Genomic DNA, 142292 nt, shown 5'->3' on the forward strand with positions numbered 1-142292 from the left:
CCAACTGTACTGGGCTACCTCTGACCAGAGAGTGACCCTGGGCCTCAGGCTTCTCATTTATCAAATGAGCACAGTTGTCTAGAGCAGTTTTTCCTGAAGTGGGATTCACGAGTCTCATGGGCAGTAAGCATATTTCAGAGCAAAAGCTGCCCTGGGCTCATTTTCCCCAGAAGCAGATCCTGAGACAGAAATTTGAGGGCAGGTGTTTCACTTGGGAGGTAATCGCAGGAAGCACTAGTGGAGAAAAGAGAAGGTAGATGGCGAAAAGAAGGGAACCAACTCAGGGTGTGTAGATGAGTATTTGCTGCGGTGGGAAACTACAGTTCAGTACCACTGGGATCTCTGGGACACAGTGTGGAACAGCCTCAGGGCACTCCATCCTAGCCCACTACGGGTTAAAGGCTACAGCCGGGGTATCAGCTCCCTGACACTTCCAGCCTGCCCTGTGTGCCAGCTGAGCATGGTCCTGTGGCCAGAGAAACCTCCCGGGGCTGAGAGTCACATGTGTTTTCAGGGAGAGGCCATCGGCACAGGTGAAAATTGTGAGCGTGAGGGGAGGTGAGTAGGGCATGGCAGGGTCTGCTACACAGACAAGCAATTTTGTTCGTGCACTTTTCATAAATGTGAGATCAGCGACAGTTTCCATAGAAATCCATTACCTTTGCAATAATTATTATGGTCTTGTGGGTATCCCTGTGCCCCCAGAACTCAGTCGGCCAGTTCACCTCAACTCATATTTAGCAAAGAGAATGCCATTAACTGTTATTCAACTTGCTAAAATATTTTCACACCATTTTCATGTTATTGCTTATATTTGTTATACTGTCATTTTATTGTTACCATCATATGGAAGTATGGCTCCAAATCATAAAGATGGATCAGTAGGTCAAAAGAGGCTCGTTAAAGCACAAAAGCAGTATTGAAAATAGTTAACAAAAAATGCAATATGAAATGGGATTGTGTATACCAGTGCAGATGAGGTTGTAGAATGAGACACTTTTATACAAGCAGGAAAAAAGTGTGAATCAGAAAAGACAGATATGGGAATGAACGTCTGAAAATGGGATTTTGTTAACTGGTAATACATTTCCTCAGGTCCCTAAGGCACCATGTATTATGCAACTTTGTCAAATAGTGGCCCAAAGCCCATTGAGACTTTTGCATCATCTTCACAGCAGGCCCTGTAAGTCAGTTAGAAAACCGACCAAGTCTCTCCAGAATATGGGTCAAATAATAATGTCCGGTGTGATAGCGAAGCATTTTGTCATTAACGACAGAGAAAAGATCAAAACCAGAGAAGTATCATTAAAGTGGTCTGACTTCCAGTGAAAACCAACACAGTTCACACTGTGGCTGATAAACTGAGTCATGGGCTACTGAGGAATAAGTATGATCAGAGAAAAAGCAGAGCAAGCCCTTGGCAAAATTCCTTGATCAAACAACACTTTTGGATGTCACATAAAATCAATAGCACATAGTGTGAAAGAGCAATTGCTGTCCTGAGTGAGTGCTAGCAGACAATTGGCTTTATTGTTGACTAAAACCACTTGTGGCAAGCTTTGTTCATTGTTGATCCAGAATTTATTCCATCCCTTCTTTCTTGATAACAGACCCTTGATTTTGATCCATGCACCAAGGTCTCCAGTCTCAGGCCACTGATGACAAGTGACCTAAATCGATCATGACCAGCCCATGTCCCACTTTCCCAGTCTGCCTTGCTGCTGGAGGACACCATAAGACCCAGTTCTGTCCAATGAAATATGATGGGAAGTCTGCCGAGGGTACTTTTATGAGAATTTTGGGGTTTTAAAAATAAAATAGGCATACATGCTAGGACCCCTCATCCCCCTTCTTTGTAACTTAACCATAGTCATGATGTCTGGTGCTGGGCAACCATCTCGCAAATATGAAGCAACCAGCACAAGGTAAAGCCTGAGAGAATTCTAAAGACACCAGGACTGACATCATTGGATGTGAGTGACCGCCTACTTTCATCCTTCCTGTGACGGCACAGAAGTAAGCCTTTCTGTTTGAAGCCACTCTATTACCGGCAGTTAAAAGCATTCCTAATGGGTGTCCCACTGATGTGTCTGCTCTCCACATATTTTCAGAAAACACATGAAGGAAATGTACCCGATGACTTTTTGTTCTATTTATCACTAAATTCCTTTGTAAGATAAGACGAATGAGCTTCTGAATTTCAGTTGGGTTCAGCAATGGGGGGAGCCCCAGCAGGAAAAGGAAAGGGAAGAGACTGAGATCAAGCCATTTAGTCCTCTGGTTCCCTGTCTGTGAGTGTCCACATGTTGGAGGAATCCTTCAGTGAGGGCCACTGACTGTCCCAAGGCAGCCGGCCCACTCTGCTCAGTTCTCTCCTTCTAGGGGGCCCCTTCTCCCCTTTACCCTTCAGACCTGTTGGTAGTAACAGCTCTGCTGCTGCTCATCCAGGTTACTCCTACACCCACATATCTGTAAATTGTCTTTTTATAAATAAGCTTTCCTAAAAATCATCCTATTTTGAATGTGCCATTATCCGCTGGTACACTGACTGATCAACCAGCATCAATTCATGGATTTAAAAGCACACACACACGCGCGCGCGCGTGCATCTGAACACCCACCACACACCACTGTATTTACAAAGACCAGCTGTCAGGTAACAATCTGGCTCCTGATCTTGATATGTGTAGAAACAAATAGCAAGAAGGGTCAATGCCCTCGATTCATGTCCTCTCTAACTATGTCTTTTCAGACACTGTGTGGAGAGATGGACAGCAAGTAAGAACAAAGTATGCTGCCTATCGAGGGAAAGATATTCACATGAGGTTTAGATATACGAGATGAGATGAGATGCAGCATCCCTTTGTGCCATAGGTGGCCAGCGCAAGCAGCATTTCAGTGGCATGTTTAGAATCTTGATTACCCTGAGCCTTTGGCTTCAGGGCAAGACTACTGCCATTTTTCATGTTGAAGATAAGATATCAAGAATTTGAAGATAGAGCTGTGGTGCCAAGGTTTGGCCTTTGAGAATATGACTCTTTCCCTACATTTGAAGGTTTTCTTCTCTTGGCAGAGAAATAACTCAATATAAAGGCAACTAGAAAAATTAAAAACAGACTATAAACCTTCAAATCATCAGACAAAAATACAAACACATGTGTGAGCACACATGCATATCAAAGAAGACAAAAAATACACATAGTAAAACATAGAGAACAGAGGGAGCATTAAAATAGAAAACATAGAAGATAAAATGATAGAATTAAGGCTAATATATCAGTTATATCAACAAATGTAAATAGGATAAACCCGTCCTAATAATAGAAACAAAGATTCTGCCATTGGATGAAAAAAACAATGTCCTATTGTGTGTAGTATAAAGGAGATGCATCTTTACCAAAATAACTCAGAAAAGTTAAAATAAAATATAAACGAAGGTACATAAGAAAATACTGAGCTGAGGCTGCAGTGCTACAATCAGTCAAGGTTAAATTCAAAATAAAAATCTTAAAGGAGACAAAAGAAAGTTAAAGAGAAGAGAGAACAATATCTTCATTAAGAATCTCGTTTTTAGAAATCTCTACACACCAAATAGCATAACTTCAAAATTAATGGTAAGATATGACAGTTAAGAATAACAATACGTAGAAAATGCAAGTCGAAATTGGATGAAACATAAGAGCACATTTTAATGGACCCCATCAGCTCATGACCTATCAAGAAAACAAAAGATAGGGAGCAATGTGGAGAATCTGAATAATATTAAATATGATTGAACTTGACATGCAAAATCTCAAATAAAATATTAGCAAATATAAATGAACAATATCTCAAAAGAATCATTCATCATATCCAAGTAAGTTCAACTTAGTAACATCAGGTGGTTGAATGATATTAGAGAATCTCTAATAAAATTGACCATATTAATAGATAAAAAAACTATTTAATTTCTTCCAAGTAGATGCCAAAAAGACATTTGAGAAATATCTCATACCCAGTCCTCCTTAAAACAAACCAAGCCATAACAAAATAGCAAAACGATGTACACATGATGTGACTGAAAAATGCTCAACTATCAGCGACAATAAGAGAATTCAGATTAGAGAGACCACTTCATGGACGGTGTACGTGCCTGGCCACTGCAGTGTACACCTGAAGCTGAAGCTGAAGAATAACGAATGTCAACTATAATGTAATATATACGTAGTCGCAGGATGTGGAGTACAGCATAAGGAATAGAGTCAGTGGAACTGTAACAGCTATATATGATGTCAGAGGGGTAGCAGATTGGGGGGTTGGTTATGATCTTGTGAGGGGTATAACTGTCTAATAATTACATTGTGTTGTACATCTGAAACTAATAATAATAATAACAAAGGAGAATTCAGGATGATGGTAGTTTCCAAGATTATTATACAAAACTCAGTAGCCCTACTCTACATTAAAAAAAAAATACAACTTAGAAAATATAATAGCAAGAAATTGAAGTGACAGTAGCACTCAAAAAGATAAAATATTCAGAAAAATATTTAATTGACATATAAGGATGGATGAGAAACAGAGGATACAGAAGGCAGACTGTATATTTATTGAAAAAAGTCCACGTATAAGGGCACCTGTGTAGTTCAAACCCATGTTGTTCAAAGGTCAACTGTGCACTCATAGGGTTTTTTGGTTTGTCAGGCAGGGAACTTGTCAAAAAATCATATGAAACTCAAATGCGGAAATAAATAAGAGCCAGGAAAGCCCTGAAAAAGAAAACTAACACGATGGGACTAGACCTATGTAAGATGATAGAACGCATTATGAAATTATAATTTATAAAGCAATTTGGTACCCAAAGATGAAATAGATAATCTAGTGGACCAGAATAGAAAACCAAAAACAGATCCCAGTACACATGAGGATTCAATTTCTGTTTAAGGCAACATTCAAATTAGAGGAGAAAGGTGGTAGGAAATGTAACTATTCTTTTTTTGGGGAAAATTAAATGGAAACCCGATCCTTAAGTCAAAATGAATTCCAAATGGATAAAGGATTTATATATTAAAAATAAGATTATAAAACGCTAGAGAAAACAATAGGTGATTAATTTATAATATTATCATAGGAAATGCAGCACACCAAACCCAGGATCCCTAAAGTAAATATTTAAGAAATTTAAAAATGTAAAACTTCTGTATGGTAAAACATACTATAAACCAAGATAAAAATACCAGGAATAAGTGTGACCTGTGTGACAGGCAGAAGGGCTCATTTCCTCAATCCTCAAAGATCTAAAACAACTCAATACAAAATAAGTAAAGAATATACACCAGCAGTTTAGAGAGAAATACAAACGACTTATAAAAGCCTCAACTTCACTCATAATTAGAGAAATGCCAACGACAACAGTAATATATCTGCTTTGTTTCTCCTATCAGATTGGCAGACATCACTACATTTGGGACGGTGTTGGGAAACAGTCATGATCAGATACTACTGGTTGAGAATGAGACTGGTTCAACTTTTGGCAATATCTGTCAAAATCCTTTGACCCAGAATTCAACAGCTCAGAATTTTAATTCACAGATGTACACTCAAAACTCTTCCAGTTTAGATAAACAAGAATGTTCAAGAAATGTGCTTGAAGATAGTCCCCCTTCCTGGGGTTTGCCCTCCGAGGCCTTAGCTCAAATAAACTTTGACTTGCACTAGAATCCCAGCGTTTCTGATTCAGTGGGTCTGGGGAGGAGCCAAGAATCTGCATTTCTAACAAGTTCTCAGGCGTGGTCTGGGAGTCACGCCTTTAGAGACTAGGGTGGGTGTAGGGATGGGGGCCTGGAGAGGTGAGTTCCTTTGAGGGAAAGGAAGAAGAGGCAAAGTGGAGAGGAACAGGACTCCCCCCAGGACTGGGGAGAAGAGGTGGTGGGGTGGAATTTTCCAGAGAGGGCTGTTTGAGCATCCTAAGGAGACAGGTTCTTGGTCCCTATTCCCAGCCTCACGGAAGACTCCTCCCTTACCTCCCCATAACCAAGGGTAGGGAAATGGCAGAGCCACCGCCTACTCGTGGTGAATCCATAGGCTTGGATAAGGGGCCCACTAGCTGTGAGCAGACAACCTAGATAGAAAATCAGAGAGCCAGCCCTCCTGGACAGTAAAAGGCACCTCCATTCCTCAGACAAGACTTGGGGGGCGGGGGACAGTTGAGGCAGCACAAGGCAGAGTGTCCCTGATGACTGAACTTGAAGTTCTCCTGGGACTCAGATGTTTTGATTTGATTTTGAAAAAGAACATTCCCCCCCCCCCCCAACAAACGGTGCTGGGAATACTGGATATTCATATGCCAAAAAATGAAGTTGGACTCTGACCTTGCACCACATATAAAAATGAACACTTACGTCAAAGACCTAAATGTAAGAGCTGGAACTATAAAACTCTTAGATGTAACGTAACATGAAGATCCTTGCACCTAAGAATCACGGTGGAATAAAAGTTTTACCTGTTACACTCATTTAGACGGTGAGAAACCTAAACAGTTGAACCTGACGGGTGAGCCCCAGGTATCCCGCACTGGTCACGAGGTAGCCTTACTGATGGAAGGCTAAAAACAAGGGCATTCCTTTCACAATCGTCATTGTAGTGCCCTAATTGTAAAAGGGATCCCCTCTTCCTCTTACCAAGGCAAAACTTTCATACAGAGAACAAATCTGAAGTGCAGAACGTGAAGTTTTACAGATGTACATACTTGTCCAACCACTGCTCAGATGAAGATATAGAAAAGCTCCAGCGCCCCAGAAGGCTCTCCTGTGTCCCCTTTCCAGGCGGTACTCCCAAAGGTAATGTTATCTATCTCTGTGCTTTAGTTCTGCCTGTTTTTAAACTTTTTATAAATAAGTGGAATCATAGTTATTCCTCTCTCGTGCATGGCTTCTTTTACTCACTATAATGACAGGAATTCATGCCTGTAATTCTATGAGGCAATGGTTTGTTCTTTTTCAGTGCTGTGCAATATTCCGTTGTGTGACAAGTCACAATTTGTTTCCACTCACCTCTTGGACATTGGGTTGCTTCCAGTTTTAGGCTGTTATGAATAAAGCTGCTGCTATAACATTCTCGTGTCTTTTGGTGGACATCAGCCCCTTGTTTCTCTATCTACTGAGGAGTAGAATTACAAGACCATAGAGTTTACCTATGTTTGGCCTTAGTAGGTACTGCCAAGTTATCCAAACCGACGTATTAATTCTCCTTCCCACCAACAATGTATAATAAATCTGGTTAATTCTCAGTCTTGCTACATTTAGTACCATTTTTTTTTTAATTTGTCCTTTTCAGTTTTTCTGGTGGGACTGCATCATTAATTTTTACAAATATTTATTGATAACTAGCAATAATCTTTTATTCACCTAAAATGGGTGGCCGGTGGATGCTGAACGTTTGAGAAACTCGTTGGACTCTCCTAAGTATTCAGCAATTCCCTGAGGATGTGTGGGTGTGTTTCTGCCTATGTATGTGCCATAGTCACAGATGGTTGCTGCTCCGGACCCCACCCTCCTTGCCTTGGAACAGACCCTTCATTTCCACACCCCAACAGGAAGAGCTTATTTGGGATCCCAGAGGGAGATGTTTCCCTTCACCAGCAACATCTGGGCAACATCTGGTGAGCCCATCCCGGACAGGGAGATGCTTTTCTGGAGAAAACACATCACTTATTAGATTCTTTTTTATTCTCCTATATTCTCTCCTTTTCTTCTTGCCGCCCAAAACCCATCGCCCATTGGGCTCCCTGCTCTAAGCCCCCAATCCAGCCCTTGCCAACTCTCTGCCCTGGTTTCTGTCCAGTCTGGTTTCCCCAATACACAGCCCAACAGGATGCAAAGCTACGTAGCCTGAGAGACCCTCAGTGACTCCAGTGCTCAGCCAGTCCCAGTTCCCTGATCTGGGAAGCAGCAGCTTCGTACTCAAGGAATGTTGAAGCTAGTGGGGCTCTCTGGTCCAGTGTCCCCCGTCCCTACTACCATTTTACAAGTTGGAAGACTGAAGAAGGGAGAACTAGAGGGAGGGAGAGGAAAAGGGAGCGAGGTGGGGGAAGAGAGAGAGAAACTAGAACTCCACTCTAGGTCACAGAGACTCCCTTTCTCCTGGGGACCTGGCCAGAGGATTTGAGGCAGGAAGGAGGAGGCAGTGGAAGAAAAGATTCCTTGGGACCAGCATGAGTGTCTGACGGGGGTGGTGGTGAGCATCATACTCCTAAGGGCTGAGTCACCACTAGCAACGGACACCCAGTTCTGTAGCCTTTCAACTGCCTTCTGAGCCGTCTCAGCCACCAGCCATGGCTTTGGTGTACCAGCCGTGTGCTGACGACCCTTCCATATCCACTTCCAGCCCGTCCTCTCCTTGAGCCCTATGTCCCTGTACACATTTACTAGGTACGTTTAATTGACTCAACAAGTTCTGATGGAGCATTAAGGACAGTCAGACACAGCCCCTGCTCTCCCACTATTCACAGACAACACCCAAGGAAACGCACAAGAAAACCACACAACCAAGTGGGCCCAAGGCAGGTGCAGGCTGGAGATCAGCATCTTTGGAAGTTTGAACCAAGGTGAGCAGAACACACCCCAACAACATTATCAAGGGAGTGGGATGGGACTATAGGCTGAAAGCATAGGTAAGGCTGAAAGAAACTTGATGACATACAAAATACCTCACGTGTGTATTCAAACTACGTGCGGTTGTATCAATGTTGCAAGCATAATGTACAAATAAAAAGAACTGTACACAAAGACCTTAAAATGGAGGAGCAGGAAAGGTAGTGGGGGATGGGAGTATGAAGAGAGAAGTGAGGCTGTAAAGATGGGCAAGGGCCAGATGATTCCAGCTCTGTAGGCCCCAGGGAACTGAGATGGCATCCTCAGGGCACTAGGAAATCACTGGCAGTTTGGATCTAGCTGTCCAGACACCTCCTGCTGCAGGCCCTCCAGGTCCACACATTCAAGGCACCCAGGAAGGACAGAGGCTGTAGCTTCTCCTAACTGGCTTCCCTCCTATTGTTCTTCCCAGGAAAGGTAAAGTGCGGGCAGACCCCTCCTGTCCCCCTCTACATACACACCTGTGGCTGAAGAGGGGCCTTCACCATCATCTTCACCCCAGAGCCATCCAGGCAGCACAGGTCACCCCAGCCCCCACCTGAAGGAAGGTGGAAAGGAATCCTGAGGGCTGGGCTAGTCACTGACAACTTTCATCTAGGACATTCAGAGAAGAACCCAGAATGCAGCGGGAGCAGGACTGGGAGGGGGAGGGTCAGGCTCCCAAGAAGACTCCCTGGAGGAGGCAGCGCTGGCAGCGGCCTTAAAGGCGATGGAGTTCTTTTAAGTAGCGAGAGGAACGGCTGCAGCAAAGGTGTGAGGGAAGAAACGCGCGGTGGGTAGGGTCGCATCTGCGGTTGGGAAGAGGGGCAGAGGGTGGGGTCCTGGGCCAGGACTCGCTGCTGGGCCTGCACACACTTTCCCCTGGGCAGTAATACAGGGAGAGTTGGCCTCTAGTCAGGAAAGGCCTTGGCGGGAGCCAAGTGGGCCATTTTAGGTGGCCAGGGTCTGGCTTGGAAGAAACCAGTCCTATTTTATATATTTTTTTTAAGGAGGGATGGGGTGGGTGGTCGGGGAATGGTTCCAGGAACCCCTGCACAGGGCTTCTGCAGGTCTCTGGCCCGTGGGCAAAGGTGAAATTCAGGCCCATGGATTACCCACACCTGCCACCCTAGGGTCTTCTCCAAGTCCGTTTACTTTTGTGGCGGATCTGGGGGTGAGTGGTAGGGAGAGCGCGGAGAAAACGTTTAGATTGGATTATAGTAAACTGCCTCGGGAGGAGTAGGGGTGAGGGCGTGTAGGAGGCCCCCGCTGTGCCGCCGTCCCAACCTGACCCACGCTCTGCGCCTCAGCCTACCCATCTGTCAACCGGGTACGTGGGGTGAGATGGGGATCTCAACAACCCTGCCGCGCCGGCTTGGTGCGTCGGCGACTTCGTAAAACTGCGGGAGCAAGGCGGGGGGAAGACGACGGACGGGCGGAGATGGGAGGGGACTGAGGGCGGAGAGCGCTGGCGGCGCCGTAACTGGGCAGAGTCCGCGGGGAGGCCGGCGGCCGCGGCGCCCGGCTCCGGGCGGGGGAGGGGGCGGTGCCTCCGGGGCGGGGCGGCGGGCGGCCTGGCGGGCGGCCGGGCGTGCGTCAGCGCGGCCAGCCCCGGAGTTTTCCACTGACGACGAGGGCGGAGCGGCGGGCGGGGCTGCGCAGACAGTCTCCCGCCGCCGCCGCCGCTGCCGGACGCGCAGAGCGGAGGGGCCGCCGGGCCGACTGCTGCCGGCCGGGTGAACACGGGTCGCGGTGCGGAGGGCGTCCCCGGCGGCGACGCGGCTCGCGTCGGGGTTTTTGAAGAGCGCCTGGTTCGCAGGTAAGCGCTGTGAGGCTCCGGGCTGGGCTGGACGGGACTTTGGGGCGGGGGTGTCCCGCGCAGGTGGCACTGCTCCTCCGGCCCCTGCCATTTGCCCCCTGCCACCCTGAGCGGACGCGGGGGCAAGGACACCCCAGCTGGGCCCCAAACTGAGCGCCACAGACGGGGTCGGGGGCTGAGAGGCGCAGGTTTTCCGCTCCCCTCCCCCGCCCAGCCTCCGGCACCCCAAGAAGTCGCGGCGCCCCGAGCCCGGTGAGGGTGGCGAGCGAGCGGAGGCTGTGCGCTGGTGGCGGGGTGACGGGGTGCGCGTGTCCGTGGGTAAGTTTTCATTTGACCCAGTTGCCTGAGAACTTTTCAGAAGTTCCTCGCGTGGCCGGAGCAGGTGACATTTGTCGCCTTCATCCTCGGGCTCCCCCCCGGGGGCGGGTACCAGGGCTGCCGCGCGTGCCCGGCCCCCCTGGGAGGCGGGGATCAGGGAGGGATGAGCGAGGAGTGAGGCTCCGTGAGTCACGGACCCTGGGAAGGAGGGAGGGAGGAGGGATTGTGTTGTACGCTCACCTGTTTGTCAGTCGCCGTCACACGCAGAGGCCACCGCTGTGAGTCACGGGCGCAGCTCCCCCGGCCACCCTCGGACACACGTAGGCTCTCTCCCACGCACTTTTTCTCCCCTTTCCAGCACGTACTTCCTCCCGGTCCCCAGTTTCCCCTCCCCGGGGACCTCCATAGAGATGCCCACTCCACAGCAACCATCACCAGTTAGTCACAACTGCTCCCTGGCACAGTCACACACTAGCCCACACTTCTGACACAGAGCGCCCCTCCCTGGCTCCACTGCCCACTCCACACCTCCACTCAGATGTGTCAGCCCTCTGAAGTGGAGCTCATCACGTCACCCCCAAATCCTTGACATCACTGCCCTCTGTGGTCTCCACATCCTGAGGTCACCAAGTCTATTCCCTGCTCTCCTGTGCCCTTGTCCTGTCATCTGTCACTCTGGCAGCAGGGTTTAACCAGTCACACCCCCTTCAGTCCTAATGCTGAGCTATCTTTTAAAAATGCAAATCTGGTATTGTCACTCCCTACTTAAACCCTGCTGTGGCTTCCTGTGCCCTCAGGCTAAAGCCAGCCGGGGCGCCCAGGCCACCTAGACCCCGCCTCACGGCCCCTCCCCCCTCCCCATTCTGACTCTCCCTCTCTCGAGTCCCTCATACTTGCTGTGCCCTTTTCTGGAACTCTTCCCACATCCATTCCTGGGACAGACCTGTCTTCACCCTCAGCTGTACCTCTCCTGCCTTGCCCCTTCGACCTTTCATCGCAGCACACAGCAGGGGTCCTAAACTTTAATTACACTCCTGCCCACTAGACTCAAAGCTTCAAGGGGCGGCACGAGTGTCTGTCTTGCTCCCTGTATGCCTGAGTGCCTGAATAGTGCTTGGCACATCAGAGGAGCTCGAGAAATACTTGTTGAATGAATGAATGAGAGTGAAAGAGGCCTCCCTTGGATGGAGGAAGCAGTTGCTGTCAGGTGCCGTTTCCTTGCTGCAGAAGCAATTGCCTCATGTAGCCAGCAAACGTTTGGCACCTAACCAGTGCCAGGCGCTGGAGGCCAAGGCTGAAGAAGTGTCTCCTCCCCCCGGGATCACTTTCAGAGGAAGGGGTGGGGGAGGGGTGTGCCAAGGCTTCCTGTCTGCCCTCTGGGCTGCCCAGGCTGTTTTTCTAGCCAATCCCAGTGGGGGCCCAAGGTGCTCTGAGGTGCCCTCCCCTTCTCCCAGGAAGTAGTTCTTGAGGGCCAGGGGTCATGTGACCCCAGGTATTGGGGGAAACTGACCCAAGGCCTGGGGCTCGGAGGTTAACGGACACATTCTTCAGATTCTTGGGAGTTGGATGGAGGCACTGAAGGGGCCCCCTCCCCAATACCAGCTCTTGGCTGGGGGCTGGGGCTTTGGGACTACTGAGATGCACAGAGGAGTGGGCCGGACTTCTCAGAGGCCCTGAGATGCCCCTCTCCTCCCCCCACCCCCCAAATAGCCTTTGTTTGCTTGGTGCCCAGGGTGAGGTGGCCTTCCCTGGGTTCACGGAGTGTGGCCTGAGTGTGGAGACAGTTGTGGCGAGTACAGTAAGGAGGTGTGCTCTCTGAGTCCCGGCTGTCAGCTCCTGTGTGTGGTGGCAGGAAGGCGCCCTGATTCTCAGGGCCCAGGCAGATCCCGGAAGAAGTCTGGTTCTCTTTGATTCAGGGCCTGTCTCCAGGGCTCCTGGGGGTGTGGTATTTCTGTCTGAGCCAGCTCCTGGGAATTGCTTTTCCTTCCTCCAGGACCCCAGGAGGGGGCTGTGCTCACCCTGGGAACTGTGCCACAGTCGGGATCTTGATTCCTGGGTAGCTGCTGAGGGCCCCTCCCCCACCCTCTGACTCACTGTCTGACACTTTTGGACTCTTCCACTATCTGTGTTTCATTCCTTTTTCTGACTTGGCCTCTCCTTGTCTCTGGCTGAGTCTTTTTGTCTCATCCCCTGCTCCTGCCTCTCTCAGCCTCTGGATTCCCAGGTGGGACAGTGGCTCTTCCCCTTCCCCCTACCGCAAAGGACTATCAGGGAGGACATTTCATTCCAGGTCCGCAGATGGTGCCAGGGTTCATCACATTACCTGCGGCACTTCTGTAGCTTCCCTGTGTCCACCTCTCACCTTAAGTTCCTGTTCTGTAGGTATCCCTGAGGCAGGACCAAGGTGTCTGGCTTGAACCTGCTTCCTTGACATCTCTGTTTACTCATCTGGAACAGAGAGCCTCCTGAGATACCTGTGTTGGCACCTGCCTGCAGCCTGAGCTTTCTTCTCCTGCCCCCAGAGCCACCCCCCTTCTGGGTACCATTCTTGCTCAAACCCTCTGATGTAGACTGGGGGATGGGCAGGCATGTGCCGACCCTCCCCCACCCCTCCCTTCATTGTGACAGGAGCAGGTTACACTGACTAGTAGCCACCACCACAAGAGACTTCATGTGCTTAAATCTTGTTTCTGTGTTTATATATGATATGAAGCGCCCACCTGCCAACCTCACATGGCCCTCAGGTGCCTTCTGTATGACAGACTGCTCTTAGGCAGGGGCACAGTGACAACCAGGCAGAGAGGCCCTCAGCCGGACGGGACAGACCTGAAGGAGCTGAGCAGTGAGGCGTTTGCAGGGTGGGGGGTAAGGGCTGTGACGGGGCGTCCCGGGCCCGTGGGAACCCAGAGAGGCATGTAGTCAGGGAGGTTAGTGGGGCTTTCAGGGAGGGCCTCTTGGAGAGGATTTCTAAATGGCGGGGGGTGAGGCTAGGTTCCAGCTGTGCAGAGGCTAGGAGGTGAGCGGGGGCACTGCAAGTTCAGCTGGAGTGTAAAGTGAGTGGGGTGAGGTGGGGAGAGTCTAGCAGGATGAGTGTGGCGGAGAGGCAGCATCTAGGCCTGCTTCAGCCTCTCGGAATTCTGGACTTGACCCTAAGGGGAGCCCCGGAGTGATTCTGAGCATGGGGGTGGCAGGTGGATATGTGATTTAATAAGATCACTCTGGCTTCAGGGTGAAGAATGGCTGCGGGGAGAGGACAGGAGCAGAGGCAGGGACATGAGTAGTAGCAGTAGGGACAGAGATATAAGGGTAATAAACTTTTAAAATTATACGTGACATACATAAAATACACGATGTATATGAATCTTCTGTGTACAGCTGAAGATTTTGGTGGTTTTAGACACCCATGGAATGAGTTACATCCCAGATCAAGATAAACCATTTGTGGACACTATTCTGCCCCCCAACACTATTCTGACTTGTATCATCGCAGATTGAGTCTGCCTTTTTCTTGAGCTTCATTCACTGGTATGCTTGTGTCTGGCTTCTTTTACCCAACACGCTATCAGTGAGATTCATCTGTGTTGTGTGTATCCAGGAGCTCATTCTTTTTTTCACAGTGTAGAATGACACATTCACTAAACACTTATCACTGTTCTTAAGAACTTGGCGTGTATTGATTCACGTAAACCGCCTAACCCAGTGAGGTTTTAAGACAAAGAATTGGAGTGGTGAGGTTAAGGAACTTGCCCGGGGTCACCCAGCCAATTAAGAGGCGAGCCAGTGTTCCAATGCAGGCTGTCTGGTTCTGGAGCTACAGTTCTCTGCTGGGCGGCCTCCGTAATTCCTGCCGAGTCTGTGCCTGGCCTCGTGTAGATTAAATGAGCTAATGTGTACTTCCAGCACTGGACAACGAGAGGTGGATGGAGGGGGAGGGAGAAAAGAGTTGAAGATGACTCCAGGTTTCTGGCTTGAGTAACTGGGTGGGTGGCAGTGCTGTTACTAAGATAGGGAACACAGGAAGAGGAACAGATGGCACGGGTGGGGGGTTGGGGAATAGAGACAAGGGGTTCGATTTGGGGCCTGCAGACTTTTATGTTTCTAAGGCACAGCCAGGCAGAAATACCAAGTGTTCATTTGGTTTGGGAGGAGGTGTCTGAGGCCTGGGGGTGGGGGTGGTGATTCGGGAGGCACCCAGTACCCTGTAGACAGCATCTGGAGCTTGGGAAGGGATGGGTTCTCCTAGTGGGACTGTGGGGACAGCATGCCTGGGTGCGGTTTGTTGGTGTGTGTGTGTGTGTGTGTGTCTGAGTCTCGGGTCTGCATGTGTGTATGCGTATGTATGCCTGGCTCTGGAGCTTGAGTTCCCCCATCTCCTGGGAGAGCCGGCAGGTCAGCTGGGAGCGGGGTTGTTTTTGTTTGTGGTTTAACCCTGGGAGGCAGGGTACCAATCCTGAGAACCTACCCGTTGAGCAGCCCCCACAGGCCCCGGAAACACCTGTGTGTCCTTCCCCGGCGCTCCCCTCCCCCCCAGCATGGAGAGTTTGCAAGGAGGGGAGACTGTTGCTTCTCTTGTGCCTGGAGGGAGAGGCTGTCCCTGGAAGGAATTTTGCCCAGTAAGTCTATCCAGTAAGTCAGTTGACAGCACTCACTCCAGGTCTAGGATTCAGTAACTTCGTGGGAGGCTTGGCGAAGGAGCAAGGGGTGTTTAGAAAGGACACCTGAGGAGGGGAGATCGCCAGCCTTCTGCTTAGTTTTTCCTGTTCTCGTTTCCTGTGATGGCAGTGGGGGAGGGGCTCCCCAGCACTGGGGCCTCTGCGCCCGTTTCCCCTTCCTCCTGCTGACCTCCTGGGGGCCCAGCCCTGAGTGCCACGGACGTGCAGAGACAAGGTATCTGTGCTCAGCTCTTAGGACTGAGTCCTTGGGAGATTCCGAAGCACTGGAAGGGACTGTTATTTGCCGTGGCATTTAGGGGAAGGAACCCTGAGTCCCCTCCACTCGGATGGGGCCAGCTAGGCTGAGACCCTCAAAGGGCAGGCATGAGTGGTGTGTCCTGGGTGGCTCCACGTCACCAAGCTACAGACGGGAGAGAGTGGGACATTGGTTTAGCAGCTCAGTTTCACTAGAGTTCTTTTTTTTAAGGGGGAAAAATAATTTCCATAGGAAGTTAATTAGAACAAACGGCTAGATATTGGGAGTAGAAGGCAAGATGTAGGTGACTTTGTAAGATCAAACAGGAGATGTGGAAGAGACAAGAAGCCTCGGTGGCTCTGGGTCCCACAGTTAGGCCTGGAGGCAGGGGACTTCTGCGGGGCGGGGGTTTCTGAGGGAAAGTCTGGGCAGCTCCTTCTCAGGAGAGGAGGGGTTCCGGAAAGTCCAGGGTGTGGGAACCGGGGCCAGTGTCAAAGCCAGCCTGTTGCCTGGTGTCCTGGTTCGCCGGGCCCTGGAGCGAAGGCTGCAGCTGGGCCTGTGCCTGTGGGTATGCTTGGAGGGGAGGAGGAGGTGGTGGAGGAAGCAGAGCCACTGTACAGGGCTGTGCAGCCTGTCACAGAGGGCCTCACACACACAAAGGCACACAGATGCGAGCTGTGTGAATCACCCAGCCGGTGAGTCAGCCCCGAGGATTCCTGTCGGGGAATCAGCGAGGCTGTCAGTCCATCTGGTGGGCTGCTGTATGTGTGTGTGTAGGTGGGTTGTAGGAAGTAGTGGGGAAGGTGCCTGGCAGTGTCCTGGGAGGGCTTTCAGGCCGAGGGGGTGGGAGACTGCGAGAACCAGGAGGAGGGTTTGGGCCTGGATGTTCCCTCATCATCATATGCAAAGAAGCCTCCTGCAGATGTGCCTCCTGCAGGGCCTGGGGCGAGAGGGCCTGGGAGGCCTGGGGTGTGAGTGGCGGAGATGATGACCCTGGGCTGCCAATGAGACCAATGAGAGCGTTCTCCTTCCTACCCAGGCTGTGTGTGCCCAGACCCCACAGCACCCCTGCACCACCATGACTGGGCTGCTGAAGAGGAAGTTTGACCAGCTGGATGAGGACGACTCCTCGCTCTGCTCGTTCTCTTCTTTGTCCTCGTCGGGCCACCGCTCTCTCTCCTGCTCCCCAAGCTCTTCCGTGTCCCCAGCCTGGGACTTGGAAGAGGAAGGCCCCTGGGATCAGATGCCCCTGCCTGACCGTGACTTCTGTGGCCCCCAAAGTTTCACCCGTGAGTCCCTTCTCCCCTGGGAACCCCACACACCCCTTCTTCCTTCCTGAAGATGAAATTAGGAAGCCTGTAAGAAAGCCATTCTGGTCTCTCGAGATCATGCGCCCCATAGCTTTAGCTCCCCTCCCATGCTCTCCACCTTGTCCACTTCCTGGAATGCAGTGGTCACTCAGGAATGCCCACTGTCCAGAGGCACTTGGCTAGATTCACCCTTGACCTTAGGACTCCCCTGTTTCGGAGTCCTGACGTGCAGGATGGAGCTCTTCAGATGGCCCTCTGCCTTCCCACCCGGGCTCCTCCCTTCTGTTCCAGTTTCGTTTCTCCAGCTTTTGCCCTGTCCTTCCAACTGCACCCCTGTAGTCCCACGCCCCACACTTCTCCGCCAAGAGGCCTGTCAAGCCGGTCCCTCTCCTGTCAAAATGCTGTTTGGCTTTGCCTGAATGTAGTGAAGTGTTTTTTCCCAGTTATTTTTCAAGCTGGCATGATTCTGATTCCAAACTAAGAGAGATGGCCCTGAAGCCGTGTTTCTCAACCTTACTTTTTATTATCACTCCCCTCCACACCAAGGAGGCTTTTTAGATATTTTTCCCCCTAATCAACCCCAAATGATATTTTAATACCACAGAGATGATGTCTGTTTATATGTGCATTGTATGTATATCTGCATTTTACATAAAAAAGTGTGATTTTGAGCACAGAGAATCTAAGTATATTAACTGACTAAACTACTGTGAGTTTACGCTGGAAATACAAGGATGGTTTAATATTATAAAACCCAACCATAGAGTTTACCAAATGACTATGTCAGAGGAAGAAAAACATAGGAGCTCTTGATGCTGGAAGAATATTTGACAAAATGTAATGTTCCTTCTAGATAAGACTCTTGGTAAGATGGGAATAAGTGAATTCTACTTAAATGGTTTAAAAAAAAAATTGGTTTCCACCCAAAAGCTGATTCTGATTAGTGAGGAAATACTGGACTCCGTCCCACTAAGCCAGGAACAAGAGGAGGACGCTGTCTGTCATCATTGTTGGTTAACATTGTTCAGGAAGTGCTAGCCAATTCAGTTCACTGAGAGAGTAAGAGTTTTCTGTATTGTGTTGGCACAGGCAAAACTGCCATTATTTGCAGATGGTTGGCTACCTGGTAAACTCAAGAATATGAACAGAAAACATTCCCTTTTAGAAGGGAATTCCCTCAGGTAGTTGGGTACGAAATTAATATATTAAGTTGAGTTATATGGAATTGCCAATATTCAACTATTTTATGGTAATTTCTTATGGTTCAACCTAATAAAAAGCAATAATATACCAGTATATGTATTGAATATATACCACCAATAACTTACGAAAGGAAGGCTTTTCTAAGCCTGTGGCAAAACACAGAAGCTATAAAGGAAAAGATCGATATATTTTTGACTACATAAACCTTAGAAATCATTTTGTAAAATGCCATGAACAAAAATAAAAGACTAAAAGATTCTCACAGATAGGCCAGACAGATGATTAATGTCTCTACCCTGTTTCCCCAAAAATAAGACCTAGCTAGACAGTCAGCTCTAATGCGTCTTTTGGAGCAAAAATTAATATAAGACCAGGTCTTATATTATTATTATATTACATAAGTCCTGGTCTTATATTAATTTTTGCTCCAAAAGACGCATTAGAGCTGATTGTCCGGCTAGGTCTTATTTTTGGGGAGACACGGTAATATCATATATAAAGAGGTCTTATAAATCAATCAAAAAAAAAAAACTATAGAAAACTGTAAATGGCTAATAAAGATGGGAAAGATGTTGAATCTCACAAATGCTCTCATTTGGACTGGTGAGTAACAATAAGGCAGTGTTGGCATAGGGGCGGTGTGTTCAGTTTTACCATCTCCAATCCTAGCCAGGCTGGCTCCTAAATTCAGATCCATTTCTTTGTTGGGGTGGGAGGACAGAGGAGGAGGTATGAGGAGAGTGCAGCCTCATCTTCCAGGGGGTTGTGCTATGCCTCCCAGAGAACTCATGCCCTACCCCCTCCCTGTCTGCCTTCCAGCCCTTTCTATCCTGAAGCGGGCTCCCCGGAAGCGCCCAGGCCGCGTAGCCTTCGATGGCATCACTGTCTTCTACTTTCCTCGGTGCCAGGGCTTCACCAGCGTGCCCAGCCGTGGTGGCTGCACTCTAGGTATGGCCCCTCGCCACAGTGCCTGCCGCCGCTTCTCCTTGGCCGAGTTTACCCAGGAGCGAGCCCGGGCACGGCGCGAGAAGTTCCGCCTACGCTTGAAGGAGGAGAAGCTGGAGGTGCTTCGATGTAAGGTAGGCAGACTCCTCTCCAAGGCCCACACAGTAGGGCAGCTCCTGAAGTCCTAGCCTTGAGGGGAGGGGTGTCACGGGCGGGTGCCGGTTTGCTCATTATGGATTTGGGGAAAGAGGCCAGTAATTGCTTGGTCAGGTCCTGTCGCTTGGATTATCTGCAGATGGAGTGGGGTGTGCCAGGTATCAGGTTTGCTGTAGGGCCTGAATCTGTCTGACCTCACTGGGGAGGGAAATGCAGAATTGATGGACATTGGGGGTTGGTGTATCTGTCTGGCTGGGGAGGGGGTTTGTCCGTGCACTGGGGAAGGGCATGAACAGGAAATCTCTTTGCACATGCCGTGAGGGCAGTGTTCTGAGCTGTGCCAGTCACTAGGGTATCCACAGTGCTCAGCCCAGAGTAAGCACATCCGGAGGGTTTGTCTGGTGACTGATGCCTGTGGGCACTAAGACCGTGTATGTGTACCGCTTACATCCCTCCTCCTTCCCGCGAATGCAGCTTGCAGAGTCTGGGGTACCTGAGACGGAGGCTGGCCTGCCACTGACAGTAGACACTATTGATGACGCCTCTGTAGAAGAGGAGTTGGCAGCGGCTGTGGCCGGTGGCCAGTTGGAAGAAATGACCTTCCTACAGCCCTACCCAGCCCGGAAGCGGCGGGCCCTGCTACGGGCTGCTGGTGTACGGAGGATCGATCGGGAGGAGAAGCGGGAGCTGCAGGCTCTGCGTCAATCCCGAGAGGATTGTGGCTGTCGCTGCGATAGGGTCTGTGACCCTGAGACCTGCAGCTGCAGCCTGGCGGGCATCAAGTGCCAGGTACGGTGGCTGGACTTGGCTGAGAAGGGGAGCCGAAGCTTGGGGGCTTCTCTGGGCTCCAAAGGATCCTCACTTGTTCCTCTTCTTTCTCTGCAGATGGATCACACGGCATTCCCCTGTGGCTGCTGCAAGGAGGGCTGTGAGAACCCCAAGGGCCGTGTGGAATTTAATCAGGCGCGGGTTCAGACCCATTTCATCCACACGCTCACCCGTCTGCAGCTGGAGCAGGGGGCTGAGAGCCTTGGGGAGCTGGAGGCCCCTGCCCAGGGCGGTCCACCCAGCCCTGGCGAGCAGGTCCTGGCCCCTCCTTTCCCACTGGCCAACTCCCCTATGAGCAGTGAGCTGGGAGACCACAGCTGCAGCAGCGACATGACTGATGGCTCCACAGCGTCGGGCGCTAGCGAGGCCCCCGACAGCCCTGCCCACCCGGCCCTGCCTGGCCCTGGCTTCCAGCCGGCTGTGGATGACGACAGCCTGGAGCGGATCCTGAGTTTCAGTGACTCTGACCTGGGTGGAGAGGAGGAGGAAGAGGAGGAAGGGGGTGTGGGGAGCCTCGACAACCTCAGCTGCTTCCACCTAGCTGATATCTTCGGTACTGGTGACCCCGGCGGCCTGGCTAGCTGGACCCACAACTATTCCAGCTCTAGCTTCACATCAGGCATTCTGGATGAAAATGCCAACCTGGATGCCAGCTGCTTCCTAAACGGTAGCCTTGAAGGGTTGGGAGAAGGCGGCCTCCCTGGCCCCTCAGTACCGCCCAGCATGGACGCCGGCCAGAGCAGCTCAGTGGACCTCAGCTTGTCTTCCTGCGACTCCTTTGAGCTGCTCCAGGCCCTGCCAGACTATAGTCTGGGGCCTCACTACACCTCTCGGAAGGTATCCGACAGCCTGGACAACTTCGAGGCACCCCACTTTCCCTTTCCTGCTTTTTCTCCACCTGCGGACGCCAGTGTTTGCTTCCTGGAGTCCATCATGGGCTTGTCCGAACCAGCTGCCGAGGGCCTGGCTCCCTTCATGGACAGCCAGCTGTTTGAGGACACCGCCCCAGCCTCTCTGGTGGAGCCTGTGCCTGTGTGAGGACTAGGGTGCCTTTTCCCGGCCCCAAGAGCCCTGTTGCTGCTGTATTATAATTTGGGGGCTCCCCAGGGTCTGTATGTAACAGTCTCCCATTGGCTGACTCACCCACGTGGACACTCCTAATTCTCATGCAACACTCTGGATTTATTTATTTTTTTAACTTTCTGTGCTGAAGAGAGGGTGGGAGGGGGCTTCCCTCTTCAACCCCCCTGCCCCCCCCATGCCCACACAGTCTCTTCCACTTCCACAGCACATGCCAAGAAGAGGAGGACATATGGCTCCCCTGGAGCTTTGCAGACCCCTTTTTGGTCTTGTATGATATTTCTTAGCCCGAAGACAGGGCTGGAATCAGCCACTTCCTGCTTCTGCCACCCTGAGCCGTGGTCCCCTGGGTGGCTGAATCCTCTGGACTGTGAAGACTATAATTTATTTCCATAATTTATTTGGAGACTAGGTGGCTTAGGCTTCTGTCTGGCTGGTGGGCAATGCTGGGGTGGGTGGGGCACAGACCCCATGAGCCCCTTTTGCCTTGTAGTCCTGCAGCCCTGCCCTTCGTGGTCTCAGGTGTAGACCAGGTGTGGATTTGAGCCCTGTGTCTACTGTGGCAGCTGCCTGGCCCAGAGGCTGAGCAGGCAGGGGCTGACCCGGGACAGTGTCTGGGCAGGGGAGGGGCTGGGCTGACCAATCGTGACCAAAACCCTCTTCTACTCTGCTCAGCCCCCTCTGCTTGTCCTCTGCCCCATCTCTCCCCTCCCGCAAAGGCCACAGCCTTTCTTCCTGGCCCATCGATGTAGGAGGGGGAAGCAGGAGGCCCAGAGATGGCAAGGGGGTTGCCTCAGGGCCCACAGCATGCCCCTGACAACTCAGGGCTTTCTGGGCACTGCACTCCAGCCCGGCCCACCTACCTGTGCCCCCAAGGCCAGTTGGCCAGGGCAAGGGGTGGCTCCTTAGGGCTTCTGTGCCCATCATTTGCTGATGTTGAATTTTGTACCATAATTTCTACATTGTCCCTGAGTATTAGAACTATAATTTATTCATTTTTCTCTGTGTCTGTGCCAAGAAGACCAGGCTCTGGGCCTGCCCTCTTGCCCAGGAGGCCTTGCCAGCCTGTGTGCTTGTGGGAACACCTTGTACCTGAACTTACAGGTACCAATAAAGAGGCTCTATTTTTAACGGTATGGTCTGTATTTGTGGGACGAGTAGGATCACACGTACACCCTGAGGAGGGAGGAGGAGACAGGCCCTGCTGATCTCAGTGTGGACACAGGCTGTCGGGGGGGCTGTAGGAGTGGGGGTGCAATACTTTGGGCTTCCTTCCAGTCAACCTGGAGACAGGAAACCTGCTAAGAAAGGCTGGCCAGGCACATGGAGCAGTTTTTCCCTTTGGATGAACCCATCTCTCCAGTAGCCTCCTGGGGTGGTGGTGGGACAGCAGCAGGGCAGTCTTCTGAGACAGGCTGTCTGCTTGGATGGCTGAGGGCACACTCCCCACTCACCCACACTGAGCTGGGGCCTGGTCCTGAGGATGGTCACCGACCCCCAGGTGGAGGCAGGCAGTGGGGTGGGGTGGGTGGACGCCTTGCATGGGGCTTGAGCACCGGGCACCAGAAGCTGTAGAACTTTATCCTGCACCAGCCAGACCTGTCTGTCCTGTCCCAGGTAGCCTGGGCTGCAGGCCAGAGGAGCAGGCTGCAGTCTGCCCCAGTCTGCCGGCCTGAGGAGCAAGGCCGACCTCCCCTTTAGGAAGGGCAGGGGGACCAAAAAAGAAGACCTGACTTGGGTGACTTGGGTCTCCTTTTCTTGTTCTAATTCTCTGTCTCTTGGTCTGGGCTGCGCGCCCTTATTTCATCTCTGGTTTACTGGTTAAGAACATGGACCCCGCGTGCCAGGTTGGAATCCCAGCTCTTCTACTCCCCAGTGAGGTGACTCACACAAATTGTTCTCCATCTCTGCCTGGGTGTCCTCAATATTGTACAAATAACACTGCTCACCTCATAAGCTTGTTCAGTTCATATATACACAGCTCTTAAAAGAGTGCCTGGAACATGCAAGCCTCATGTGCGTCTTTGTGACTTCCGTTCTGTTTTCTTGTTTTCTGCCTCTATGTTTTAGCCTTTCTTTTTTTGCCAGTTCTGTCACCTTGCAGGTACCTGTCTCTTGCCTCTGGACATGCATGGACATGGCCATATGGCCATTTCGTCAGTGGCCACTAGAGGACTCATGGCTTGGACTCTGGCCTACCTCTAACGAGCTTAGGCCCGGACCTAAGCCAGGTCTTAGGCTTCTCAGGGTGGACTACCCTGGTACATTCAGTTGTCCTGTCTCCCTTCTCACTGGTCCCTGGGAATCCTTTTGCAGATACTGCTTCAGCATGCATGCTCCAAAAGCTGGATCTCCCCAAGGGCCGTGAGGCTTTGTTCTGACTAGCCTGGGGTCCAGGTGGCAGCCCCCAGCAGCTCCAATACCCTGGCTGGAAGCCCCTAGAGGCTCTTGCTATGGACAGCCCATGGCTAGACTGAGTCTGCCCATCAAGAGGGTCACTTCTGGGCTTTTTTTTTAAAAGATAAATGAAAACAACTTGGGGTTTACAGCAATAAAAATGTGATTAACGCACAATCCTTAGCCTCATTCTCCATACAGACAGACCTGTCTCTCAACACAACCCGCCCCGAGAAACTGGGTTATAAAGTACATCATCATAAAGAGGCCTGGTTTCCCATAAGATGATGGTAGTCACCTGAGGAAAGCATTCCAGGTCATTGACTCATACCAAGAGGCCACACACATGACCACAGTGTGCTATAAAAACAAGGCTCAACAGCCATCAAGGACAACTCGGGCTGTTCTAAAAGGGACCCTTATACCCGTTCACTGTTCCCAAACCTTAGCCACCAGACAACCTCTCTTGAAAACTCTGCCATATCTGCATTCTACCGATACTAAGTATTTTACTTTATATCGATTATGTCAATATGCTTAAAAGTTAGAGCCATTCTATGTAACAAAACCCACAGATTCATGAGTTTGTTGTGCTATTTTTCTCCATTATGTAAAAATATTTAAACACATAATTATTCAACTTTATAATGTTTGCTGAATATCATTGGCAGGGATTCGTACCATGATTTGGGAACACACAGATCTAGTCTAATTTCCTGCCATAGATGGGGACACCGAAACCAGAAAGGGGCAGGAACGGTCTTGGAAAGGTCACGCAGGGAGATTCTAGACCTCCTGACTCCCCGTTCTGAGTTCCTTCCCCTGAGGTCAGACTGGCCCATTATTGCCATCCTGAAAAACAGGAAGAGAGGCCCTGGGAGCACAGCAAAGGTGACCTCTATCACCCTCTTGCCACTTACAATTAACATTATCCATCTAAATAGGGACCACGCTTTTGTCCCCTTAGGTGTTAAAAGGGTTTCTGGAGGATGAATTGGTGAGTTGGCCAGTGTCTTTCACAAAAGCTGAAGTGGAAAGTAATTTTTCTCGGGATGTACTCCGCTGTATCAGGCAAGGGAAATCAGGTTTCCCCAAAGCTGTGAGGACCAGCAGAGGCCAGCTGAAAACTTGGGGAGGAGGAGACAGAATGCATGGGACAGAGTGGGCCAATGACCCTCGCAACCTGCAGGATGACAGTGTCCCTCACACAGCGCCTCAGCTGTGGGGACCTTGTACAGTGGGTCCCCCTGTCTGGACCCACTACCAGGGCAGCCGCAGTGAGCAGCATGGCAGGCAGGAGCGCTGTTTCTTTAGCTCCAGGATTCAAGGGACCAAACAGGAGAGGGGGGAGGTATTTCTGGCCTGACATAACAATAGTAAAATAGTTGTAGGGTATTTTATTTTAAACCACCTCTTTGTTTCCCATCTGCCCCCTCAGAGAGTCTGGGATAAAAGTGGGGTCTGTTAGAAGGTATCCAGTGAGCCCAGCAGAAGCTAAGTTGGTTGATGTCTTTGTTCCCCAGAGCAAATTGCTTCTTTTGCCTTAAAAACATAAAGCTTTGGGCTGCGCCGCCTTAGACCAGATAAGGCATGATTCAAATAAATCACTCACTATGAAAATGGGGAACAACTGACCCACATCCCACCCCCTCCATGAAATGTCCATAGGCTGACGGTTTCTACCCACCCCATCTCTAACCACAGCTACGGCCTCAGAGACCCTTGGGCTTTTTCCAAAATTTCTTCTCTGATTTTGGGGTAGTTGGGGTGCTCCCCTAGGACCTAAGACAGAGAGAGAAAGGGGGTGAGACATTAGGCAGGGGTCCCCGCCACTACACAAAGGCCACTGCACAGAGTCCCCCCACACCAGGCTTACCTGGTGGCAGACTTCAATGGCCTCCACGAATCTCTTGTCCTTCAAGTAGTTGAATGCTAGTTTGAAGCCTGTCCAAGGGCGGGGAGAACACAGACAGTACATGGCACGCTGATGACGTGAGAACCCCTCTGGTTCCCACAACAGCCAGAATACAGGACTTGGGTTCTGGGGTCGGGGTGGTGGTCCTCCTGCCCGGCTACTCCCTGCTCCCACGTGCACCTTGGCTGGCTGCCTTACCAATGGCAGGGTTGGCATGATGACTGTACTTCCAGGCCAGCTCGTAGTTGGTGGCTGCATCCTTGTAGGACTGCTCCTTCTCCATGATGAAGCCCATGTACTCATAGGCCTTGCAGCAGGACTGCAGAGAAAGCTGGTCAGAGCCTCTATGGAGAGGAAGCCCCATCTGGTCCTAGCGTCAGGGCACCCGCAGCCTTTCTGCCCAAACACCCCTCCTGGACCGACTGACCCCTGAAGGCCCCTGGACCCTTGAACCCTTCCCTACTCCCTCCCTCATTCTGTGTTCCCCGCTGGCTGCCAGACCCAAGACGCCTTTTCTTGCCCTGCCCGTGCTCCGGGTTCCCATCCTGCTCTTCTCATCCTGTTCCTACCCCGCATCTGCTCTGCCCCCAGCGCCACTCGAGCCTCCTGGCCTGCTAGGCCCGGCGTCCCCCACCGCCACCACCCTGACGGCAGCGCGCCCTCGCCTTGTTGTATTGCACGCAGCGCCGAAGCAGCTCGGAGGCGAGGTCGAACTTGCCGCCCTGGCAGTAGATGTCGGCCAGCAGGAGCCAGCTTTTCTCCAGGTCCTCGGCCTCAGCTAGAGCCCATGGGGCCTTGGCCAGACGCTTCAACTGCGTGCGCGCCTTAGGGATCTGCTTCAGCAGCACGTAGGCCTGCGCCACGGCCAGCAGCGCGGGGACGCTGTCCTTCTGCGCGCGAGGTGGGAAGCAGGCGTCCGAGCTGGGATCTTCGGTCACCCACACCCCCGACCCCTTCCCCCGCCAGCCGGCGCACCTCTGCCTGCGCCATATCGATGAAGGTGCCCAGCGCGGTCTCCACGTTCGCCTTCTCCCCAGTGGCCAGCAGGCAGAGGCCTTGTAGCAGCCGCAGCTGGGTCTGGCCCCAGGTGGTGTGCGGGTAGAACTCACGCAGCAGCTTCTCCGCGGTCCGCACGGCCTCCTGCTGCTCCGACTCCTTCCTGCCAGGGGAGCTGCGGACTTTGCGCTGGCCACAGGCCACCAGCCTGCCCACGCGGCCCTCATCTGGCCTGGGCCCAGAGGCCGCAGGCTCTCCCCGCCTTCCCCGGGGTCCTGCCCTGCCCCTGGGGACCCGTTGGGCCCTTACTTGCTCTCAGACACCACGTTCTCGAATGCCTCTCCGCCCACGATCTCGTTGTCTGGGTTCAGACAGATCTGTACCATGTAGTAGGTGGCTCTCTGGCCCCAAGTGCTGTCCTTGCGGGCTTTGTTTAGGAACTTTAGGGCTTCGTTGGGGTGCCCTATGTGCCTAGTACAGGAGAGAAACACCAAAACTCAAATGGGGAAACTGAGGCCCAGGGAGTGCAGGGATGCACAGGGGCCCCTCCATGGGTCTGCACAGAGCAGGGGCTGGATCTCTGGTTCCCCTGCCTCCTGGTCTGGAAGCGGAATCTCTGCTTCACTCGTGCTGAGCAAAAGCCCAGAGTGTCTGTTAGGAGAGAGCTTCCAGCACATACCTGCCTGACACACCCACTCCCAGCTCACCAGCAATAGATGCCTTTGCAGTAGTTGAACCCTGGCTCCAAACATACTCGGCTGGACATCTTCTTGGCCAATTCAAAGAAGCCAGGGGCATCTTCAAGTTTGCCACTTCTCCGTAGCAAATCGATTAGTTTATTCAATATAGGAAACTTATCTGAAATAAGAGAGCAGAGATCTCCAGGCTGGGAGAAGCAGGGAGGACCAGGGAACACTGCCCACCTGGGCTGAGCAGGGACATTCCAGCGGCTCCAGTGTCTTCACTGGTCTCCAGTGTTGAGAGAATAATAATAATGATGCTTAAAAGGAGTAATCATAAAAGCTAACACTTATATTGTACCTGGTATTGTTTTACCGCATCTTAAATATACAATGAAGTAGTTACTCTAATTGTTCCCATTTTACAGATGAGGAAATGAGACACAAAGAAGGTAAGTGATCTGCCAAAAGTTATACAGCTGATAAGTGGAATAGCAGGATTGAGACCTAGACAGTCTGGCTCCAGGACCTGCACTCCTAACAGCTGCGATCTGCTGGGTCTCTGAGCAGACTCTGCTGTGGGACTCCTGTGTCTAGCGCCTTCCCCAGCAAGAAGGGGTGGTTTTATGCTGCAGTGAGAAGCAATGGAGCTACATTTCAGGGGAGACTTTCTAGCTACTTCCAGGTGGCTGTGACCTCCGAAGGGGATTTATGACGATCCCCGGTGTCTGTGATTTGGGGACAGACAGGCTGTCCTGGGTCCAGTGCCAAGTACTTCCCTGTCTGAGACCAGGAACTGGCCCCGTGGACTCGAGAAGGACCAGCACGTTCCACTGTGGCTTTATCAGTTTCCTGCCTCTCTGGGAACAATCAGAGAGGAAGGGGCTTCCTCTACCCAGTCAGGAAGGAGGGGAGAGGGCCCACCCTTCTGAGGAGAGCAGCCCGTGCTTGGTGGGAACTGACACAGGCAGTGTCAGTGGGCAGTCTCCATGCAAGCACTACCTGGCGCTTTCTCCAGGATTTGGCGGTAGACATTGATGGCAGCTTCATATTTCTGTTTTCTAAACATCAGGTCGGCCATCATCTATGAGAAAACACACAGTGCTCCAGAATTCCTGACAGCAGCTTGTATGGGTGTCAGGGAAGACAGAAAGGGAGGGGGGTAAGAAAGGAAGGTGAAAGAGGATTTCTGAGGTAGCCTCTCTGGGCACTGGGAGAAGCTGCCCCAGAAGGAGTCCAGAAGGTAGGGCCTGCGTGGGGGAAAGGGGCAGGCCTGGGGTGAAGATGGGAGTGGGAAAGACAGTCCAGTGGGAGACACCACTGGGACCTTTTGGCAGGTCGTAGAACCAGCCCCTTTACCCGTGTGTGAGGACTGCCTGCTCCAGGCATGGAGGTAGAATGGGGGTCCCCTCCGCTGCCAGGTGGCCCTGGAGGTGGTATGGGTGACGGGGAGGAGAGAAATAGGACTTGGGAGGGGCTTTCCTCAAGCACTTCCCCAAGCCCCAGGAACCCATCCCACCCTTGCCTTCACTGACAGTGGGTGTGGCTTCCCCTGGAGTAAATCAACCTCCCCACCTCCCCTAAGTTGGCCCAGGAGGTGGATGCTGCCCTCTGCTGTCAGCCCATCCCTCCGATCTGAAAGACGGCAGGTTCACGCCGAGTCTCATCTGCCTGACAGCCTCTCAGAGCTGGGTCAGCCAGGCATGGAGGTTATGGGGCTAGGAAGCAGCCTGAATTGGTCACAGGGAGCCTGGAGAGGGCAGGGAAGAGGTCCAGAGGTCCTCTTACCATGGAGGCGGACTCATGGTTCTTCTCAGTCTGTAGGAGGATGGAACAGTGCTGTTTACACAAGTCCAGGTGCCCCTGGAGCAAGTAGAGCCGTGACAGTTCCAACACCACCTGGAACAAGATCGGAGATAATAGCCTACCCAATGAGCATCATGGGAAACCCAGGCACTGATGCCAGGTTCGTGCATACCCCATTTCTCTCAGCTCTGCCTTCAAAACACGGCTTGAATCCCTTGGGATAATGGCCCTCCGCTTCTCCCACTCAATACTCCAGTCATACCAGGCGTTTTACTAACTACTCTGTGAAAACTGGGGGCTGGTCACCTCGTATTCATCCTGCGGCTTCGGCTCTGCCCTTACCTCCTCTGGGAAGCCCTCTGTGCCCCAGAGTCTTGGACAGTTACCCTTCTTCAGAGTTCCTGTAGTGTCCTGACCCACAGACAGGCATGGATCACATGGTATTAGAACTGCATGTGTACCTGTCTGTACCCCCTTGCATGATGGCAATGCATGGGCAGGAAGCACGTCTTGCCCCACTGTGTCTGCAGGGCCTAACACACTACCTGGCACGTGTTGGAAATCTTGAAATGAGGGCACAGTAAATGAATGGATAGCTCTGTCACTAAGCCCTTCACTTCCTCTCTTAGCATACACTCCAGCTGTCACTTCCTGTCTGGAGCCATACCTCCCTCAGCACTCGGAACCTCCTTGGAAGCTTAGCCTGGGCTTCATGCCCAAAGAGCCCCTAGCAGCCACACTCTCATTGTCTCCCCACTTCCAAGGGGGACCGGAAGATACCTGACTAACACAGCTTTCAGCAATGTCTTCCCCACTTCACCCTCCACAAATGGCTGTCCAAAGTGGGGCTTCCCAGCCTTGCTCCAAGGGCTGTGGTGGGGAGGGGGGGCCTTGGGGTCAACTAGAGCAGGCTCCCCACACCAGGGGTTCCCACACCAGGTGTACACCTGAGCTCCTCAGGGAGGTACAGAGAAGGAACTGGCCTCTGCCCTGGCCAGGGCGCTCTGCATGGCATTGCACCCCAAGAGAAGAAGCAGGGTCTGGCTTTGAGGACCACACCTTATTGTCAGTGGGTGCGTAGGAGAGGGCATCCTTGTAAGACCGCATTGCCTTGGCATACTCCTTCTCCTCCAGGTAGTGCTCCCCCAACTGGACGCAGATGGACGCTGCCAGTTGCTTCTCGGAGGGCATCCTTTCTGGTTGCTCCAGTGGAACACGCTTCAGTATCCGAGACTGGAGGTCCATGGCCTGGGGAAAGCAGTGAACGCAGGATCAGAAACCCAGAGGCAGATGTGCCAGACCTCCGGCCAATTCACAGCAAGTCCCCACTTCTCATTTCAGAGCCTGGAGTGTTATAAAGGGCATCTCAAGTGCCCTTGAACAAATCTGGGTCACTCTGGACAGGCAAGGCCACTGGCTGAGTACTTGGGAGGCAAGCTGGCACTGCCTCTGGGGCAGGAGCAGAAGCAAAGGCACTCAAACAAAACACTCTATTGTACCTGACTTGTTTACCTATTTCCATCACACCTTGGCACTCACTATGTCTAATTTGCTTCGGCTGTCCTACAGGCTACAACAAGCACACAGTAGGTATTCAAAGCAGGCTGGCTGTGTTTTGATGGATGCATTGGTTTGGAATATTGTTCTGCTAAGAATTTGAGGCAGCCCCCCACAACTGTCCACGACATACAATGACCAAGCGAGTAACCAGAGAGCATCGAGGCTTTAAATGATGATGCCAGCGTTAAGTTTCAGAAAGAGGGCACAAATCAACCCGTTAGCTCCCTGAAGGCCAAACAGAGGAATGGGAACCCCGTGGGAAACAAGGGAATAAACCCGGCAGTCAGAGAGTGGGCTTCCCCTCCACAACCACAGAACGTACCCCAGAAACAAGTAACAGGCGGCACCCTTGGATAGAAAGAGTGAGGAAGGCATGGCAGAAATGGCCAGGACCTGTTTCATCAGAGGCAGCCCCGTGGGGAAAGAGTGTGGGTTGGCACAGGCCAGACTTAATTCAAATCTCAACTCTGCCACTTATTAGCAGTGTGACTCTGGGCACATTTCTTAAACTTCGTGTGCCTTATCTGTTAAATCGGAATGTCACAGTGCTTTTCCCAAAGGGCTACAGTGAGGATGAAATGAGAAAGCTGAAAGCCTAGAACAGAACCCAGGATGGAGCTATGGGCATTGTCTAGTGTCACCACCAGTGGCATCCTTGAGGACAAAAGCACTGTCTTACTCCCTGCCTTCTCCAGCCCAGCCCAGCCCAGCCCAGCCAGCCTTGGAGCATTTTGGTGCACCACCAATGAAGGAGCAAGAGTGGGGAAATAAACGGAAGGTGGAGCTCAGAGGTGTAACCTAGATCATCTTTTGAGGACCAGGCCTGGAGTCTTCCAGACCTGCAATCCTATCCTTCCTTCTGAAGCTCCCATCAGCAAACGACAAAGAGCTGGCGTTTACTTGTCAATTACCTTGTTCAAAGTTTCCAGCACATCTTCTTTTTTATGGCTCTTGTAAAACTTTGCCAGCAAAAGTAAGCACTTGACATCATTCATCATGGATGGGATGTCTTTGCCTGAAAAATGGAAACTCAAATTAGCGTGCTCTGGCCCCCGGGAATGTGGGTATGGGGAAGGGGGGCGCTGGGTTCAGGACCTCAGTGAATGCCCAACACGTGAACCATTCTGTAAGAGAAGAGAGGGGGTGAGGAGCAGTAGGCCCACTCCAAGTGCTAGGGGAGGAAGTTAGACTGCTGCCTCACCAAGGTCATGTTCCAGTGCCTGCTTCAAAACTTTTTCTGCTTTGCTGAACTTCTTTAACTTCAGGAGCAGTTCAGCCAGATCATAGCACAGAAAGTCCTGTCCGCTTATCTTCTGGGCAGCCTCATAATAATTAATTGCCTTAGTGCAAACAGGAAATACTGGCATCAGGCCTGGTTCTGCACTTGAGCACCTCATAGTGTTTCCCTCAGCAACTACCACAGCTGAGGCTCTCCCCGGAAACACAGAAGCCCAAGATGGAAAGGCCCTCCCAGCCTGAGCAGGTGTGGGGGTATTGGAGAGTTGCTGAGTTCTCCCCTTGGCTCCCCATTCAGCAGGGAGCTGGGAGGGTAAACTCAGCCACTCCCCCCCCATCCAGACCCTCCCACTCATGCACCCTCCTTGATCCTCCCCTTCCTACCCCTTCCCACCCAGCCTAGCTTGACCTTGGGGTACTGGTGCGTCTTCACGTAAGCTTGCCCAATTCTGCTGACCAGGGAGGCGTCGTGTGGGTTCTTTTTATAGGCCTCATCATAGACCTCCAGGGCCTTCTCGGGCTGGTGGCGACAGTGTCAGGGGTCTCTCTCTCCTCTCCCACCGGAGAAGTAAGATGGGGGGGGGGGGCATTGGCAAGGCCAGGAGGCTCTCACTCACCTCCTGAATGTTCATGAAAGCATCGCCCAGTAGCAGGCTGCTGTGGGGTCCAGGCAGATGTTCACAGAGCTCCCTGCAAAAGGAACCAAATGCTTCCCTCAGACCTGTGTATCATCCTTCGTATTCCTGAATCCATCTCCTTCTCTTCTTTCCCACTAATTCGGGCTGACATTCATTCATCCAGTCACTCGTTCATTCATTCATCATCCAGTACCCATTGAAAGCCCACTGTGTGTGAGGCATTGTGCTAGCTGCCTTCGTTCAGGCTCTCTCCATCTGTCATCTGGACCACGGCCAGAGCCTCCACCCATTCCCCCGGCCTCCACTCCCAACTCTCCAGACCGCTCGCTCTCCATGAAGCAGCCTCATTGCTCTTTCTATGAGGTTGGTGCAAAAGTAATCGCGGTTTTTGCAATTGTGTTTAACCTTTTAAACCGCAATAACTTTTGCACCGACCTGACAGCGCTCCGATCTCACCATGTCACCACACTGTTTGCTGGCTTCCCACTGCTGTTGGCCTAGTGTCCCCTACCCTCCCCCCTGAATTGCCTAGATGGAGTTTTGCCTGAGAAAAGGGACTGGGAAGGTACCCTCAGGGTCTCAAGGTCAAATTATAGAGACAGTGGCTTGGAGCTTCAAACACACTCTCCGTCCTCTTTCACCGGACACTGGTTACATCCAAGTCATTGGACATTGCCTCAAGGACGGGCAAAGCCAGGGGCCAGGGCAGAAGTGCATTCCCATGGTTCCCCCCACAGAATGTGAGCCCTACAAAGGGTAGGGTAGGGCGAGCAGGGCGCATGGCAGATTCAATTGTCCTCAGTGTCCTCAGAACTCAGCACCAAGCCAGCCTGGCTGACCTATCATGCTACAACTCTCATCCACAGGAAATGCCATACTTTCATCCAGCACACTCTCAGGATACGTTCTGGAGACGCAGGCTGAGGAAACACAACCTGGAGAAACCGCTTCCTAAAACACGTCGTAGAAGAGGCTGGCAGTGTGCTACCTGGGGCTTACCGGTAGCATGCGATGTAGAGGCGGGCGTCTTTGCGGGTCTGCAGGTAGATGCTGGCCATCTTCTCCTTGGCCTCTGTGTAGCAGGGCTGCTGGGGCGTGACGTTCCTCAGCATGCTCAGCGCCATGTCCACGTTCCCCTTGCTCAGCGCCAAGTCCACGTTGGCGATGGTGACGCGGATCTCCTCGGGGGTGCCGCTGAACTCGTTGATGGCATCCTGCATGACCTTGGTGGCCTCGTGCTAAGACGGGAGAACCCAACAGACCCTCCGTTTGCTGCCACCCACCAGAGGTGGCCTGACAACACTTTAAACGTCTTCTAGGACTCTTAACGCAATCCCCCTTCTCACTGCTGGCCCGAGAAATGAAACATGGAGATGGGTGGGAGCCGTCCTGCTACATAGGAGTTAAGGATAAGCTAGCCCACATGCACCTGCGGGGCGGCTTCAGTGACAGGAAGGAGAGCACGCCCTTCAGTGTCCAGGGCCTCTGTTCCTGGAGGGCAGAGGGCAGGTGCCTGGCTAGCTGGGGGGTTATAGCAACCCCCAACTATAAGAAGCCGTCTGTTCCTTAGCCCCTCTATTGTCAGTTCCTTCCTAGGGGAAAACCTATGGATGCATCTCATACTTTCCTGCCTTCAGTCAAACATACTTTAATGTCATCGCATTGGGCACACAGAGGTCTATTTGAACTATATCTTCATTGTATTTGTACCTTTGATTATTTTAACACAATTACTCTCTTTGCCCATTTTGGTGATTTTTGCCTTGCATTCAACCTACCCAGACATTTCTTCCTCAGTCTCTGCTTTGGTTTTGTTTGCCTGGTATGTTTGTAGCAACTTTTAACTTTTATTCTGGGCCTTTCGGTTTTTGGAGTATAGGCAGTAGGGGGTTCCATTGTTTAAACGGCTGTGAATGTCTTTTTCATTTAATAGGTATATTTATGGCATTTACCATTTTATTATCACAGATCTGTGCTTTGGGGCTTTCTGTCAATTTATTTTATTTTCATTTTTATACTCGTATGCTGCTTACGGTTTGCTTCATTTCTGCCTTTGACATGCGGCCCTGCTGCTTTTCTTCCTAAGTCTTGATTAAAGTGGTGGAAAGAGTCTCTTTTTCATTCTACTAACAGTCATCTTTCAAGAAATATTTTGTGTAAACTTTTATTTCATATTCTCTTCTACAAACATGGAAAATATTAGCATGTTTATAGTACCCTCCCTGCCACTTTCCCTTCCTGTCCCTCTCCCTGAACTTTTTTCATGGGATATTGTTATTTTTGACTTAGTAACTTTTATTTCAAGAACTTAGCAATTTTACTGGCTTACAGTCAAAATGACTATAGTTATTTCAATGTAATTTCATTTAGATTAGTTCTATATTGAACTGAACTTAACTCTGTCCTCTTATACTCAAATTTTTTCCCACTTATACAACTTCACTGTATTTCACGTTTTAGCTGTCTAGATATCTCCAGCTAACGTAGATTTTTCAGAAAAGTTTAGTTAACACCGTAATTCTTGAGTTGTTCCATTTTTTAGCGTGTCCTTTATTAGAGTACCTTTCATACACGAAAGAATCCTGGGGGACATCCTTCTCCCCTCGACACTTCGTAAATATTGTTCTGTTGTATTCCTGAATTCAGTATTGTTGAGTAAAAGTCTGAGGCCAAGTTGATTCTTTGTCTCCTGGTGGGTAATATGCCCTCTCCCCAGATGCTTACAGGAGCCTTCATTTACATTGCTCATCCTTGATTCCCGTTAATTACATCAGGCTATTACTACTCAGATATTTCTTGGTCTTAATATTTTACTACTGTTTCTCCAACACAGAGTGCCGTTCTGAGTTATGATCATGTCTTCTCTAAAGGAACTGTTCTCCTACTACATATTCAATGCTTTCTCTGCTCCATCGCTTCTCTCTTCTTCACGAACATTGGTTATGCCTTTGTTGGAGGTATGTTGTCTATCTTTCTTATCCATCATCTTCTCAAACCACTTGAATCGTTTTCCTGGTTTTCTCAACCCTTTCCTGCAGACAGAGCACTTCAGTGAGGGCTAGCCTACTTTCTACTCTTTCTCGTGGGATTCTAATTTTATAATGATATCATTGTTTTCTGTAGTTATGCTTTTTACCTCTGCCAGCTAACTTTTCATCTTTCTCTGTTTTATTAGGACCCCTTTGTCAATCTCTTGTGTTCTAATTTGGATATCATTTTATAAGGTTCTATGTTCTTTTTCTCTTCATTGAGTGCAGAAAAGGTTTTTTTTTTTTTTTTTTTTTTTAAGGGGAACAGGACTTTATTGGGGAACAGTGTGTACTTCCAGGACTTTTTTTCCAAGTCAAGTTGTTGTCCTTTCAGTCTTAGTTGTGGAGGGTGCCGTTCAGCTTCAAGTTGTTGTCTTTTCAGTCTTAGTTGTGGGAGGGTGCAGCTCAGCTCCAGGTCCAGTTGCCGTTGCAGCCCACCAACGGCACAACGTTACAGCCCACCAGCCCCTGCAGGAGTCGAACCGGCAACCTTGTGGTTGAGAGGACGTGCTCCAACCAACTGAGCCATCCGGGAGCTCAGTGGCAGCTCAGCTCAAGGTGCTGTGTTCAATCTTAGTTGCAGGGGGCGCTGCCCACCATCCCTTGTGGGACTCGAGGAATCGAACTGGCAACCTTGTGGTTGAGAGCCCACTGGCCCATGTAGGAATCGAACCGGCAGCCTTCAGAGTTAGGAGCATGGAGCTCTAACCACCTGAGCCACCAGGCTGGCCCAGAAGTTTTTTGAAAAAAATATTTCTTTGTATTTTTTTTAGAGTACTCTTTCTCCCAAAGTGTAATCTTGTCTTTTACCTGTTATTTTCTCCCTCCCTCCCCTCTTTCCTTCCTTCTTTCCTTCTTTCAATGACCTATGTTCCATGTCAGACTGCTTCCTATCACCACGCATCCTCTAATGGGAAGAGCTCCATCTAACCCTGCCCTTTCCTCACGAATGAACGAGGCTGGGGAGGGAGAGTGCTCTAGCACAGCTGCCCTGGGAGCACACCTCCCCTTAGCTTTCTCCCTTTGGAGAGTAGCCCTAGTGAAAAGCTAGCGTCCAGATGGAACCCTCTGGTTCACAGTGAAGCCACAGCTCACAGAACCGTTATCTTAGCTGAGCAAGCTGCAAAACTGACATCAGGTTCCTTTCCTCTGGCCGACCTCTCCTATGAAGGAGTCTGGGACAGAGAAAACCATGGATATTTCAGAAGGGAGTTCTCATTCAGTAGCCCCGCCTTTCTATGGGCTAGAAATGGGTTCCTCCAGGGATGTCCCTTCTTTTCCTGTGGCTTGACCATATCCCCAATTCAGAAAGTTTCAAGCAAATACTGGAAATCCCCGCCGCCCCCATTCAGCGCACCCTGTTTTCTCACTCTCATCCATGGTAACTTCTGAAAGGAAAGGGGCCTTGTGGTCTGTTTTCCTTCCTCCCCAGCCCCCATCGCAGTGCCTGGCATACAGCAGGTCCTCAATCAATAAATGAATAAATAAGTGACTGATGGAGTCAACTATTCTTAGAGGCAGCTGTTTTCTAATTTTGTTACAGATGGAGATTCCTTCTCTACTTTTAATCTTTTTGTTCCTTTTGGCAGATTGAAAGGAGGGAAGAACCATAAACAGACTTCCACATTCCTGTCTTTCCCAGAAGGCAATTTTTAACTTTAAGGAGAAAAGGCCTCATGGCTGATTCCTTCTATATGCCAGGAACATCACAGGAAAATGCAGGAGGCCCAGTGCAGGTGGTTTATGGAGGTGGTCCTGGAGCTCTGCTGACAAACCCCTTCCCAGGGAGCAGGTGAGGCCGGTGAGGCCAAGGGAGCATGCGGAGTCCGGCTGCCGCCTGGCCCCTGCCTCTGCGTCCCCTATTGCTGTCGAGCACCGCCCTTTGCCCCCAAGTCTGCCTCACACAGTCGCAGATTGAATCCTGCAAAACTCCAAGGGGACACAGTCCCTAATGATTATGGTGTGACTGGAATCCACTGGAAGTTGTGCACTGCCCAATCACCACCACCTGTGGTGGCCCGGGTGGGCCTCTGTGCTCCACCTCCCTGAGATCTGCGGAGGGGCACTCAGGTACCAGTCAGGTTTGGAGGGCAATGGAACCACTGAAACCTTTTAAGCAGAAGAGCGAGATATGCTCCCAAATGAATAAAGGCTCAAATAATAGCACAAGTAAACATCCGCCAGAATCAAAAGGCTTGGACCCCAGGCTACCTTGGACCTCCATCCTGCCCGAGTCCCAAGGGAAGGGAGCATAGCCTTTCTTACCAGCTCCCCATTCATCCGGAGGGCATCTACCAGTTCCAGTAAGATGGACACCCGCTCACCGGGCTGCACGGAAGGCCGGCGGAACTTCTTGCCTTCTTCCATCTTCACAGTTGGTAATTTTAAAATCATTTTCAGTGTCTTTATGGCTTCTGGATAGTCCCCAGACTTGTTGAGAGCTCTGGCCTTGATGAAGTGGTAGAGGGGGTGGTCTCGGACCTAGAGAAGCATAGCGGAGTGTGGGGCTTCAGATCACCATGGCCACTGCTGCTCACAGCACCCCGAATGGACAAAACCACAGGAGCCCGCTGAGCCTGCCCCTGTCTTTGGGCCAGCAGATGGGTCTGAGGGATGCAGGTAGCCCCAACGCAAGTGGGGGCTGTAGCTAGCTGGGCTTTGGGATACTGAGTAGGTGACAGGGCACAGAGGACCCCCACCTGGAAGTTGTGGCTGACACCCAGCTCTAAGCAGTGCGAGCACATCGAAAAGTTGCCCTGAGCCAGGTAGACCTGGGACATGAGGAGGTGGGCATCCGCAGAGGTGGGGTCCAGTTCCAGGCAACGCTGCAGAGTGCTCTGGGCATTCTCCAACTCTCCTAGAAATAAGAAACAAACCTCTACATCCAGGGATCCTCGGGGACTCCGGGGACCCAACATGTAAAGGCAGAATGAATTTTACATGTCCTGTTACCCAGAAATCCCCAAGTGGGGCATTTTACCCAGTTCTGTTCTGCTTCACTCAGAGGTCTCCTCCAAAAATGAGAATGACACAGTTTTTGCCTTGACTGAGGCAAAAGCTAGGAAACTCAAATCTCAGTGTAACACCTCCCTTCTCTCAGTAACCCTCAGGGAGATGGCTAAGTCACTTCACTACTCCATCTGGAAGCTCCAGGGAACACTGAAGTCTCGATTCCCACACCTAAGAGCAGAACAAAACCTAATAATAACAGCAAGAATAGTCACCACAACTTATGAAGCACCTGCTCAAAGCCCAACACATGCACTTCAGAAAGTCTGGTTTAATATTTGCTCAGCCCTGCAAGGTTGGTATTACTATCCTTGCCTTTCAGATGTAGGACTGGGACTCTAGTGACATAAGTCACGGAGCTTGGAAGGGACAAAATCAGCATTTAAATCCAGGGCCCTCCAGCTCCTGAGGCTGAGCTTAGAACGCTGTGGCAGTGGCAGTCCAGGGATGGGGTGCAGGGAACTGGGGGGAGAGCCCTCCTCCTTCTGCACTCAGGTCCTTCAACAGTTCCTGCTCCAGGAAAAATAAAAATTGAAAACACAAGCTCAGGGTCACCGAAGGCTGGGAGCAAAACATGTCATGGGGCAGTCAGGTCCCTCAACAGCCAGGTCTCTCTGCCACATAACCTAGTGGGTGGGGAGCACCTGCTCCTGGGTCCCAAACTCCCTGCTCCTTCCCTGTGTGCTGCAGAAATGTGAAGATGTCGCCATGGCAACCCAAGCAGCTGGAGACCTTGCTTTGGCTCTAAACCTGCTGGCAGCTGCCAGCATCCCTGGGAGGTGTTCCTGCCCTTGCTTGTACCAAGGAGACCTTGAAGCTGTGGATAAACCTGCTGCCCAGAAAAGCACGGGGAGGCCCGAGGATGAAGACAGGGGAACCCTCATCAGAGTGCCACCCACGCAATGCAGCGCCAGAGGAGAGACACATGCCATGGCATTCTGGGTCCTTTGGAAGCCCCCAGGACACCAGGGATCAGCTTGGCTTTCAAGCAGATAGGGGTGAAAGGCCGCAGAGAGACAGAGGACAAGAGGACACCGACCAGGGTTCTCTCACTCTTTCCCTCCCTCTCCAGGATCTGGGCCTTGAGCTGGGAGAAAGATGCCACTCTGGCCATCTGTGGGCTCTGAAAGTCTAATGGCGCAGGCTCTCACCTCCCCATGAGGCCTTCTGACCACCTGCAACCTAAAACTGCAACCCTGCTACCCCCACACCTCCTACCCTGTTTCGTTTTCTCCATAGCATTATCATGTCCCCAAAACAACACAATGTGCTTAGTTGTTATATCCTTTCTGGAATGCAAACTCCATGAGGGAATTTCTGCCTTTGAATACTGCTGTATCCTAGTGTCAGAGCCGTGCCTGCACATAATGGAGTTCAATGAAAATTGCCTGACACAGACCAAGCAATCAGCAAAAGGCCTGGGTGGGAGAGACCCCTGCTGGTGAGAGAGCTCAGGAAGTTTTCTGGGGGAATTGGAGGCTGGAAGGAATAGGCAGGTCTGTGAGTGCGTGCGTGCGCGCGCGCGCGTGTGTTTGTGTGTGTGTGTGTGTGTCTGTGTAAAGCATCCTAGGCAGGGAGCCCATGGACACTAACCCAGGGACAGAAGTCCTTCCAGGTGTCCGAATAGATGAATAGATGAGGGAAGACGCAAGGCCCCACCTGGGCACCAGGACCCACAGGCTCACCTGAGAGATAGTTGACCTGAGCCATCACATATAGGGGGTCGATCAGGGCTGGTGCTGCTTTCACGACAGGATTCAAGATCACAGCGACTTGTTTAAGAAGTGGAGACAGGATCTGGCCCGGTGACCGGGGCTGTAGGAACATGGGGGTCGGCTGCTATGTGGTTTGCAATTCTAAGAGACTCCTGGAGCTCTCGGACAAATGCTTTCTCAGTCAAGGACCTTTACTTTATTCCACACATATTTGTATTCCACTCTGTACCATCTGGTGCTAGAGCATACGCTCCAGAGAATGGGGACTTTATTTTGTTCACTGTTCTGCCCCCAGTACCTAGCGTGATGTCTGGCACTCAATAAATATTTGTAGAATGACTCAATTCAAGGCATGAGGGTATATTGGGTGTGTAAGATATTCTCCTTGCCTACAAGGAATCTTGACTGGCTGGGAAAGCAGGACCAACAAGTAAAGATGAACATACTTCTTAGAAGACTTCTGGAAAAAAAGGACCCCAGTTCTTCTCTAAAATAAAGGCAGGGGCATGGGCCAGTGAGCCGCTCCTCCAAGGGAGGTCCCTGGACCCGTGGCGCTGGCATTACCTGGGGGCTTTGTTTGAGATGCAGGGCTTCTACCGAGTCAGTGTCTGCACTGGAACAACTCCCACGTGATTTGCATGCTGCGTGAGCAGGTTCGAAAAGCACTGGGCTCCCCAACCACCTGGGGCTCAGAGCAGCCTAGTGATGGGCCTGGTGAGGTCTCTGCCTCTGTCCAAACCTGTCCTCCAGACCCCCACCATGAAGATGTACGTTTTTCTAACCTGCTTAGGGCAGAAGAACAAGTACTCCCTGGCGATGCAGACCAGGAAGAGGGGGTCCAGCTTTTCAAAGTACTCGGAGCCCAGGGGGAGGTCCTGCATGCCAGAGAAGTGCAGCTCCACAGCCTCCTTCAGCAGCGCCGTGGCCTCCTGTTCTCCTTTGTGCTTCCTGGACGCCAGAAGGGCTTGGAGGAAAACCAGCACCTGTGGAGGCAGGCCCAGGTCTTGGAACCAGCGCCACCTGGGCACAGTCGGTCGACGACGGTGAAGCGGAAGTCCAGGCCATCTCAGGCCTCTCTACTGGAGATTGGGGGTGGGAGGAGGGCGGGGGGGGGGTACACTTCGGGAGCAACCCGTGCCCCCAGAGAGCTCTGACCTCAGACTTCCCCAGGGACTGCTGCACCTCCTTCAGGAATTCTAGCTGGTGCTCAGCCTCCTCCAGGTGGCCGTCTAAGATCTGGCACCAGATGATGCCTAGGAATGGGACAGAACAAGGATGAGCAAGCAGCCAATTCTGAAGCAGAGCCAGCAGTCCAGCAGGCCAAGGAGTATGAGTAAGACAGTGGAAGGAAGGGTTTCAGGGCAGGAACCTTTTTCTCAACTGAGGAGTGATACCTGCTCACGGTAAAGAATTCAAATCCCAAGGCAATATAGCAAAACCTCCCTGGCTCACGCTTTGGCTTTAACCATGTTTCTCTCCAGAGATAACTACCATGAACAATTTGGGGTAAATTCCTTCAAACATCTTTCTAAGCATTTATATGTTATAAATGTATACACATATTTTTCCCATTAGTTCATACAAATCTACTCCATTCTCTTCAGTGATGACATAATTTTCCTGTGGGTGTAACCATTTATTTAACTATGGCCCTATTGAAGGATGCCTCATTTCACATTTAGTTTATTTTCAACGTTCAGACATTACAAGCCACGGTGAACATTTCTGTGTGGTCCAATTCCTGAAGTAGAGTTGATGGGTCAAAGGGCACGCGTATCTCAAATACTGATAGATAAGGCCAACTTGTCCTCCAAAGATATTTGAATTAATATTACTATCAAGAATTTGAAAATGTCCTCTCCCCACTTCCTTGCAGACATGCTTTACTCTTTGCCAGTCTAAAATGAATAGTAACTCATTTTAACTCACATTTTTTTGATTATCAGGGAGAATGAACAACTTTTCATATATTTAATGGCCTTTACTTTTCTACTGTGAATTTCCGGTTCACAGCTTCTGCTTGTTTTTCTTTTGGGGTGATTTTTTTGTTCTCTTCTCAGATTAAGATCATTAACCCTCTGTAGCAAATATTTTCTATTTGTTTGCCATTTACCTTTTAACTATTTTTACAGTGTCTTTTGCCATCCATTAGGTTGAAATTTTTACATAGTCAAATCGGTAAAATATTTTCCTTTACAGCTTCTGAGTTTGCGGTCATGCTTAGAATCCCCAGAGAACCCAAGACCAATTTAATTTTTATGTTTAAATACTTAATTCATCTGGAATTTATGTTGAGTATGGTGTGAGATAGGGACTTACCTTTACTTTTTTCTTATTGGATAGCCAGGTATCCAACCATGAGTTCTTGAAACTCATGGTTCTATTGGTTTGAAATGACATCTTTATCGATAAGACCTATTTCTGTCCCATTTTATCTATTTGTTTATTCCGGCGTTGGTCTCAAGCTGACTTAACTACTATTTTATGATACTTTTTGAACTTGGGAGGACAAATCCTTTCTGTTCCTACTAGTCTTCTTTTATAGATATTTCTCGGCCTTTTTGGTGTACTTATTCTTGCCTGTACTTATTCTCTTCCTAATCACCATCTTGGTTTTTAATTATATCTGTCTCTCTATTTGGCTCAACTACGGAATTTTTCACTTTGCAATCACATTTTTAATTTTCAACAACTTTTTTGTTCTCTGGTTTTTTTCATGGTAGCATGTTCTTTACTTATTGACATCGTAGCCTCTGGAGCCACCCAACTCTGGATGCACCTGAGTGGGCTCGGCCTGGGCTGGAGTGCGTGGGATGGACATCTGGCCAGTGAACTTCCCTCTGGCTGACTGGCTGGGGCTCTCCCTTGAATGAGGAAGTGGGGAAGGACTCAGCCCGGTGGCGGACCATTTTAGGAGATTTTGCCTATGTGCCGCGCAGCCACGTCTTTTTGTCCTTCATGTCCCTGTGATGCTGGGAGGTCATTGGGGGCTCTGCTCTGCTCCCTCTGGAGCTTCCTTGATTCCATCTCTGGTTGTCAATAATCCTCCTGTTATCTCGCTGACTACCCTATGGCATGTTTGTTCCCAACCTCTGGTGACCCTGAGCTTGTGTTTTCAATTTGTGTTTGCCCTGGAGTTCTCTGGGGAGAGCTGGTCTACTCAGTCTCCAACTGGCCCATGTCTGCCTCTGCTGGCTGATGGGCTTCCAGACCTACCTGGAGTTTCCATGCATTGGATGCTATCTGCTTTATATCTTCTAGAAATGTAAGGTTCTCAAAGTTTCTGGTCCACTGAGGGCAACTTTCCCTGTTTCTAGGGCTGTATTGCCTTTGTAAAATATCTCCCATTATTCTCATGGATTCGGGGATGGAGGAAGAGGTGTGGTCTGAGGAGTCAGCATGACATGTTGAACCAGAAATCAAGACTGACCATTCTGACAATTCTGCTGCGCCAACAAGGAGCCTGGTGTGTAGGGAGAAGTAACTTGCCTCCAAAAGACAGTTCCTCAGAACCAAGGCAAGAAGCAGGCCCGCCCTGAGCACTGGACCATATGGCTACCTCAACCCGAACTAAACACTGATGGTTCAGAATTCTCGAGAGACCACGGATTGGAGGGTTTTTAAGAAAAAGTGTAAAATGAAAATTGTGCTCTAGAAAATTAATGTGACACTTACATAAAGGGGGTGGGGAAAACATCTGGACAGATAGGGAAGAAAATCTCTGAAAAGTACCCATTCCACCTCAGGGGCCTGCACAGGGAGGGTCTGCAGAGGTGAGGCTAGAGGCTTTGGGGCGGAGTGTGCTGGGACTCGGGCTGTCTCCCACACTGGCCTGTGGGGCCTGACAAGAAGCAGGGCTGACCAAGCATAAGGGGCAGGCTGTCAGTCTTCCAGGGGGTCAGGGGATGGAACATTGGTGGTCTGATGGAGATCAGAGTGGCTTTGAACACACTTTTGAAAATTTTTGTGCCTCTTACTTCTGTGCTTGTAGATTCATGGAAAGGCATCCTGTCTTTTGGACCCATCAAGGCCACCCTGCTTGGCTCCCAACACCCGTCCCCTCCCACCCCTCCACCCTGCCTTGCACAGCCTGTGTGAACCTGTCAAGGCAGCTACACTGCTCTCATCCAGTTTCATGGCCTCCGAGTACCACAGAGATGCCTCCTTTACTTGGTCCTGCAGGATGAAGAGATAGCCCAGCTCCATGGCCACGTGGGCGTAGAAGGGTGTCGCCATGAAGGTGCGCTCGATGAAGCTACACACTAGCCGTAGAATCACCTGGTTCCTCCCACACTGCAAGGAATGGACAAACGGGGGTGGGGAGATCAGTCACTTCAGCCTGTCTGAACAAGGCCATCTCAGAAGTGGGGGACACTTTGACAGGACTAGGGAGGCTCAGGAGAGTCCCAGAGATACCCTATGCCCAGGCAGCTGGGTCTACATGCTGTTCAGCTTCCAAAGAACCATCCCATTGGTCCTCAAAACCTTCCTCCAGCCACAGGGCCTTCTGAGGGACCCATCCTTATCTGACCACACTAATTGGTCCACCGAGTCACCAAGAGGTTTCTCAGAAATTGAAGCTGGATGAGAGAAGCTTTTTATGTCTCATTGATGAGAAGTGGTTCTAAAGGCTGCAAGTAGCCACGTTCCCCGCCATGTGTGGAGAATGAAGCAGAGAGAATCAGACACAGACATGGAGGGAGAGAAGGTGTCCCCATGGCATTGAATCCCACAGTTCTGGTTCCTGAGCTGCCTCTGTTCTTATGGCAAGTCCTTCTAGTAAATCTTGCTTTGGGGCTAAAGGGTCTGACAGAGACAGACAGTTTGGTGGCCTGGTCTGTTTGCACCTTGCCTGAAGTCAGAGAAGCCTAGGCAGGCCAGCCTTCCAAGGTCACTTCCGCAGAAAGACTATGGAAGTTGGGTGCCCAGCACCCTGGGGCCAGAGCTGGGCACAGCTCTGTTGTATAACAGCCATAATCCCACCCTCTTTCCCCGGATAAGGCTCCTCCCACTCTGTAAGCACTGTCAGACCTCATCTCCCTGAACTTCCTAGCATCTCTGAGGGGCACTTGGGTCAAGGATACGGAGTCCACTTGATACAGGTATTGGCCAGAGGCAGGGACGGGCCACAGGGTGTGGGCCATCAGGCCTGAGAGGCAGGTCTGAGCCAGAGAAGGGAGGGGCAGGATACTCAGGGAGCTTCCAGGGGCCCTAGGGCTCCCGTAAGGAACAGAGGGAGAAACACTAGTTCAGAAAACCAGGGAAGAGCCTTCTTACCAGTCTGCTAACCACAAGAATTTTTTTAAGATGGAGGCTTGGATTTTGGGGCTCTCTTGTGTCTAGTGCCTTAATCAGATTTCTAACGTGATCGGCAGCCTGCAGGGACAAAACAGACAATGTCAAATGCAATAAGTCAAACGGGCATTGGGCAGAGATTCTCAACCTTGGCTGCACGTCACCATCAGCTGGGAGATCTTAAAAATCCCGGTGTCTGGGGGCCAGCTCCAGAGGTCAGATGTAACTGCACGTGGGTGGGCCCAGGCATCGCAGCCCCCCAGGTGGAGATTCCAGGAACATTATTCACCCAAGAGCTGACACTGCCCCTTTGATCAGGAATTTGTGAAGAGGCGCTGCCCTTTCAAAGCCACCCAGGCAGAGCCGAGGAGCCAGCTGTCACTGTGCTCACACTGCAGCACACCAGGCTGGCAGCTGACCATCTGAGCTGGCCCGAGAGCAGATGGTCAGGACGGGACCCTGGCCCTGAGCCTCTGCTCCATTGCGACATGAGCCACCACACCAATGCCTCTCTGTCATTCCAGTGAATCCTCCCAACAGACCTGTAAGTCAGCGTAACTCTCCAAGTTTTCCAGGCCAGCAGCTAAAGGGTTGGAAACGTTAGGTAATTTGCCCAAGGTTACCCAGCCAACTAGGTGACTGACTGACTCCAAAGCCTGTGTTCTTTCTGATTGACTCCTCTGCCTACTCCCTCCGTAGGAGGGAATTCCCAAAGAAGTGCCAGAAGAGAAAACCCGATGGAGTGGGTCCACTCTACTTAGTAAGTTCAAGCAAGATTAGAACTCCGCAGCCTGGGCTGGGGCGAGGAGTAGATAGATCCCAGGGTTTGAAGACGGGGCAAAGGAGGGGCATTACATACTAACTCTGCCCATGAAACTAACCCTTAGGCCTGGCCCCAGGAAGGAAGGCCTGCCTAGGGCTCTGGGGTCTCAGGGAGCTAAGGACAGGCCTGTTCTCTTGTTCCCACCCAGAGATGGTGCTGGGGTCATTTCTGAGGGCTTCTCCCAAATATACACTGTCCCCTCCACCTCATTCCACCCCACAAAATCCATAATCCCAGGGCTGCGCAGAAGGAACCAGAAGCTTCCTCTTCCTCCCACGACCTCTTAGAGACTCTTGATTCACCACCCTCTCCACAAATGCAATGTATTTATTCAAAAGGCAAAGTTGTGGCTGAAAACAAACTCTTCTTGAAAATAAGAACCTGTCTGGTCATTGAGGTTTTCATTAAGAATTCTAGGTACTTTTGACTGCATTTGAGGGCTATTTCGGGTTTCTTTGGAAAATTACAAGGCTTAGGTGCAAGTCTGGGGCCAGGTACTGCCTGGTCAATATCTGAGCAATTCCAAACATTCCCTAAAAAACGGCATTTCCTGAAATCTGAAACACAACCACAACTTCTATCGGTTAACGTAGATCAGGTTATTATAGTGTATCAGGCACTGTTCCAAGTTCTCCCACTTGTCATCTCATTTGGTCCTGATCACAACCTTACAAAGTGGGTAGAATTATCTCCATTTTACAAACGAGGATCCCGGGGCTCATGCAGGTGGAGACACCTGCCCAGGTGTACACAGGGAACACGTGGCAGAACCAGAGTCAACCTCACTGCCTGCCTTTAGAACTGTATTGCACAAAGACCAAACCAGAGCAGACCTCCTTGGCAGGGAGTATGAGGAAGAGGGGCAGGAGGGAGCTGAGATCCAGAGAGCACCCTCCAAAGCCTTGGGGATGGTGGTGTTTGAGGGGTTCCTCCTTGGTTATGTTTGTTTCAAGGCTCAACTTCTGAGTCTTGAAAGAACTTACTGTGGTCATGTTTCCTTCTCTTGCAAGCTCATGCATAGCTAGAATTTGGCAGGCATCAATATTGTTTTCATCTTTTTCTAGGATTCTGAAATAGAAAGAGGAAACACATGACCTGGGGGTATTTATAGGCACAGCTAGGATGATGTGATGGCAACTTCTGGTTGTTTTCTAATATCCATTCTCCCCTTCTTTTAATAAGAGAACTCCCAAACTGGCGGGGCATATGGTTACCCAGAATAAAGACCACATTTCCCAGCCTCCCTTGGTAGCTTAGGTGTGACCCTGTGATTAAGTTCTGGCCAATAGGATGTACAGGAAAGTGTCCAGTGTGACATCCAGTGGTGCCTTTCATTTCTTCTCTGTCCTCCTTCCTGCTGGATGGAAGGTGGACCATGTGAGAAACATCCTAGGAATGGTAGAGCAGGGAGGCAGAAGGGGCTTGGGACCCTACAGAGTTAAGCTGCCGTCCCAGCCCTGGACCATCACCCAAACTTTTCCCTGAGATAGAAATAACCTTTTATGTCACATATTAAATAACCTTATTTAAGTCACATATTTTGGGGTGTCTTTGTGACAGAAGCCTATTTATATCCCGACTAACACAGACATGACCATGGTACCAGGGTCCAGGGGTGCAGGTCACAGAGGTGCTTGCAGCTGTAAGATGGAAAGAGCACCTTGGTTTCTACCATGTGTCATTGTAAAGATGTAATTTCTCATCATATTATGCAGTTTTCAAAATTCTGTTTCTTTATAGGAAGCTATAAAGAAAACTATATTTTTCAATCTGGTCAGGGAATGGCCTTCTGTTTAAATAGGCGTACTCTAATTAACATATAAAATTCTAACATGATTAGGCATAGTCAACATTCAAGGAGTTCTAACCATTTATGATGATTCTAAAGGTATTGTTAACCTCATACATTTCAAAATTAAAAAAAAAACACTTTTAAATGACTTATGGATGAAAGAAGAATCGGAATGGGTATTAAAAAATTCTTAGAACCAAATGGTTCTAAAAATACTACACATAAAAATGTGTAGGTACTGTTAAAATGGTACCTCAAGGGATAGTCGTGGAATTGAATGCTTATATTCTAAAAGAAGATTGACAATGGACGAGCCAGGCACCCAACTCAAGAGTTAGAAAATAACAACAGAATAACTCAAAAGGAAGTAGTTGGCAGGAAATAATAAAGACCAGAAATTAATAAATTAGAAAACAAATATATAACAGAGAGCATCAACAGAACTCAAAGCTGGTTCTTTCATGAGACTAATAAAAGAGACAAATTATTTTAATGTTGATGAAGAAAAAAAAAAAGAGAGAAGGGAAAAATAAGTAATATCAGGGATGACCAGAGAAACACACCGAGAGAGAGCAGAGATGTAGAAACAGTGGGAGAATTCTGTGACCACCGCTAGCTGTGAAAGCTTCCGTAGGGAAGGCATTGGGGTGCTGGGCTCAGCCTGCTGGCACCAAACACTGTGTCCTCCATGTGGGGGCAGCGGGAACTGGGCAAGGGGGGTCTCATATACCCAAGGTTGTGGCCTTTGGAAAATTACAAGGCTTAGGTGCAAGTCTGGGGCCAGGTACTGCCTGGTCAATATCTGAGCAATTCCAAACATTCCCTAAAAAAACGGCATTTCCTGAAATCTGAAACACAATCACGACCATGATTCTAAAGGTATTGTTAACCTCATACATTTCAAAATTAAAAAAAAAAATACACTTTTAAATGACTTATGGACGAAAGAAGAATCAGAATGGGTATTAAAAAATTCTTAGAACCAAATGGTTCTAAAAATACTACACATGAAAATGTGTAGCTTAGGTGTGACCTGTGATTAAGTTCTGGCCAATAGGATGTACAGGAAAGTGTCCAGTGTGACATCCAGTGGTGCCTTTCAAGCCAGGTGCTTCCAGATATCCTGTTGGCCCAGGGCCGAGCCTCCAAAGCAAGCTCTTGACCCAGCTCCTGCCAAGGACACTGGCCAGGTGTCAAGAGAGAGGGGGACACTGGGGCCACACAGGCGTTGCTCCTGTGGGCCCCTCTGGGCTGAGCAGGGAGGGATCACTTTCAATTTCTTATCAGCACCTCTCTCTGAGACTCAAATTCCACTAGGAATTATCATCCCTCCACAGGGAAGGAAGAGGTTTGTTTGTGTTTTGTTTTCTTCAGCATCGTGCTGGACATTACCATACAACTTAGAGCCAATTCACAGTGATGACTTGGCCATTCAGAAAAAAAATAGTCCATTAACTCTTTCCAGGGAGAAAATTAGTGTTATACATTTCAGAATCGCTTGATTTAAAACAAAGCATTAGAGCTCAAAGACGTAAGCTTCAGTTATCTAGAAAATTCCATCCTCAAAAAAACATCCCTCGAACATCCCTCCCCCTGAAGCTCTCTGTATTTCTATGCACAATAAAAATGCTTCAGGCTCACCCTACACTCGGCGTCTGCCTTCCACGTCCCAACAACTCCTGAGCTCTCCGGGGTCTTGCTGCCGTGCCCAGCCTCAGACTAAAAGTCTTCTCTCAGTCACCAATGACCTTTCCCCTGAAGTTTTTATTTAAGTACATCACATCCATAGTTTTAAAAAATTAAACACTAGAGCAGTCCCTAGTCCCGTTCTCCCTCTAGCCTCCCTCAAGCCCCACTCCTCAGAGCAGCTGCTTTTCACCCTGTAGCTCTTGTTGCTTTGGGTTCTTTGGCAGCTCCCTCCACCTCGTCCCTCAACGATATGCTTATACCTCTGGACATGCCTGCATCTCGATTTGCCCATCGTAGGCCTCTGCGGCTGGCTTCCTGCCATGCAGGTAGGTGTTTAGTTTACATCAGTCCGCGCTTACCAACCCCCCGCCTCCCGATAAGATCCTATCAGCACTCGCAACTCCTCTAGCGGCAATTTTGACTTCTGTGTCTTGTTCCACCAAATACACAGTCTCTCCCATCACCCCACTCTGTAAGATGGGAACATATTAGCAGCAGGGTGGACCCTCGCCCCTTACCTGAGTCCTGTTTCTACCGCCTGCTCCCAGTCCTGCCGAGCCAAGAACAGCCGCATCTTTAGGACCAAGGCCGGCAGGAAGCTCCCTGAGGCCCCCGTCACCTGGTTCACCACCTCCAGGGCCCCTGAGTAGTTCTGCTGCGTCATGTAGTACGTTGCCTGTCGAGAACCCCAAGAGAAGAGCCTCCGTCAGGGCCCACGAAGGAAAGTGGGGGTGTCAGTGTCCCCACTGGGACAGGAGCAGAGCCTGACACATGGGCACTCAGAGTGACTAGTCCAGGTCCACAGCGGTCTTGGGTTCCAGGTTGGGCAAGGCAGGAGCTGCAGGAGACAGCTGAGCCCGAGCAGGCCTGGGCTAGAGCAAGGCCAGGTGAGGCCCCCCCTGGGAAGAGAGGTGGGGCCACTGGGCACTTTCCAGTTCCACAAACGGCCCATTCATTTTCCTGAAGTTCATCACTGAAAACTGCTCCCTGGAGCCCAGGGCAGTAACTTGGTGTCAGTTACGGTTTGCAGGTAACCCTGTCTATAGTGAGGCTGCAGTGCTTTTTCTCCATCAAGGCCCACTGAGCTGGAGTTGTAGCCTCTGTGGGCCAGGCAGCCACCAGGTTCTCCTGGGTGAGTCATGTCACAGGTGGCGGAGGGGCAGAGGGCAATGCTCCTAAAAGACTAGAAACTGAACTCTGAACAATCTGAAAGGATGGCTTATGCTACATCTACATACAGTAACTCTCCATGAAGAGGCTTATTAAAAACAAGGGGAAGACTATTTTAAATATTTACGTATAAACGTGTTCACTGCAGATTCTCTCTAAGTGCTCAACTGGAAACAATCTCAGTATCCAAACAATAGGAGACTGGGTCGACAAGTTACATTAGGTCCATACAATAGGGGACTGGCTTTATGTAGACATTCAACATGACATTTGCTGATGACAAAATCTTACACGAAGAAAAAGAAACCAAATGATAGATTGCCCTATGATTACACCTATGTTAAAGGAACAATGTATATCTCCCACCTTGCTGTGGGGACTGTGTGTGATCCCCTTCAGGACCAGGAGAGTTGGCAGCTGGTGGCTGTTAGGGGAGCCTCCCTGCTGGCATTGCCCATGGCTGAAGGGAGCTGCCCGGTGCCAGGTCACACCTCTCCCTAGGGGCGGGGCAGCCCACACCCAGCATCTTGTCAGTGAGGGGGACAGTTAGGGCTGTCCCAGCTCCAGAATTCCAGGGAGCGTTTTCAGAGTCCTTTCTGGGACTGCTGCCTGCCCAGCTTCTCCCTCTACCCAGGTCTGCTGCTTCTGATTTCCCCACAGGTGTTGGTTCCAAGGGTGCTCCTGGACAAAGCTTCTGCATGATAACCTCATGGCTTCTCCTTCCCAGAAAACCAGCCTAAGGCATATGCTGAACCCATGCACAGAAAAAAAGACGGGGAGGCACGGCCCTAAAACATTAACGTGAGCTGTTTTGGAGTGGTAGGGCTCAGGATGTCATCTTAATTCATCTTTCTACTTTTTTAGACTTCTGCTTTGTTAAATGCGTATGTATTCATTTTATAAGAAAGACAGAAACAAACAGAAGAGAATAAATGGATAATTTTTCTCTTAGATTGATTCAATGAAGGTCACACAAGAGAAAAAGAACTTCATTTAAATTAAGAGTAGAAAATACAAAACATAAAACATATCTCCGTTCTCTTATGGCCGACTGAGTGAATTTAACAGGTGAGAAGAGAACGTGTGAAAGAAACTGGCAGAGTAAAGGAGCAGTAAGTGAAACCAAAAGGCACACAGACAAAGCCTGAGAGAGCTACGGAAGGACAGGCCCTGAGGGAGAGGTCCTGAAGACCCTACGCAGAACGAGACAGAAACGCAAACCGAGCAGGAAGGAGGTGAGCATTGGAGCAGGCCCTGGGCTGCTATGTGACCCTGACCCTCTCTGGGCCTCTATTCCTCATCCTCCAGGTGAGGGTCTGGCCTGAGGTGGGTTTCTGGCTTCAGAGGCCCAGTCGGGGACCCCCCACCTCCCCACCCCTCCCCAGTGCCCACCTTTCCCATCAGCCCCAGCACATCTTTGGTGTCCTGAGTTCCTTGTTCCAGGTACTTGATGGATTTCTTCACAGCGTGGGGCTTGTCTGAGGTGAGGTCCACCCAGCCTCTCAGCACATAGCCCTGAGATAAGAACAAGATGAAAGATGAAGTCCATGGTCCTCCATAGCCTCGAGCCAGCCTGCCTCTCTCGCCTCACGTCCACCCTTTGTCACTCCACACCCTGAGGCCCTGCCAGGCACAACTGTTTGCACATCCTGGGGCAGCCCTGCTCTCTCTCTCACTGCCAGTGCTTCTTACCCATTGTTCCTTGGCCTGGAATGCCCTTCCCAACACACAACCCCCCAAACCAAATCCTTTCAGCTGATTTACTACCACTAGGCTTTAAAAGTCGGCTTAGGAGGCCTTTTGTGACCTTCCAGGCTGAGGCTGGGCCCTTGCTGTGACCCCCCCCAGCTCTCTCACCCCTTCCTTACTGAGGCATCTTTGCCTGTTTACGTTACACCTGGCTTGGAAGGCCCACCTGGGGCACCTGGACAGGCCGCTCCTGCTCTCTGCACACCTGGCCTGCATGTGAAGCCCGGAACGCCCTCTGAGCGCATGAGCAGGGGCCATTCTGAGCTCAGGGGCCTTGCCTGCTCCCCTCCAGCATTTGCTCAGCCTCTCTGGCAGACGTGGCAGGCCAGGCCTGACAGGGAAGATCCCAGGGGCTGCCCACATCGCCTAGACTCGTGTCTCAACTCTCCTCCGTTACTGCCCTCCTAAGGAAACTTTAGGTAGTTGTTCCCTAATCATTCCTTTCCCCTCTAAGACATTTGAATATCACAGACATACTGTCTACGTGTTGTATGTACATCTGTGTTTTATACATGAACAGTAAGATTTTTTCACCTCAGAAATAAACTTTTACCCCCCTTGGGGGTGATCTCCCCCCTGCTGAGAACGCATGGCCTAGACTGAGGCTTCAAATCCTGCCCTGAGTGCAGACCCACTGCATGTGACCTCCATGGTACATGAGATCTACTGTATGAGCAGATCACTACAATGAGGACGTGCAGGCCCCGTGTAGCCAGGTCATCTAGTTTTTCAAAAGAACCAGGAAATATGGACCGTTAGGTAAAAAAGTCTAATTTCTAAATGTCAAGAGTTTTAGAATATATAGTACAAGTCACAGAACACCTATGTGCCCACTGGACTCCACACAAATGCCAGTGTATACTGGGCTAAGCCCGGAGACAATGTGGGTGGGGGCACCGTGAGACCCAGGATCTTGTCAGTGCCTGGGTGGGGTTCTCCCCCAGGCCCAGGGCCACCCTATTGCGATATGTCGGGACGCTACTTTCTTTGGCTGTTGCCCCAGGATGCCTGCGGTGAGTACCTCACTGGAGCTGTTGGAGAGCTTCAGCATGCGGTCAATGTACTCCCTGGCCTTGTCATGGTGGCCCATGAGCCAGAGGAAGAGGCCGGCATAGTACAGGGCAGTCCCGCTGGCCTTCTTGCGGATTTCCTTCAGGCTGCTATGGAGCTCCTGAATTGCTTCTTGGTCTGTGAATCCCAAAGAGGAGGAAGAGGGTGAGTGAGAATGAGGAGGTTTGCCTGGTGCTGCAGGGAAAACTGAGGGCCCAGGAGGTTGTGTCTGGAGGCTCTGGACCTCCCTCAATACAAGGAGCCAAACACACACCAGCCTGGGGCCTGGAAACCAACAACACTGGCTCCTGAGACACCATGGGAGCTGCCCAGGCCTGGACTTGGGCTTGCTGTCTGAGATTTATACAGACACACCACACCCGAATCCCCCACCTCAAGCCCACAATCCGTTCTAGGTGGAAATAGTAGTTTGTGGTCTCTTGGAATCTCTCTAGAGGAGTGGAGACTAGCAGTAGAATTATTTACATTAGCTTGATTTTGTCCCATGAGATCTTGGCAAAGGAAAGCAGGGTGTCTCCCCAATTCTTGGAATCTGGAAGGAGGAACCCTCCCACTGTCATGCTCTCTTCCTGTGGCTCCTACTCAACTGCGCCTAGGCGTGGGGTGATCTTTGAGGTCTCTGGGGGGAGGGGAGCGGCAGTCACTCCTCACTGGCCAACAGCACCCGCAGTCACCAGGGCACACACCTTCTGCAGCCCTGGAGGGGCTGTGTCTCTGGAGGGGGGCTCTCTTTCCCAGGTGGGACCAGGCTCAGCTGAGCATGGCTGCACTCACCGATGGTTTCGCAGCTCTTGTGAGCATACATGAGGGCCATGGTGGAGCACAGGGACACGTCTGGGTGATTCCGGATGCTCTCCAGGTTGCTGATGGCATCCTGGATGCGCTCTGCAAAGAGAGCCCACATGGTTATGCTTTTGGGCTCTATGCCCAGAGGGCAGAGGGCTCCGTGGCAGATACATGAGAGTCCTTCTCAGGGTAACCGAAGGTTTGACACCACCTATCTTCACCCAGAATCAGAGGACTAACTGGTCCAAAAGGTCCCCAATGGCCTGAGGTCCCTAAAGACTGAAGTTCCCTGAAAAGACTGCTGGCACCGTGGTCCAGGCTGCCAGGGGCTGGAGGACTTGGAGCCGAGGACGTACCTGTGAGTACTAGCAGGGATACTTGTGAGACTGAGATTTTTGGCTGGGGGTCAGTTCTGAAGAAGGACCTCAAGGTATTTGAGCCACCGATTACATTTACCCCTCCATGTGCACAGATGTTGGCTATGGACAGCTCAGCCGGCCCCCAGCCCAAGACCACTTTCTGAATGTCAGTGAGTCAGCACCTGCACGCGCCCACTCCTCTCCTGCACCTATGCCATACCTGCCAGTACCCACACTCGCCACTTCCTCCTTTTCCTGCATTACTGGCTCTCAGCTTCCAAACCTGCCATTAGTTCAGTAATCATGCCATTATCTCTCCACCCACTCACTGTAGAGATGAAGAAACTGAGGTGCAGCGCAGCAGTTGTAAATTCTCTGAGATCCCAAAGTCAACTAGATATAGATTGCACAGGCTTCTGTGGATTAACCTGGGGATCTAGGCACTGACTGTTAAGACTGTTTCCATGACTGGGGTAGAAGTGGGCATCTAGGTAGAGCCAAGTGTTAGTGCTAGGCTAGTGCCCAGGTCAGGAGACCAACACTGGTGAGTCCTTACCTTCCCTGAAGACTCCATAGGCTTTAAAGAACTGCAGCACGGAGTCGTTGCTGAATTTTTCCAGGCCCATGGCTGCAGCCTGCTGCACATGGCGGAAGTACTTTTCCTGGCTGTAGTAAATGATCCCAGCCTAAGGGAGGGAAGACACAGTTGCAATAGCCCTTCTCTGTCTCTGTCCTGACCCGCTCACGCCCCTATTGCCTGCTTCTCCTCAGTTCTGTAAAGGGAAGACAACGAGAACATTCAGGCCACATCCTGATCTTCACCAGCCCCAGGGGCAGCTCTATGCAGTTTCCCTGGGAAGGAATTTGGAAGTGTGTGTTTTGGAATTATTGCAGATTCTGTTTCAAATGTGATAGAGAATTCAATTCAGGCTGTCCTAGGAAGGAACTAAAGAGAAAGAGAGAGGATCAATAATAAGAATAATTACACCAATAGTTGGTTACAAGTTATTGTGGGCTAACCACCTGCTGGAAGCTGTATCCAGGGCTTTACCTCCATTATCTTCTGCATTATCCTCTCCATACCTTCCCAGGTAAGGGAGCTGAAGGCCATGGAGACTGTGTCTTGACAAAGGTCATGCAGTAACGGGCTGAGATTTCAAAGTAAATCTCACTTCCCCTAAGGTTGGTGGGTGCTGGGGTTGAGGACAGATGTGGTTGGATTGTAACCAGGCTGTGGGCTATATATAAGGGCCCAGGCGCTATCCTATGGATCATAGGAAGCAGGCGGAATTGCTTTAAGCAGGGGAAGGGATGTATGCACATGTGTGTTTTTGCAAACACCATTGGTTTTTGTGTATGTGGGTGGGGGCTGGGGGGACTGCAGGTGAAGGAGCTGAAGCAGAGGAACCTGTTGGGAGGGGAGCTGTTGCAAGTGCCTAGGGGAGAGATGGTGGTGGTCTGGGCTAAGAGATAAAAAGAAGTGGGTGAACTCAGGAGACATTTAAGAACTGACATGACTTGCAGATAGAATCGGGGGATGGGAAACAGGTTAAGGCTGGAGGATCAAATGGTGGTGGGGGACACAGAAGAAGAGGCACAGGCAGGGGAAGGGGACATGATGGCAAGATGATGGAAATCGGTTTTGGATGCATTGGTTTAGGAGAGCTGGGGCACAGGACTGGGTGAGGATGTTGATTTGGGGCTCAGGGTGCACAGGAGAGCACCAGAGAGGATGCACTCACCAGGGAGAGTGAGGCGGCAAGGGGCGGGGACCGCCAGTAGCTGCCAGGGACAGCAAAAGGCGGGTAAAGGGGACAGCAGGAACTGTCAGAGGTGGCAGGAAAGCAGCAGGGCGCGGGGGTTACCGGGCTGGGGCGGAGAATCCGGGCTGGGGCGGAGAATCCTAAAGGGAGAGGTCGGGCAGGGTCTGGGCCACGCACCATAAGGGAGGAGTCATTGCTGCTCATCACTGGGCTCTCGCGGCTCCGAGAGCGGGTCTGGTGGGGCCGCGCGAGGCCCGATTCCCGAGTCAGGGTCCTGGGCACGCCTCTGGCTGCCGGAAGTGGGAGGTGCGCGCGTCCTTGGAGACGGAGCGGCGGGCTGGTTGTTAAGGGCGTCAGAGTCAGGAGTGGAAGTAGAAAGGCGCTCACGTGACAAGGATCTGGTAATCGAGCGCCGAGAGGGCTAGTACGCGCTGGTGTGGCTGGGGCCGCGCCGCGGTTCCGGACCCCGGCGAAGGAGCCGGGCCTCTGCCATGGGTGTGGGCGCCAGCGCCGAGCAGCCCGCGGGCGGCGCCGAGGGCTTCCACCTGCACGGGGTGAGTCGCCCCCGCGGCGCCGGTGACTTGGGCCGGGCGCCCGCAGGGACGCTCCAGTACCCCTGATCGCGGGCCCGAGAACACTCCTGGTCCTAATGCAGCAGCCAGGTGGAGAGTGGTGCCCCCTTCGCGGTGGGAACTGCCCGCGAGAGGCGGCCCCGCAGCGCTTCTGGCCCCCCGCGGGTCTGCGGTCGCTGTCGGCGCGGCGCGCGCCGGGTGCCAGCTGTTCAGGAAGCGGGAGCGTTTCCTGGTCGTGTCAGGCCGCCCCGGAATGGCACTTTTCCCTGGTGAAGATTGCACCAGGTCCAGTCGTACGCATTTGTAGACTTAAGTCGCATTTGTGATCGCCTGCTGTGTGCAGCGCTTGGTGCTGGGCCTGGGGAGAGAGCCATCAACTCCGAGGCTCCGGCGATCCCTGCTGGTGGGTCCGGGGTAACCAAGTGGACACCAGCCGCGGGGGGCCTGTCGGCGCGTATCCCGCCAGCTGTGGGGTCAGAAAGCCTTGCGGGACTCAAGGACTAGTGCAAAAGAGCCAGGGAAATTGGGAGAGGGAGAATGCCGCAGAATGCACGGGGACAGCGTCTGCAGCTGAGGTAGGGTCCCAGGTGAAACCTCGCGGAGAGGCGCGGTAAGGTTGCGGCTGAAAATGTCCTCTCCGTGTGGCTACAAGGAGGTCTGGGTGAGCAGTCCTGGGGAACGTGGAGACAGAGTGGGACTCCTCGAGTCTGAAGGTGAGGAGAGGGGCCCGCAGCCAGATGGAGATTTGGGGTCGAGATTTGTAGAGGGAGGGGCTGTAACGGAGGTGAGGGGCTGGAGGGACTCTGGCTGGAGTGCAGCGGGGAAGGACCCCTTTTCTCTTGTGCATCCTGGGAGGCTGCAGAGATGGGTGCAAGCTCCTCAGTTTGGTGCCTGGCTGTTGCCTGGTTTCTTCATTGTGATGGGAAGCTCTGTTATCAGCCCTGGGGTGGGGTAGGGGGCATCTGAAAGAAGGGGTTTTCTAAAATGAAAGCCACCTTAGCTTCAGGACCCAGAGGTGACAAGATTTGTGCTTGGTGATGGTCTTTTTCTGGTGGACATCATGGTGAGGCACTGCACAGGAAAGGTGGACAATGGAATACATCCAGCAGGAGAGTCTTCCAACAGCTTTTATGGGAAGGCAAACACATTGAGGATATTGGCAAACAGGAGGCGTGGCGTGATGGTGGAGTGAAGACTGGAAGGGCCTGTTGGAGAGACAGAGTGGAGAGATCTGCAGATTGGAAGTCTTCGCAATCTCAGGTAGTTTTGATCTACATTGTGGCAGTGCACAGATACAGCAGTGGAAGAAAAGACACTGTCCTTGTTCTCACGGAGCTTACATTTGGATGCCGGCAGGGAGACAAGGGAGACAGACCAGAAACAGAAATATATGGTAGGTGGTGATCATTGCGAGGGAGAAAAATAAAGCAGGGCAAGGGGACACAGAGTGATGTGTGGGTGCTGTTTTGGGTAGGTCTGGAAAGGCCTCTGATCAAGTAACGTTTAAACAGACACTTTGAAAGGAAGGAGTGGACACAGCAGATGTTTGGGGGAAGAGCATTCTAGACAGACGGAGGCCCCGAGGATGGGTTGTGCTCGTTGTGTTTGAGGAAAAGCATGGAGATGGAGTGGTGTGGCTGCGTAAGGAGAGTGGTAAAGGATGAGGCCTGACTGCGGGGACCTGCATGTTGTCCCAAAGATTTCGAATTTTGTCCTGACATGTGGAGCCATTGGGAGGTTCTAAGTGGAGATGTGACATTACCTATTTGCATTTTTAAAAACTGAAGAACAAGTGTGCTGCCTTCTATAAATATTGGCGTTCCCACTGTGTGCCAGGCACAATGGAGACGTCCCTGCCTTCAACGAGCTTGGAGCAGTGGAGGATTCCCCCAGAAATGGCTGTTACAGGGCAGTAGTTAGGAGCAGGCCCTGGGTTGGGTTTCTTGGATTCAGATTACTGAATCACGGAGTACTTTTCCTCCTCTGTAAATTGGGGGGTTAGTAAAAGGGTTAAATGACAGGTAAAGCAGGTGGCGCAGTCCCCTGGCAGCCAGCCCACCCTCAGGGAGTGGTAAACTGCTGTCATTGTCAATCACAGGAGGTTCTCTGACAGGGATTGCAGTGGGGGGAGGGTTCTGGTTTGTGGGTGTGTGGGATTGGGTGTCATGGGAACCCTCATGGGAGGGCCAGACAGAGGGCTGTGATTGTTGTGGGAGTGGGGGTGCAGTGGGGGTATGGTAGGCAGGAGCCATAGTGGGAGATGACAAAGCCCAGGAGAAGGGCAGTGATACAGCTAGCCGGACAAGGCCACAGGAGAGGGTAGGCAGAGACACTGGTTGGGCTGGTAGACGGCCGGGCCTGGGGATGAGGGACCTGAGCCTCTGGACCTCATTGGTGATGGAGGGCGGCTGACACACAATGTTGACAGTGGTACCAGAGGTGGAGTGGCTTGGGAGTCGCCCTGGGCAGGGAGCAGTACCTCTCCGCAAGCTATCCCTGATGAATTGTACTATGGTTTTCAAAAGCCACCTTGTCCCAGCTTTCCCCTGAAAGGGTAGTAGCTCCCTGGTTGCAGGGCCTTAGAGCAATTGCCCTGAGCCAGGCTAACTAGGGCTCGAGTGGTTTCTGAGCCCACTCTATTTTTTTTTTTTTAATTTATTTTTAATTTATTGGGGTGACAATTGTTAGTAAAATTACATAGATTTCAGGTGTGCAATTCTGTATCACATCATCCATAAATCACACCGTGTGTTCACCACCCAGAGTCAGCTCCCCTTCCATTACCATACATTTGATCCCTCTCACCCTCATCCCCCACCCCCCAACCCCCTTACGCTCTGGTAACCACCAAATTACGTTCCCCAGATTAATTTTCAAGCCCGTGGCCATCCTATGGTCACCGATTGCCCTCCAATCCCCTCACCCTCCCCCCCACCCCCCACCCCTCCCGTCCATCTAGCAACCCTCAGTTTTTCCTCATTGTCTCCCAAACTGTTTCTGATTAGTTCATTCACTTATTCTTTTCTTTAGAATCCGCAAATAAGTGAGATCATATGGTACTTATCTTTCTCTGTCTGACTTATTTCACTTAACATAATGTTCTCTAGATCCATCCATGTTGTTGCAAATGGTAAGATTTCTTTCTTCTTTATGGCTGCATAATACTCCATTGTATAAATGTACCACAGTTTCTTAATCCAGTCATCTACCGATGGGCATTTTGGTTGTTTCCATGTCTTAGCTATTGTGTATAGTGCTGCAATAAACATAGGAGTGCATAAAGAGTTTTGAATTGAAGTTTTGGATTTCTGAGCCCACTCTTACTGGAAGCCATGGTGGCTTCTGGAGGTGGCGATTGGGCTCAGTTGGTGATGCTGCCAGGACGGAGTACTGATTCCAGGGCAAACTGGCCTTGATCCGAAGGCTCAGCAGTGAGCTCTCCTTCAGCGTGGGGATCCAGGATTGGAGGGGCTGTTGGGTGACAGAAGCCACAGAGCCCTCCCGTCCAGAACCTGAGGCCACATGAGCCCTGTGCTCTCGGGGCTGGGACGGGCCATGCTTGTCCAGCAGGGCATCAAGAGCTCACAGCCAAAGGCCTGAGGGTGTGGGGCCCACCTTCAGGGTTGGGACCTGGGGATAAAGGCTGCATTGTTTGAGCAAGGCTCTGTAAATGGGGCCTTTGAGATGGATTTCTATGTAGAGGCGAGGCCTGCTTGTTGTGCTGGTGGAGGCAGCAGTGAGTTAAGGAGTTCAGGGCAGGGCAGAGAATGGATCTCGGAGGAGATGTCCTACAAGGGAGTGGCCGCTAGGTTGTAAGAAGGGACTGGACACTGCTCACTAGGCTCCCTGGATCAGGCTCCTTCCTGCCTCTGGGGTGTGCTGTCTTCAGCCACCATTCCTCAGCAGCAACCCACGCCTGTTGGACTGGCCTTGGATCTGTTACCACAGGGTCTGGGGTCCTCTGGGGTCTGGCCACAGGCTGCCTTCCCCACTGCCTCTTTCTGGGCACAGCCCTGGTCCCATCTATCCTGGGGCCTGTCCGCTTCTTCCACTGTGTGTTGGGCCTCCCTTCTTGTCCACAGTTAAACCTTTCTGGGAAACCTTCCTGGCTTTCCCCATAGGCCTGTGCCACCCGGTCTCCATGTGGCCAACTGGTAGCCCCCAGGGCCGACTGAACTCTCCTGTGAGGCATCTCTGGAAGCATGTCCTGTGGATCATGATCAGGAAAGAGCCATTTTCCTAGAGGAAAATTTGTGCCCAGGAAGGTAGCGAGAGAGGATGGAGTTTACCTTGACAATGGCCACGTGTGGCCTCTCCAGAAGAGTTCATGCCAGTGCATGTGTCTCGTCAGGACACAGGGAGTGGTGATGGTCTCTGAAATTGAGGGCTGGGGGCTTCATTGGAGTCACGGGCCTGGCGCGGTGACTGGCCTGTGCTTGGGACAGGTGCAGGAGAACTCCCCGGCCCAGCAGGCGGGCCTGGAGCCCTACTTTGACTTCATCATCACCATCGGGCACTCGCGGCTGGTGAGCTCCCACACCCTGCTTTGCTTTGCTGCGTGTGTATGTCCTTCTGCCCCACCGGAGGCCCCAGCCTGGTTCCTGCTTCCCTTTTCTTCTGGAGGGAGGCCCAGCCTCATCTCCCCTTCTTCCAGCGCTATCTTAGCTTGATTGGGGCCCTGCCCAATTCTCAGCTCCTGAGCTCTCAGGGGTGGGAGGGAGGCAGTGGACTCTTTCTTGGTGGCCCCAAGGCCTAAGGGGCCTGCCCTTGGGGCATGAGAGATGTGAGGCTCCGGCCAAGGGCAGCTGAGTGGGGCAGTCCTGCAGTGCTCTGGACCCAGGAGGCTCTTTGCTTGCTCTGCTGTGTTTTCTGGGGGGGTGAGGGAGGCAGGTTGAGCACTGCTTGGAGGTGGTGGGGGGCTCAGCAGCTGCTGGCCCAGCCCTGGCCTGTGGACCTGGGCCCAGCCACTGCTCCTGCACATCCCACACCAGGCCCTGCGGAGGCAGCTGGCCACCAAGGCCCCATCTCAGACCTAGACTTATCTGAGGGGACCGGCTGGGGCTTGGGGGAGGGCTTGGAGTCAGCCCCCTGCCCCCGCAGAACAAGGAGAATGACACGCTGAAGGCTCTGCTGAAGGCCAATGTGGAGAAGCCCGTGAAGTTGGAGGTGTTCAACATGAAGACCATGAAGGTGCGCGAGGTGGAGGTGGTGCCCAGCAACATGTGGGGCGGCCAGGGCCTGCTGGGCGCCAGCGTGCGCTTCTGCAGCTTCCGCCGGGCCAGCGAGCATGTGTGGCACGTGCTGGTGAGTGGGGGCGGGGCGGGGCGCGGATGTGGGTGCCACGGACCAGGGGCTATATGGGTAACGCATGTGGGGGAAGGTGGCGGGGCCAGAACATGTGAGGGTGTGTGTAGGAGTAGCTGCGGGTCAGGGTGGAGTGTGAGGGCAACTGAGATGGGCCAGCAGCCAGTGGGTCTATTAGAGGGCTCCCCAAGGGCAGGGTCTGGCCTCACTCATTCCAGTGTCCCAGAGAGGACAGCTCATCATTACCTGCACGTGGCTTCTTATTGGCCACGTGACTTTGGGCACTTCTTACCCTCTATACCATGGTTTCTTACATTGAAAGGTGGAGATACTATGTACTGGAAGGGTGGTTACTCTTCCAGAATGCTGCTGCTGCTTTTAGTCTTTTTTTCCTCCCCCTTCTTCTGCCTCAGCCCCCACTCCAGTTCAAGCTGTTGTTTCTCAGTCTAGTTGTGTAGGACACAGCTCCCCGGCCCATGCTGGTATTATGAGCCTTATGCTCCCTTGGCTGAGGCAGGCGGTCGGCGGTCGGCCGCTCACAGCAGCCATGGCATCTCTTGCCGGCTGCCAGCCACTCACGACAGCCCACGGCAGCTCACAGCAGCTCACGGCAGCCCAGCTCCAGGGACAGCGGTTGTTTACAGTCTTAGCTGTCGAGGGCGTAGCTCACTGGCCCATGTGGGAATCGAACCAGAGACCTCGGTGTTAGGAGCACGGCGCTCCAACCACCTGAGCCACTGGGTCGGCCTGATTTTAGTCTTTATATATAGAGTTTTTTTTTTTTTTTTTCTTCTGGTGTATTCTATAGGATGCCAGTACCATGTGTTTTCTGGCAGGTCCTCTGAGAGCACCTTTGGACACTGGGTTGGTGTGTGGGGTCTGAACCTTAATGAATCTGAGTTTCATTGTCACAGATGTTGCTGTTAGTGTCTGTTCACAGACACACATGCACATGTGACATGTACGTCCACTGATAGTGCCCAAGTTCTCAAGAATGCTTGGTCCTATGGCTTGGTGGAAGGACCGTGCCCTCAGCTGAAAATTGGCTGATTTGGTTTCTAGCCTTTTCTAGTGTTCACTGACTTCTTGGGGGCGCCTTCTCAACCTTTTCAGCCTGCTTCAGTTTGTCCATAGGAGCGATGGGGGTGATGGTGCCAACCCCTTTGCGTTTCTCTGGGAGATCAGGAGTGGTAGAGTTTTCCAAGGACCCTCTCCAAGGGAGAAAGCGACCCTTGTACCCAGTTCTGCTCTCTGCCCTCACCTCCAGCCCCTGCCCACGGTCTTTAGCTGCACACCCTGCAGCAGTAACAGCAGTGCAGTTAGGCACTTACTGTGGGCCAGGGTGTGATTTTCATTCTTTACATGTATTATTTTTAAAATTTTCTCAGCAACCCTATGTGTAAGCACTACATATCCTACTCTTAATTGTGGGGAAACTGAGGTCCTGAGGGGTTAAGTGGTGTCCCTAGTCACCCAGCTAGCCGTTGGTGGAGTCAGCAATTGAAACCAGGTCAGATTCCAGAGCTCAGTGCTGTGAGCTGTGCCATGGCACTGCCCTCTGCTGGGCAGCCTTGGACCTGGGGGGAGGTGGAGAATTAGTAGGGGAGGTAGGAGAGTCCCCTGGGCCTTGGCCTGGGGATACGACAAGTGTCCTCCTCGCTACCTGGAGAGGCAGCTCCCCTGGCCTCTCCCCATCGCCCCCCTCCAGTAGCAAGGCCGATAGTTCGAGATTCTTTCCCCAGGACGTGGAACCCTCTTCGCCTGCCTCCCTTGCTGGCCTGCGCCCCTACACAGACTATGTGGTTGGCTCAGACCAGGTCCTCCAGGAGGTGAGGAACCTGCGGCCTGCCCTTCCCCAAGTCCCCCGGATGGGGTGTGGAGAGATGGGTGCTGTCCGTGAGAAGTGCCTCATTTTGCTGGGAGCAAGGCTCAGGCCCTGTGTTTGTCATAGTCTGAAGACTTCTTCACGCTCATCGAGTCCCACGAGGGGAAGCCCTTGAAGCTGATGGTTTATAACTCCGAGTCCGACTCCTGCCGGGAGGTGACTGTAACTCCCAACGCAGCCTGGGGTGGAGAGGGCAGGTACTTCCCACGTTCGGAGGGCTGCAGGGTGGGGCCCTGGTGGGGCCTTGGGTGGGCATGGAGCTCCAGAGCCCCATTGGGGGGTGGAGGGCTGGGCCCTGGGCCCAGGGATCCCGAGGCTGACCATTGGCCCCAGAGGCACCCTTCCAGGCCCCTCACCGCCGTTAGTGGGTGTGATGGCAGAGATAGAAAGGGCTGTGGGACAACTCCTGGATTGAATGTTTCTGGCCTTTGGCAGTCTGGGCTGTGGTATCGGCTACGGGTATCTGCACCGGATCCCAACCCAGTCCCCCAGCCACCACAAGAAGCCACCTGGTTCCCTGCCGTCTGGTACCCCGCCACCTGGTACTCCACCCCCTGGTGTCCCCCTACATGGGTCCCTGCCACCTGGTGCCTCACCACCTGGATCCACCCCCCAGGACTCGCCTGCCCCTCCTGGCCCACAGATGGGTTCCAGGCAGGATGACTACATGGAGGTATGTGGGGAGCACCTGCCAGCCGGGGGCAGAGGGGAGCTTCATGTCGGCAGAGGGGCCTGCCGGCCGGGGCGAGAAGCCTCTGGAGACTGCGTCACAAGGGGCCTGTCTGTGGAGCCCTTAGGAGGCCCGTCTGCGTCTGGGGCCCAGTGGGAGCACAGGTGCCCATTCTGGGACAGTGGAACCCACTCAGGTACTCCTGCTACTCAGGCCTGGAAGTGACAGTAACGACAAGGCACTGGTTGTCATTTCATGAGTGGGAAACTGAGGCTCAGAGGTGGGCAGAGCCTTGTTCCATGCCTCAGTGCATGTGGTAAAGTTGGGCCAGGGGCTGGGCATCCAGAGCCCTAGTTGGGCTGGTTGTATGGCCAAGTTTGCAGGGGGGCGCCCGTCTAGCCTTCACGGCCGCTAAGGTCCCTGGGTGCCTTGGGTGCTGGGCTGGTGCCTGGCACACGAGGGTTGCTCTCCAATCACGCTGGAATTCAAGCAAGGCCTCCTCTTGTGGGTCATTGATGGGGCCCGGCGGGGTGGGCACCCGGGCTCCCCAGCAGAGTGGAACAGTGCTCCGTCGCCATGTGGCACTGCAGGGGAGGCCAGCCAGGCTCTTCTGCCTGACTTCACATGACACGTAGAGGACGGGGCGGATCACCAAGGCTCTTTGCTCCTTCGGGCAGAGCAGTACTTCTGGGGCAAGCGTGGGCTGGGGGTTCGATTGGACTACACTGTCCCGACTGCCGTCTCCCTGTTCGCTCTTCTTCCCTCACTCCCCTAGGCCCTGCTGCAGGCACCCGGCTCCTCCATGGAGGGACAGCTTCTTGAGCCTGGGAGTCCTGGCCATGGCGTGCCACGTTCCATGGAGCCTCCGCCTCCAGTGCAGCGTGTCATGGACCCAGGTAGTGAGTGGGCCTTGCAGAGGAGGCTGAGGGAAGTGCAACCCTGGTGCTGAAGGGGCCCTTGGCTCGGGCTGGACTTTGGCGGCAGTGCCAAAACCTTCCTCAGACCTGCTGAGCCCTTCTATCTCATACACACCAAGGTGGCTGAGGGTGATCCAGTATGGATGGGGAGACTGCAGTCCAGAGAAAGGAAGTGGCCTGCTCAAGGTCACACAGCAAATTGGGGACAGAGCACGGTCTGGGCCCACTGCCACTGTGCTACTCCCACGATGCTCAATGCCAGGCCCCTTTCTTTCCTCAGAAACAGGCAGTGGGGAACCTCTTAGGGGTTGGGTGGGAGGCATCACCACGGGCTGAGGAGATTAGCCTCAGGTTGGGCCAGATGCCCCAGGAACGGGGCAGAGTGAGCCCAGGGCCCCAGCCTTCAGCAGTCAGGGTTCTGTGCTGGCAAAGAAGTGTGCCCCTTCCCCTAGGCTTCCTGGACGTGTCGGGCATCTCCCTCTTGGACAGCAGCAATGCCAGTGTCTGGCCCAGCCCGCACTCTTCCACAGAGCTGACCGCCTCAGCTCTCTCAGCCTCAGGGCTGGAAGACGTCTGCTCTAGCAGCGGTTCTCAGGAGCGTGGCGGTGAGCGGCTGGCCCCTTGTGAAGCCTTCGGGGAGGGGTTGTTGGGAAGGCTGCCCCCGATGTCTCAGGGGGTTAGCGGCTGGCCTTGGGGAGGAACACAGCCACTTCAAGGCATCTGTACACTAGATCTCCTTGCCCCCACCAACGCCGGGGTGAGATTTGGGGATCGATGGGGTTAGTGCCCTCGGCCTCAGTGGCCCCGGGTTCTGCAGGTCCCCTCAGCCCCACCCTGTGTTTCAGGTGAGGCCACATGGTCCGGGTCAGAGTTTGAAGTCTCCTTCCCGGACAGCCCCGGCGCCCAGGCCCCGCCGGACCACCTGCCCCAGCTGACCCTTCCTGACAGCCTCACCTCTGCAGCCTCACCGGAAGATGGGCTGTCTGCTGAGCTGCTCGAAGCTCAGGCTGAGGAGCCGGCAAGCACACAGAGTCCAGATTTGGGGCCACAGGCTGAGGCTGAGGGGGCACCCAGCGAGGCCAAACTCTCTACCCCCGAATAATGCCCTGGGCTGTGACAAGGCTCCTGATGGCATTTTGTGAGGCGCAGATGTGGGGAGGCAACTCAGGCCATGCTATGGGCCGTCCCTTGCCTGATCCCAGCCCGGTGTGTTCAGTTTCTTAATAACTGTGGCTCCGTGTGATACGCAGGGACTTCTGCTAGCGGGGACTTTTGTATCCACTCAGACCGTACTGGTCTCCAAGAGATGACTTCCCAGCATTAATTCTGCACGATGGTCCTGGCTTTGGGGAATTGGGCACTTGTTTGAGAAGGTCAAACATCCTTTTGGGGAAGCAGCACCGCAGATGAAATGTTTTGGGGGAGCTAGGGTAGGAAAGGTGGCGTTGCTGCTTGTGTGGGCACGGAGCCGCACTGGGTAGGCACAGGGAAGGGCATCTTTTGGCCATGTGCCCTTACATCCAGTGCTTGCTCCTGCTTGGTCGTGGGCTTGCCAGGAGACGGCAGGCTCCAGCCACGATCAGGTGACGACGGGTGAGGGAGGAAAGGGTTGCCGTGGAGTGTTTGCCTCACTGCTCTGTAGAGGTTGCCTTGATTTTCTTCCCGCACAGCTCAGCCAGCTCTCTCTATGCTGGAAGGCACCGCCACCAAGTCCTGGGGACCCCTGAAGCCCCACTTACTGTGTCTTCTGTCATGTGCCCTCATCGCCTTGCTACACCGCACAGCTGGCTCAGGCTGACTGCCGTGCCAGTCGCAGATGGCGAGGCAGTGAACTTGCCCACCTTCCCTTGGGGAGAAGGGCTGAAAACTCTAGGCCCTTTAGCCGAGGCTCACCTGTGCTTGGACCATGTTTCTTCTTCCCCAGGTCCTACACTGACGGACCTCGTAGCCCAGTGCTGACTCCCATCAGCTCCCAAACTTACACAACAACCTAAGTATACGAGGTATCCGGCCCAGCCCCCATGCTGAGTAAGTCGTAAATTTAAGTTCACCATCCGAAGTACTCTCAAAGCCAGTCCTGAATGTATCTCTTTACACACAGCTCCCACGCACGCACGCACGGGGGAATGTGGGCCCTTCTGCTCTTTCCCATAGTGTGGGGGTGGGGGACCCGTTCCTCCCACCTCTAAGTGCCCTGGGAGGCTAAGGCCAGGTTGGGTATTCTGCTCGGCCCAGCTCCTGCCGGAAGAGAAGGGCTCCACGCAGACATCCCATCATCACCTGAAGTCCTCCCGCCTTGGCTAGTCCCCCACCTTCCCACTCCTTGCTGATTACCATGAAAGCCGCCTCTGTCCATCTAAAGTCTTTCGTTTGCTGCCTGATTTGTAATGTCTGCACTTACGAGGAAATGGAGAGCCAGGCCGGCTTAGGTCGATAGGGCAAGGGCCGTCTGCTCTGCAGGGCACAGACCAAGTACACGGAAGGAGGACCCCAAATCCGCGAACACTTAACTTTCTAGCACTGTGACTGCATTTAAATTAAAGCAAGCCCTTGTCAAGCCCACCCGGGGAGCTGATAAGCTTTGTGTGCGAAGCCGGTGCTGGAGCCTGGTTCCTGGATGGTCTGGGAGCCCAGTGTCTGTCCGCAGGAATCCAGAAAGTAGGGCGGCTTCCCTGAACTGGAGCCTGGCAGTCTGACCCAAAGCCCCCCTCCCCCAGGGGGTCTGGTTCTTCTTCACATTTACATGCTCCCCTCCCTAAACTGGGGGACAAAATGGGTATTAATGCTAATGATTTCCAGGGCAAACACGAAATCAGAGGTTTCTTAATTTCTATGTAATCTATTATGAAGGAAAATGACAAGTGAAAAAAATAAATGTGTACTAGGAAATATTTTAACTAAAGCCTTTATTCTATACAACTGTGAAATACAGACTTTTGCCCTTTTGGCATTGCAGACTCAAATTTTCTGAAAATGGTTACTGGTTTGACTGGAAGAAGAAAGTACAACCATGCTGGGGGTCCGATCTAGGGCAGGAAGGGAGCGCAGCCACCCCTCGAGGCTCCACACACAGGGCAGAATGGCCCAGCAAAACCCATTCCTTTAGCCCAAGGGCCCCTCATGCAAACACAAGTGATGGCTGGTAAATGAGGTGTTTTTTTTCCTTTTTCTTTTTTTGACATTAATTCACAACCATTGCTAAAAAATGTGCACCAAATAGTGCACTGTAGTATCCAACAGATAGAAAGGATTTTTTAAAAAAAGAAGCCGGTTGCTCTCTGCATAAGGGAGAAAGACTCGGTAGAGACGTGACATGTCTCTGCCGCTTCTTGAAAGAGCCGGAGGCTATGACCTGTCCACTTTCCAAAGGAGGCTGACCAGCAGTGAGGGAACCCTGTCTCTACAGTTGTGCGATCAGAATGTCTCAAACAGTAAGGTCTGGACCCAGGCCCATCAGCTGCCTCTAGCTGAACCTGTGAAGATGTAGAAAAGGAAAAAGCTTCCCTGCGCCCTCCCTAGTCCCTGCGGCTGTGGCGACAGACTGCACACCAGCTGGGGAGGCAACTGGACTGGAATCAACTGCCCTCTGAAGGCACTTGTGCTTCTGGCTTCACACAGGAGGCTTGTCTCATGTAGTTTCATGGGGGTGAACCACTGTTCTGGTCTGAATACAAATGACCTTGGGGAGAATCCAAAGTGTGTTTTTCTGCCAAAAGTTGAAGTGTTTATCCCCAATAAGTTATGTTCTATACAAGATCCAAATGATTCTATGAAAGCTTTAGATCGTTAGAACAGTGAAAAGAAATCTGCACACAGGTACAACAAAAACCTGCATATAAATCCCTGGAAACACAAGTATGCGTACCTCCAGGATGTGAATATCAAATTAACTCACCATGACATCTGTTCACTCTGACACCAGGAGTTTTAGGTAGCATTTAAATGAAATTAAAATTTCATCATGGGCTTAAGTTTTGATGGTGTCGTGCTGCTCTCACCCTGTGACGTCACCTAGCCCTGCCCATAAATAAAACAACAGTACAGGAGGCAGTAAAAGCGCTGCACCTCCCTGTGGCTGCCGCACGGTCCGGGGGCCGTGGCATCACTGGGCACAGGCAGGGCATATTCTGGCCTGGCAGTCCAAGTGCTAGGATCCAAGTGCAGGCCTGGAATTTCACCAGCTCTTCCACAAGAACACATCTGAGATGCAACATTAAAAACAAGCCCAACAATAATCATTTATTATGAAATGGGCTTACTCTTGAATTGTGCAACGGCAAGTTCCTGTTAAAAATAATTGTCTTAAATGGTGAAAACAAATTTTTTTTTTTAATGACAAACTTGGAAAAAGCCTTCAAAGGTACTGCGTGAATGGAATGTACTCTCTTAGAAAAGCTACAGTGTGTGGGTTTGAAGTTGAAACACGGTGACAGATGTGGCCCTACCGACGTGTCCCTAACAAGTGCTAACAGACAAAGATTAGGTCCTTTGAAATAAAAGGAGAAAGCCGAGTCTGCGCTGGCCTGTCGTCAGTTCTCTGTACATCTCATAAGACACGGTCTGCTGGGGGCGCTTCTGCTCTCTCTGCCTCCCTGGGGACAGTTTAATCTACACAAGGAGACTGGTTTCTATATTACATCTCGAGTAGTCACTTCAACTGAAAGAGAATCTCGGTCCATACCAAATCGGCCGTTAGAAGTCTTGCTCCCGCTGGGGCTCAGTGGGCTTCCTAGGACTACTCTTGGGGCCATAGAGGAAATGAATACCCAGGAGCATTCGTTCGCCCACCCTTCACGTGGACTTCTGCCGGTAATGGAGGGTGAGGTCCCCACCGCTCTTCCATATGAAGTGTTTCACTGTTCGAAGGTCCATATTTGGATCCAAAACCTGAATAGCAAATAATAAAAACTGTGAAAGCTTCTAACAGCTAAGACTGTAACTGTTTACTCAGGGACTCTCCTCTGGTGACCCAGCTTGTCGTCTCCTCCCGCCATGCCTGGTGGCCTGCTCTTGCTGACACAGCTGCCATGCACGCAGGCATGAACGCGGCACCGTGACACGGGTAGCTTGTGGCTAGGCCAGCGCACCATCTTTAGCCACTCCTCTGAAGAAAGGCCTTGAGTGCACCCTGATTTAAAACTGCTCCACCCACTGCCTCTTCAAACCTAAACGCAGCAGATGCTGCTTTGCAAGCCAGAGGATCCTGTGTCTTTTTCTTGCTAGGGGCCTCATGAATAGGTGGGACAGACCCAGCGTTCCTTGAGTCTCTCTCAAAGCAGAAGCCCCCAAAGCAACAGACTTGGGAACCGTAATCACACCACATTAGGTAACTTTTTGAGCACCAGCCCTAGAAAAACGGGGCTGTGGTCCACAAGTCCACTTACCTGGTCCTGGCACAAAAGTTCAATTTTCTCCTCTGCCAACACAGCAATATCCTCTTCTTTTTCCTGTTCTGGTTTTTCATTATTAGAAGAGCTGGTGGTTTGAGACTCATTATCCAAGTTGATGATTTTCTCATAAACATGTTCCATTACTTTCCGGACTTGGAGCATGTCACTAGCAGAGAGTCTATCTCTGTAAAAAGGGCAGATTGTGACATCAGGAAATCACTGGATATTATCCCTATTCTTTGGTGTTAACATTTAATAAAGATGAAAATATACCACAGAAACATAAACCAATAAAAGTTTTTAGTCACTGTCTTTATCCGTTTTTAGGACTGTCAACATTTTCGATAGTGTCCTTTGAGGACACGGATCATGTGTAACTAATTAAATACATGTTCTTAAAACTTACATGAAGAATAGCTTCCTCAGTTTTACTCCCTTAAGGCCGCTGCCAGAGCATGGGCAAACTAAGTGCTCCTGGAAGGGAGGGCAGCACCCAAGGGCTTACCAGGTGCCACGCTCTTGCCACTCGTTTCTCCCAGGCTGTTCCTCCCCACAGCTGAGACCTGGAGTCTCACCTCCTTCCTAAACTCCAAACCCACAAACCCAACAGCTAGCTGGGTATCTCCAGTTGGTGTTCCACAGGCATCTCAAAGTCTGCATGTCCACAACTAGATTCATCCACTTTCTCACCCCCAAACCTATTCTTCCTACATTTCTGACGTCAGTTAATAATGGTCAAGCCAAGTAGCTCAGGCTCAAACTCTGAAAGCCAGCTTGAGCTTAGGGGTCATTAAAGCAAGTTGAAGTGACATATAGGATGTGTACGTGTGTGTATGTGTGAAGCAAATGTTTAGCAATGTACTGCAAATTACTAAAGCTGATGGAATAATGGGGGTTCACTCTCCTGTTCTCTTTTTTTGTGTATCTTTGGAAATTTCCCTAACAAAAGGTTTTAAGGTCTTATTGATTTTATTTGCAAGGATATACATGAAACTTCTTCATTTCTTCTCCGCCTTTCCTCCTAGTATTTTCCCACCACTCCTACATCCAATGCTGTGGCTACATAGGTCCTTGCTAATTTCTAATATTTTGTGCGTGCTCTCACTTCCACACCTGATCAAACCATTTCCTGGACCTGGAATCTCTCTCTTTTGAAGTTCTATCCATCCTTACATGTCCAGCTCAAATTCCATGCCTCTGGGACACCTTTCTGGAAAACTCCGGCCCAAAATTCATTTCTTTCCTGTACTTTCATCATTCCCTACATATCTGTAAAAGCAGTTATTATACACAGAATTGTGTTCTAAATTATGAATTATGGCAAAAGACAAAGGTCCACGTCTTATTTATTTTTGAACATCTGTAGCCTACCACACAGTAGACACTTGGTAAATGGTTAAATTGGATAAACTTTCAATATTATAAAACTAGCCTTAGATCTAGTACTTACTGTAAGTACTAGATCTAGTACCTCGTTAGCTATAAAAGCAATCATAAGGAATAAAAAAACCTCTCTAGTAATTAATTAGATCAAAGCATCACATGACGCTATACTTACTTTTTTAAGGTTTTTGCTCCTGAAGATGCATGAGGTTGGAGGTAGAAAGGAATTTTGTTGAATTTGGGCATATTTTTCTGAAATATTAAAAGTAAAAAAAGTATAATAGTTTCTATTAGCTGATAAATTAAAATGATATAATAGGAAAACATGATTTACAAATTAACAGTTATTTTACAATTAACGGTCACTTTCAATGAAATTTATAGTAAGCTATCAAATTATCTAAGTCAGCCTTAGACAAAATGTATCAGAAAGGTATAATGTTTAGTTTTGTAATAAAAGATAATACGTAATATCAGTGGCAATATGAATTTGCAAGCATGGCTCTTTTCAAATAACAATTTAAGGTATTAAAGGGAAACAAATTTTATTTTTAATTATTTAAGCCACACACACCAAAATCTCAATTCTACATTCAAATATTAGGGCTGATACCTAAAGGCCCAAACAAAAAATTAAGTGTCTTGAGAGAAACCCACAACATTCACCTTGGAGCAAAACCATACACTCTACGCTGGTGAGGCCCATCATCCAGCTGAAAGGCCAATCAGGTCCTCCCACTTTCTCTCCCTGTGACATCAGAGTGAGGTCTGAGGTTTGAAACAAGAGTGCAAATTTCAGCCAACCACCTAGATGTCTACCATGAAGTAAACAACATACTTAGATGAAGGATAAAATTAACTGGTCATCTTTTCTCTGGGTATTAATCCCCTCCGAGCCTCCATGTCATATCCTGTCTGGATGTCTCCTCTCAGGAATAAGCCACAGGCCTAAAGTCAGCAATGCATCCCAGGTGAGTGTCACACACAAAGGAAGTGATGGTTTATGGGGAGCTCTGACTTAGAGAAGACCATAGAATATCCATCAGGTGTCACACTGGCTTTAAGTTCTTGGAGGTAGTATATCTGGGACAGAAAACACATTTTCTGAAGGTTCCAGAGATTAAATCTCTTTTCCTACGGCTTTAGGAATATACAAAATAGGTCAATAACACATAAGAGAGTCTAGAAACAGACCCATGTGTATACAGAAATTTAGCCTATGATAAAGACAGCATTTCAAATTAGTAGAAAATGGATTATTCAAAAATTGTGTTGGCACATTGGCTATCCATTTGTGGCAAGTTAGCATCATACTTCACATCAAACAGAATAAATTCTAACTGATTAAAGATCTACACATAAGCAATTATCATAAACATACTAGAGGAGAATGCAGGAGAACATTTTTGCTACTTTGGAGTGGGACATACCTAAGCAAGACATGAAACTCAGAGCCATAACGATTCAATCGTGTTATGTAAAATGTAAAACTTTCTGCCTGACAAAAGACATCACGAACAAAGTAAAATTTCAATTGAGAGGCACAAATAATAGGCAAAGGGTTAATATTCAATGTGAAAAACTCCTACAAGTTAATAAGAAAGACAAATACCCCAATAGAGAAATGAGTAAAGAACACAAACAGGCAATTCACAGGAGAAATACAAATGGCCAATATGAAAAGATGCTTACCCTCACTACAATTAAAAAAAAACCAACAACAACGTATTAAAACAATGAGATAATATTTGCCTATCTTTTAGCATAGATTAAAAGTATCCAGCGTTGGTGAGGGTGTGGGGAAACAGGCACTCATATACTGTTGGTGACAGTGTAAACTGACACAGCCTTTGTTGGGGGCAATTTGGCGATATCTATCAAAATTTAAAATGTGCATACCCTTTGATCCAGCAATTCCACTTCTAGGAATTTATCCTAAAAAGTACACAAAGATATATGTACAAGGATGTTCACTGAAGCATTGCTTGTAATAGAAAACATTGGAAACAACCTAATTGTCCATTAATAGGGGACTGCTTAAATAAATTATGGTATATTTCTACACTGGAATACTATACAGTCATTAAAAAGCAATAATCCTTATGTGGAGACATGAAAAGATGCTCAAGATATATTTCTAAGTGAAAAAAAAAACCAAGTTGCAGAACAATATGTGTAATAGATCTTGTACAAAATAAAATGAAATATATATGCATATACAGATAATATATGCTTATGTATGCATAGAAAAAAGTACTAAAGACCAGGCACTAAACTATTAATAGTATTACTGCTGGGGAGAAGGACAGGGAGTGAATGGAAGAGAAGGAGTGATTGAGAAATGGATGGGAGTTTCACTTTATTCACTTATTTTCTTTAATAAGCATATATTATTTTATAATGAAAAAACCCACAAAGATGTAAACAGATAAACAAATAATTATCAACACTACTTCTGCAACTTTCGAACTTCTGGAAGCAGGAGAGGACTCCACTTGGCAGCCTAGCTTTTATTAAAGTTTCAAGTTACATAGTCTAAAGTGGTTCTAAATTTCCTTCATGATTTGGAAAAAGTAAAAGGGCAAAGTGGGAGTGCAGGACACTTACATCCACAGTGATGTCAATTACCCATTGTGGCACCGTCTCATTGAGAAGCATCGACTCAGTCTCACCTCCGGAATCTCGGCAGAGCAGCCTGCACACATCCATCAGGTAGTAAGTGACACAAGCACAGATGACAAAATCACTGTTACAAACATTAGATGGAGGGACCCTTACACAGTTAATTTAGGAAAACCCCCACTTAGCTGAGGACATAAAGTGCAGCCAGGCCGATTGACTCACTCAGCTAAGAGGGACAGCAGGCCCTAATACTCAGGTCCCTGGATTCCAAGGCCAGGCATCCACTACCGCTGCCTTTCTGAATCATTGGGTGATGAAAGGAAACTGGGTGCAGGCAGAGCACTCAGCAAAGGTCCCCTGCCAGGGCTATAGTGCATGGCACAGGCCTCCACAAATAACAAGGGTTAGGATATTTTTGGTAACCACACTCTAAGGAAAGCACCATAAAGGAAGAGAAGTCTGGGCTCCAGGGCGAGACAAGCATTTTCCTTGTGGGGCCATACGGAACTCTAGTGAGCTCTCCCCACGACGCCCCTTGGGCCTTGCTGGCTCCGGATGTAAAGCCAGTCTGCCTCTTCCCTGCAGAGCCTCCAGAAGGGCTGCCTCGCACCGCAGGTGGGGCCAGAGTGGGCGCAACAGTTCCCAGGAGCAGCCTAGTCCGTCCTGCCTGACCCAGCTTGATGGAAGTTACCTACTCTGACGCTGTCCTGCGGTCAGGGACTTCTGGTGATGCCATCTGTTCCCTGACCCCGGCAGTCATGCTGGGTGAGAGAAAGTGAGAGTTTCCTGCAGAAACCACTAGAGAAGCTGCCTCGAGGCAAAGGAGCAACCTCATTTTAACACTAGAGGCTCAGTTCTCAATTAGAATGTGGTCTAACAGTACCAGACACTTAACTATCTTATGGAGATGGAAAAGCTTCCAAATCCCTGACACCCCCAGATATTAGTAGTAAATAATTTATAACATCTGCCTGAATCAATGCTTCTTAGTAAATGGAGTGCTTTCGCAGGCAGGGCCTCCAGCCCTCCTTACTCATACCTGAACAGTGTGCGACCTCCAGCTTCACCGAAGATCACAGGGGTGTGGGGGGGCACTTGGAAATAGCCGTTTCCCTTCTGTACTCGGTTCTCCTGCTCCCCATTTACTGGGAAAAGATGCAGATGATGTCAGATGCAGAGTTAGTGCTAAGAATGCAGATTCTAAACATTGTGTTTACACAGGCTTCAAACACTGTAAGATTTTTAAAGTCAAAAGTCTTATAAGTCAGCCAGAGTCAGACATAAAGGCAAAAAAACGAACCAAAGTTAAATTCCTAAAAATAAGAAATATGACAACTTGTGATGTACCTCATGAGAAATGACTGCATTTTAGAGGGTTTTAATAGAACAGATTAATGATTGAGATTTGAAACAAAAACAAAACCATCGACTTAAGCCTAGGACACCCTGTTTATAAATGGCGATCTACTTTTTTTTTTTTCAGTAGAACATCAAGCTCAGAAAAATTTCTTGTGCCAGAAAAAAAAATTATGTTTATATTTCAGTAACTAATGGCAGAGCTATCAGTGAAAAATAAAATCCCCAAAGAGGTCACAATTCCACTTTTATTGTTCTCTACAGATTTCATTTCACTTTCTTTGTGATCTTTTGACCAAAGGGCAGCTGACCCCCACTCAAATGCCAACTTGTCCATAAACCCTTCCCTCATGAATCTGGAAGCCATCTCAGCCTCTGAAATCCCACAGCACTTTCCTAACCTCTTACAGAATCCAGCACTGGTCGCTGATCTCATGCTTTATGTAAATAACTCTCTGTTCTACCAGAATGGCAGGCCCTGGAGGATAGAGTCCAAGGCCATTTATCTTCATTACCCCTACCTACAACTCACTGCAGGCCTCTGAACACTTGAGCTGCTCAACAAGTATAATCTAAGTAACTCTTACGTAGCCAGTGAGCACGGAGCAGGTGCAGATTATCAGACAGGTAAGAGTGTGCAATGAGCTGAGCTCTGGCTGCGGAGATGGGTGGGCCCTCCATTGCCTTTACTGTGGCCGTTTGATTTTAGGATGATTTGGGGTTTCCTGTCACTTTCTTGAGTCCTCCAACTAAAGCCTTGATCCAAGGGGTGCTGACTATAGCACTGTTTCTTGATTACTTAATCTTTATCGTCTGCTTGGGCCTCTGAGGGCATCCTGTCTGTCATGCTATAGGTAGAGGACAAGCCACGAACAGGAAATGACAGACCCACAGCTATAGAGCCGCTTAACGGCAGAGCCCACACCAGAACCCAGCACTCTCAGCTCTCTATGGAGAGATCTTTCTATTGAGTTTCTCTGGCTCGCAGTTCACTGTACAATTATGATGGGAAGCAAAGTGGGCCAGGTGACATAAAAGAGAAGCCACCAAGTGTGGGGTTAGTGCCCTCTCTCTGACAGGGACAACAGAAGACTGGCTTTCAGGGAAGCATGTCATCCTTGCAAAAGACATGACAAAAATCATTACAGATGAATCAGTCAGCCAGGACGAAGTCTCTGGCAGGAGGCCGTCATCGCTGCTGACCACCAGGAGTGTGCAAATCTTCAGCAGAATCTTCTGAGAACCCAGACTCTTAAGGAGAGAAAGCCCCCAGGAAGCAGGCAGAACACAAGGACTCTTCACCCTTTTCCCTTTTCTGTAATCAAACCGAGCCAAACTCACACATTCAAAACATATTCGCCTCTGCTGCCCAGAGAAAGCTGCTGCCGTTGCCTACGGCACACACAGCTTTGGCATGTCCTCAGTGACATTAATTCTTTAAACATACTTGTTCACTTCCCCTGACATTTCTGAGTTGCAATTTGATTTTTTTGAAACATTCAGAGCCCAAATCAGGTAGCTCATCAGAGTAGGTAACAGCAACATTTCAGGCCAACGCGAAGTATCATGACTACATAGGGACAAACCTGGCTTTCTGATGCACCTAATTAACTAGCTTTGGAGGTAAATAGAGCATATCCATGGATACTCTGAGAAATAGCTTTGGAATAAGCCTGCTAAGCTGCCTACTTTTAAGGACAAAGGTCATTGGACGATATAAGGTTTATTCTATCTTGAGCAGTTTCACTGACTGAAAGCTCCTTGAATCCCAGTGAAGACGGGATGGAGGTTCTTACTTGGAGATGTACAAGGGAGGGCAATGAATTGAGCACACTACAAATATTATGTCACAATTCAGCAAATGCTTAAAATGGTTCTTAAACGAGTCTCTTTCACTTCTGAGTAATTTTTAATCAATTATCTTGATATAAAAGCACGAACCATGGTTTACTTCATTTTCTTCTTCATCCATTGGATTCACATGTGTTCGAGGCCAATATTCTAGGAGGGCCTGGAGTAAAAGTCCTCCTAAGTTCACTGCAAAAGAGTTGATTAAAAAGAAAATTAATGGAAAAGAGAGTTGGTAGTTTTTACCTAAAATAGAAGGAAAGAAATACAAAATTATAAGTTTTCACACATTCTGGATGTTAAATTCTCAACCCAATGCCAATGATGTTTAAATATAAGACTTTAGAGATTTTGCCAAATCTATTAAAATTTTATCTTAAAATGTTCACAGCAATGCTATTACAGAGCAAACAGATAGATATCCTGTTGGGTTATTCAGATAGAGCCATTCTTTAAAAACGAACAAACATAAACAGGAGTTGCATTCATTAAAGGGCTAGTTCCATATACAGCCACTAAAACTGTTATTTGTACACATCAGGTGTTTCTACATGCTACATTCTTAGGAGAATGCTGACCAAAGAGATCAATAAAACAGAACAAACTTTTATAAAGATGAGCACATAGCAGAACACAGCACAGACCCACCTTCTCTTTCGCAAGGAGGAAGAGAAGGACACAAACTCACGTTTTGGATCGGACCCGTCTGGGCTGCTGAAGCCAGCATCTTTTGCAGAAACCCAAGCAGCAAAACAGTCACTCTCATCCAAAGTAATAGTCAACATCTGTCAAAAAAAAAAAAAAAATTAAATTAAAAAATATCTTAGTGGCATTCCACTGGAATATATTCCAAATAAATCTCTAAACCTTCATTTATTTGTACTATTTAAAGCGCTAAGACACAGATTCAGGAACAAAATGTGCTTCACGGGATTCAATGCAACTACTATTTACTGGGATACCAAAGGCATTTAAACTGCATTTTGCAAGTATTAACATGCATTTTTTTTCACTTTCATACTTAAAAACATAGGACTGTAACTAATAATACTTAATTTGTAGCTATATAGCTATATTAGAAAATTTCAACTATCCCAAATTGCACAAATTATCAATTGCTACCTTACCCCTGTTTTTAAGTCTACTGAGAACCAATTTGGCACATACACCATCTTAAATCTTTTCTTAATTTCATCTTCAAAATCCACTTTGCCCAGATCTTCAACTTTACACGCCTATACATCAAAAAGAAAATATGACAAAATTAAAATTATCAAAATTAAGTGGCAAATTAATTCGATTCTGACTTAGCTCTTCAAAATTTTATACATTTGCACATTTGTCTAAATAAACTGGAGTCTCAAATATATTTCAAAAAGAAGGTAGCCAAATATTTTTATCTTACAGCTTTTTTCCTTTAAGTAACTATTAAAAATTTAAATTTAAGAAACCTACAAAATATTCTCTTTGGAAACTGTAATTTAATTTTGCTGATATTGATATAATATACTACCACACTCACCTGGAAGCAATGTCAAATGAAGCAAAACAATCTTCAAGGAACAAATAACAGTTACTAAGTTATTAAATAACTTTAAGACATCTCTGAGGCTACCTTCTGATAACAGCTGTGATACAATTTGTAGTTTCTCTTTCTTGACCATTCTCATCCTTCCTTGTTCTCTCTCGATCCCTAATATATGGGCTCCCCAAAAGCATGCCCTGAACTTCCTCTGGTGCTATGGAGCATATCAATCCCGAACAACTCATCTCAATCCTGAAGCATATCACAGAATGCTCTTTCCACCTCTTCATCCTAACAGCAACCTGGCTCTTTCCTCAGGGTCCCAGTTCTTCCGTCGTTTTCTCAAAGGGTGACTGCTTCTTCTCCTACCTCCCACTGCTCCTTATTGGCACAGAGAGACCATTATCCATCATCTCTATGTAAAAACTCCTTTTTCTCTGAGGAATGTCATTTAGCTACAGTAAACTACCCGCTTTCCTCACTGCTACTAGCAAGCTGTGGTCACTCTCCCTCACTATGGACTTGAGCTCTAGTTCAATGCCTTGCAGTCCATCTTGAGTTCTTGCTTTCATACTGGACAACACAAAGGACATGTTGGCCTCTCAAACCCTGACAACATTCCTGCTATAAATGTATGATCTCCAACCTCAACTGGATCATTACTGCTACCCGGGATGGCTTCTGCTTCCAGTCATTTCTCCACACCTGACTCTACTCTCCTCCTGTCTTTGACCTTCCTACCTCCCTCACTACCCTCAGCATGTGACTCTGAGCTCTACTCCTCAAAAAGAAAAGCCTTGACAAAATTCTCTTAACTTTCTGCTACCATTCTCCTGGTGGACGGAAAACAGTGGTCCTTCTTGCTGTGCTCTGAATTTCCTCACATCTCGCTTCTTGGGGACCTTGTCTCTTTATAGATCCTCTCCTGTCTCTACTGGCTTCTTCCCAGGAGCAGTGAACCACATTCAAATTTCTCCCACCTGAAAAATTCCTGAACGCCGAAACAAAACGTTCCTTTGAGCCGCTCATCCCTAAACCCTCTCCAGCTACTGCATCTTTCTGTCCACCTCACCGCAGTCAAATTTCACCAAAGAGGTCTCCACTCACATTCCGTTTCTTCACCTCCCAATCACCACTCAACCCACCCCGTCTGGCTTTTGCCCTTGGGACTCCCTAGAGACTGCTCGCCCCAGACACCATCCTCTTCACTGGTTAAGAAAACATGCACATTCCACTCCAGATTTTCCACGAACTCTCAGTGGGCCAATGCTGCTAACCATACGCTCCTTTCAGAAATGCCTCATTAGTTCTTAAGCTGCCACTGACTCTTGTTTTCTTATCCCTTTTTATTATACACCTAAGTGGCTTCCTCTTTATCTAACAATTCCTGAAAGGGCAACGGCCAAGTTTGTTCTTCTCAGTATAGATGTGTCCCTTGGAAACGCTGCCATTTTCCATGACTTTACAATCCCCAGGCTGGTGACTGGGGAACCCATTTCTCCAGCCCAAGTCTTTCATCTGGGCATTAGCTATAGAGCTGTCTGCCCCGCACACACCTCTCCAGAATCCCACTCAACTCAGATTCACTGTCTTCGCCAGCACGTGTCTTTCCTCTAACAACCCACTTTCCGTCTTGTATTCCCTATATCACTTCCACTCACCAAAATGTTTACTCCAGAAACCTGGGATTCACCTCTGCTCCTTCCTTTCCTTCACACGCCCTTTGATTCAAGCACCACTCTCACGTACAGGCCTAAATATCTTTCTAATCATTCTGTTTGTTCCCCATCCTCTTTGTTCCCACCCTAGTCCAGATGAATATCTGGTATTTCCCCTCTAGTAGTGCAAAAGCCTCCTAACTACTACCATGTGCCAGCCACTATAAATACTTCTTGAACATCCCCTTAATATCACCAGGAAATAGGTACGAGCACATTTTTGGAAGAGACAGAGGCTCCAAGAGGTTCAGCATGTTCTGAAGCTCGCTGGGCTAGTAGCCGGCAGAGCCAAGATGAGAGCGCAGCTCTGCCCAGCTTTGAGCCTCTGTCCCTAACTCCCCCTGACTTCCTTTTTGTGTAATGCTATGTTCATTACGTCCACTCACTTGCGCTGCAATCTTCAAGGACTAGTGTCTGAGTATGGGAAGCTGCCAGGGACACAGAAATGCCAGTCACGGTACATGCCAACTCAGTGTCCCAGCTAAGCAGAACTACCTCCCATTCAGACAGCGGGACTCTACTGAGGCTTCGGCTAATTAGACCAAGACGACATCAGACCCATAGGAACAAAATCAGTAAGTCAACCCACAAAGAAGAGCTGGCCCGATTAGATTTTGTTAGAGCTTCTGGGGAGCCTCAGGTGCTGGGCAGCATGAGGTGAAGCCAGCCCCAGGGCGGACCTCGGGCCACATTAGTGGTGGAGTATCCAAGCTCCTGCCGAGGCCGCCTCCCTCCCCCACCTCCACGGGACTCCATTCCGAAACAAATGTGAGTTTCTAGTTCCCTGATAAGCATTTCTCTATTGTAGAGAAAAACCAATACGACTTTTGGAGCCTGCTGCAATTCAACTTTCCACTCAACTAAGCCCTGTTGTTCTGAAGCCATGCTCACCAAGCAGCTGTTTTGTAATGTGACTTCCCACACAGTGCCTCACAGGGAGGAAAGTGTTAGGCCTCGGTTTCTATTCAGACAGCCCTCTTTTCCCAGAAAGTAACATTTATCTTCTTCTTTAGCTCCAGAAGTTAACTTAAATGAGTATTTGTTCCTTACAAACGAGAGCCTAACCAAAACCCCAGATCTTTTCAATTCTTCCTTTATAATGTATCTAACACCTGTCTTTTCCTTTTAGATTTCCCCCAAAGCATCATGCTTCAGACAAGTGTCTTCCAGCTTCTTTCCTATTACACATACTAGTACTGCTTTGAATATGGGATTTTCCTGCTCTAAAACCATTTAAGATTAAGATTCTTTAAGGAGTATCAAAGAAAGGCCAACTCTGCGGCCTGCAATTCAAGACTCTTTGGGAAATGACTTGGATCTCATCTTTCATGCTTACACCCTTAGGACTGACTCCCTTAGACTCAAGCTCCAATTACACAAACTGCTAACCTGGCCCTAAATAAGCATGTACCTTCCCTCTTCTGTGCTTCTGTCACTCACTCCTTCTTCCTAGGACACTGTGCGAACAGAGCCCCAAAAAGCAGTTTCCAGGCTCTCAGCCTCACATAGAAAGGTGCTGGCTCAGGTAGTAAATGGCCATCGACTGTGATCAAATGGCCATCAGCTGTTGGCTAGTTGGCCGTCAGCTGTAACCAGTGAGCCATTGGGCACTAATATAATTGCCATGGCTATGCTAGCAGCAAAAGGGGGGGCTAGCAAGAAGTTGGTGGCTGAGCCTGCAAGCGGCACAGTGAGGGTTGAGAATTGTGTTGCTCCTGCTTCCTGTGTCTCCAACCCAGCCGCCAGCGAGAGTATAGTGGTGTGACTCCCCTACTTATGGCTCCGTGGGTGTTCCTTTTTGGCCTCACCATGTCCTGCGTTCTTATGTGGGGAGCGGGACCAGAGACCCCGCCTGACACCCCGCACGACAGACACCCTCCCACTATTCATCTGCTGGAATCCTTTAGGCCCCTGTTCAAATGATTTCTTGACCACGAAGCTCTCCTGATTTCTCCGGTCGTAAGTAACTGCCTGTGTCCATAAGCTACCCTGTGATCTGTTTAAGGCTTTCACATTCCCCCGCTCTTGCCCCTCCTACCAGAAGGGACAGACTTATCTGTCATCTATGACGCGCAACACAGTTCTCTGCACACAATATTCATTCAACATTCATCCAGGAACTATCTGCTGAACAAATATACCAACAACACTAAGAAGCGGCATTTGTCAGAACTTCTCTAAAAGCAAACTTTTCAAACTCTCTACACACCCCCCAGCGCTACTGACAACGTGGCTGAGCAGCTTCATACCCCTCAACTGTCTCAGCGGGGTCACCGTAAGATGATCCAGGGCTGTAACCGAGGCTCACTGTGCTGGACGGAAACCCGGAGAAACAGCCACACTTAGCTGTGCCCTCCAGTGGCTCCCAACCCGGGCGATGTTGCCTCCTCCTTCCTCCTTCCACCCCTCAACATCGGTCAATGTCTGGAGACATTTTGGGTTGTCACAACCGCAGTGGAGGGGCGGTGACTGGCATCTAGTGGGTGGAGGCTGCTAAACATCCTACGGCACGCAGGACAAGGTCACACTCCTTCTCACCCCCAGCAAAGACTTATCTGGCCCAAAATGCCAACAGTGTCAAGGATGAGGAACTCTTACGTATTCATTTTCAGGTAAGGCAGCACGTAACACAGTTCGTAATATACTAAACAGAGAAAATGGTTCCATTCAAATTTTAGGTATTTAAAAAGACAAACTATGGCCTTATCTAACATTCACATAAGAAAGTATCCACCCCCCGCCCCAATAAGGTATTATTACAATTAAACCTTAATTTATAAATTTATTATCTCGGTTTTTTACAATAAAAAAATAAATGGGATACATGATCCAGTAACCTATATTTAATACAAAAAGATACTCACCTTCAATACATCCCAATATGCCACATTATTATTGGTATCTTTGGTTAATATATGCCTCTTATCATTAAGAATGTGGCACTGAATAATACTAGCACCCCCTAAAGGAAAAAAAACCCACACAATTAACAAAACAATCCTTCTACTATTCAAATTCACAGTAAGGCAATCATTGTTAACTAGTATGTGACAGAACATAAATCATACTAGCTACAGGAAGGAGAAGGCAAACCAGAAGACTATACATACTTATATTCAAGGCAATTTAAGGCCGATTTTAATAATAGATTATAGATTAAAGACTCCTCACTTCAAAGAGCCGACAGTGGAAAACTGTTAAGGGCAAGCAGTTTTATCCCCCGGGGAAAAGTCCAAATGATGACAGGAAACCTCTGAGGTAGCCCCTTTTCCCACTAACTGTTGTGTCCTATCTTCCGTCTCTTTGATGCCTCCTGAAGTGACATTCTATTCTAAAGGTGACAGCATGGACATGACACTCAATGTCGCATTCAATATTCTAATCCCCAACTCTGACATTCAAGTCAGAGGTGCCATTCCAGCTGCAGCACATAGAATTCCAGGACCAGGTCTGACCTTTTCTGGCTTGCGCCGAAAGATAACATTAAACTCTATGTATTTTTCAAAATGGCTGTTGGCTTTACCAAGATCATGACTATTCTGATTTAGGGTAAAAAGATTAACTCAAGAAAGCCCAGTTTTTAAAGTCACTAAATAGCAGTTTTTAAATGCTTTTCTTCTATTAAAAATACACCACTATGCTATTAAGAGTCTTTTGCTGACACTAGAGTTACATTTAAAGGTAGGTCATCTCCTTTATTTTTGTCAATCTCTTAGTAACTATAATTAACCTAAATAAAAGGCACCATAACCTTCCAATTTCCTTACTCACCTTTAATAACCTGGTCAGGTTGTGTACAAAGGGGTGTTATAGGATTTGTACAGTCATTGTCATAATCTCCAGAGGCTCTAAAGTTATGAATTCCCTTCAACGTCTGAAGGAACAAAATTCATTATTTAATCATTTTATGCTTTATAAGCTTTGCCAATCTGTTTAAAGTGGCAAGAAAAACAAAGAACAAACAAATGAGAAAAACCCAACGATAACAACATCAATCAAAAAATTGTTACAAAGTACAATTATATACCATGATTAAAAAAAAAAACTACAACAAATATTAAGAAGAGCATGTTGTCTTTTTGGAGAGAACATTAGGCAATCTTCCAGGTAAACTATGTTGATCTCAAATTGGCACAATGAAATTTAGACAAGACATATAACATTTTTTATTAGTACAGGAATAAATGCAAGCGCTTCTTTTTTGTTATCCACAATTGGTAAGCAAGAAGAAAACTAAAATCTTCTTTAATTAAGATTTAAGAATAGTACTTTTGATGACTCTTCTCTGCTCATCCTCTATTTCTACTCCTGTTCTTCATGTTGAGAAGAAAAAGGAAATGAATCTGAAAGCACAATTTTCTGCTTTCTCTCTGTTTGGAAAAACAGAATCCTAGGAAGTTTCCCTGCTGTGCTGGCACCTGTGCTGCCTACTTCCAAATGCAGCAGCAAGAGGTCAGAAGCTGTACTAATATTTACTAGTTGTATCAGGCTACAGTGCTTATTCTAGCATATCAAGTATACTTCTTGGCTCCTGACAAAGAAGTCAGAAGCTTTGAGTATTACTTTAATTCTAGACAACCCTTAGGTTCACACCTGCATTCATAGAGGCTTCCAGATTTTTGCCACTGTCCAAAGCATGCTGCGAGTCAGGTTCATACTGAGCATTTGCTACTGCTATGTGGCAGGTCTGTGACAACAAACCACATGTTATAATCCTTTGCCAGGTGTACAGTGGCTCACTTACCCACTTATTTACTGTAGATTTAGTTGTTGCAACCCAGATTGCAGGAGGGGGATCAGCTGACCTATCCAGCTCCATCTGAAAACAAAGCATAAAAATAATTGCTTTGCGGAATGTTGACTCTTTTGAACTGCCAGGAAGAGCTATACATTATTAAATATCAACTCCTTCATTCATCATTTGTGCGCTGACTATACCATGGCCTGGGTTAAAAGCTAGGGACACACAGTGAATGAGGGAGTCTGTGCTAAACAGATTCACGGTCCTATAAAAGTACAATAGGAGAGGGGTGACTTCTCACCAAAAACAGTGGCTTAAAGTTTTAAGTGTGGTTAATTTACGGGATCTAAATGGATACAATCAAAAGGATGACTTACCATAATTTTTTGTTTTTGTGTTCTTTCTTAACAAAGACGTATGTTTCTTTTTTCTTTGAAAATGTTTGTAGTAAAAAAAGAAAAACCATTCGAACACCACAACAAAAGCGAAAAGGACCCATGTAATTCAGTCCCCTCACCTACGGGGAGTACACTGTGTGTCTTCCTGTATTTTTAAAACACTATACATGTAAAATACACAACTACCCATACATTCATGCACTGTTTTCCTGGACAGGAAATTGCAGGTGTGGAGTTGTGGAGACGGGACTGGACTCCCAGCAAGCAGGAACCCTCTTCAGTTCAAAGTGATGTCCCTTGTCACACACGGTTCCGTGTGCGCTCAGTTCATTTTCTCCACAGCCAGGAGATCCTGGCAGCTGCAGGACTCACAAGGCAGTGTTTCCCCTTCACACCTGTCTCGCCCATCAGCCTGCTTCCTGCACACCAGCTGTGTTTGTACAATTTCAGCCCCAACTCGCTTGCTTCTCTGAAGGCTTATTGGTCTCGTCCACTAGGTTGGCCCTGTTTCTAAGTGCTGTACTTGGCCAGTTTTGTATAAGCTCCTAGACTTGGGCGTCCTCTCAGCGGTCTCATTCGACCTCTGTTCCCTGTCAGTCCTTCCTCCTAGACCGTGGTATGGGTTTCAGGTATTGCTCAGTTTCATAGATGATGGCTATTTGTAGTTCTGTTTCCTGCTTTCCTTGTTTTCAGATGATTTCTGAGAAGAGGGGTTAGTGTTGTCTTTATGCCTCCATTTTAAATCTGGAAATTTCCTCACTGTTGTTTTAATGTGTAATTCTGTGACTAACAGTGAGCCTGATCTTGCCATATGACGACTGGCCATTTTTGACTCTTAGCAGGTGTCAATACGGACGGCTTCTCAGGTACCCTTTTACTCACACCCCGATAGACCCTGACTATCAGAATCAGTTTGCGGCAGTAATGGCGTGGAGTACAAGCCAGCTTATTGCCTTTAGGCTCCTCTTCCACACCATCCCTCTCGAGGCACTGGACACCTCGCTGCTTTGCTGTTCTCACACAGATACCTGAACCCCTCATATTCCTCCTCTAAGGACAGGCTAGAAAAGCCAGGTGATCTCAGGAGCAATGCGGGGCAATCCCACCAGGATTCCCTGGCAGGAGAGCCCGGCATCCCTGATGTACCCAAGAGGTCAACATTTCTTCCAGGTGACTAACCAAAATGTTAAGATATCTTTTTGATAACCCCACAGTTGATTCATGTATTAATATAGCTTTGGCTGTGTTTGGCTAGCACATGGAACAATCTTAATTATAAAACTGAAATATATGACATACCTTGAGAACTGGTGCTTTTTCTTCGCAAATGAGCACTCGAATGTCAGGGCTTCTTAGGTCTGTACAATAGATCTTCCGGTCCCTTCCTCCAGAATACACGTGTGTGAAGGCGTCGTTGACTTGCAGAGCCCAAACACCTTCGTCATGGACTCGGTACGTTGCTATACATCTCTGCTGACCAAGGGACCAAAGGCGAATGGTCCCATCAGAACTGCCGGAAAGGCACTGGGAACAAGGAAAGTTAAGGTTAGAAACCAGCCCCGAAGTTCCTGTTTTCCTGTGCTTTGCACTTGGCTTCTCTCCTCACTCCACGCTGTCAAACATACACCTCTACTCACCTATGTTCCCGCCTCTGAAAAAGACTTCTGACAAGCTTGCACCACAGGTTGAAATGACCAAAGGCAACTCAGCATATGCTCAAGCAGGGGAAACCTCTGAACAAAAGTGCCTTCATCCTCTCTACGTGGCCACCTGCAGCATTAGCATCCCCTGGGAACTTGTGACAAATATAAATTCCTGGATCCCACTCCAGACCTAATGAGGCAGAAACTCTGATGGTCCAGTAATCTGTGTTTTGACAGGCTCTCCAGGTCATTCCGGTACACTACGTTTGACAAGCATGCACTAGGCCAGCAAGCCTTTTGGTGCCCTGAGTCACACCTCTGCTTTGTCTCCTCTCATGGCTCTGGATTTCTGATGACCTGCCTGGTCTCTTGGATTCTACTGAAAGGAAGGAGTCAGAAGCAAAATCTAGTCGCCGGTTTACCACTCACTCTCTGGGACCTTGGATTCTTCCCATACGAGCCTCAAGTTCAACATCTATTAATATAAAATGTGGACCCTCAGCATTCTGTTAACATTAGCAATTCTGACACTTTCAAAAGGCTCAGGAGCATCAACTACACAGAAGTTGCTGGCATACAAATGAGGGCTGAACACACTGTGAGTGTGACAAACAGGCTGAAAGAGCCACCCCACATTTGCATTCAGAATGCCCGGTGTCTCTAGCAGTTACCGTGGTGACTTGCATAAGAGGATAAAAACTTACTTCTTTGGGGAAAAAAATAGCCCCAAGGAGAAAGCAACTGTTGGCTGGTGCTAGTGTATGAAATTAAGTAGGCAACAAGCTTCAAAGGAGAGAGGATAGTTGTGGGCTTGGGGATTTGCAAAGTGTTTGAATAGATGAGGCCTTGGAATCCGCCAGGACTTCCTGGCACGCCCTGTGACTGGAAGGGGCCTTCAGAACTCTGGACACGCTGCATGACATGAACACGTACTAGGAGACTCCCCCACAGGCTGCCAGGAGCATCAGCATTTTAATCACCTATTCCAACGAGTTCACAAAGGAACCAACAGACCAACCAACAAAGAAACTGTCAGGATTAAGGTTACAAGCAGACCGTCAGCACGTGTGTGGGAGAACTGCGGCAGTCTGACAGGGAGAAGGGAAGGAGGGCCTCCCCACCCCAGGGAGAGACGCTACTCAGAGGTGGCAAAGCTCTGACTACTCAGATCCTAGACCATGTACCTACAGGGAGTAAGGTCTGACAACTTTAGATGATGGGTTGAAAGTCCTCACAGCCTGGGCGACTTGCAACAGGAAAGAGGTAAGTCTAAAACCAAGAGTGCACAGCTGAAAGCAGATGAGGAAACACAGAGTTCTATCAACCCTGATATAGAAGGTAGTATTCTAAGACTGCTAAATATTAGGCCCCCAAATTGACAGTAATCACTTTTGAAGTGCAGTGTTGGCAAACTTCTTTGCAGCGTTTGACAGTATGGTTGAAGGATGTGCCTATTTCCTAGGAATTCTAGTGCCTGACAGCTGGTAGAAGTTAGAGGGCTCATCAAAGCATTTCCCACTGCCTCCACCCTTCCACTGGATAACCACAAAGACCGGGTTAATATAATATAATATAATATAATATAATAATATCAGGTCTTATATTAATTTTTGCTCCAAAAGACGCATTCGAGCTGATGGTCCGACTCTGGGGTACCAGGACAGAATGTCCCAAATGGTTCTGCTAAAGCAGGCTTAGGAGTGCTCTGTGTTTTTGCCAGTGGAGATGAGAGCTACCAGTTTATTGGGGCCAGGCTACCGTTGGCCAACACAGGTGTTTCCGGGATGGTCATTCATACACAATTACAACTGCCAAAAGAGAGCAGCCAAGTAGGCAAGGTAAGTCAGGGTCAAGGAGTGGCCTAATGCTGGAGATCCCTAGGCCCGTAAGCTAGATTCAGCAGGACTTGTATTACCAGAAAAACCCTGTGAGCGACACAAACCAAGATGGCAGGTGGTCCCAGCTCCTCAAGCAAATGACTGAGCAAGTACAAGGAATGACAAGTGGCCCAGCCCAGTAATGTTGACACCAAGCAGAACAACTGCAGTGGTGACAGACCTCAAATAGTAAGGTTTGCTAGTTAAGGATCTTACTCTACAACAAAAAGAGGCAATAGGTTGATGTGCATGGAATTCACTGGCCTATTATATATAATCTTAAGTCCCTGAGTTAAATGCCACCAGAGACCCTACATCAGAAGCCTGAAGGTCAGCTCTGCAGGTTGCAATATATACTCTGGTCCAGAAAGTGATAGCTATCTCTTCCGTATTACAAGAGTTTTGAGAATCAGTAAGTAAAGGTTTCTTTTTGTCCCCCTCTTTTTCCCAAATAAGGAGTTATTAGTTGTTTTGTTGATTAATTCCCTCATGTAAATACGCTCTGTTGTTGATGGCTAAATTTACATGTAGTGTAGAAGGGCCAGAAAGGAAAAGGGATGGAAGAGGAACGAGAGGCGCAGTGCTATCTGCTTAATTATGCATTCTAAGGCTGACAGGCAGCTTTGCGCGTCGTACCACATACCACATCGCTGTCCCTGCTTACAGTAAACAGGCTGACTCCAGGGAAGAGCACATGTAACTATACTTGCTACTTAAATCATCTTGGATATGAGGACATTCGTAAATACATATACAGGAAACAAAGCATGGAGTGTACCAGACAGGAGGAACTTTAGAAGATCTGGCAGGCCCAGAGCCCCTGACCAGAAACCATCTTGTCTGGAGCGCCTACTTAAGGAACGTCCCACGGAGACCGTACGATCCAGTCCAGTCCTGGACACAGCTAAGAGAACAAGGCATGGGCACCCACCCCAAGTGCAGCCTAGCAGCTACCCTACAAAACAGTAGGGAGCTGCCCACGCGGACTTCTTAGACTCATGAAAATGGGGCTGGAAACAGCTCTAGAAAATGCATGGCTTACAGACAAGCATATACTTATTACTTCTCGTCTTCTCATCTAAATACTGTGAGTCTCACTTTGCAGTTGAGCAAACGCAGAACCAGCAAAGTGAAGCCCTCTCTGCAAGGCCACGCAGTACATTAGCACAGAGAGCCTTCCCATCTCCACAGACCTCCCCGGGCATCTTCGAGCCTTTCTTCACCTGCTTCTGAAAATCACCTCCTTCCTTTGGCGAGATTTTCAAACCTTCCTTTCACTCCTGGAGACAGAACTTTCTCTAACTGATGTGCAAGGCAATTTCCCTGACAGCATTTCCATAGGAGTAACAGTCTGACCTCGTCATCTTCCTGCTCCTCAACTCCATCATAACCAGTTCCAATCAGCTGTGAACTTATCCCTGCCCTATGAAAAAAATGGCTGGGGGAGGCAGGAGGGCGCGGTAGAGGTACAGTGGTACCTCAGTTTTTGAACGTAATCCGTTCCGGAAGTCCGTTCGAGTTCTGAAACGTTCGAAAACCGAGGCATGGTTTTCCCATAGCAAGTAATGCAAAATGGATGAATCCGTTCCAGACCTTTAAAATCAACCCATAAATCAGCAAATTTAGCATGCATTTTACTATCTAATGATACCGTAGACCCATAAAATTTACGGCATTCGTAAACCGAAATGTTCATCAACAGAGACGTTCGAAAACCGAGGTACTACTACTGTATGTCAAAACATAAAATGGTGCTCAGCTTTTGTTTGCTATTATCCACATTGATGAAAGATCATTTTTATATTGCTACAGAACAAGTAGAATTATGATTTCTAATTCAAAAATTATGTCGCCAACAGAGTACTGGCACATGTTCAAATACACCAAAGTATTTTTCTTGGAAATGCTGACTCTGAGCACTATGTTCGATGACTAAACCCACGGAATGAACCTACGAACTGTATCTACACAGTCAACTGACAAGATCTGCCCCAAAGGCAGACCCACTATGAGGACATTTTCCACTTCACACACTGGTAGAATGCATTCAATACCACACCACAGTTTCTTTCTGTTTAACACAAAAGTAATATTTTAAATTATTTTAGCCTATACCCATCACAATTGCTTTTACTCATCTGCGTTAGAATTATCCTGAGGAAGTTCCTTATTTGGCCTTTATTTAAAAATGATACAAACAGAATACTTTCAAAATTTGGATTATTATATGTGCAACTGAGTATTTTAAGGATTTAAAATTAGAGCACAGTTTATAATATATGTAGCTTTTCATTCAAGTCAATAATGCAACAGTATACGAAGTGGGGGGATTTCTGCTTTGTGAAGTTTTGACAAAGTCATTAGGTAAATGTCCGCATGAAACTGAATACCTGTGTGCCATCTCTGTTCAACAGCAATGCTTTTACATTATCCGTGTGCCCTTTAAGCTTCATTAGTTTTGCACATGTTCTTGGGTCCCATACCCTTAAAACCTGTAAATTGTAACAAAATATTACGTGAGTATACACATGATCAAATTTAAATAACAGATGTGTAAGTCAAATGACAGCCATTAAATTCTGAGAAGGAAACACGGCTTCTGCCAATGGATACTGTCTAAGGCTCCCAACCTTTTTAACTCAGAGGAAGCCTTTTTAACGTCAAAAAACACACGCCTCCTGCCCCCATCCACCCACCCCAGCACCACACACAACAGTAATTATGTGGTTATACTCTGACTTGTTCTTTTAGAATCTAGATTCTTTTAGAATCTGCCAGGCAAAACCACTGTCTATGTATTTAGGAATTACACGATAAAATATTTTGGTTTCTTCGATTTCTACTGTTAAAATATACCCTTTATTGTGAGGGATGAAATGTCTATTACGTTGTTTGGTACACCTGAAACTAAAAAAATATGTATATACATATACCTTTTAAGCTTCCCCTTACCTTCTCAGTGGACCCCGATACAATGATTGTTCCCAGTTGATTCATTGCCAGGCTATAAATGGAATCTTTGTTCCCACTTAAAGAAGAAGCTATTAAGGATAAACAGAGCTAAATGTTAACAAAATCATCAGCTGTTTAGTAGCTAGTCAGCAAAAATTGCAAGTTTATTAGATTTAGAAAATCTTATCTTTATAACAGCTCTAAGGAAAAGAAATCTACCTATAATGAAGATAATTCTAAACAATGTTGCTATCAAATTATACATCTCTTCTGGATTTGAGTATACACAAGTACTCAATAAATATTTGCTAAATTGAATTGCCCTGCCATTTAAAAACTATCCACATAAGTAATGTATTTTCAAAGATATACATGTGCCAATATATGTGAACAATATGTCCAAACTCACTATTTTCAAGGATACACAAATCAAAACAAAAATATAATTTTCACCTACAAAATCAGATTAAAAAAACAACACAAGGTAATAGTTAATTGTCAAAAAAAACACAGTAAAATGGCACTCTCATACATTACTTGTGGGAGGATAATTTGGTAGAACTATTCTAGAAGGAAATTTGGCAATGTATACCAAGAATCATGTTCATGACCTTTGATTCTGAACAAAATGTCACTGAAGTGGAAAAAGTTACATGTAAAACTCTATGTAGTAGACCCTAATTTTACAATAAAGAATAAATATAAACCAACATACTGAGAAGTGATAAGTAAAGGAGTTAATACATGTAAAGTATTTAGTAAAGTAACGGCTTATAGGAAGTGCTCAATAAATGTTAGCTATTAGTATTATTTCTATAATCATAAAAAAAAATAAAGCTTATGTGAAATCCTCTCTAAACAATTCTAAGCAAGACATATTTGTTGCAGAATCTGTAACCACTAAGCCTGGTCTCTGACCTTGGGACAATCCTGCTTTTTTGCTTTGTTCCCTCTTATAAGTGTCTCTTTGAGGCAGGCCTTACATCTAGAGAGAGCTAAATGATGGATCCTGACAGCCCCCTGCAAGGACCAGCTGCTGAATCACTGAGATAGTGTACAGGTGAAAAACCAAGAAGAACAAGGGGAGAATAGTGTTTAGACCTTCCCATAGTTCTTGGGGAAAAACGCAAAACAATATACAAGATAATTATAAACACCAGCCTCCCACTTGCCCTTCTTGGCCCCTAAGTCAATGTGAGTGTTCCACAGTCATGACCAACCGTTATCTATAATAATACAGAGATCTAGAGAGTTCGGGCCCATGTCCTGAACACAGACCTTCCAGGCTTAGCCAAAAATGTGCGAAGAGTTCCTCCTGACACCTGGCCTAGAGGACTCCAGTAGGCTGGGCAAGCAGGAAGCTGAGTTTCAAGTCTAGACTTGCGTGGGTCTGACCTGGTAATGTGAGCCCTCCCAGTTGATGAGGCACCCGTACTTATTAGCCTGCTGTGAATGTCTCTGAATTGCCTCTTGAAGCCCCCTAGCCTTCCTGACCTCTTCTGGAATTGGCTGGATGCTTTAGGGCTGCTCCGAAAAGGTCCTGCAAAATTAGCACAGAAAACCTTTTCTTTCTTTGCTTTGGCTATTCTCCATCTTGGCCATTAACTCAAAAGCTCTTACTATACAGTGACACTTTTAAAAGTCAGAAACTGCCTACTTTGTCAGGCAATCCCCACCTGCAACAATAATATCTGCTGAGTTTGTGGGTTTGGCCAGGCAATGCTGTGGGAGATACAAAGTAGCACTAAGACAGACTCTTCTGCCCGAAGCGCAGGAACTTACACTTTAGCTAGGGAGCTAAGACATGCATATGTACAAAAATACATAAATAACCAGGTTACACCTGGAGAAGTTACCATTTTTAGACTGCAGTGAGGAACTAGCTCCTTGTTGTTCAATCATACTCTTGGGGGCTAGAACGCTGTAGGTAGAAGCACTCTCAAAATATGAACCACTGTCTCGATGCAAACCTATTAAAGACGTTTTATAAACCATTCTTTATTTATGTCAACTTGGAGCACTTTCAAAGAAATTTTTTTCAAACACCTTACTTGTGACAGTGTTATTTGAGGCAGTCAATGCTGTCAGAGTATTCACATCCCAAAGGAATATCTGTCTGTCCAACCCAGCTGATGCTACCAGTTCTTTGTCCTTGGCATATGCTAAGGCCTTTACATAGTCCTGTAATAAAACACACGTACTGTGATCTCCTCTGTAGGGCAATAAGAAAATGAGCCACATAAAGCACTGAGATCCCAACACTACACTAAAGACACTGAAAACTATGTCTGTTGTTTTACCTTATGTGTCCTTAATGTTGACATGCAAAATCCCTTATGTGCATTCCATACTTTTACTGTCGTGTCAGAAGAAGCAGATATTACTAGAAGAGGCAAAGAATAAATAAACCCCTTAGTAGTATAAATTATCATCATTTTAAAGACTTGTAAAATAATGTAACATTGTTTCAAACTAATGTTCATCTCCACAGATAGTATACTTGAATATTTATATTTCTGACATCAGTTCAAAAATCTGTTAATGTTCATATACACATACACACATCATGCTTATAGTATATCTAAAAGCTCTTTCTAGAACCTATTATATTTTGTCTCAAATATTTTTTTAAATAGGCAGGGCAAACTTTTTTTAATGTTCCAGTTGAATTAATATGATTGAGAAAATTTCTCTAAAACAGACTGAAAAAAATCAAGAAATGGATCTTACCATAATAAGAACAAAAAGAGACATTAAAAAAACTGAAAGAAGAATACGTATTGTATGAGTCTATTTACATACAGTTCAAATGCAGGTGAAACTCACTTATAGTGTTTAGAAGACAGAAGAACAGTTACGTTGGAGCAAGGGGCAGTGACTGAAGGGGTGGCATAGGGGCTTCTGGTGATGTTTTCTGATACGGGTACTGACCTTGTGAAATTTTACTAAGCTCTTAGTACTCTCAAGGTGTGCATGCTTTTCTGTATGTATGTTATACTTCAATAAAAAAGCTCACACAAAAAAATGAAAATATCAAATTGAATTAAAAACTTCCTAAAGCCCGATAATCCAAAGACGTACTTACAGGTTTTCCCATTACAACAGAGTACAATGTCGTTTACCCAATCAGTATGGTGTTCCATGGATGCTATATATGGATCTTGCTGAAATTCAAAGAAAAATCAAGTCATTAGTTTATGTTAGAGATGAAATATATTACAAATTATAGGCATGTTTAGATTCTTTGGTTAGTGTGACACACGTCTCTAAGGCCTTAAAATTGACAACGAATTCAGAGCAGAATTTCATCAAACGATTGATGCTTCCAGATAACAGATGCAAATCGAAGTTTTGTTTCAAGACACTTTTATCACTGATGGAAGCCTAGATTTACAGGAGAATGCTGAATTTTTGTCTTGAGTTAGTGAAGGCAACAAGATCTGGGCCAGGCACTGGGTGTGACACACAGTCCTACGGGAAGGGGTTTACTAGAAAGGACAGGACGAGAACAAATCTGCAGGCTGCCCGGGGATTTGAATCAGCAGCAGTGGGGGCCCCCAGCAGACAGGAGGGGCAGAAATGAGGCTGATGAGAATGGTGACGAGCGGAGCCTGACTGCGGAAGCAGAGGCACACTTTTGGTTTTAGCTTCCTACTGTGGTTTTTACCTTCTGAATTAAGACTTTTCCTCATGATAGCTGCAGTGCTTCAGAGAAGAAATGGAAGCCAAGGGCTAAAGGAGTACTACTTGAGTCACCATTTCAATTCAGCAATTTGAGATTCTTCTATTCCTCTCACTCGGCTTAATTACCAAGAGAGCTCTCTTAAAGAAGAGTATTTAAGTTACATCCTACACCTAAGACAGGCAAGTTCAAGACACTTCATGGGCAAAGAGAACAGCTCTCTCTACAAGTCTGTTTGACAAAAGATACTATACAATCTTGTCGTAAAATGACGACCAGAAAAAAAGATGTTTGAGGGCAGAACAGGCAGCTTTCTAGATTCCTCCAGGTTAGTTCTTGTGTTTTCCTTAATTTGTTTGAAATACTGTTAACTCCCAGAAAGGTGACATTGCAATTCAAATATAAGTTCCAAAAAGCGCTTAAAAACCATGGTTTTCTTACTTTTGATGTTTTTGACATTGGGCCACCATTGTTTTCACTGGTTAAAGAATACAAAGCCCACTAGACCGAAGTCCATTTAAAGAAACATTATCCAGCAACTGTGCAAAACAGTGGGTTTTCTTTGGACTGAACATCAAACTTGCAGAGTTTGCTAAAAAGACACACAGTTTTAAAACTATGGGATTTAGCATCAGGGTTTTGAAGTTAATTGGGCTCTAATTCTCAGCCACTTACTACCGTGTTTCCCCGAAAATAAGACGCAGCCGGACCATCAGCTCGAAAGCGTCTTTTGGAGCAAAAATTAATATAAGACCTGATATTATTATATCATGTTATATTATATTATATTAACAAGACCTGATATTATTATATCATGTTATATTATATTATATTAACCCGGTCTTATATTAATTTTTGCTCCAAAAGACGCATTCGAGATGATGGTCCGGCTGCGTCTTATGTTCGGGGAAACACGGCAGTTATTTAACCATGGATTTCTCTAAGCCTGTTTTCCACTCTATGGAAATGACTCATAACAGCTGCTCGAGGATTACTGTGAGAATTAAGACCATATTGGATACGGAAGTGCTAAGAGTGTATGGTACATAGCTAGGAGCTCAATAAATGCACCTTTTCCTTCCCCGGATATTCCTTTCTATGTCATTCACAATACAAGCAAACAAAATACAAAAGGAGTTCCTTGCCATTTGACTGGGGATTTATCTATACGTGTATTTAAATTCTGGTCCCTATTTAAGAAAGCAGACTTTAAATCTCCTACAGGAGGGGAGCACGTTCTCTTCATACTTTTAAACCAACTTTGTATTATCAAATAAGCCCTATGGGTTTTGTGGGCACCCTAATCACTTTTAAATAAAGAAATCAAATATTTGTTTAAGATTAATTATAAATGTAAAAGCATATTCAACCTTTTCTTAGTAGCAGTGAAAAGGATTGCCAAGAAGCTTTTGAAGAACATGTTTAATGCCAAAAAATAGACTATTGACAAGTAATCCCCCTACCAGACAAACCCCTTGTTTCTCTGTAGCAGAAAGCTCTTAGCACAGACCTAGTTTATGGAGTCCCTGCCTTAGCTAAACTACTGCTAAAACTCCACGTGGGGTGTTTTTCTCAAAGGCTCATAGAATTATGATTGCAATGTTTTTGTACAGTGTACCAAATAACTCAGTGTTCAGGGAGATGACATCTGAAACTGTAAAGGGCATAGTATTAAACAGACTGAAATTTAAGAAACACCGATTTCAAACGTGAACTTGACCCCTGCCTTACCTTGTGCTGACTGACGCTCCATATCCTTATGATGGAGTCTCGACCTGCCGTGAAAAGTCTATTGAGTGCTGGGTCCAGCTGCAGCGCATTGACTCCATTTCGATTGTACTTCTCCACTTCATCTCGAATAACATAAGAAACCTGACAAACAAGTCAACATTTGCTTTTTATGAAATTACAAAACATGCAATAAAATGTAGCCTACTAGTAGGGCCGGCCCGGTGGCTCAAGCGGTTTAGAGCTCCATGCTCCTAACTCCGAAGGCTGCCGGTTCGATTCCCACATGGGCCAGTGGGCTCTCAACCACAAGGTTGTCAGTTCGATTCCTTGAGTCCTGCAAGGGATAGTGGGCAGAGCCCCCTGCAACTAAAATTGAACATGGCAGCTTGAGCTGAGCTGCCGCTGAGCTCCCGGATGGCTCAGTTGGTTGGAGCGCGTCCTCTCAACCACAAGGTTGCCGGTTCGACTCCCGCAAGGGACGGTGGGCTGTGCCCCCTGCAACTAGCAACGGCAACTGGACCTGGAGCTGAGCTGCGCCCTCCACAACTAAGACTGAAAGGGCAACTTGAAGCTGAACGGCACCCTCCACAACTAAGATTGAAAGGACAACTTGACTTGGAAAACAGGCCTGGAAGTACACACTGTTCCCCAATAAAGTCCTGTTCCCCTTCCCCAATAAAATCTTTAGAAAAAAAAAGTGTAGCCTACTAGTGGCCAATCTGCAATTTGAAATCTTGTATTTTCCAATATAAAACTTATTTTTCAATACAATAAAATTTTTGTTCAACTCTATGGAGACTGAAGGGCTGCAAAGAGAAGGATGACATTAAGAAAAGCCTCATCTAAGATCAGCAAGTATGACGCAAAACTACTGCCATCACTTCTTAACACCGAGTTGTCTTTAATCCATGTCCCACAAAGCAGCTAGAACCATGTTTACAAATGTAAACTGGAATGTGTCTGACCCCAGCTCAGAAACCTCTAGACTCACGATTTGATCTGAACTCCATAACATGGCCTCAAGTGCCTTGTCACCTCTCCGGCCACTCATCTTTGCTCTCTGCCCCCGTTCCTGGCACACACTGTACCTCCAGTCACACGTGCTACTCCCCTCTCTACCTCCCACTCTCTCTGGCCAGCCTTACTGCAATCTAGATTTGTCTAAATGATGCTTCCTCAAAAAGGCCTTCTCTGACCTGGCAAGCAAAATGAGGTGTTGTGTTCCTCTAACTCACTAAATTTTTCCTTCAGAGCACTTACCCTACTTTGTTACTATAGGTAAGTGTCTGCTTCATGTGAAACCCAAGAGAATCAACCAAAAGCAATTATAATTATGAAATAAATAGTCAACAAGCTACCTGCAGCCAAAGCAAAACTTTTCTAATTTAATGAAATAACCAGTTAAGAATATAATGGGGGGTGGGGGAAAGTTGGGGGGGAGGCCCAATTACAACAGCAACAAGAATACCTAGAAATAACTGACAGGACAAGGTACATAAAGGAAAAACTTGGGCCGGCCTGGTGGCTCAGGTAGTTGGAGCGCCGTGCTCCTAACGCCGAGGTCGCTGGTTCGATTCCCACATGGGCCAGTGAGCTCTGCCCTCGACAGCTAAGATTGTGAACAATGGTTCTTCCTGGAGCTGGGCTGCCGTGAGCAGCCAGAGGTTGGTGTGAGCTGCCGTGGACTGTTGAGTGCTGCCGCAGGTTACCGTGTGCCACCATGAGCAGCCGGTGGCCAGCGTGAGTGGCCGGCAGCCGACCAGAGCTGCCGTGAGCTGCTGTGAGCGGCCGACCAACGACCGGTGACAGACTGCGTCAGCCGGGGAAGGGGTGGGAGGGGTGCAAGGCTCATAACACCAGCATGGGCCGGGGAGCTGTGTCCTACACAACTAGACTGAGAAACAATGACTCGAACCGGAGTGGGGTGGGGGGCGGAAGTAGGGGGGGAATAAAATAAAGGAAACGCTTCAATAAAGGAGACATGCCATATTGTAGCAGAGGAAGATTCAAAATGAACAATTCTGGCCCCATGAGGCTCTGCAGATGAGTTCCTCGGGTATCTGACACAGGCTGGCAGAAGGCCATGCAAGCTACAGTGGGACAGCTGGATGTGAATGTCAGGGACATCACCACAGCGGCTCATCTATGGACAGGCTTTGTGCCTGCGGTGGAAGATCACCAGAGACATTCCAACTGCAGAGCAGGAGAACGGATCACACTGTCTCACTGCCTGCCTTCACTGCATCTGAAGATGAGTCGACAGACAGCTAGGAGAAATCTTCTGGACCGCACGCCTTCAGAACTCAGAAACTGAGATTAGAGTCTGCCACACCGATTAACCTTTGTTGTCCTTCTGTTTCCATAGCGATGCCTCCTTATTAAACACCTGAGTGCCTGCTTGCATCACAGGCTTAACTTTGGGAGCCTCCTGACACGAGACACAACTGTTGAACTGAACTGAACTTTTCTCAAGTCTGAGACCAGTTTAATGAGATACAGAACAATCTAGCAACTCAACCTCTGGAACGTGCACCTTCCCGGGGAGTTTCAGAGGAGGGAACTGTGGGGATTCCGAGCGAACCACAGTCTCAGTGGTATGTAGATTGTTTTGAGCTAAAGGCAATTTTAGCTTCAGGCTCAAGAGAAACTTCTGCCCCTCCCTTTAACTACCTAGAAAAACTTGAATTAGGAGCCTTGCCCTTAAAAAGAGAATATCAGCAATAGCTTTTGACCCACCTGTATGGCAGAGAAAATTTTTATTTACTAAACACTTGCTCTTCTTGCCGCCCAGCAATGACCCTTTGAAGCCCCCAAGGATCACGACCTCATCCCTAGCTTAGGAGGTCCTATACACCTCGATTCCCCTTTCTATCTGAACCTCTCCCACATGGAGGGTCTCCGACTTTCTCAGGTTTATGTGTGGTTCCCATACATATGTATGTATCAAATTTGGTTATTTTCTCTTGCTAAAAATAAAACAAAATAACAATTCTTTCCTAAATTTGTGAATTTAAACCAACCTTGGTCAGAATCCCATTGGATTTCTTTCTAGAAGTTGACATAATATACAGTACAATGTTTTGAGGGGAATACCAAGTCATTTTTTTAAAATGAGAGCATATTCTTTAAAGATCTTAAACTGTATCATAAAGCTAAAGCTACCAGAATTACAGTGAAGTACCACAATAGGAATATATAAGTGGAACAATGGAATAAAACAAAATTCAGAAGCATATTTTCCTATTATAAATTTTTTATTTTGATATAAACATAGTTTCAAATCAATGTGGGCATGATAAATTATTTAATAAATTATCAAGGAGCATCTAGTGATTCTATTGGGAAAACTTATATTCTTTTTCCAAATCTCAAACCAAAATGAATTTTCATGTGAACTAAAAATTGAAATTGAATAAATGAATCATAAAAATATTTTTAAAAAGACAGGCGAATATTTCCATAGTCTCTACATTGAGTAGGCTCTGCTAACATGACAAGAAAGACTGCAATTCTCTACAAAGGAAAAGAGCAATGCTGATCTGACCAAATAAAGTCAAAACCTTTCGTATGGACACAAATGTTCACAGCAGCATTATTCACAACGGCCAAAAAGCAGAAACAACTCAAATGTCCATCAACTGACAAAGGATAAACAAAAAGTGAAGTACTGACACATGCTACAGCATGGATGAATCTTAAATACATTATGCTAAGTCAAAGAGGCCAGTTACAAAAGGCCACATCTTTTATGATTCTACTGATTCGAAATGTCCAGATTATGTAAATCCACAGAGAGAGAAAGCAGATTAGTGGTTGCCAGGGGTTTTGAGGAGGAGAGAATGGGGAATGACTGCTAACGGGTATGGGGTTTCTTTTGGGGTGATGAAAATGTTCTGGAATTCGGTGACCAATGCACAACTTTGTGAATATATTAAAAATCACTGAATTGTATGCTTTATGTTATGTGAATTTTATCTCAGTAAAGCTGTTATTAAAAAACAAACAAACACCTGAATGTCAAAGAATAATATGAGCATGGTTAAGAACCAAACATCTAACTGGGAAAATTATGAAGTAAATATGAAAGACAAGTTTACTCTTGACAACAGATTCCTTACAAAACAGTAAGAAAAAAGTTCAACTCTCTAACAGAAAGAGGAACAAAGATCATGAAGAGGAATTTTTTTTAAAAGAAAGGAAAACGGCCAACACACATAAATAAGAGACATGAGAGGGGCCAGGATTGTATATACAAAGACAACAAGTATGTTGCCTTAACCCAGCCTTTGGAGCAACTGTAACTGAAATCTACTCAAAGCAGCTTAAATCAAAAAAAAAAAAAAAAAAGAAAAGGAAAAGGAAAAGAAAAAAATTAACATAAGGATACGAGGATATCTAACAGATAAATAAAATCATGACACTGCTCTGAAGCCTTGCAAAGGCCTTTCAATGCATTTGAAGTTTCAATTCCTCACGTGCTTTGGTTCTATACCCTGCATCCACACTCACCTCCAACTTCCAACTAACTTGCCCCAGCTTCTCTCATGACAGTCACACCAAACTCCTTTCTGTTCCTCAAACACATGAAGCTCTTTTTCCCATCCCTTTGCATCTACTGCTCCCAGTGCCAAGAAGATTCCTGGCCTCTCCAATGCCCACAGGAACTCTTCCCCCACTTTTATCTTGTCTGGCTCACCCCCACCCTTCAGAGCTCAGCAGAAAGGTCACCTCCTCTGAAAAGCTTTGTCTGATTTCCTTTCCCTATCACTTACCCGACTGATTTCTTTCACAGTTCTTACCACATTCCATATTTATCTTTTTTGTTCCATCTTCTTCACTAAAGTTGTAAGAGAGCAAGAAACGAGTCTGCCTTGTTCCTCCCACCACTGTATCCTCATTCTAGTGTCTGGCACAAAAGACATTTAATAAATATTTGTTCCATGAATCAGATATTAGAAGCCATCAGGAATCAAGTTGGCTTCAATATCAATTTCAGTCTCTCTCAATCTCTTTTTCCCTGGGGCTTCAAGGCCTTTTATCAGCTTCTCTCAGCACATTTCCTTTAACAGAGAGACTATGTAGCATATGAATCTTACTTTTCAAATTTCTGGGAGATTATCTGATTGGTCCAGTGGGAAAGGGTCAGAGTAACATCAGTGTCAGTTCCTCATTCCAGGTGAAAAGTAATTTTTAGCCAAACAAGACTGGGCCAACCTCTTCAAGGGTATCTACTACAGACATATCCTAATTGGATACATTTTGGCACACACATCTATAAAAGAGCATTCTACTTAATCATGGAAATGTTGATGCAGATCTAGACTGACTGACATGGGAAGAAAGCTGTGATATATTTATATAAGTGAAATATGTGTGGTCCAATACAGCAATATTCATTACTGTGTAATAATCATTACTGTAAAAGTGTTTCAGAGTATCATATATTTAAAAATACCGTTTTGAAGGGCATCCATACATAAAACTACCAGTAGTTATTCCTGAGTGCTAGAATTATGCTGTCACTCACTCATGCCTTTTTTATACGGTATGAATGTTTTACAATGGGTATATATTACTTAGTTTTTTTGAATTTATAATTTTTATCCAAGCCATTCTTGCCAGTATTCAGAACACCAAACAGTCCTGAAAAGCCATCTACCTATTATTGTCTGCTTAACACCCCCATCCCAGTCTTGATCGCTAAAGGTAACTAATTTCAACTCCTGGTTGTTTCTTCTGGATAGTTACTGCATTTCTTGAAATATTGTGCTTACCCTACAGCTCTCTGGCTTATCGGTTTTAGATTTACCTGTTTACTCAGGCTATAGTATATTAGGGTGTGGCTCAGAAACTATCCCCAAAAATTCCTCCCTCTACCCTTCCGATAGAGATTCGCAGATTGCTACTTTTGGTTGCATAAATAATCAGTGCTATATTGTTTGACTTTGTAATTGCTAGGTACTGAGCAGCCAAGGAATATATTATGAACACATTTCCTTCCTCAGAGAGCCTTTTGTTTTCCCTAGAGTTCTATCTTTCTTTGTTCAATGGTTTCCTCTAACTTCAATTTTCTTTCGTTGCTGCACCACATTAGATATTCCAGCCAGAACCTGCCCCACGTCCTTTTCCCAGAAGGCTTCCCCCTCAGAACCCTCCAACGTCCACTCCAGCCTGGGCTGGCTGCCCTCTAGGTCTGCTGGCACCCTTGTCATCTTCCGCGCTTCCCTTCACTGTTTTTCTGGGTTAGAGCCATTGTTTTCTGAATCCCAATGTCTCCTCCTTTCTTTGTTTACTCTCAGTTTTGCTGAAGTACATCCCCCAGGGCCTTTACACTTGATTCGGCAAGATGAAGAAGTCCATGTAGGAAAAAATTCCCTTCGCTTTTGAAGGCACGGCTCTAACTTGCTCTAGCATCCAGCTTTGCCACTGAATTCAATGCCATTCTGTTCCACTCAACTTGAAAGTAATCCTGCTTTCATTCTCTCCTGTATCACTACCAGACCCTCTGGGCCCCGCCCCAAGCTTTTAGGATCTTCTTCATCATTATTATTTTTTATTCTTTTATCATTAATTTTGGTACGCATTTAGAAAGCCCTTTCAATCTAGAAACTTGTCTACTTTAGCTCTGGGAAATTTTCTTGTATCAATTCATTAGTAACTGTTTTCTTTGCTCCTTGAAACTCCAGTCAGTCAGATGTTGGAACTTTCAAACTGATCTTTCATCTTTTATGCATCCTATTATGACCTATCTTTGTCCTTTCGTTTACTTTTGTAAGACATCCTGTACTATTTTATATCTTGATTTTTTAAAAGTAAATTTTAGTATGATGGACAAAACAGAAACAGTATCTTCAATAAGGAAATGGCTAAATTATGGTACATTCATTCTATGTGGTCATTAAAGAGTGGAGATGAACTATATACAGTGATAACTTCCAAGACATATTACACTAAAAACTTATTAAAGAAAAAAATTGGCTATAGATAGAAAAAAGGAGTCAATTCTTTCAGCAAATACTGATTAAGCAACCATCAGTAGTCAGGCTGTGTTCTAAATGCTGAGGAAACCGTAGTGAACACAAAAGTCCTTCTGGACTTTTTCATCCTAGGGAGATAGAAAACATAACTAGAAGTGATAGCAAGTAAAGTTTTTTCCCCAAGATATAGGCAAGCTTTGCAGGCAGAAGAGATGGACGTAAAATAAAGAGAAAAGTAGAAGGTGCTGGAGATAGAAGCAATAAATGAGTGAACAAAGTCCTGGAAAAACTTCATTTAAGACAGAGAAGAGTAGGGCTCATATAGGACTGTCTTGATATGCTTTAAAAAAAAAAAAAGAGGAAGAGAGGGTACTATAAGAACTGTACAAGGGATGGAACCTTCAGTAGGAAGTATGCATTTTGGAAGAGACAATTAAAGGGACCTTGACAGGGAGAAATAATAGAGTAGTGCCCGAGCAGCAAGTGTCCAGTTAAGTTACACTTGATATATTTGTAGCTGGCTTAGTAAGCATTGTTTAATTTCTCCAGCAATTCTCTGGGAGCCAAAACAAAGAAATCAGATAGTGGGATAATCCACTGAATTTCTTGTGGTCTTTCTCTGCATTTCAAGCTTATATACCCCGGAGTTATTGGTAATGTGCCAGAGGGTAGAAACAATCAGGAGAAAAACTATCTTTGATAATTTTATTTCAAGATAATTGGATTAGTTTTCTACTGCTGACATAATAAATTACCCTGATTTAGTGTTTATTTTTGGGTCAGAAGTCAGGCAGGGCTGGGTGGGTCCTCTCGGCTCAGGGTCTCGGCTCAGGGTCTCGCACAAGGCTAAAGTGACAGGGGGTCTTTGTTCTTTCCTGGAGGCTCTAGGAGAGTCTGCTTCCCAGCTCGTTCATTCAGGTGGTTGGTGGAAGTCAGCTCCTTGAGGGTGTAGGTCTGGGGGCCTGTCTCCTTGCTGCTCATCGGCCAGGGGTCCATCCTCGCTCCGACAGGATGGCTGCATTGTTTCTCAAGCTTTCTATGTGCCCCCGCCTACAACAGGCGGTCCCTGTCATGCCTCAAATCTCTGACTTCTGCCTCCAGCTGGAGAAAGTTCTCTGCTTTCAAGGGCTCATATGATTAGATTGGACCCACTGGGATAATCCAGGATAATCCCCGTTTTAAAGTCTGTAACCTTAATCATACCTGCAAAATCCTTTTCATCATGTAACAACATGTTTACAAGGTCCAGGAATTAGGGTTTGTGGGGAGGCATTCCACCTACTACAGTAACTAAAACAATTTTTATATGAACACAGATGTGGACATATTATGGAATAAGTACCAAATTCACAGTGTTTTTAAGAACAGAAGCGTGTCAGGCTCACAGAGGGGCCACTCAGGCAATCTGTCCAGGCTCCCCCAAGGGGGGCATTATCTCACCTGCTCTTGGATGTCTGACAGACATCTTAATCATGGCACATCCCAAGCCCAGCTCCCGGCTTCTGCTCCAAACTCGCTTTCCCTGTTGTCTTCTTCACTGATGGAGTTAATGGCAACTCCATTCTCCCAGCTGCTCAGGCCCAAACCTTGGTGCCATTCTTACTTTAGTTTCTCCCATCTCTATCTTGTCAACAAGTCTTGTCATTCAAAATTCAACCACCTCTCACCACCCGGGGAAGCCACTATCATGTAGCACCTGGATTTCTTGAATAGCCACTGGTCTCGCGGCTCTGCCCTTGCTCACTTGCAGTCTCTTCTAAATACAGAAGCCCAGGTGATCTTATTAAAACACACGTACGGGTATGTCATGTATATTCCTTTGTGAAAGCCCACCACCGTTTCCCATCTCACTCCAGGGGCAAAGCCCGAGACCTCACCATGACCTGCAGGCTCAACGTGATCTAGTCTGCAGTCACCTCTCTGATTTCACCTCCTCCTGCTTCCTCTTCCCCTCACTCACTCCATGCCAACCACAAAGGCATAAAGATGCCACAAATAGGCCGGGTACGTCCCCACCTCAGGACTTCTGCAGCTGACATTCTCATTGGAATGCTCTTCCCCAGACGCTAATCTCATTTCCTTGTTTCCTTCAGATCCTTACTCAAAAGCCAGCCTCTCAGCAAGGCCTTCTCTGGCCACTGCAACCAACATTTCACTTCCCCATCTTCTGCTGCTTATCATTACTTAACCATTGTTTAACCTTTAAAAGCTTCTTTTTCCCCAACATTTTACCATGAAAATTTTAAAACACATACAAAAGTTGAAAGAATTACACAGCAAACACCCATATACTTACTACATATATTCTAGTATTAACATTTTCTGTATTTGCTTTATCTCATATCCATCTACCCGTCAAAGTAAGTTACATTATCACTAATAACACATCCCCTTAAATACTTCGGTATGGATAGCATTAACTAGAGTTCATTATTTATTATGGCTCATTAGTAAAGGTAAAATTTACAGAGTGAAATGTACAAATCGAAGTGTACATAGATCCTTCTGACAAACGAATGTACCAGCGTAACACAAACCAACCCTGACCAAGATACACCGAGCATCATCATTATCACCACTCGAGAAAGTTGCCTCATCCTCTTCCCGACGCCTACACTCCACTCCTAGGCAATCTAGATCTGACTGTTTTCACCAAAGATTAGTTTTTGCCTGTTCTGTAACATCCTATAAAAGCAATCACACAGCTCTTTTGTGTAAGGCTACTTCCAGCTATCAAGCTAAATCAAGCCCAGAAAAATTGTCCAAATATCAATAATTCTCACATCTGTTTTTCCTGCTTAATCTTGTGGACCAAGACTTTCTGTGAGAACCTCTATTTCTAGAGTGTTAATTTTAAAAAGTATTCTGAAAAGCAGTCTTGCAAATAAAAATAGGACACCTAGCCTGACTTCTAGTAAGGGCTTAGTAAAATCTCCTCCAGGGGTTAGTAAAAAACTGTCCATGGGCCAAATCCTGTTTTGTAAACAAAGTTTTATGGGAACACAGCCACACCTATTCATTTAGGTATTGTTGCGGCTTCTTTCTTGTTATAATGGCAGAGTTAAGTGGTTATGAGCAGTACAATGGCCTGCAAAACCTAAAATATTTACTATTCGGCCCTTTAGAGAAAAAGTTTGCTGAACCCTGTTCTAATGGAGGTCGCATTGGTACCGCATTTTTAATTACTCATCCTAAATAAAAAGTAACTCACCTTGGACATATGGCTAATTTGTAAGGGTCTTTCCTTGGGAAGTCAGGATTTGGCATCATTCTACGTCCTTAAAAACAGTATCAAAGATTTAACCAACCAACCAACGAACCAACCCACCCAGAATCAGGACTCAGAATCAGGAGTAAGGAACACACTGAGTTCTGAATAGGTCTAGAATAACTAAATATTTGGCAGGGTAAGGAGGGAAGTACTGGTAGAACAGACATTTGTTGGCTGCCTCTCCATTCCTCACTTCTGCTCCCAACATTTGCTTAAGGCAAGCAAATCCCACCACAGGGCTGCATAAAAGACCCTCTGTTACATTGGGCAGCGCTGTGAAAGGACTCGAGATCTGGGGTAGGTGCAGCCACCGTGCCACCCAGAGGGAAGACCTGGAGCTGGAAGCTTGGGAATAGGAGAGGACACCTTGTAGGCAGCCCAACATAAAACTGACTTGAAAGCACTTCTTAGTGGGCCCTCTGATTCAAACTTTGCATGACACTAGCACTACCTCTACAGTTTATTTACATTAACTAATACAGTGTTTTATTATGTGAGCCTGGGTAAGCTGGATTTTGGTTCTTTTCCAACCAAAGAATCCTTCTGTTACAAAAGGCCAAGTATTTATATTCTTGAACCACCACTGAGTACTAGGGCATGGCTGTTGCTCCTAAACCAGAAATACTGGTGACTTTTGTCCAATATCACCCCAAGAATTCTGAAGTAAACAAGAGAAGACACAGTTGAAGGAAAGATGGAGACAGAGAGCCAACCAACAGATTCAGGTTGCTGGAAAATAGTAACACTAAAGAACCAGCATTGAGTGAAAAGACTTGCTTTGGTATCTTGATTACCAGGAAAATTGTTGTATCATACATCGGAATTCACAAATTGGATTGTCTGATCGTATAATCTGACGATCACAAACCCTTCCCTCCCCCTCAAACTCATCTCCAGTCTCCTTAGAAGTTGAAGATAGTGGACATGTGCTCATTCTTCATTATGTCCATAATTAATAAACAGTATGTTTGGATCCCTCTCCGCTGGTTATTTATCAATATTATGTCTCAAGGGTTCTTTTGACCTATAAATTTGGTCATGGAGCACAGGACTACTGCCTCTTGGTACAAGACACAGACAGCCAAAAGGCAAAACGTATTTATGTAGCCACATATACTTTTCCAAAATGGAAAGGTTTTTTTTTTTTAATTTATAAGAGTAAAGAATGTTGTAAAAAGTTCAAAAATATAAAGGTTCATATATGTTAAAGATATCCCATTTCCTGTCTTACCCATAATCACATAATCTAATACCCCAGAGATAATAACTGTTAATATCCTTCCAGACTTTTTAAATGCATTATTTCCTTTGTGGAAATGGGACTATGCTACGTTGACTTGTTGTTTTGACTTCTGGACACTTTTCCTTCTAAATAATACAGATGTAGCTTGTCTTTGTAACAACTGCAAATTAGTCCACTACATGAACATGCCTAACTGATCTGCCAATTGACTACTGATGGATAGATTTTTGTTTTTTCACAATGACGCATTCCTACAAGCACCCTTGCATAACTAGAGAAAGATATATACACGTGTACTTTTGTAAAACAATTTTTAAATGGGGACTAGCTGGGTCAAAGGTAATAATATACATTTAAAATTTTGACAAGCACCAAAACACAAAATGAGTACTATGACTTTATTTAGAGTAAAAAATCACGCAAGTTGGGTACATATGCACAAAGAGTTATAGAACACTGGTTTTCAACCAGCGTCAATTTTGCCCTCCAGGGACATTTGAAAACGTCTAGTCATTTTTGGCTGTCACAACTGGGAAGATGCTAACAGCTAGAGGGTAGAAGCCAGGATGATGCAAAACAATCCCTATCCCACCCCAATGAAGAATGATCTGGCCCGAGATGTCAACAGTGCCCAGGGTGACAAACCCTGGTTTAGGATTATATATCACACTGTCCACAGTAGCTTTTTTTGAAGAGTGGAGGACAATTATCATTTACAGTTTTGTATTGTTTGTGGGGTTTTTTTTTAAACGTTGTATTGTCTTAATATCTTGCTTTTTAATTAAATTTTATTTTACTTTTCAATTACAGTTGACATTCAATATTATTTTATATTAGTTTCAGGTGTACAGCATAGTAATTAGACATTTATATAATTTACAAAGTGATTCCCCCCGATTAGTCTAGCACCCACCTGGATGTACAGTTATTACAATATTACTGACTATACTCCCTGTACTGTACTTTACATCTCCATGACTATTTTGTAACTACTAATTTGTACTTCTTAATGCCTTCACCTTTTTCACCCAGTCACCCCAGCCCCCCTCCCATCTGGCAACCCTCAGTTTGTTCTCTACCTAGGCATATGAGTCTGTTTCTGTTTTGTTTGTTCGTTCACTCTATTCTTTAGATTCCACATATAAGTGAGATCATATGGTATTTGTCTTTCTCTGACTTATTTCACTTAGCATAATACCCTCTGGGTCCATCCATGTTATTGCAGATGGGCAGATTTCATTCTTTTTTATGGCTGAGTAATATTCCATTATATATACAGAAGGTGCCAAAAAAAGTATACACATTTTAAGAAAGGAAAATACTGTATTAAAATTGTAATACTCAATATATACTGATTATAAAAGATGAATACAAGTCATGTGTATACATTTTTTTGGCACCCCGGTACATGCCACGTGCCACATCCTCTGTATCCAATTGTCTATTGATGGGCGTTATTTGTGGCTTGTTTGCAATGAACATGCACTAGTTTAAAAAACACTTCCATCAACAAAAGTTCTCCCTCATGTTGAGATAAAATCAATCTCTGTGGCTTCTCACATTGGTTTCTAGACCCTGGGGACAAATTCTGAAAGCAGCTAAAAAGAGTTACCGAACCTTCTCTTCTGCAGGCTAGTCTTAGTTCTTCTGAATGTTCTTCATAGGAAGTGGCTTCAAGCGACTTTGGCAATCGACTGCTATACTTTATTAGGACAAAGTGATAAGTGTTAACCTCAAACTCTAGTTTTGTGCTCTGACCAGTGAATCGTGGAATTATCATCTCCCTCATTCTACATGCCATGGCTCACATTCAGCTTATTAAAACACTCAGTTTTTCCACACACACTGCAGTTAACTTACATTTTCCCTGTCCTATACTTTTATATTCTTTTAAGTCTAAATACAAGAAACTGATTAACTTTCTTGTAATTAACTCTCCTTACTACCCTAAGAAGTGTATCGCTCTGGTATCTAGAATACAATTAAATTACAATTTTGAGTTACACTTTAGTCAGGAGCAGACATTCTCACTACCTGGCCTGCATGCTGGGGTTACTTAAATCCTGTCACTGATGCACTTAAAAGTCACCTAACAGGGTAAGGTATTGTAGATTTTTATTAATTTCACTCAATTCAGCAAGCATCTACTGAATGCTCAGGACACTGTACTTACCAAAGAAATCAATAAAACAAAGAAGTGAACTGCCCAGAAGACTACGGCTTATAGCAATTTGCTGTGGTATCTTACTGAAGAAAGCCTTTGTCCTACCCTGTTTCCCCAAAAATAACACCTCGCTGGACAATCAGCTCTAAAGCGTCTTTTGGAGCAAAAATTAATATAACACCCGGTATCATATGTTATACTATATTATTACATAAGATCTGGTCTTATATTAATTTTTGCTCCAAAAGACACATTAGAGCTGATTGTCCGGCTAGGTCTCATTTTCGGGAAAACATGGTATTAAACACTCAGATTTCAACTTGTAGAACTACATATATATGACGTCTGACAATTAAGTTCGCGAACTCATCCTAGAAAAAGGGCATCCTAGAGAAAGTTCAGCTCACTGCTGAACTATGGTTACCTTTGAAGTACTCCCCCTGGGAAGCTATGCACCAATGCCAAGTGCCTAGTCCACCCTTCAGAGCAATTTTGAAACTCTTTTTCTGGAATGGCCATCAGAGCTGTCATCGTATTACCCTTGAGTTCCTGAATGTCATCAAAATGTCTTCCTTTCAATATTTCCTTTATCTTCGGGTAAAGAAAGAAGTCATTGGGGGCCAGATCAGGTGAATAGGGAGGACGGTGCAGTACAGTTATTTGTTTACTGGCTAAAAACTCCCTCACAGATAGTGCAGTGTGAGCTGGTGGATGCGTTGACATGATGCAAAAGCCATGAATTATTGGCAAAAAGTTCAAGCCGTCTTTTACACGCAAGCCTTGTCAGCACTTCCAAATAGTAACCTCGGTTAACTGTTTGTCCAGTTGGTACAAATTCATAATGAATAATCCTTTTGACACCAAAAAAGGTTAGCAACATCTTTGCAACAAATTTGTGAACTTAATTGTCAGACCCCATATAATGCTGTTTTTATAAAGAAAGCCTGGTGGCTACTTATTCCTATACTGTCAATTCTTTGCACATTTTTGGGACCAAACGAAGTGCTTAGTAATGTTTACTAAATAAGGTATAAGGTACGTAGTACCATATACCTGCAGGCAAACACCTGTAATACAGGGCTTCTACTCACTCTTTGCATCGCTTAAAATAATAGGTACTCTTAAAAGTACCCAAAACAAAAGCGGATTCACGAAGGCATAAAGCACCCACGGAAGGGTTAGATAACCTTTTACCCTTGGATAATAAACTACAGAAATAGGAAAGAAGAATCATGGATGCACATCGAAGATGAAGAAATGGGGAAGGCGAAATGAAATTCCGAAACAAAAATGATATTCTCCCCACTAACGCTGGCACACTGTCACGTCGTTTCCACCACACCACGGGGAAAGCGCCCGCATAAAAAAAAAGGCAGGGGACGTTTTTTATGCAGAATCCCCGCAGAAAACCCGCAGGGCGGTCCGCACTCCGCCGCCCGCCACGCCCCCGCACAGGCCCACGGTCTCCTTCGCCGCCTGCCCACGGGGAACGCGCTCGGAGGCCTCCGCTCCGACGCGGCTGGGGCTGAGCGCTCCGGGGGAGGGGAGGGAAGGGCAGGGCAGGGGAAGGCAGGTGGGCGGGGAACGAGCCAATCCTCTCCCCGCCGGCCCAAGCCCACGAGAAAGCGGGCGACCGGCAGCCGCAAGCTCCGAAGCGAGCACTCGCGGGGCCCGCTGCGGGCCCAGCCCGGAGCCCCCGGCCCCTTCGTCCAGCCGTTAGCGCCGCGGCCCCACCCCTCGCCGCCGGCCGCGCCCCGTCCCACTCGCCCCCAGCCGCCACCCCGGCCCACCGCGGCCCGCGCCGTCTGCTCGCTGGAGGTGGGCCCGGAGCTGCCAGCCACGTCCGCGAGGGCGAGGAGCCGGGCTCCCATACCTGCACTTTCCTCCGCCCCGCCGTGTTCTGCCGGTGATGGGCCGCCATCTTGCATGTTGACACTCCGACGTCACTTCTGGAAGCAGCTAGGTCCGGGCGGATGTCCCGCCTCTTCCTCTTAGGCCAAGGGCAGGTGGGTAGGCGGAGGGCGTGCTGGTCGGGGGCTGCCCGACTGCAGTGTGTGGCTATGGCCGGTGGCCCTGGGGTGAGGGAGGAGCACCGAAAAATGGTTGCGTGCGTGTAATGCTGGCAGAGCCAGTTTTGAGCCGAGGGAGCAATCCGAATCCAACTCTGTGTGCCCCTCAACCCTGGCTTGCACTGTTCTCTGTCTGGGATGCCAATTCCAGAGGCCCAAGCAGGCTTAAGGGAAGCGCTGAAAGATTTAATAATGCTGGACACGGGCGGCTGGCACGGATTTCCCACACCCCCAACTTCCCTAGGCAGCCAAGGGAACTGACAGGTTTTCCATGACATATCCCAAAATGCAGAAAATTATAAACTGGTCTCGGAGAAATAGAAGTGTTTGGAAAGGAGGCGGCCCCCATCTTCAAGGAGCATCAAAGTATGTATTTAAATAAGAAATAAAAGGACGTTAGGAAGGCAACATCCTTTAACACTGGTTAAAATTGTTCTCAGAGACAACTTTCTAAGTTGCAGATCCTGAAGGAGTTGTGCTCACTCTAGAATCTTATACTAGGGCAATTAGCCCTTCTGGGTGAAGGTTTGACTTGAAGTTTTCCTGACACTAATTATTGGTGCTGAGGATAGTCAGACTCCCTTGTTTTTTTTTGTTTTTTGTTTTTTTTTTTTTTGTTTTTTTTTTTTTGTCAGACTCCCTTGTGAAAGGGAACCCTATAGAACTGCACTGTTTCATGTGTGGCTCTTGAGCACTTGACATATATGCTAGTTCAAATTGAGATGTGATGAAACTAAAATGACCACCTAATTTCAAAGACTTAGTACAAAGAAAAGAATGTAAAATACCTGAATAATTTTCAGCTTGATTACATCTTGAAATAATGTTTTGGCTATATTAGGTTAAAATATTAAAATTATATTTTTGTGTTTTATAATGTGGCTCTTAGTATATTTAAAGTTACATATATAGTCACTTTTTTTGCATAGTGCTAATAAAGAAATAATGCTTAGGAAAGTTCTTGTCTAGACAAATGCCTTTCTAAATTAATAAAGAAATATGAATTAAGAGTCGTAGAAACTGGAGGCATAAAGCTTCTTAAGCAAAACTGGCGGTGATAACTTGTAGATAAATGACCCATACTGCATTTTATTACAGATACATTCATTTTTCGTGTATTAATTTATTTGACAAATATTATTTAGCACTTGTTAAGTACTAGGTACTATATTAGGTGCTGGGGATCAGTAGTGACTGTATATAACCATAGAACTTAGAGTTCCAGGGTAAGACATAACTTGATTATGCATATAAATGAATATGGAGATAAATACAGTGAAGAAAGACATTTATAAGATAGGAAACGATTCTTGAGTCAAAATCTGAGAATCGGGGCAGACGGGTGGCTCAGTTGGTTAGAGCGTGAGCTCTGGGCATCAGGGTTGCCAGTTCGATTCCCACATGGGCCAACAAGCTGTGCCCTCCGCAACTAGAATGAAGACAACAACGAGCTGCCGCTGAGCTGCCACGGAGCTCCCAGGCAGCTGGATGGCTCAGTTGGTTGGAGCGCGTCCTCTCAACCTCAAGGTTGCCGGTTCCACTCCTGCAAGGGATGGTGGTGGGCTGCGCCCCCTGCAACTAAGATTGAACAACCGCAACTGGACTTGGAGCTGAGCTGCGCCCTCCACAACTAAGAAAGGACAACTTGACTTGGAGCTGATGGGTCCTGGGAAAAACACACTGTTCCCCAATAAAGTCCTGTTCCCCTTCCCCAATAAAATCTTTAAAAAAAAAAAAGAAAAGATCTGAGGATGGAGTTAACTAGACAATGAAAAGGAACAGTCTGAGCAAAGATTTGTGGCAGGAGGGAGCTTGGAACATTCCAGGAATTGAGGACCAAGCCTAGAGTACAGAGAAGGGGAAGGAGTATGCAGAGACCACACACAGCTGGGTCTTTTAGATCAATGGGAACCTGTTGAAAGGATTTAAGCAGGAGAAGCATTTGATCTGCATTAGAAACAATAATTCAACACATATCCATTGCACACCCATGATGTACCAGGCACCAGGCAGGCATGTTGCCCTGCACAATATGCTGGTACCTGCCAGAAATGGATGCTTAGGTTGTTGTGGTCCCACTTTGCACCTGAAGAGCATTGAAGTTGTGGTCTTTTCAGTGGGCAGAATATCTAGCAGTATGTCTTGAAGTTCACTTTACCTGAAGGAGAGATGGCCTTGGGTAATAATTAATGGTCCAAGCCTAATTGTTTGGCCAGTTGGTTCAGGACATGGAAAGAGAAAGATTGGAGGACTAGTGACAGGAAAGACTCAGGAAGGGATATCCTCGACCTTGCAGAATACATCTTAAGAATTAAGAATTTATTGAACAGATGACATGAACTGCTCTTAGATGAAACTCAGCCTCCTTATCCAGGCTCAGTGCAATCATGAATGAAATGGCAATAATAGCAGGATTGGAGCTATGCGTGGCATCACCAAGCCACTGCTGAGTGTTCAGCTTGCCAGCAACAGTGGCCAGTCCTGAGTTGGTGATATACCCCAAGCTCCGGGAGGATCAGCCAACCACTTGGAGGCAAGTCGATTCCATTGGCCCTTCCCGATCGTGGAGGGGGTAGTTATTTGGCCTCTGAAATACACTTACTCTAGACTTAGATTTCCTTTCCCCGCTTGCTGTGCTTCTGTCAGCACCACCATCGGGGACTTAGGGGATGTGTCATATACTGTTACTGTGTTTCACACCATATTGCTTCTGATCAACAAACTCACTCTGTAATGAAAGCAACTCTGTGGGCTATTGCTTGTAGAATTCATTGGTCTAATTGTGTATTCTATCACCAAGAAGCACCTGGTCTTAATTGAAGACTTAGTTATGGTGCCTTCTGGGAGATAACCCTTTTTGATGCTGTCTTACAGGATGCAGTATATGCTTTGAACCAGTGTCCAGTGTTTGGCACGCTTTCTCCCTGTGCTTATCTATTGCTGCATCACCACGCAAAACTTACCGGTTTAAAACAACTACAACATCTACTTTGCTTACAAATCTAATTGGTGCAGGGCTCACCAATTAGGGGACAGCTTGTCTATGTTCCACTTTCCACTTGATTCAGTTGGGGCAGCTAAAATTGGGGGGCTGGGACCATCTAAAGGCCCACTCCTTCGTATGTCTGGTGACCGATGCTGAATTTATGGCCAGAACATCTACTCATGGGTTTTCCACTGTGCTGTTTGGTTATTTACACAGTAGTGCATGGGTTCCAAGGGCGAGCCTCCCCACGGAGAGAAATTCGGGTGGAAACTGTAATTAATGCTTTTTCTAAAGTAGCAGTGGAAATCCTGCAGTGTCACTTTAAACCACATTTAGTTCATTAAGGCTTAATCGCTAAGGCTGGTTATATCTAAGGAGATTCCATTTTCTTAAATGGGAAAAGTGTCAAAGAATTTGTGGATATGTTTTTAAAACTACCACACTTCCATAGGCAAAATGAATGGATTTAGGAACAAAGGAATATACCTAATGACTCCAACTTAAAATGTTTTTAACTGCTATTCTTTGAAATTCTGGGCTTTGCTGGTTTAGAGGTTTGTTACCAAAGAAAGGAATTCTTCCAACAAAGCCTGAACATTTCCATTGATTTGGAGATGAAACTGCTATCTAACTATGTTGCCTGTCTTATGTCACTGGATAGGCAAGAGAAGAAGGACATGGTATTGGTGGAAGTGATTAACCCTGAGTATCAAGCAGAAATAGGTTTGCTGGTATAAGCAGACAGGTCCATCAAACACTCAGATCCCTTAGAAACGAAGGTATTGGTTGAAGATAAAGGAACACAGAGTGGCTGGTGGAGAAAGGAAATCATAAATGAAAGTGAAGTCCTCATGATCAGGGGAAGAAATGAGAGCTGTCATCTTTATTGGTATTTCTTTTATTGATGTATCATGTATACTTTTATGGGTTTTAACTTTTTTTAACCCTTTATTTCACTATTGTCTGTAGGGTGTGCTATTCCTTGTAAATTTCATTATTTAGTCCGTAAGTTGCAGAGAAATGGATATCAACTAGACGTTTTGGACTTAGAAGTGGATGGATGAATGGGGTAATTGATGAAACACTGGGTTGACTCCCTTGGAGGGTGACAGAGTGAATACATCTTTGATTGTTTGAAGGATAGTTGCAGTATTTTAAGTGACAACTCTTGATGGATAAGCATTGAAAGCAGTGGGTATATTGGTGTTGGGCAGCCAAAGGGATGACTGCATTTGAGATTTTTGTGGTTTTATTTTCTGCTGCCCACCATCTGAGTTCTCTTTCTGAGTTTGAGGAATTCCCCACGATGTGTGTTTCGGTGATGGTGAGTACTGCTTACTTAAAGTGAGAAAGACAGTTACTCACTTTTTTTTTAGACTTCTTACAGCAAGAGTGTGTGGATGTGACTTTAGCTTGATTAATAAAATGGCATCTTGACTGTAACTTTATGAGAAACTCTGTGCCAGCACCATTCAGCAGAACTTCTCCCAAATTCCTGATCTATGGGAACTGTGTGAGATAATAAATGTTTGTTGTTTTAAGGGTCCTGGTTATGGGAAATTCGTTATACTGCAGTAGATAACTAATACATCCTCCCTTCCCCACGAGGACGGGAAATGTCACAGCAGCTTCACAATTCTACAAAGATAATCTTCATTTAACTGTCTTTTCTGTGTAACTGCCACGAGGCTTATCCTGGCAGAATTCCTTCATCAATTCCTTAGCATTTCCTACAATGGAAGATTGGCATCTCTACTCAAAATGTCAGCAGGCCTGACATCTATTATTAATATATTGTTCTCAGATTTTGAGACCTCTGATTAAAGCCCTAGACACCATGAAAACTTTCGCATCCTGAAAAGAATTCATACAATAAGTAAATAAGAGTCCTAGAAGGCTTCTAGTTCCAAATAAACCAAATTTGTTCTTGTTTAGTCTTGCTCTGGAGGTTGGTCCTTCCCTCTGCCAGTTATTTGAGCAAGTCATTAACTTCAGTTTCTGTATCTGTAAAGTGGAATAACAACGGTACCTATCTCCTCTAGTTCTTATGAAGGTAAATGAAATAACCTTAGCACAGTACCTGGCATGTAGGAAATCTTCACTGTATTTTAGGTATTATTTTTAATCATCACCTTGCTGGGGAAACATTGCCCAAGTGTTGTAACAGCATTGCCAAAACATTGTAACTTCCTAAGGTAGATTGTCTCATAAGTTTTATGTACTATGGGGTCTCTTACTTGTAAAGATTTTCCAAATCAGCTTGACATTTTAATCTTTTATTCTTGCCTCCTCTCTTCTTCTCAACAGCCTGGAAAAAGATTTGTGAAATGAGAAGGCCTTTTTACAGATCGTCCTCATGCTTAAACACACGTTTTCTGGCTCATGATGATCACTCCATTTACTGAACAAAGTGAAGGTAACCAGGTGTGTCTTTGCACCATAGCCCAGAATTGTCATTACCAGGGGGACACATGAATGTTTTGGTTTTTTTGTTTTGTTTTCATTGTTCAAGAGGAATTAATGCTCTAAAAATGTGTTTACAAACACAAAACCATGTAGAGCCTTGGTTTGCAGCTACTATTATCTGCTGATACTTCATGCATTAATTTGGATATTTTAAAGATGAATTTTGAAAAGAAGAGTATTTTAAGCTTCTTGGAGGTAATGCAGAGTGCTAAATAAACTTTTTCATGCAAGCCTGTCATGATATCAATCAGATTCATGCGGAGAAATGGAGAAGCTATATTATTTCCTTATTACTTTAATGATTCTTTACTAAGAAGGGTGTTATAGAATAGGCTACAAGACTATAATTAAATAAGTATGCATTAGTAAAGCAAGATGACATAAGTAATAAATACAGAGACTCACAGTGCTTAAAGTGTTTATGTCCGAAGTGTTTATGTGCTATTTTATGCCTTGTCAGCAAATCCTCAGGTTTAAATACAGTCTTAAAAGGCATGGTACTAAACGAATCATCATTCAACAGGGCACTTATTTCTGAACACACTGGGGGCGGGGGAATAGCCGTTAGTTGTTTTTATGGCTTTCTATTTTTTTCTTACGTGCAAGTATGAGAAATACACACCAGTCAGTCCCTTTTCCATTCCAAAAATGTGTCCGCCTCTGTGTAGCTTATACACTGGGGGGCAGTAGAGAACCATTCAGCCCATCCCTGATTGGGAGCCTTTCTGACTCAAATGTGACAAGTCAGATCTTAAGATGCTTCATACTTATTTCCTGCTGATAAAATGTCATAATCAAAGTGCCTTTTCAGGAAACCTATTTGCTCCCATAAAAAGCCATAATTTATTGTGAAAATAAAAGAAAATAAAGGAAAATGTATGCATTTGTAAGCGTTTACTAAGTGGGGAAAAATATGAAAGCTACATCATACATGTAGTACTTTTTTTGTGGTGGGATTTCTGTACAAGAGCTGAGCTGACTGAGGCTTCCTAAAATACTCATTCAGAAAAGTGAAGTGGGTGTGAATCTTATTCCATAAACTCTGATATGTAAAGGTGTCATAGTAGATTGTTAAAATTAATTATAATGTTGAGCTCTTAGCCAGCCACAATGGTTGAAAAGGCAACTCCAGTCATTATTAAGACTCCCCTGGCCACCCTAGTCCTCCCTAAGGGGTCATGTACCTACTGGAAGCACCAACAGTTCTGAGGCCACAGTGGTTAGGGCAGAGATACCCAGTGTCCTTTGAAAGTGGCCAGGCCTCTGGTCTTTTCTTCCTTTGGGACTGGGCTTTTTGGTTACAGCTGGAAATCCCAGTGTCTAGGGCCCCACTTCCCTACGATCATCTGCCATTGTTGCCCAGGTTCTGTCACCAATCTGAATGCTTTCAACAATAGTCACAGGTCTTTACTCTTTGCAGAACCTCCTCCTGCTTTCACTGCCTTCTTCTCTGCCCTCCAAAAACAATGGATCTGTCTTTTGCACACCTTTTCCCACCCAGATTCATAGCTCAACTTCAGTGAGCTTGGCCTCTCACTAAAGGCAAGATCAGAGGTATTTATTAAGCAGCTTCTGCGTAAGGCCCAGTACTATAAACCACTCCTGAGATCAGCAAGCACTGTGGACCGGCAACCACCAGCAGAAGGTGAGGAAGGAAGGAAAATTGCAGCAAAAACAAAATATGCTCTAATGTCTCAACCAATTATCCTCCACAGAAGCTGGAGCTGAAGATAATTCTTTTCCTAGTAATCTGCCTACAGAAACCACAGGCATTCTTTATGCCTCTAAGCACCTTCAAACTGCATTCAAATTAGGGTTGTGTGTCTAGAAATCTTTCTTTGCTAATTTGTTGTACATGAATGCCTGCAGAAGCCTTTGAATGGTAAATGCTGTGGGAGGGGCAGTTTCCATGGTGACTCTTCAATGCACCCTTTTTCTTGCACTCCAGTTAGATCTTCAGTGCTGAGCTGCTGTGAATGAAAAGGTAACAAGTCAGTCCCATCTGGAGGGCAGGAGGAGATGTGAGAGATGCAGCCTGTCTAAACACAGTTATATTCTGAAACTACCGAGTTGTGCTATGCTTGCTTCGCACCATTTCTTCATAGTTGCCCTAGCCGTACTATGGGAAAATATATTTGCAACACACATGACAAAGGGCCAATTTCCTTAATATAGGAGGGGAGCTTACAAGTTAATATAAAAAATACCAAATGAGAAATACACAATAGGAAAACAATGGACAATGGACATAACGAAGCAGTTTACAGGAAAAGAAAATTAATGGCTTATATTGTCTGAAAATGTGCTTGATCTCATTCGTAGTGAAGGAAATGCATATTTAAATAAGCTTCCATTTTTCACCTACCAGATTGGAAAAGATCTAAAAGTTTGATAATGTACAGTATTCCGACACTGTGGAAAACCCATCATTATATACACTCTTAGTGGGTGGGTAAATTGGTGTAATCTCTTTGGAGAGTGATTTAGCAGTTCCTCTTTTAGAAATCCATCCTAAAAGCGTAATCGCATTTAACTTAAAAACACACGTAAAAGAATATTTATTGAAGCATTGCTGAAGCCAATGACTGGGACAGATCAAACAAGTGATTGATACATCCAGACAGTTATTCACACAGGAGAATGCGAGACAAAAATGAAGTTGGGTTTTTTCCTCACATCCAATGAATTGTATGCTCAACCTGTTTGCTAAACACTCTAAAGGATAATTATGGGGGGAAAAAGTAAAGTTTTTTTTACTTTATATCTGTAGATACAAAATGGACACATATTAAAGTCATAACTGGTTCAAAGGAGAAATCAAAGAAGCACAAATTCACGTGGGGTAAAGGAATGGTGAAACGAATGTGCAAATGGGGGCAAGACTGGTTTTTCTACCTTACAATTGATTTGCATGTAAATAGATAGGAATTATTTTGCATTGCTATCAATCTATAATTTACAAGATTATAAAATAACTCTCCTAGAAAAAGAATCGGTAATGATATAGGGTGTGCTACAGTGCAGTGTTCCATTGGAGCAATTTTCTGTACAAAATTTAAGTGATAAATGCAAGGAATCTAACAGAGTGTAAAATACGGGGCTCCCAATGATACATAAAAATAGGACATCCAAGTATATGTACATGTGTATATCTATATATATATATGTTCACATCCACCTTGACTATTCCTCAGTGGAGATAAAAGAAATTGGTGTTTGTGGCTGACACTGGAGAAAGGAACGAAAAGTTGGGAATCTGAGATGAAAGGGAAATTTATTTTTCACTGTATACCTTTATATACTGCTTGATTTTTCTTTATTTTTGCCATGAGCATATACCAGTTTTTTCAAGAAAAATAAAAGGAAACCTTTTATAAACCTTAGTGTGACAAATAATAAAACAACGAAATATATAAATCAAGCATTGCAGAAAATACAAGGTAAAAATAGCTAGAATGTAGTAGTCATGGCAGGGAGAGCCCTTACCAAATCTCTTTCTGGTTTTGACAATTGAACAGACGAAATAAGTGAGGCTGTGAAAAGCAGTTTTCAACAGGGCTGCATATTAAGAACAATTAGAGAGCTTCTTTAGAAAAGTGTATTCAAACATATGCAAAAGTAGACAGACTAGTCGGATGCACCCACATGACCTACCACCCAAGTTCCAGTTACCAAATTCATGGCCAACTAATCCCACCCACTTTCCCTCTTTGCATTTTGATTAGTTGACGTCTCTCTCAAATCTCTTATAATCTATATATGATGCGGGGGAACTTCTAGAAAATATTGTTGTCCAGGCTCCATCCTGACAATGTTGAATTTTACCTGAGCCCTGTGCTCCTGAAAAACAGTGATAGCAAGAAACCCACACACATAGCCTCTTTTGTATTCTAGAAAAGACTTACTGCAAAGAACCATCCTTTCCCATATAACTTAGTTGAGACTCACATATACCGCCCCTTGTATACCTATGACAAGGCCAGACACAGACCCTCTTAAGTTTCCATTCTTGGCCTCTTCTATAATTAGCCGAACTGCTTGTTCCCCCTGAGCAATCAGAACCAAATGCTTGTTAACCAAACTTTGGTTAAGATGCTCTCCTTCTGCCAGGTTGCTGAGGTTTGGCGCACTCTCAGCCTGAGCCAGCACACCACTGTCTCCTCAACAACCTCTCCTGACAAAAGGCTGGCCCAAGGATTAAACATTCTCTGATCCTACTATCCTATCCCCATCTCCCTTTCACCCCATTTCCCCACACCTGATTCTTTCTTGTCCTGTTCACTCCTCTCTATAAATGAAAAATTCTTTTTGCCTAACCCTGGAGATCATATGGCCAGGGCTACTGCACTAGTCCTCCTCCCCTTTGTGGAACAGTCCCCCCTCCCCCCTCTTTGCAATAATCTTTTAAAGTCTCTCCTTACTAAATCTGGATTTTTTAAAATTTGACAATCTCCCCAAATTTTGCTATTATTTTTCTCAGTACATTATGAAATGAGATCTGAGAACCACTGCTTAGAGAACTGAACAATACAATTGCTAGGATAATCTAATACATATATAGCTGTGTTAGTCTGTGTTCCTCCAGGAAGCAGATTCTGAGGCGAGGTCTTGGTGCAGGTGGTTTATTTAGGAGGTAATCTCAGGAAGCACAAGAAAAAGAGCAGGGACGGCAAGACAGGAAGGAGGAAAACCCCACTCAGGGTGCATAAATGAGTGGGTTTCCCTTGTGGGTAACTGAAGCTCACTTCCTCTGGGGATTCTCTGAGGAACATATAGAGTGTAGCTTAGATTTGGTCTCTCAAGGGACAGCAAAGCTGGAAACCACTTTCTCCTGTCCCCCACAGGAGACAGGTTGAGAATGGGTTCTGAGGATTCTGAGTTCAAAACCCTGCTGGGCATCTCCAAGTAGAGAAGCAGAGATATATATAGGTTCCCCTGCAGCTGCAGGCAAAGTCAGAGGGGGCCAACGAGGTATGGGGCTGGGATCAAAAGCATGTGCTACTGAATTGAACTTTATACCTACAGAGAATTTTTTTCCTTAATTCTTGTGAGCGTCAATAGAACACCAAACATTGATCAAAAGCAATCCTCTGTAAATTCCCCCAAATAGAAATTTTAACTAAGATTTGTTGAATATTTACTGTGTGCTAAAGGTTTTACATGTGTTATCTGAATTTAACTCTTAGGGCAATCATCTAAGTATTATTATATCTCAATTTTACAAATGAAGAAATTGAGTCTTGGGGTAAATACTCTGCCCAAAGGGATTTAAATTCTAGCCTTCTGACTCAAGAATGCAAGCTATTAACCACTATGGGGTATGCTTCCCAAAAGCTGTTAGTCATAAAGTGGGAAAACTACAAGTTAATAATAACGGTGTAAATGATCTCACAATAAATACCCAACCATTTGGGGTTTTAAAAAATTTCTCTACAGAGAAAATGAAAGCAATAATGAGAAAAACCCTGTATGGCAAAATTTATGAGTTATAGTTAAAGCTGTGATAAAAAGGAATATCATATAAATAAGAAAGAGTGACATTATATGAATTAAACATTCTACTCAAAAGTTTAGGAAAAGAACAAATTAACCTTGGACAGTGGAAGTAAGGAATTAAGAAAAATGACAATACAGAGGACTTCCAGTTCAGATCAAGATGAATAACTGGAACTGGATGTACCCCCTGTGTGGACAACCAAAAAACAGACAAAAACACATGAAACAAGACACTCAATATTAGGCAACAAAGGACAGTGATCCCTGATGGGAAACAAGGAAGGTGAGCCATATCTTGAGATAGTTTCTAGGCCCTGTTGCAGGAAGGGGAACCCAGGCAAGAAGTGGTGGACTCCTTGAGTTGAAGGAGCTGAGAATCTGGAGGAGAATAAGACAGCTAGAGTTCTAAGGACAGGCTACCAAAGAGGGGAGAACTGCACACCGAGAGAAACCCAGAGACCTGTAGAAGGTTCTTCTCAAGTATTCAGCAGACTACTGATCAGTGAATGTATGTGGGAAAGAACCTGAGGTCAGGGAAAGTACCCAAAAGAGTGAGAGGTAACAATGACCGGTGATCATGCAGAGGTTGGAATAGTGTCTGTTCCCACCAGCCAAACTGGGAAACTTCATGATTCACAGGGCACTGGGTAAAGTATACAGAAGAGTCTTGCCTCAGTAATGGAAATAATTGGTCCTAGAATGAACACGGTTGAAGTCCCACCTAACACTTCTCACAAACAAGACCCAAAAGGTTCAAACTCTTTCCAAGTAACTTAACAGTATCCCAGAACAAAGCTCGGGGAATATTTATGGAAGATAAATATCTGCACTTAACAAAGTAAATTTTACAATGTCAGCTATCCAGTAAAACAAATTGCCAGGAAATGCAAAGAAGTAGAAAGATATGACCCATAGTGAGGAGACAAGTTATTCAGTTGAAACCACCAGAATTGACACAGATATTAGAATTAGAAGATAAGAACATTAAAACAGTTATGATAGCTTTATACATATGTTCAAAAACTTAAGTAGAGATGTGGAACATGTAAAATTTTCAAATAAAGCTTTCGAAGATGAAAATGATAATGTAAGTGGACTGTAGCAAAACTTCAAGTAGCCTAAAACAAGCACAGTTGATGTTTCCAAAGGAGAGGAGAGAGAGGGAAAGACAGAAAAAATTATTTAAAGAAATAATGGCTGAAATTTTCCCAAATTTGATGGAAACTATACATCTATATATTGAAGGAGCTCCACAAATACTCAAGCACACAAAAAAAAATTGAAGAAAAACAACACAAGGACACATGATATGCAAATAGCTTAAAACCAATGATAAAGTTAAAAAGAGCCAGAGAAAAAGGTATGTTACATATCAAGGAATAAGGATAAGGACTTCAGATTTCTTGTTGGAAGCTATGCAAGAGGGAAGATAATAGAGCAACATCTTTAAAGTACTAAAAGAAAAAATACTTGTCAACCTAGAATTCTATACCCAATCAAAATACCTTTCAAAAATGAAGGTGGAGCCCCTTGCAGGGAAAAGTCAGCCCACCCCAATGACTGGTTGAAGTAGGCGTACAGACGAGGTTTCTTTGCCTCGGTTCAAAACAATTTAAAATGTCTACTCTAGCTCCAGAGCTCCCTAAGGAGATGGATGAGGTCCTATTGCAACTGTATTACCGTTCAAGCTTACCCTCTACTCAGTCCTACTTCCCTCATTTCCTTGCAGAGAGTGTTTTTGAGAGAACTTTCAAGAATCTACATGCGTGCAAATCTGTTTCAGAGTTGGTTTCCTGGAGAAATTTAACACAAGACATTTGGCACCAGAAGTTGTTTGAGGAAGCAGATTCTGAAACCACACTTTGGCTGAATTGCCCACTGTAGACTGGAAGTGAGAATCACATCAGCTGTGCTGTACCAGAACAATTGCTCAGTTTTCATCAGTGGTAAAAAGTGATGAGATACACCTGTAAATGAATGCAATGGCAGATGAAATATCTTTTTGGGGTAGGAAGTATTTATAAGGATTAAGGTGAATAATTAATGCTGAAGGCAATCAAGCATTGGAAAAAGTTAATGAATGTCTGAGGGTAATTAATCAATTTAAGGCAAGTGAAAAAGCCAGAGGACCTCTTTGACACCACAAATATTCTTTCATCGATATAGCAAGAGCTAAATACCAGGTCCAGGACTCAATTAAAAGGGAAGTATCTGGAGATCTGAAGTTGGTTGAGAATTCAAGTCCGCTCTGTCAAGACCAATTCCATTGTTGGGTTTGAATGGGGCCTTGAGACTTGGGTGGAAACATCTGGGTTGATGCACTGAAAATATTAAGTCCCTATCTTCCCCTTAACTCTCTGGGCCGGCAAAAGTACCCCATGCTTTCCAAATTAACACTGATGCTCCTCCTTAACCTGAAGAGGATGCAGAGGCCTCTGCATTGCAAGACGACGCCTGACCAAGCAGGACCTACTGACCTACTCTCCTCTTCACTTCTGGCCACCAGACCAATAACAAAGGTGGGGTGGAAAGGGATCTCATGCTGAAGGAGCTTGAGACCTAACATGAAACCACAGTGCAAAATAAATATGAGTCTGGGTCTTAAGAATGCTGGATCAAGGAAAACAATGTTAGAGAGAGTTTATAGATATGAAAGCACTTTTCTGTTATATGGGATTGAAGGCCCTGACAGGGATTCTGGGAAATACAAATAACATGCTGTTTGGATGATGTTGTGCGGGAGATCCTGCTCGCTGCGCCATTTGTCATGCGGGGTGTCAGGCGGGGTCTCTAGTCCCATTCCCCATATAAGAACACAGGACATGGTGAGGCCAAAAAGGAACACCCACGGAGCCATAGGTAGGGGAGTCACACCACTATAGTCTAATTGGTGGCTAGGTTGGAGAAATAGGAGCCACACGATCCACAACCCTCACTGCACTGCTTGCAGGCTCAGCCACCATCTTCTTGCTAGCCCCCATCTGCTGCTAGCATAGCCACAGCAGTTATATTAGTGGTCAGTGGCTCACTGGTTACAGCTGACGGCCAACTAGTCACAGCTGATGGCCATCCAATCACAGTTGATGGCCATTTGCTACCTGAGCCAGCACCTTTCTATGTGAGGGAGAGAGCCTGGAAACTGCACTCCTGGCTCTGTCCCCACAGATGAACTTGTTAGATTCTAAGTTTTTGGATGCTTGGAACAAGTGAAGGGCTACACTAACTAAAGTAGAAAAGCCAGAAACTGTGGCAAATAGAGGAGGAAGGGATCAAGTGGCTTAAGAAATTGATGTGTTAGAGTGGACATCCTACATAAAGATAAAGATAAGACAAAAAAACAAAAAACAGCCAGTTATGTTCCGCTGAGGGTGGGGAGGAGACACGATTAAGAATTAAGCTCCTTGATACTGTTGGAATGAGAGGATCTGAGACAACAGAGTACAGCTGAAAAGCAAAATGTGTGCAATTGCTGTTATGAGTGGAAGGGGTGAGAATTTCAACCAGGATCCTGACCTGCAGAGATCTTAGAAATGGTTAAAAGAAAAAAATGTCCCCAGGAGCAAGATAAGTGGGGGACAGCAAGCAAATTGTTTTTTAAAAAAAATGAAGGTGGAATAAAGAGGTTTTCAGACTTACAAGGCTGAAAGAATCACTGCTACATCACACACAACCAGAAATATTAAAGGATGTCCTTCAAGTTGAAGGAAAATGCTACCAGGTGGAAATCTGGGTCTACCCAAGGGGATAAGGACCACCAGAAATGCAGTCTTTTTAATGCTTAGTTTGTCTGCACATCTCTGAGCCAATGTGGGTGTTCAGGCAAGGCCTCATACTTGCAACTTTCTCAGGAATTACCCTTGAAAAGTTGAAGCTGTCTTCCCCAGAGGTGCCCGGGAATTGTGCTGCTTTCCCTATCTTGGAGCCCCACAGCCAGTGACTATCTCAGATGCAAGTACAAAAGCCTTTTTCCTTGGCCCAAGGTGGGAAAAATTCTGTGTAGGGAGGGTTTCTCACAAGTCATAACCCACTTGTAAGAGTTTGGCTTCTCATCTCTGTAATTTTGGCTCCTTTTCTCTAGAAGTCTTCATTTCCAAGAGTGGAATGCTTCCACCGGGATACACAACAATGGTTCTGTTGAATCGGAGGCATCTCTACACAATGGAGACAAAAGAAAAGTCAGTGTGGGGGAGAGGGTTAATAGCAATCCCAAAAGGCAAGTTTGTCAAGGACTGAAACCCATTAAAAATGAAGGTTGGGGTTGCCTTATTGGGCAAAGAATTTCAACCCACCAGGATTCTGATGAAAGCAAGGGTCACGTGAAATGGGGAGTTACGGAAGAAGGATGTGATAAATATCGACTATGGCCTTGTGATCAGACGTGAAGCTGAGATATGCTTTCGTTTATGTGTATTTTAATTAATGATGCCAACCCTCTGCCCCTCTACCTGTGTTTTTTTCATGAAGAGTTTTAGTGCTACTTAACTTTATAATTGAATTCAATGGCAACCAGGTTATGAGGAGATATACCCCGATCTGATGGTGCTGCATGTCCCTTGGCGATCTGAGACTTGATGTGGATAACATGATAGAGGGGATTTTGTGTTTCTCCTTGTAGGGGAGAAGCTGAGAGCATCTGTATTTGTAAGACACACCGTCTGCCTAACGTTTGCGTGTGTCAGTCCCTGCCTATTAATAGTGATACCATGGACTCACCTGGGCTCTATCACTCTCAGCAAGCTTCTACCAACATTTCCCCCGTGGGGGCCAGTGTTGTGGTACGCCTGAGGGCCACACAGCGAGGTCGCGGGAGAGCAAGCATACGCCGACCTAGGGCTCTGGCTTTCTTACGGTCTGAGGGTAGGCTGTCTAGGGTTTTGTGGGTTCACTCTCTATTGGCTAATTTAAAGCATTAAGAGCAGGAATTAGGGGACAGGAAGGGAGAAGCGGGGTCATTCCAGCACTTAGTTATCTAGGTTGCCCAGGGTTTTCTGAAAACGAGGCTTTCATGGGTGGGGGTGGCCTAATTCCTTATCTGGTTGTTTTGCTAGTAATTGTGTCATATAGCTGGCAATATGTTTATTCAAGATGGATGTCTTTCGAAAGGGATTCCTTGGCAAACAAAGCTTATGTCAGGCACTCACACTATAGTTCTGTGTTAGGTAGAAGCACAAAATTGTTTTGAGAGTCAGGTATGGGTAGCTTGCTGAGGAGCAAAAGGGAGGGACTGTGCTCATCCTGTGTTTATGTATGCCTCGACCTGTCCTGTCCCTTCTCTGATTGCCTGGGGTTTGCCCCCTGCAGGCTGCATTTTCCAGGCTCTCATGTCAGGTGGCTTCTGGCTGGGTTCAGCCAATGAGAAACACTACTAGGAGACTGGAGAAAAAGAAAGGAAAAGAAGACAGGAAATTTCTTCCTTTTCCCCTCTGTTTCCTCTCTCTTCCTGCTTCCTCTCTGTGCCATCTCTGGCAGGGGCCGTGTCTCCTCCATAGCCCAGCTATGGCACATACAAGCTTTTGTGTATGTGAAAGTTTGTATGTGTGCTAAGCCTTTGAAATGTGCCTACGTTTGCCCTGTCTGCCAAGAAAAAAGATTGGAAGACACTGTCAAAGATGCAATCTATTAAAGGTGGTTTTCTCTAAGTGGTAGCATTATTGATGACTTTTATCTGGTTATTTTTTTAAAAAGAGAGAAGTATGCCCCCTTTCACCTCCATTAATGCTCTTTGATGAATAGTGCAAACTGGCACCTGGTATTTATTTTCATGAGTCCGTAATTGCAGCTAATCAAGCATTTACCTTTGCATTTAAAAGCTCTTGCTGCAGGTACATTTTTAGCCATCCTCAGTAAAGAAACATAATTACAGTAGAAACCATAGAAATGATACCATAGCAAAAGTAAGAGATGTATATCATCACTTATTACTGAAGCATATTTCCTTTTTTCTAGCCACATAGATATCAGGAAGAGAAAACAGCATCTTAAATAGAATTTGTGACGCAGGGAAGCGGTTGGCAAGGAGCCCAACTAAAAACATCATGGCATTTGCATGTAAAGAAACCGTATCCAGTACACTAATTTAATTCAGCAAATAGCATTATATGTTATTTAATTTGTAAATCTCAAAGCCCAAATCAAATATTTCCTTTTCCAAAATTTTTAAATTTCTCTTTTAAAGATGAAAGAATTTCTATGTCTAGATCAATCTGACCTGCCTTTACCATTCAGATTATTGGTAGAACAAACAATAATTTTCAGACTTAATTTGAATCTTAGTGTCATCATCAAGTGGAGTCCTCTTATTTGTGAGGAAATGGAGCCCGAGTGCTTTTGGACGAGTAAGTGGCAGAGCTAGAACCACAGACCACTCTCGACTCCATCTTCTCTGCTTCCTATAAATATTAGTGGTTCTCAAATGAATGGTGGTTTTTCTTCAAACCACACGGACCTCTCCCCAGCAATCCCAACCATGTGTGATTCTCTTATGTCCCCGCTGCTAGTTGAGAATCTTTTACTTTTCAAATCAAAATTTAAAATCCCAAATGTACTATGATGGTGGTCTCTGAACCATAAGATTAAGCTGCTACCTCTTATGAACGAATCAATTCCATTTTTTCCAGAATCTATTCTTTTTCCACAGAAAAATAGATATGTAAGATATGGAAATAACTGGACCATCTCCATGTCAATCCTCAACAATTAGATCATACCTATATGCTAGGAGCTAAAGAAAACTTGCTCTTAAGAAAGGCCTATTCTTAAGAAAACTTGTTTTTGTTTGTTTCTCTTCATTCATTCATTTCCTAAAAATTTATGCCCTGCACATCATGCCCCAGGCTCTGTGATAGGCCCCCGGGGCACGGGGGTCCTCACCCATAGAGAGCTGGGTGTCCATGCAGAGATTTTCAAAGTGGAGGTCAAGAAAAAAAATGCTAAAACTTCTCCTTGTATTATATTGTTCCTATTTTCAGTTTTGTCTTGAATAAAATCATGCATGATTAGAGTCAGCGTCAAAGAGCCCTGCAGGGCTTCTTGGGAAAACACCAGCCCCTCGCCTCCATTTTCCTCTCTCCATGGGCCACCACTTCCGCTTCTGTTGGCAGGCATTTTATGATTTGCTTCTGTATCTCTCAACGATGTGCTTGCATTTCTACATCTTCTTTTTCAGAATTAGTGATCTGTTGACTTCCCACTGCAGGGAATGAGGACTTAGCTCTCTTTTGCCATCAGCCTCCCTTTAACCTCTGTCCTGTCCCCCTCCCCGCCCATAACCACCCTCAAGAGAGCACATCATCTTGTTAACTATCCCGCACTCCAATGCCCGCCTTACTTCCTCCCACCTTCATGCAATCTTCCTTAGGTTTCTGCCTCAATCCCAAATGTGTGGAAGACACTGAAAAAAGGGGCATTCTCGGAGCATTTGAAATCGTGCTTTCCAGCAGTATCATCAGTTTGGCTCAAATAAATTCATATAAAAAAAATTCCCTACCTGTTTGAGAACATGTACACCTTCTTACGTTGACAGGTAGCCGACGATTTAACTCAGTGCTGGCTCCATCTACCTAGAAACAGTGTCAAATCCCACAAGCTAAGGACTCAGTCCTACGAGACTTTCCCTACTTCAGACAACAATCACACATACAGGTTGTCATCTGGGCCTCTGACAAGCTACACATTGGAGGTTCCCACAACCTTCACCTCAGGTTTGATTAATTCTCTCGAGCAGCTCACAAAACTGAGGAAAACCGTTTACTTACTCTTACCAGTTGAGTATAAAGGAGGCAACTGAGGAACAGTGCGATGGAAGTGACGTACAGGGCAAGGGATGGGGAAGCAGGTGGCGCTTCCACGCCTCTCCAGGTGCCTTACCTTCCGAGCACCTCCAGGTTGGTGACCACCAGGAAGCTATCTGAACCCTTTTGGGGTTTTATGGAAGCTTCCTTCTGTCGGCATGATTGATGAAATCTTTGGCCATCACTGATGACCTGAACTCCAGTCTCCCTCCCCTATGTGGAGGTCAGAGGGTGGAGCTGAAAGTTGCAACCCACTAATTCACCTGGATGGTGCTTCCTGGCAACCAGCCCACATCCTGATGCTATCTAGGAGCTTTCCAAAAATCACCTCAATAACATAAACTCAGGGGCTTGTGATGAATGACAAAAGGCAGCCCTTTCACCTTTATCACTGTCGAGCTATTTTAGGAATCAAGAACAAAAGATAAAATATTACAGAAAAACATCCCCTCATCACTCTTTCTCACGCAGGAAGATACAAGGGTTTTAGGAGTTCTGTTCCAGAAACAACAATGACCAAATACATATTTATTATAAATTATAATCTCAGAAGGGCATAGGTCTGGCCACCAGTGTTCTGGAGCATTCTGAGGGAAGAGCACCAGGCTTCTTAGCCTTCAGTAAGTAAATATTTAGTCCTCCTATTTTCAAATGGTGCCTGTTGCAGACACTCTTGTGCCTGTTGATCCAGGACCCCTCAAATCCTCTTTTGTTTTTAAATTTTTAATAAACTTTATTTTTTAGAGCAGTTTTAATTTCACAGAAAAATTAAGCAGAAGGCACAATGATTTCCAAAATGCTTTCTCCCCCACACAGTTTTAGCCTCCCCACTCTCAACGTCCCAAACCAAAGTGGTACACTTGCTACAATCAATGAACGTACATTGACACAGCATTATTGTCCAAAGTCTATAATTAATATTAGGGTTCACGCTTGGCATTGTACATTCTATGGATGTTGACAAATGTATAATGTCATGCATTGACCATTACAGTATCATACAGAATAGTTTCACTGCCCTTAAAATCCTCTGGGCTCTGCCTATTCGTCCCTCCTTCACCCCAAACCCTGACAGCTGCTGATCTTTGTACCATCTCCATAGTTTTGCCTATTCCAGAATCATACAAAAGTAAGCCTTTTCAGATTTACTTCTTTCACTTAGCAATTTGCATTTAAGTTTCTTCCATGTCTTTCCATGGCTTGATAGCTTATTTCTTTTTAGCACTAAACACTATTCCATCGCCTGGATGTACCACAGTTTATTTATCTATTTACCTACTAAAGGACATCTCGATTTCTTCCAAGTTTTAGCAATCCCTTTTCACCTATGGGCTTTTGCTTGTATGAATCATTCCAGATGGTGCAACTCAGATCTCTTTTTACTTCACAAACTCATTCCACTCACACAAAGCATCTATAAGTAAGAAGAATGTATTATAGCACTGTTCATGGGGCATATTATGAGCAAAATAAACTTACAAGTACACAACTTTACAATATTTGCATCTCATTTAGACTTCTTTGTGCCTTATGAAGAATCATTAGTCATATTGCAAAACTTACTACAAACTAAAGTAATCAAAACATTGTGATACTGGCATAGGATGGTCATATAGATGGATGGTATAGAATTGAAAGTCTACAAATAAACCCATACATCTGTGATCAATTGATTTTTGACAAAGATGCCAAGACCATTCATTGGGGGGAAAGAATGGCTTTTTCAAAAAAATGGTGCTGAGACAACTGGATAGCCACATGCAAAAGAGTGCAGTTGGACCCCCTACCTCACATCATATACAAAAATTAACTCAAAATGGATCAAAGGCTTAAATGTAAGAAGTAAAACTATAAAACTCTTAGAAGGTAACATAGGTGTAAATTTCCATCTTAGATTGGACAATGGTTTCTTAAATATGACATCAAAAACAAGCAATAAAAGGAAAAATAGATAAATTGAACTTCATTAAAAATAAAACTTTTGTGTATCAAGGAAGTGAAAAGACAACTCACAACATGGGGAAAAATATTTACAAATCATAACATCTGATAAGGGCCTCACATCCAGAATATACAAAGAATTCTTACAATTAAACAACAAAGAGACAGACAACCCAATAGGTGTTTTTTTTTTTTTTCAGAACATATACACTTAGGATAAGAAAATTAATTTTCCCTCTACCCTTCTAGGTTCTTGGCTTATACCCCCCAGCTGTAATCAAAAGACAGATTAATAGGAGAAAACAAATTTAATTATGTGCATTTGTACAGGAACACCAATGATGATATGAGACTCAAAGAGGGGACCAAAGCAGCAAGATTTTATAGACAAACAATAAATTTTAGAAAAAGAAACAATAAATTTGAGAAGAATTGACGAGGAGGGGTGGGGCTGGGCTAAGGGTAGTAAATGGTGCAGAAATAACAAGATTTGTTGAACAACCTTCTCAGCCCTAAATTCCCTGTCTCTGGTGATAAGGATTCTTTCTAACCTCCTGGTACAGGGAGGGTACCTTTCACATGAAATACGTATCTCCTGCTTTCAGGGAGACAAAAGAGGGTCAGCATGACCTTCTTGCACTTGCTGTTTATCAGTATGCCAAAAGAGATACATTTTGGGGTGACATATTGTGAACCCCTACATACAAATGATCGATATGCACTTAAAAAGATGCTCAACATCATTCGTCATTAAAGAAATACAAACCAAAAACCATAATGAGACACCCCTTCATATCACCAGGATGGCTATAATCCTAGAGCACAGCATTGTGAATACACTAAAAGCCATTGATTGTACACTGTAAAATGATTTAAATGGTGAATTTTACCTCATTAAAAAAATACCTGAGTTCAAGAGGCTGAGGTAACTTTGGGCTATTTGGCATGATCATGGTATTTATTAATTCATTTAATAAATGTTTAGTGAGTATCTTCAATGTGCTAGGTAATGGAACACATGCTAAATGAGATAAAATCATGACAGTTGTGCCCAAAGAGCTTGAGTCTAGAGGAGGAAATGGACCATTGAATAATTAAGTTGCATGAGTAAAACTTATTTTAAGCACAAAAGAGAGAACAAAGTTGGGGAAAGTTGAGAAAGTCTTTCCAGAGGGGACGTTTAAACTTGATCTTGAAGGAGAACAGTTTGCCCAGTGGAGGAGAGGTGGGGTGGGCCGGCAGGATAAAGACGATGTGCAAAGCCACATATGAAAGAACAAGCCATATTCTAAGGATGAACTTCCCTCGTACTGTGCAAGACTTAAGGACCTGTAGAGCCAGACTCCACCCAGTCCAGACCAAACCAGACACAAATCCAGAATCTCCCAACAGACTCCCAATAGAAGGAAGGGGTTTGAAGCGTTGCCAAACCTTGCAAAGCTCCTGTGACCAGACACAGCTAAGCTAACCTACCCAAGTCATAGGCTGCAATGCATTGCCCCCTAGAGTCGGTTATAATGTGGACAACAATAAAATTGGAAATCAAGCTTAACTTCAGTAGATGGCAGTAGTCACAAAGCAGATGTTTGTGGGATTTTTTGTTTTGTTTTCTGTTTTTCTTTTTTTTTTTTTTCCAGTACTTTAGGTGTTGAAGACAGCCTTAGGGCTTCAACACACAGGGCCTGGAAAGCAGAGCCTGGATGGCTGGGTCCCTCAGCCAGCATCACATAGGTTGTAGCTGACCACCGTTAGCCCTGGTGGACCCATCACACTTCTCCCAGGGGAGCCCTTTCACCCAGAAACTGCAAAGCTAACTCCTGTTTTTGAGTGCAAGGGAACCTCATTAACAGAGTATTTGTTATTGGAGTACCCAAAGTAGAGGTCACCCCGACATGAAATGCTCAGTAACAAACAGATCTGTAAAGTTAGGCACCCCCTTCGCACCTCCCTCTGCTGTCACACTAGCATCTACCCCACCTAACAACAACGGCAGATGTTTTCGCTGTGATTACTATGCCAACCAGTTGCAAAGTGAAATAGCAGTCTTGCAAAAGATGTAGGATTTAACTAAGATAATGAAAGTGATGATGGAGGACTGATTCAATAATTATTAGAAAGCCTCTTAGAAATGAGGGACTGGCAGAATTTTTTCTGGTTACACCTGAAAAAGAGAAAATCAACAAAGATGACAGACATACTGGAGGCTTCAGAAGGGGATGATCAGAAATTCAAAAAAAAAAAAATGAGAGGTTCCTGGGGAAAAGTGACAAACTCCTTGACAATTTTATAAAATTTACTTTCTTTAAAGCCTTCCTGTGAAGGTCAAATGAGAAGTGATGGGTATTTTGTTCTCTTCCAATGTTTTTCCCCCAGAAAAAAGCATGCCCAAAGCAAGTGTTGATTCATTTTTCTGTTCTAAGAATTAGTCCATACTTGCAATTATAATAAAAATGTGGTTAAAGATAAAATAAATTTATCCTAATTTTTAGTTCTTTTTAAGATAAAGTTCCGATTTAACGTCCAATATTTACTGTAAAATTTTGCTTCCCGTTTCAGTGCATTCACTTAAAGTGAACTTTTTCCCAGGACCAATTATTCCCCAAAACTTTTTTCTAAAGAACTGCTTAATTCTACCCCGTAAGGGCTTATAGGGCCCACTAGGCATGAAAACATTCTCACTGTGCTGGGTGTTTGTTAGTGGAGATTGCAAACCTGGCTTCAGATCACTGCCCAGCTCCTTCCCACAAGAAGCCTGAGGTTTTCTTATGACAGCTGCATCTCTGTGCCCCAGACCCGAGTCATGGAAATGCTGGGTGACTAACAGAAGCTGTTCTCTGGGCTTTGTGAGAAATTCAGCTGCTGACATGACTGGCTGTCTTCCTCCCTTCAACACTGCAGCACATTTCTTAAAAAGTGATACACGTAAAAGAAAGCTTTAGAAAGTGAATCAATTCTAAGGGAGGGGGGAAGTTTATATTTAAAAAGCATAGAATCCCCCTTTTATGGGATGTAGATGTTAAAGCAAAGAATCCCTCCTTTTTTGGAAGGGGATAATGAAAGTCCCTCCCCCATCCCTAAGTATAGATATTTAATGTATTTATTTGGTAAATCTGGTGGCAAGGGTTGAGGCAGGGAGATCAGTTAGGAGGAGGTCATTGCAATAACGGAGGCAGGAAGTGATGGTCACTTAAACCCAGGTGGAATTCCTTGGTTGGCTTAGAAGGTAGACCCAGCATTTATCCTGATGCATTGGATACATGATACAAAAGAAAGAAGGGTAAGGGATGATACTCAGTTTTTTGGCCCCTGAAAGGATTGAGTTTCCATCAACGGACATAGGGAAGACGGTGGTTTGAGCATGAGAAAATCTTAGTAGTTTACCTTTGGATATGTTAAGTTCGAGATGTCTACTAGACATCCCCGTGGAGATAGTATATAGGCAGTTGACAATACGAATTTAGAGATTAGGAGAGAGTTATAGCCTGGAGATATAAGTTGATTGTCATCAGCAGATACGTGGTAGTTAAAGCCGTGTTGATAAATGAGATCACTAGGGGTGGTAGGGAAGAGAAGAGGCCCAGGCTAGACTCCAAGGGCACTACCGTGTTTCCCCGAAAATAAGACCTAGCCGGACAAGCAGCTCTACTGTGTCTTTTGGAGCAAAAATTAATATAAGACCCGGTATTATATTTTATATTATATTGTATTACACGGTCTTACAGTAAAATAAGACCACATTAATTTTTGCTCCAAAAGGCGCACTAGGCTGGTTGTCTGGCTAGGTCTTATTTTCGGACAAGCACTTATTTTGGGGAGAATAGGAGGACGTAAGCTCGAAGACTGAGAAGAAGGTGCCAGAGAGGTAGGAGGGGAACCAGGAGAGTATGGTGACTTGGAAGCCCAGGGAAGAAAGTGTATGTGAAAGGAGAGAATGATCCGCTGTGTCATACGCTGCTAAATGATCAGAGATGTGGATGGGGAACTCGTCATTGGGTTTAACAACTTGGGCGTCACTCAACAGGAGAAGTTTGTTACAGGGACAGAGGCAAAAGCCTGGCTGGAATGGGTTTCAGAGAGAACAGGAGGAGAAGAATCAGGGAAAGCGAGAATAGACAACCCTTTTGCCGCAAAGGGAAGTAGAGAATTGGGGCGTAAACTGGCAGGGGAAGTGGAGCCCAAAGAAAGTTTTGTTTTGTTTTTTAATACAAGGACATAGCAGCATGTTGTAAGCTGCTAGAAATGATTCATTCCAGTGGGAAACATTTTCGACCCAGAAGAGAGAAGGGAGAAATGAGACAGTGTGTTTAAATCTACAAGAGGGGAGGAAATATGTGCACGTGGGCCCGACAAGATCACGGAGAGTCCATTCAAAGTAATAGGGGCTGTATTACTTAGCTTATTCTGGCCTAACAAATCACCCCAAAACTTAGCGGCTCAGCAGGTCAGCGAGGTGATTCTTCCTGTCAAGACTGGCTTGACTGATCTTTCCCGGGCTTGCTGTGGTCAACTGGTGGATCGGCTGAAAGTTGGATGATCTCAGGTCATCTGTTTGGCACTCACGTGTCACTCATATACCTGGCAATTGTCTGGCTGTCCACTGGGATGTCTCAGTTATTTTCCCCACGGTCTCTTATCTGCTGGGAGGCTAGCTTGAGCGTGATTCACAAGCTCAGCAAGGGAAGGCAAGCCCCAATGTACAAACATTTCTCAAGTCTATTTGCATCAATTTGCTAATGTCCTACTGGCTAAAGCATGTCGTATGGCCAAGCCCAGATTCAAGAGTTAGAGAAATAGATCTACCTCCTAATGGAAGAAGCCTACATAATTATATTGCAATGGGACATAGGTTGGGGGAGGGGAAGAATTTGTGGCCATCTTTTCAATTTGCTACAGGAGAGAAGCAGTGAATATGGATGCAGATGCCAGCAGGCAGGTAGAGGTAATTGTGGGATTCTCTTCTGCGTGCTTTAATTTTCTCAAAGGTAAGGTCTCATGTCCAAAGCCCATGGCAGGCGGATGTTGATTTATTCATTTACAATGAACAACTAAACTGCCAATGAACTGGGTCCTTATGGCAGCTTCCTAGAGTCTTCCGTTAGGAAAATGTTTCCTGGAAGCCACCTAACCATGAAGCCTGGGATTTCTGTGTTCCTGGGGCTAATTCAATAACTGATGGCTGATGTCATGGGGCTTGACAGCAAGATGCACTCACTCATCCTTGAAAAGGACAGACTTTGCAAGCCGACTGAAATATCCTACTAGTCAGCCCTCACTCTGAATAATGTTGCATGGGTGCTGCTTCACTCTGCTCTTTGTATTTCCTCTGGATCAGCCCCTGTATCCACCTACTGTCTACTGTATGTATTATCAATGAGGTTGCAATGGACTCCTGTTTTTGTTGCTGTGGTCCTGGGGGGCAGTTTGATTCTTCAAACATATTCATCCCAACCTCACCTGTTGAATCTTATTAGTTGAACTACCAGTGTCCTGAGAGGTATTTACACTTGGGTTTTTCCTTCTTTGAATGTGTAGAAATTTTTTCAGACTTCTGTTTCATCTGGATGTATAGTGCGTCCCTGTAATTTTATGAACTCTCATTTAGCTAGAAGCTTCTATTGGCCAGGTTTTATAATCAATGCATGATTTATTTCTTGCAGTAAAATTAACCCCTCTCCTGTGTAGTATAAAAGTATTCGGTTGGAAACTATTAATTTTAGAGGGAGGAAAAAGGAGCCAAAGTCAGCTTTGTGGACTGAATGCTTGTGTTTCCCCACCTCCAAATTAACATATTGAAACACTAACCACCTCTAATGTGATGGTCTTAGGAGGTGAGGACTTTGGGTGGTAATGAGGTTGAGATGAAGTCATGATGGTCGAACCCTCGTGGTGGGATTAGTGTGCATATGAGAAAAGACCAGAGAGCTTTCTCTCTCTACTCCACCCATCCCAACCCCAGCCCTTAGTGAGAAGGTGGCTGTCTGCAAAGTAGGAAGCGGGCTCTCACTAGACACTGAATCAGCCAGTACTTTGATCTTGGACTTCCCAGCCTCCAGAACTGTGAGAAATAAATTGTTGTTTAAGCCACCCAGTCTCCGGTATTTGTTAGAGTAGCCCAAACTGACTAAAACAGCATAACTTTGAGATACCTAAATATGCAATGACTCGGCTGGGAAAAGGCGACACAGTTTTGGTTCAGTGCCTCTACGTGGCACTTGAGATACACTTCTGGTAGGGCTCCCTTTCTCCTGATTCTCATAGCCTTGGTCCTAGATTCTTCAGTGAGTAACACACCTAGGAGTGCCCCAGGTCTCGGGGCCATAGCCCCTCACAAAGCCCTTCAGAAAGGTTCCTTCCACTCTCGTGGCCACCCGAGAAGTCCAGGTGGATCCCCAACCATTTGGGAGTGACAGTCATCCCAAACAACCCCAGTCACAGGTGATGGGAAGCGGGGAAGGGCCTTGGGAGAATCAAATTTTCCTTTCCTTTTCTCAGTGCAACCCTTTTCAGGGGCTGAGTGGGTCACGTGCAGCACGAACCACTGGTCCTGAAAATGAGTCACCTCTACCTTTCCTTGGAAATCAAGGAAAAGCAGTGGGTTAGAGTCAGATCCCACATGGACTGTGTGATGCCTACAAGTCACTTAATCTATCTGCATATTGGTTTCCTAATCTCTAAAATTGTGACTGTGCTGCTCTGATGGGATCACTCTAAAAATTCATTGAAATTAAAGGTGTGAAAGAGTTTTTGAATGACACAATGACTTTGAGGGTACTTGTACTATTTTAAATGAACCAGGTAGAAGGTAAAGGGATCCCCCCTTTTGTTGACACATGAGTCATTCATATAATATTCCCGAGCAGGAGAGAGATGTCACGGGAAGTTGACTGTCAGGGGAGGAAAATAGATCAGTCAGAGCATTGCAGGTTGCCTGTAAAGACAGATAACAGAAGTCAGCAGTTATATTTAGTAAAACTATCAGCCTAGGGGAGAGCAGTGTGTGGTCTGATATATCAGTGTTTCG

The 142292-nt window shown here is 46.6% G+C and overlaps 4 protein-coding genes across 8 annotated transcripts; 2 read left to right on the forward strand and 2 right to left on the reverse strand.

The window, feature by feature from the left end:
* Nucleotides 1-10284: 10284 nt before the first annotated feature.
* Nucleotides 10285-21209, forward strand: CSRNP1 (cysteine and serine rich nuclear protein 1). Its single transcript, XM_033132239.1, has 5 exons — nt 10285-10428; nt 16694-16943; nt 18987-19246; nt 19743-20057; nt 20154-21209. Exons 2-5 carry the CDS (start codon nt 16733-16735, stop codon nt 21132-21134), a joined length of 1767 nt encoding a protein of 588 aa, XP_032988130.1. The 5' UTR covers nt 10285-10428; nt 16694-16732; the 3' UTR covers nt 21135-21209.
* Nucleotides 21210-22921: 1712 nt separating this feature from the next.
* On the reverse strand, nt 22922-56992 carry TTC21A (tetratricopeptide repeat domain 21A). Of its 4 annotated transcripts, XM_033132233.1 has the most exons (30): nt 56832-56992; nt 55448-55577; nt 54521-54631; nt 53697-53863; nt 52319-52441; nt 50275-50432; nt 47259-47343; nt 45435-45533; nt 44258-44450; nt 41313-41410; nt 40940-41140; nt 40128-40257; nt 38133-38290; nt 37699-37914; nt 33404-33642; nt 32384-32456; nt 32176-32286; nt 31732-31870; nt 31442-31545; nt 30030-30218; nt 28953-29063; nt 28167-28248; nt 27192-27342; nt 26794-26955; nt 26464-26659; nt 26154-26378; nt 25687-25807; nt 25450-25517; nt 25261-25355; nt 22922-24425 (listed from the first exon to the last, which is right to left on the reverse strand). In XM_033132233.1, exons 1-29 carry the CDS (start codon nt 56856-56858, stop codon nt 25278-25280), a joined length of 3945 nt encoding a protein of 1314 aa, XP_032988124.1. In that variant the 5' UTR covers nt 56859-56992; the 3' UTR covers nt 22922-24425; nt 25261-25277. The 4 variants fall into 4 exon arrangements, with proteins under 4 accessions (XP_032988124.1, XP_032988126.1, XP_032988125.1 ...); XM_033132235.1 differs by having other exon boundaries at nt 22922-25355; nt 26464-26647; XM_033132234.1 differs by having other exon boundaries at nt 22922-25355; nt 26154-26375.
* Nucleotides 56993-57021: 29 nt separating this feature from the next.
* On the forward strand, nt 57022-67537 carry GORASP1 (golgi reassembly stacking protein 1). Its single transcript, XM_033132240.1, has 9 exons — nt 57022-57208; nt 61672-61752; nt 62327-62530; nt 64273-64359; nt 64482-64612; nt 64851-65088; nt 65861-65981; nt 66455-66607; nt 66848-67537. Exons 1-9 carry the CDS (start codon nt 57146-57148, stop codon nt 67102-67104), a joined length of 1335 nt encoding a protein of 444 aa, XP_032988131.1. The 5' UTR covers nt 57022-57145; the 3' UTR covers nt 67105-67537.
* A 1350-nt stretch (nt 67538-68887) lies between these two features.
* On the reverse strand, nt 68888-114466 carry WDR48 (WD repeat domain 48). Of its 2 annotated transcripts, XM_033132236.1 has the most exons (20): nt 114397-114466; nt 98869-99009; nt 96541-96619; nt 95756-95838; nt 95507-95636; nt 93456-93544; nt 92894-92995; nt 88283-88507; nt 86589-86663; nt 85616-85718; nt 84709-84806; nt 79729-79836; nt 79290-79386; nt 78695-78790; nt 76437-76542; nt 75383-75470; nt 74675-74710; nt 72951-73027; nt 71387-71576; nt 68892-70889 (listed from the first exon to the last, which is right to left on the reverse strand). In XM_033132236.1, exons 1-20 carry the CDS (start codon nt 114442-114444, stop codon nt 70794-70796), a joined length of 2067 nt encoding a protein of 688 aa, XP_032988127.1. In that variant the 5' UTR covers nt 114445-114466; the 3' UTR covers nt 68892-70793. The 2 variants fall into 2 exon arrangements, with proteins under 2 accessions (XP_032988128.1, XP_032988127.1); XM_033132237.1 differs by lacking the exon at nt 74675-74710 and having other exon boundaries at nt 68888-70889.
* Between the last annotated feature and the right edge of the window lie 27826 nt (nt 114467-142292).

Source organism: Rhinolophus ferrumequinum, chromosome 17 (assembly GCF_004115265.2).
Source record: "Rhinolophus ferrumequinum isolate MPI-CBG mRhiFer1 chromosome 17, mRhiFer1_v1.p, whole genome shotgun sequence".
Taxonomy (NCBI): domain Eukaryota; kingdom Metazoa; phylum Chordata; class Mammalia; order Chiroptera; family Rhinolophidae; genus Rhinolophus; species Rhinolophus ferrumequinum.

Bases quoted from the DNA above. Each gene is read 5' to 3' on its own strand.
- WDR48 (XM_033132236.1), bottom strand. From the start codon at position 114,444: ATGGCGGCCCATCACCGGCAGAACACGGCGGGGCGGAGGAAAGTGCAG. The intron at 79,837-84,708 runs GTGAGTATCTTT...TTTGATGTATAG, and splicing joins CATATTGGGATGTATTGAAG to GCGTGTAAAGTTGAAGATCT. The intron at 74,711-75,382 runs GTAAGTGTCCTG...TGTACTTTTTAG, and splicing joins TAATTGACATCACTGTGGAT to GATAAATTCCTAGAAGTGGA.
- GORASP1 (XM_033132240.1), top strand. From the start codon at position 57,146: ATGGGTGTGGGCGCCAGCGCCGAGCAGCCCGCGGGCGGCGCCGAGGGC. The intron at 62,531-64,272 runs GTGAGTGGGGGC...TTCTTTCCCCAG, and splicing joins AGCATGTGTGGCACGTGCTG to GACGTGGAACCCTCTTCGCC. The intron at 64,360-64,481 runs GTGAGGAACCTG...TGTTTGTCATAG, and splicing joins CAGACCAGGTCCTCCAGGAG to TCTGAAGACTTCTTCACGCT.
- CSRNP1 (XM_033132239.1), top strand. From the start codon at position 16,733: ATGACTGGGCTGCTGAAGAGGAAGTTTGACCAGCTGGATGAGGACGAC. The intron at 16,944-18,986 runs GTGAGTCCCTTC...TCTGCCTTCCAG, and splicing joins TGGCCCCCAAAGTTTCACCC to CCCTTTCTATCCTGAAGCGG. The intron at 19,247-19,742 runs GTAGGCAGACTC...CCGCGAATGCAG, and splicing joins TGGAGGTGCTTCGATGTAAG to CTTGCAGAGTCTGGGGTACC.
- TTC21A (XM_033132233.1), bottom strand. From the start codon at position 56,858: ATGAGCAGCAATGACTCCTCCCTTATG. The intron at 44,451-45,434 runs GTAAGAAGGCTC...CATTCCTTGCAG, and splicing joins TTCTTGTGGTTAGCAGACTG to TGTGGGAGGAACCAGGTGAT. The intron at 30,219-31,441 runs GTAATTGACAAG...TGCTTTCCCCAG, and splicing joins TGCTGGAAACTTTGAACAAG to GCCATGGACCTCCAGTCTCG.